We start from the raw sequence: 144179 nt of genomic DNA on the forward strand, positions 1-144179 counted from the left end.
TTGGGGCACAGAAACTTGGACAGGAGATTTCACCAATTTTCTCCAGTGGATTCTCCAACGGTTTCTCAGGGTTGGGACACTTCTTAGCAATGGCAGCAGGACAACTTCTTTCAGCTGTGTTGGCAGCTTGACCACCAGTTTGCATCTTCCACAATGGATAGGCCAGTGGCCTGACTTGTCAAGCCACTGGTGTATCTATAGATAGCTCAGAATTGTCTATATTGACCAGCAGGATTCCACACAAGAATATTTCCCTGTCCAACCTGGAGATGCCAGGACTGAACCTTGGACCTTCTGTGTGCAAATCATATCCTCTGCCACTGTGCATGTAGCTTCTAATATGTTATTCCCCTTTTAAAAACTTAAGCGCAGAAGTTCAGTGGAGTGGAAGCAACAGCTCTGGCCACTGTTGCCATCCTCCTTTCCACTCTGCCTCCGGGAAGGTCACGGGTGTGGACATGCTTCTGTCCTTCCCAGAAGCAGCTCTGGGAAGGAAAGATGGAGTCAGCATTCAGACTTCTGCTGCTGCAGCTACCAACATGTCGTCAATACTTCCCTCTCTCCCACCCAATGCTTTTGAGGGTTGAATCATAGCCCCCAAAAGCTCATGAAAGAAGTGGTGGCTGGTGCCCACTGAGACTAATAGGGCAGAAGGCAGGGAGAACCAACAGTAGGTGAAGCCAGAGCCAATGGCAGGCAGTGCCAACTAATTTGAGTTTTGTCTCCATCCTTCGCCCTGCTGAGTTCTGCAAGAGCAACACTGAGACTGAGGAGGATGAACTTGACAGGCAGTGTCACCCCCTGGATTGGATGTAAGAAAGAAAGCAGGCAGAGGGAGTTGGCTGAAGGCAGACTGGTTGGTGGGACAATGCCCCATTGACCCAAATGGACCAGCCTGTACTGATTGAAAGAGCAGTCACCAACTTGCCTCCAGCAAATAGGATGGTGAATTGGGGACCACCATTTCAGTCCACACCTGGGACCCAGATCCTGTGACTGCAAATTGATACCAGCTTTTCTCCCATTTTGCCCCCACTCTGTTACCATATCCTTTTCCTCCCCAATTTTCCTCTCTACTATCTGCTCTACTGCTGGCATTGTAAGCTCCTTGGGGCAGGGAGCTATCTTTTCTCCCTCTTTGTAATTCACTGTGTTTCCATATGTACCAGTGGTGTTATAGAAATATTGACAACAATGGATCCCCTACTCCTGCTCTCCAGGCGGTGTGGCTCCTGATTCCCCATGCTAGCAGGCAGAGGGCCAGCTGTCTATTTTTCAAAAGCATTTTGATTTGCTGGGGTTCCTCTCTCTGGGACTTTCCAATTTAATGAGCACTTTCACGGGCACGATCCCCCTTCCCAGTTCCTTCTATTTGCTTGTCCTTGAGCAGGAGACAGAACAAAACAAGGAATACACAAAAGACCCTTTTACAAATTATCCTTATATCATTCTACGGATAGTTGGTACAAATCATTTTGGCAAAAGTATCTATGCAAAGGGCATAATATAAATATGTTTTCCCCCATTTGGAAGAGGTTGCCATTTTATAGCTACTATGGTTGGAATCAAGCCAGAAATGCCACTGTAGTGCAAACTGTCCTATCATGCGGGTACAGAGTAGGTCAGCGGGCAAAGCTGTTCTTAGGCATGTGTGACATGTCCCACTTGATGGCATATCCTGCCTGTTTCTCCTTGTCATAAATACATTTCATAATTGCAGCTTGCCAGCCAAATTGGGGCCCCATCTGCATACCCGTTGACGCAGCACTGAAGGTCAAAAGATGGTTTTGCTGACAAGCGAAGTCTGGAGCAGAGTCAATTGCAAGGCTCTTTTCAACTTTGTTGTATTAGGTTCTTAGCACATGGGATTGGAACTGAAGCTGTTCAGGGAATAAGGGAGGAGGGATAACACGAAGGGGAAGTTAGAGAGAGTTGAGAGGGGAACCGTGCACATTTCCAATACAACTGTGAATCCTGTTACAGGAATTGCTGAAGGCAATGGCAAGGTCAGGGATAAGGTCTTGGAAATCAAAGAGCGATTGAGCAGCTCTGCTTAGCCTAAAGGTTTTAAACAACAGGGAATGCTGTACAGAAAAAGAGGGGGGGAACCCCTCTTTGAAATGAGATTGAATGCAGCTGAAATCCTGTTGTTCAAAACCCACATATTGGCAACTGCTATGGAAAATTGCCTTGCTGGCTTTTTTTTATAAGTAAGTATAAATGGAGCAAAGAGATTTTGAGAAGCGCTGCCAATATCTTGAGGTAAAGTAACCACTGATTAACAGGGTAAGGAAAAGAGGCTCGAAAATAAACCCAGCAAAGATAAAGAGAGAGAGGCAAATTGGGGGGAGAAATAGAAAATGAAATAACTTGTATTCTAGTGCTGGGGGCATACATAATAATGATTCCTGCATGGAAGTTAACAGGCTTTCAAAAAAAAAATTAATATGTTATCGGAATAAGTGAATTGCCCTGGTTCCCCCATGAAAATGAACAAGGGACTAAATTAATAAACAACTGCAGTGCTCTGGAAGGACAGACCAAAAAGAAGCAAGCTTTTGTAACTATTGGCAAAAGGTACCTGGAGAAGAGAGAGAGAAAAACCAATTGGAATACTTTGGGGGAAGAGAGGCTAAAAAGCAGTTGATCTTGAGATGCTGTTCTGTCTCTTCCAACACTGGAATTGCAACCAGAGTCCAATTAAGAAAGCCAAAACTTGCTGCATGCTGGGTTTTAATTACAAAACAACAGACTGGGCTAACTATATGGCCCAAAGTTAAAGCTTCTGTATATGTGGTTGGAGAACACTCTTTCTACTGTACCACTTCAGGCTACAGGTGGTCGCAGTGGTCATGGGGGCTGCAAATATGAACAGTATCCCACATATTGTTGTGCAAGAGTTCTGAGACCTTTTGCACTTTTGTATTCAATTATTCAACAATTCAAGGATTCTGAGTGGAACACTAGCTTGGACAGCAGCATGGCAGATACTAGTGGAGTCCAAGTCTAACACAGGAGGCTGCTTGTGACAAGGATAAGCCAACAATGGCAAATGGAGGAAGCAGAACTGGAGTACTTAGCTGGAGCAGAGGAGTGACAGGCAAGGAATGGGTATACACTTGAAGATTGAGAAGCACAAAATAATAATGGTCATAGAATGGTCATTCAGTACCCTCGACAGATCACATGAGAAAGGCAACATGTTCAGACAAGGAGTGGGTGCTTACTGAACCCTTATATCAGGAGTACCCAACATGTGGAAGGGCCATAGCTAATATGGGAAGGTCTGCAGATAGGGCATCTGTCTTGCATGCAGAAAGTCTCTGCTTCAGTCCTTGATATCTCCAGCTATGGCTAGGAGAGAATCCTGTCTGAAATCCTGGACAGTCGCTACCAGTCAGTGTAGATCATACTGAGCTAGATGGATCAATGGTCTGACTCAGTATAAGGCAGCTTCCTCTGTTCCTGTGGTGCCCTCTAGATATTGGACTACAACTTTCATCATCACTGATCATTGGACCATCCTGGCTGGGGCTGATGGGAGTTAGAATATAACACCTGAAGGGGGGAACATTGGCGATCACAGCCATATATATTTCTTGAGTCTGACTACCTCTACCATTTTGCTGGTGACTGGAGATCCTTAAAAGGGCACTCAGTCATATCTTGCTGGACGTGCTGCCTGTGGGGCTAGCAGGCCTGGCATGTGAAGCCTTGGGTGTGAGAATTCTGGTTCGCTGGTGGCACCCAGTTCAGGGGCTGTAACCCCTTGGGGGGGCTGGCTCAGTGGTCTCAGGTTTAAGGGTCTTGGATTCAATGCCGCCTAGTTGTAGATCTGATGCTTCTGTGAGTGGTGTTGCTAGCACAGCTGGTCACTCTTCCTCCAATTCAGTATCCAAATCACTGATGGTAGTCTGGGTGACAAGAAAGAGTGCAAGAGTGAAAATGTGCTATGGGTTGTTTGCTAGTTTGCTCAGTAAAGGGGTCCTGTCACAACCAGGACCCCTTAACAATTCTACAGAAGTTGCTTATGAAACACTTCACAGCTGATTCAGTTACAAAAGACACCTTTCCCAACTCGTGGGCCACCAGAAGTTGTTGGACCACAACTCCCATCAGCCTCAGCCAGCATTGCCAATGATCAGGAAAGATGGGAATTGTAGTCCAACGACATCTTGTGGCCCACGAGTTGGGAAAGGCTGGACTAGATCCATGACCAGGAAAGCTGTATATACATTCTAAAGACCCTCTTGGGAAGGAGCAATCAACATACAAATGGGCCTGGTTCTTTCACCTCTGTAAAAATGTAATCTGATTGCTAACCAAAATATCATGGGGGATTTTATCAAATGCTTTGACAAAATCAAAATGAGTTATATCCACTGCATTCTCAGAATCCACTAAGCTAGCAACCTGATAAAAAGAGAGAGAAGATTAAAGAGACTTATTTTTAACAAATCCATACTGACTTCTACTAACCATTGCATTACTGACAAGATGCTTATCAGTTGACTCCTTTGTAATCTGTTCCACAATCTTCTGTAATATCAATGTCAGACTGACCAATTTGTAGCTTCTGGGATCTTCCACCCACCCACCCCCCTTTTGAAGATTAAGACACTTGTCGGTCTCCAGGCATGTGGATTTCTCAAATATAACAGATAGGGATTGCGAGAGTACATCAGCAAGTTCCTTTAGTACCCTAGGTTGCAATTCATCTGCCCTGGAAGTTCTGAACCCATTTAAGGTAGCTGGGTATGGGCTTTGAACTGCAGTCCTGAGCCCTCAGGAGTTAAGTTACTTATGCAAAGTTGCGCACAGCTCTGCTTTTAGGAGAATAGGGAGGCAAAATGGGAGCTGAGCAGTTCCACCTCCTCTTTGCCACCCATGACTGAGCACTTGTCCCTCCTTCCTCTTCCTTTGAACATACCTGAAAACAGCTCTCTCACTCCTCTTACCATCCCTTAGCAACCTCAGCTCATTTTGAGCTTTAGCTTTCCTGACATATCTCAGCAAGGGCTGGCCTACTTGTCTGTAGTCATCCTTTGTTAACTCTGTACTTCTGTGTCTTAAACATGCTCCCTTTGATATTCACAAAGCCTTTTGTGCAGCCACTAGAGATGGGCAAATCTGTCAGCTACGGTTCCCATCAGTTTCTCACTATTTCCCCAGTCTGAATTTCAGTTCTCCACATTTTTGCATCAGTTTACAGTTTACAATTTATTGATTTTTCTAAAAAAAGAAGAAAAAGAAATCCTCATGACAATTCAACAGCATTTCTGTGCACGTTTCTCCTAATATACACATTTTTGTATGCAATTTTGCCTAATATAACTGTTTTGTTGATCATTTTAATGCCTTTTGTAAAACACTTAGAAGTTGTTTTTTTAAAAGTCAAGCAGTATATAAATTTAAACAAATAAATAACGTACATTTTTGCAATGCCATTTTCCCTTAAGCAATGCATGTTTGCACATTATTATATACATTTATATCCACACTTTCCCTTAGGATACAGATTATTGTATACATTTTGGGTGTGGAGAGCTGCATTGCAACATTCAGAGAAGTGTGCTGGTCAAAGCATAGTTGAATTTTCACTTGTGTGTCATTTCCAGACGTGTGAATTAGGCAGGTTCATTTTAAAATGCAAACTGAATTTATTCCCCACCCTAAGCAGCCACCAGGGTGGCAAACACCAAAGTAATACAACACAGTAAAAATAAAAATAAAAACACAGTTAAAATATTTAAAGACCTCTAAAACTAATTAAACACCATTAGCCTGCTGGTGTAACAGTTGGGATATCAAGAAGCCCATGATCTCCTCCATCTTCAGCAAAGGGTACTGGGAGGGTTTGCTCACCACCAAGGTGTGCATGAAAGGCTGTAGCTCAGTGGGAGAGCATCTGTCTTGCATGCAAAAGGTCCCAAGTTCAATCCCTGACATCTTCAGGCAGGGCTAAAATAGAATCCCATCTGAAATCCTGGACAGCCACTGGCAGTCAGTGCAGACAGTACTGAGCTATATGGACCAATGGTCTGATTCAGTATAATGCAGCTTCCTATGTCAGCACAGAGACAGTGTGGCTAGCATGTGCAATCCCACATTCATTGAATGCTGGAGGGATGATCTGTATACCACCTTAAAAAAACAGTGTTTTTCAGGATAAGCTAAGTAGATAAAGACCACAAAATGCCTAATATCTGAGGTACTATCCTATCTGCTTTCCTGGCCCTGAACATAGGTTTCCTGGAACAGTCAGCGGTCTAGGTAACAGAGCTGAATGAACTCTTTTTTCCTTGGGCTGCAAAAACAGAAGGTTATTTATGAAGCATTTCACAAGCTACAATGAATTTGGGTTGTATTTGACTTGGTAGTTCACAAGTTGGGGAAGGGCTATGAGTGACAGAGCATCCGCCTTGCATGCAGAAGGTCCCAGGTTCCCCCATAATCTCCAGACAGGGCTGGGAGAGACTTACTGTCTGAAGCCACTTAGTGTAGACCTTACTGAGATAGATAAACCACTGGTCTGACTCCATATAAGGCACTGCCTATATTCCTAAATTGTGCACACTTGGTGAACCGACATAGGAAACCCTACTGTTGCTCAAAGGTTGTTTCAAATGTTTCCATTAGACCATTGTTAAACTAGGGGGAAACCCATAAAACTTTGGTTCATCATAATCAAGAATCCCCATGCTTAAAACAACAGCACACAGCTGTACAAATAATTAGGGTGTTTTTTTAAAATCCTTTAAAGATATCATAGTTCTTTAAATGATCTATTTTCTTCACTCACTGTCCGTACATTCAAATGTATTTTGTTAAATTGCTCAAATCCATCTATTAAAACATGTTACGATTTTAAGTGTGCTTAATCTCTGAAATGTTGTGCAAGGTACTGTATATTGTACTGTACCAGTCACATTGGCTGCCCATTATAAAGGGCTGGTATTGAAAATAGTCCTGAATGACGGACTGTCCGTACTGGTACAACCATGCCTTAAGATCATCTTTAGAGGCCTTACTCATAGCTTCCCCCATCAACTTTAATCAGATTGGCAGGCTTCTCAGTGATGGTGCAATGTTTATGAAACTCCCCTCCAAGGCGTATGTGACTTTGTCCCAATTCCTTATTGGCATGTAAATGGCCCTATCATTAGGAAGAGCAAGGCAGCTGACTCCAGCAACAGATGCTGGAGAGTGGTGATGTGTTAGAGAGAAGAGCTGTGTGCACCATGTGGCCGGATCTGCACACCCTACACTAGCCAGCTGCCCTTGACTATCATTTTGCAAATCTGATGTGCAAATGGAGCTCTACAAGCCCAGGAACTTTTCTTTTATGGGCAGGAGAACACTCTGTATATGCAATGGGGAATTCCCACGCCTGTACACAGTTTATCTTTTCTCAGATGCAAACTCGCTCAAAACTTTGGATCATGTCCAAGTAACTCTAATTTAAAGCATGGACAGGACCAACATATAGTTTACAGATGAATTATGTGGCTCTATCATTAATATATTAGCTGGCATTTCAAGACACTGCAAAAAAAATCAAAGAATATAGTTATTAAAATATCAAAGGTGAAAAGTCAGGAGCTGAAAATAAAATAGTAGACATAGACTGTGAAGGAGAAGATACTGTACTGCTTTAGGCAACTTCTGCCATGTTAGATCCATTCATTATCATCTATGCTTGTAAATTATAAGTTCTGTGGAGGAGGAAATGGGTATTGGTTGTAGGAATGGCATTTTCACTCTGAGTGGGAGTGGGCTTGCCTCACCCCTCCCGTTGTAGAAGACTCAGGAGGTTGTCTTCTGAAGGGAGGGGTTGGTGTAAAGGGGTCACAAGGTGGTTGAGTGGCCAATGGGAGAGGGATAGGAACTGGGTTTATAAGCCAGCTCCTCCCCTAAATTTTCATATTCACATTTTGTTGCGCCCACAGTCTCTTCCTACATGCACTGTGGGCTTGGCCAGTTGCCTGTTGAAAAGGCTAAGTAGGATTTTTTGGGGAGGTTCCTTAACTGGCAACAGAATCCCTTCCTTTTTCACCTACTTCATGCTATTGGGTTCAGTTTGTTGAGCTTTTAGGGGAGTGGCGTGGATTGGTTGCCCACAGGAGCACAGAGTACAGGCAGGTGAATAAATTGGGAGAAATATTGTTAGATATACTGAGACATTATTGGGTTAAGGACACCCTTTCGGATTTGCCAGTGGTCTATGTCTAGTGGGACTTTTCAACCTGACAAGCACATCTGGTGTGAATGTGCCCACAGTAGGGCCTGGGTGTGCATGTTGGGTCCATACCCAAAGATCACCCAGCAAAGAGAGAGTTAGTTCTTCCCCATCCTTTGCTGCGGACCCACAGCGAGTGGCTGTTAATACATGCCCTGGGGTCTGGAGGGATTTTTCTCTACTAGAATTAGGCTGTAAACACCCTAAATGGCAGAACAAAGCGTTTCCATTAGCCACACCTGCAGTGGGAATGGGTTGATCTGCCGATCAGCTATGAAATCTCTTTGAAGCTGATTTAAAAAAAAAATGCACTCAAGCTGCTATCACCAGGGCTTACAGTAAAAAGGGGCAGGGTTTGACTAGTGTCATGTGCCCCTGTTTTCAAAAGAGAGAGGTGGAAACGCACTGGAACTGGCAGAATGAGCCTTTCTCAAACAAATCTCTGAAATCTCAAGGAGGCAAGAAGTAGTACTGATGGGGGACTTCAACTACCCGGATATCTGCTGGGAGACAAACTCTGCGAAGCACAAAGCCTCCAACAAATTCCTGATGGGCCTTGCTGATAATTTCCTCTTTCAAAAAGTAGAAGAAGGAACAAGGGGATCGGCAATCCTGGACCTGATCTTAACTAACACGGGCAAATTGGTCACGGGAATTAAAGCGGTCGGTACCTTGGGGGAAAGTGACCACGTAATGCTGGAATTCGTGATTCTGGGGAAAGCCAAGGAAGAATATAGTCAAACATGAACCTTGGATTTCAGGAAAGCCGATTTTAGCAAGCTCAGGAAAATGATGGGTAGGATTCCGTGGCTAGATAGACTAAAGAAAAAAGGAGCCCAAGAAGCGTGGGAGTTCATGAAGAATGTATTACAAAAAGCGCAATCGCAAACAATTCCAAAAAGGAAGAAAAATGGAAGACATCGGAAAAAGCCAGTGTAGCTACACGGAAGACTGGTGGAGGAGGTAAAAGTAAAGAAGAGCATGTATAAAGAATGGAAGGAAGGACGCATCACCAAGGAAGAGTACCGATGAGCGCCTCGGGCTTGCAGGAATAGCGTAAGGAAAGCTAAAACCCAGAATGAGCTGAGGCTGGCGAGGGAAGCGAGGAACAACAAAAAGGGGTTTTTCAGATATGTTTGAAGCAAGAGAAAGACCAAGGAAATGGTGGGACTGCTGTTCAATGAGGATGGCAAAATGTTGACAGATAACGAGGAAAAGGCAGAACTGCTCAACACCTATTTTGCCTCCGTTTTCTCCCAAAAAGGGAACAGTGTGCAACCTTGCATCGGTAGCAATCTCAGTAAGGGGTCGGGATTGCAGTTCAACATTGATAAGGAGATAGTCAGGAAATACCTAGTTAACCTAATGGTTATACCTGATGGAGCGCCTCCAACGTCATAAATTGTGCCGCCCTACAAGATCTGCCACTCAGGGCCTCCTCTCAGTCCCATCAACTAAAGTGATTGGGTTGGTGAGGACTCGGGAGAGGGCCTTCTCTATGGCGGCCCCCACGATTTGGAACTCCCTCCCAATAGATCTTCGACATGCCCCTTCCTTATATATATTTCGCTGAGGCCTGAAGACTTGGCTTTTCCATCAAGCCTTTATGAACTTGAGACTTCTAAGGTGAACTAGCTTCAGAATTGTATTACTGACAACTTTACTAAATATTGTAATTTTGCATTGTGCTGTACTGGTTATATTGTTTTTATTGTATCATATTTTACCATGTATTTTATCGTGCTTTATTGTACGCCGCCTAGAGTGGCCATTGGCCAGATAGGCGGCCTATAAATTAAAGTTTATTATTATTATTATTATTATAACCTAAATGAGTTCAAATCTCCAGGGCCTGATGAACTGCATCCCAGAGTATTGAAGGAACTTGCGGATGTACTCTCGGAACCTCTTGCCATAATCTTTGAGAAATCCTGGAGAATGGGAGAGGTGCCGGAGGATTGGAGACGGGCAAACGTCGTCCCGCTCTTTAAAAAGGGTAAAAAAGAAGATCTGGGGAATTACAGGCCAGTCAGTCTGACTTCAATACCGGGAAAGATATTAGAACGGATAATAAAAGAGTCCATTGGCAACTATCTAGATGACAATGCTGTGATTAGTAGGAGTCAGCATGGGTTTGTCAAGAAAAAATCCTGTCAAACTAATCTCATCTCTTTTTTTGATCGGGTCACTAGCTTAGTATATGGTGGAAATGCTGTAGATGTCATCTATCTAGATTTCAGCAAAGCGTTTGACAAAGTCCCCCACGACCTTTTGATTAGCAAACTAGTCAAATGCGGACTACATGGAAATACTGTCAGGTGGATTCACAACTGGTTGGAAAACCGTACTCAAAGAGTGGTCGTCGGTGGCTCTGCTTCGGACTGGAAGGAGGTTTCGAGTGGAGTGTCACAGGGTTCTGTCCTGGGGCCGATACTCTTCAACATTTTTATCAATGACTTAGATGATGGGGTGGAGGGAAGCCTTATGAAGTTTGCGGATGATACGAAACTGGGAGGGATAGCTAACACAATGGAAGACAGGAATAAAATCCAAAGGGACCTGGATAGACTAGAAAATTGGGCTGAAATTAATAAAATGACATTCAATAAAGACAAATGCAGGATTCTGCATTTAGGCCACAAAAACAAAATGTACAGGTACAGGATGGGAAATACCCAGCTTAACAGTAGTGCGTGTGAGAAGGACCTTGGAATTGTAGTGGATCGCAAGTTGAACATGACCCAGCAGTGTGATGCTGCGGCAAAAAAGGCAAATGCGGTTTTGGAATGCATAAACAGAGCTATAGTTTCCAGGTCGTGGGAAGTAATAGTCCCACTATATTCTGCATTACTCAGGCCTCATCTGGAATACTGCGTTCAGTTCTGGGCACCTCATTTTAAGAAAGATATAGACAAGTTAGAGCGGGTTCAGAAGAGGGCGACAGGGATGATAGCCGGTATGGAGAACAAGTCTTATGAGGAAAGGTTGAAGGAACTTGGCATGTTCAGTCTGGTGAAGAGAAGGCTGAGGGGTGACATGATTACACTCTTTAAGTACCTGAAGGGCTGTCACATAGAGGAGGGTACAGATTTGTTCACTGCTGCCCCAGAGGGTAGGACTAGGTCTAATGGTTTTAAGTTGCAGGAGCGCAGACTCAGATTGGACATTAGAAGGAACTTTTTGACAGTAAGGGCAGTTCGGCAATGGAACCGACTGCCTAGGGAGGTGGTGGGATCCCCTTCGCTGGATGTCTTCAAGCAGAGGCTGGTCAGCTATCTGCGGGAGATGCTCTAGCTGTGGATTTCCTGCTGTGAGCAGGGGGTTGGACTCGATGGCCTACAAGGCCCCTTCCAACTCTATCATTCTATGATTCTATGAGTGTGTTTCTACCCTTAGTTAAAACACTCACCTGCCCTTCCTTTCTCAATTAGGTTAGTTGGGTTATATTGGACTGCAGGTCCTCCAAGTTGTTATATTTTTAATAGAACCTTTCTTCCAATATCTGTCTCCTGAGTCTCATTTGGGTGTGGGGGCAAAGGAGGAGTCTGCACAGCTGCAAATCTATTCAGCGGCTGCAGCCAATCCATAATTAAGCCACAGACGCTATAGTTCACTGTAGAGCCCAGCTGAAGCTGGTGGCATGTCCAATGTGCAGGCGAGTCTCATGATCCATGCCACAGAATACAAACACTGGGGCAATCTCAGCGAGGCAACTCAGACAAAGAGTTGAGTTGCCATCACAAGATGATGCCCCTCCCCCCCGGGTATCAGGACTGGCATCAGTCTTCCAGGAGAGGACCCATGGACAATACTTGGAGCCTCTTAGCCTTGCAGCTGCTCCTCTTTGCTGTAGCTGCTTGTTCACAGCTTTTTCTAAAAGAACAAGCAATGACATGAATGAGGAGAAGCAGCTGGGAGGTGGAGTAGACTGGGCGAGATGGGCTTAAATCAGGGATGGCTAACCTCTGCTCCTCCAGGTGTTGTTGGACTACAACTCCCATGACCCCTGATAAGTGGCTGTGCTGGCTGGGGCTGGTGGGAGTTGTAGTCCAATTTCTGGAGGGCACCACACTGGATACCCCTGGGTGAAATAGTGCAACACAAACAACAAATCCTCTGGCATTTTCTCCCTCCCAAAGTAGGGCTCATCTACACAGGGTTTTACTGTGTGTCTGGTACTACTTGCATCCCCTTTTAATTTGCATGGTTCACATGATGTTACTGGCAAACAGAAGCTATCATACAGTTTCCCCCCGTAAATCCATACTAACCCAATCCTCTAATAATCCAAAAAGGGAAAGAAAAAATGTCTTCACTCTGTATCTCTAGGGCTTTCAGACACTTTGCTCTGATGCTTTTAGGTGGGTGCGTTAATCTTTCCCTTCTCCACCTCCCTTCGTTCAATTTCCTCCAAATTCCAGCTGCTTTTCCCCATTCTGCAATTTTTTTTATGTTGCTGCAAACAGTGCCTTTATTTTCTTCCCGCCTCCTAACTTGTGCACAAAAGCATAACACTGATCAAACAAAGATTTGTATTTCATCTGTATTGTACCGGTGAAAATACAAATAATCACACTTCTGGGTTGCTGTTTTTAAATGAAACTTACTGGTAGAACAAACTGAGCATGCTTGGTTGCCAGGTAGACTGAGTGGAAATGTTAAATTAGAGGGCATGGTCTTTAGAAAACTGTGTGATTGATGCTTTCCCTCAAGTATGACTAGAAAACATCATGTTTGCAGCTGGCATTGATCCTTTACTGTAGACGGTGCAAACAGAAAATGGAAGTAAAAGCAGCTTCTTAGGACGAAGTTATGCTCCCATGTGGACAAGCCCGTAGTTTCTTCCCCACAAGCTCACCTTTCTAATTTACCTGGTGGGCTCTCCAACACTGGAGGCATTTAAGAGGCAGCTGGACAGCCACCTGGAGAGTATGCTTTAATTTGGATTCCTGCATTGGGTAGGGGGTTGGACTCAATGACCTTATGGGCCCCTTCTAACTCTAGGATTCTATGATTGTTACCTCCATATGAGCACCTTGTATCTAAAAAGGAGGGGGTGCAGAGCCTTATTTAACGTGTGATGAAATATGTTCTCTCAGTTTAATTTAATATCTTGGTGAGGAGAGTTAATTATAGGGTTTTACAAACATCAAGAGCTTGTTCGTTCTGTTGAAGTCAAATAGCAATCTTTCATTTGTTTAAGGGTACAAATGTCCTTTTTTAAAAAAAAGCACCCAGAGGGCATGACATGAGGTGATGTGCAGAGATTTAAAAAGCTGTCAATCATTATTAATATATTACAATTAAAGATGGTGAAGGAGCTATCAATGTCTTTTGGGTCATATTCAACTAAGTCATACTCAAAGCAGATCCATGGAAATCATGGATCTGACTAACTTAAATCTCTCTGTTTCAATGGGTCTGCTCTGAACTGGAAACAACACATTGCCTGTAGAATTCAAGTTGCCTTTTCTACAGTATATTCTCAGTATTTCTGTGTGCCAACATAAAATACAAGATGATGAGCTGTCTTAATGCCAATCCAAAAGGAAAATGACAGCATTCTTTCCCCCCCCAACCACTATCAAGTACTTACTGATTAGTATTTATTTGTTAGATTCTGTCACATTTCTCCCAACTGGAAACAAATATCTTAACGGCTATGTACATATCAGCATTATTTAATCACTCCTAGATCTCCACCAATAGCATCTATAAAATGTGCTGCTCTATAATTAGTGAGTGGGAGAAGGTTTAATATTTCAGAAATATCACTTTGGATGTTTAATTCAACTGGCTCCCTGCAGTCCTAGATAAAAATCCAAGTGAATTACTTCCTAAACAGTCCTTGATAGATGATCCGTCACATCCCCTGGTGTTATACTCAGTTAACCCCTAATGCTCGTGTGAGCTGAGATAATAAAATCAGATCAATCTAGGACTTCATTGAAATATACATATCCATTTCAGAACAAAAAAATTGCAATTGGTAATAAAGAGATGGGTGATGAGGTGCACTGAAAGTAATTAGCCATGCAGCAAGAATAGGTTTAATTTGGGAGATTGAGAGCTGTGTGGAGATAACTGCTTTCTGCCTACACACTTCTAGCATTGCTCTGTATAACTGAGACTTTAAATACTTTATAAATTGAAGAAATTAACCGCCACATTCCTGCACTGAAAGAACCACCTACATCATTTGTGCATTTATTCCATTAATAGCATCTCACACATTAGCTGCTGAAAGTCTGGAATAAATTAGAGAAGAATGCAAAGAGATGAACACTTGTCTTCTGCTTGTGCATTTATGTGTATGCTAATAGGGAAAGAGCAGGGAAAGGATGGGATGCTTTTCTAGATCTCAGCAATTTCTGCAGGCAATTTAGCATGGCTGGACTAGCTAGGCTGGCTCAGCAGCACCCCTTCTGGTGAAAAGTTGATAAAAACAACCAGGTGGATGTTGTCTTAAAGTCCCAAAAACTGCCTTGAGAGTGATCCAGTGGTGGAGAACCTACATCCATCTGTATGTTGTTGAACCCCAACTCCCATCATCCCCAGTCAGCATGGGCAATGGTGAGGAATGGAGTTGTAGTCCAGTAATATCTGGAGGGCAACATGTTCTCCACCTTTCTTCTATATACTAGTTAAGTTCTCCAAGAATGTAATCTTATACGCTTTAACTAGAGAGTAAGTACTGCTGGAGAGCCAGTGTGGTGTAGTGGTTAAGGTGTTGGACTACAACCTGGGAGACCAGGGTTCAAATTCCCACATAGCCATGAAGCTCACTGGGTGACTTTGGGCCAGTCACTGCCTCTCAGCCTCATGAAAACCCTATTCAAAGGGTCACCATAAGTCGGCATCGACTTGAAGGCAGTACATTTACATTTAAGTACTGTTGAGCTCAATAGGGCTCAATTCTGAGTAGACAAGCACTGGATTGCACCAAAATGGCACCATCCATGCTCAAGAGGAAAGCACTGGCAGACTTGAAGTAACATTTAGAAGTGGAAAAAAATAAGGTGAGAGTGTTACAAACAATACGCCCTAGCCCCTTTTGGGGGTCCTAGTGGCTGGATTTGCCCCCAAATACTCACCCAATAGAACTCAAGAACGAATGAAACAAGATGGAGAATGGAGAATATTTATTTCTAACACGTGCACATGGAGAAGTAGCAAGCTAGTTCTGGCAAACTATGCCTTGCTGGCCTTTTTATCAACTTTGTTTTACTAATTATGCATGCATCATTATCATCATAATTACATCACGTTAATCCCTACCCATCTTCTTCTGGTAACGTCCCCTCGCTTCCATATCCATATATGGAACTTGTTTTTCACACTATTCCACCTTGAATGTTGCAACAATATTTGATACTTTTCTACAATACAGCTGGACATTACAACTAAAGCCTGAGACCTTATCTTTGCAAACACAGCTTTAAACAAACAATGAAAATGCAAGTTAGCAAATTAGCATTTCTTCTAACACACACACAAGTAAATTAACTGTCAGCATTTTAGCACACAAGCAAGTCATACTATGCTACAATTTCAAACAGGCCCAACACTTTTTACTTTAACCAAACAAGGCAATTAAGCAAAATACATTTTTAATTCAAACAAATGAAGTCCATTGTCACAATTCCCCCCTCAAGAAGCCCTTGAAAGTTTACTTTCATATGGCTTCTTCCTTTTGTGGAGAGCTTTGCTACACTAAATGGTTGAACTACCTTTTAGCTTAAATGGCTAACACAGGAAGGTTACTTCTGAATTGTATCACTGTCCTGAATGCTTTTTCCATTAATTCAAGCCAGAAAACTTCATTTTCGTGCGAGTACATGTGCATGTATGCTTTTAATTGATACTAAAAACAACTAAAACTCTTTCTAACGAACAATGGGATTCACTGTATGTAGGGAGTATACACGCCAAGGAATAACATTTATGCAACAACGTTTAACTTTGCCCTTGCTTTTCCTGCGCACAAACCTCTAGAACGCATTACCAGCCATACCAACAGTTGGGGGTATGTGAGAATGGGGTGGAAGTTATAGCTCTTGGCCTTACACCTCCTGGGTTCCACTTCAACCAAAATGGGGTTAGCCAAGCCGTATCACTCCCCCCTCTTTGAAATGTAGACGTATAGTCCTTTCACAATTCTGCCCCCAGGCTCCAATGCTGACTTCCAGGGTATAACTGTGCCATATGAGATAGATCCATATTACAAGGGCCAGATACCAAAATCACCACAATGGGGTGCATTATAAGGGTTAAACCTCTTTTGGTGCGTTCTCCCCAGCCACACAGGGAATTCAAAGTCATCCATATGCCTATATCTGTGAATGCTTATCTATAATGTGACTGTATGGCAATCATGTGCTATCTAGAGTGTAACTTGCTCTCCCATTTTTAATTGCTTCCAATTGTTTCTTTAATATAGAATGAAAAAGTAACTTCTGAAGATTAGCTAGGCCATAGCCTAATGTAATAAGTTTGAGGTGTTGAAACAGGTCTATTCTCTGGATGGTTCATACAGGGACTTTGAATAAAAATCACATCCTGCTATTTCCTCAATACCACAAAAGCATCCATTGATATATCTTAGCATAGGTTGTATATAACACATCAATAACAACATAATCACAAAATGTTTTAAGGCACTTACACTCATGTCCAAAATATACAATAGTTGAACTTGATTCATTTCTTAACATAAAAGAGCAATAAAATACAACAATCCCAACCCCCTTTCTTCTTACTACCTAGCACCCTGCCCCCATGTTGCGACAACCTCTCTGTTTGCCGGAGATGTCTGAGACTAAATCTAGGAACACAGACAAGTGACATACACCTTAACATCTGGATTAACCACTATCATTCATTCCTCTCCTAACCCATTCATAACTTTAAACTTAAAAAAAATCAAGGGATCCTGTTACCTCTCCTATGCCCAGAGCAGGCAGTTGAATACAGCTGAAGCCACGCGGGCTCTGATCCAAAACCAGGAAGGAATCTGGTCTCAAGGTTTTACACCGAGACCCAGTGTCCCTGCAGCCTTTCAGGCGTTATGCTATGTGTGGGAGCTCTGATGTTCCTCAAAAACCTCCCTTCCTCTATCTCTCCTGCCAAGGACGGCATGAAAGTCTGGCAAAAATCTCTTGTTCCTTTTCCTCTCTTCAAGCCTTGCTTTAAACAAACAAAACAAATCTCTTCATAGCAGCTTAAAAGATTACTAAACGCTACTTAAGGAACAAATTAAGTCCTTCAGATCTTATGAAAAACAAGAACAGTCAGCAGAAATAGTAGCATGGACGCAACAAGGAAAACAACAACCACATGTTTTAGGAAGTGACAATAAGGGAATAAAAATTCCCTCATAACATTCCCACACACAAATACTTAATTCACATCTGTTTAAACAAAATCATTCTTACTTCCCGGGAAAATGCTACACACACAGGAACCAAACAACTAACTATTCCACTCCTATTTCAACCATCCTTTTTCTCTTCCTTCCTCCTGCGCACTATTGCCCAGTTCCCCTGACTCCTTTCGGCTTCCTGTGTCCTGTCCCCACTGTCCCATCCTGCTTTGATGCACCCTGCCCCCATCTCTCCCGTGTCCAGTCCTATCTGCCCTTTGCAGATGACGTACGACTCTCGGGGGTAGCCTCTCCGTCTAACCTGGGGGGGTGTCTGAGACAAAACAACAGACAGATGACGTACGACACTCCACTTCCCTGCTTTCGCAGCCCAGTTGGCACGCTAACCCCCTGCTCCACTCCAATCTTGTTTCAATTTAAAAGGGAGTCATTGTGGCAATACCTCATCCCCTCGATCCGCTCCCACAGGCTTGGGCAGGCTGAACATAGCCTGGTGCGCACTTTTCCCAATCCCCTGTGGGCCACGCCCGAGGCAAAGAGGAATGCCAGCAAAATGACGTCCCGGCAGAGTCACCAAATTGTTACAAACAATACGCCCTAGCCCCTTTTGGGGGTCCTAGTGGCTGGATTCGCCCCCAAATACTCACCCAATAGAACTCAAGAACGAATGAAACAAGATGGAGAATGGAGAATATTTATTTCTAACACGTGCACATGGAGAAGTAGCAAGCTAGTTCTGGCAAACTATGCCTTGCTGGCCTTTTTATCAACTTTGTTTTACTAATTATGCATGCATCATTATCATCATAATTACATCACGTTAATCCCTACCCATCTTCTTCTGGTAACGTCCCCTCGCTTCCATATCCATATATGGAACTTGTTTTTCACACTATTCCACCTTGAATGTTGCAACAATATTTGATACTTTTCTACAATACAGCTGGACATTGCAACTAAAGCCTGAGACCTTATCTTTGCAAACGCAGCTTTAAACAAACAATGAAAATGCAAGTTAGCAAATTAGCATTTCTTCTAACACACACACAAGTAAATTAACTGTCAGCATTTTAGCACACAAGCAAGTCATACTGTGCTACAATTTCAAACAGGCCCAACACTTTTTACTTTAACCAAACAAGGCAATTAAGCAAAATACATTTTTAATTCAAACAAATGAAGTCCATTGTCACAGGAGGACAAAATTAGTTCAATGAGGATGACTGAGCATGTACCGTGGCCATGTCATGTTAACTGGTTGTTGGGAGAGAGGATGGGAAAATGGGAGATGGAGAATGGAATTTCCTAGAAGAGGACATTGCTTGCTGGGTGGCATCCTGAACAGTAGCATACCACTTTGTAACAGTTTGTTTCAGGTCCCACTCATACATTTTATATTTGTGTTAGCTTCATAAAGTTTGCCTGATCCACATGGAGAGCTGTTTCACACAAAAGGCACTGCTTGCAGGAACCCCCACCACATGGAACAAGTTAGGATGGAAGCTGCATTGTTTAAATATATCGTAAGTTGTATATCTTTCTGACATAAAATAAGTACCACCTGAGTTAGTTACTTTTGGGAATAGGTGAGGAGCTCCCATGGGGAAGGGTCACAGCTCAGTGGTAGAACATCTGCTTTGCATTCCAAAGGTCCCAGTTTCAATCCCTGGCATCTCCAGGTAGGGCTGGGAGGGACCTGACTGAAACTCTGGAGAGTCACTGACAATCAGTGTTGACGATACCGACTTAAATAGACCCATGATCTGACTCAGTGTAAAGCTGCATCCTATGGAACCACATGGCTACAGAAAATTAGAAGCCGTATATCAGCATATATGAGATCCTTTTAAAAGCCTTGTGTGGGCATGTCCTTAAGGGCCTCTTCAGTGTTCCAATTTTCATTTGCTAGTGCACCCATTAATCAATCCTGAGACAATAGTATTAATGGGCCTATTCTAAGGAGTTCTCAGATCTGTGGATGTCCTCCCAGCATACTTATATCTGATTCAGGGATAGATTTATAAAGCTGCCATATACCAAATGATTCAGATTCCTGCTCCTTCCTTCCTACCCCCAGCATCACAGCCTTGAACATGTTTAATGCAAGGGAAGGGTGGACACCAATGGCAAGCTGCATTTTTTTTCATGCAGGCTGGTCGGTGGAAGACTTAGGGCACAGTTCTAAGGCAGCTTTCTGCCCATTGGCCTACTTGTTCTCCCAACATTTGCAGTGCAGAACTAGCTAGTTTGTCAACCCCAGGGGCTGAGTAGGAATCTTCCCTGTTCAACCTAAACTGGCTTGGGGGGAAAGGGAGGGAGTGACTGTCTACCTTGCAGTGCTGAGGGAATGGCCTCCTTCAGGCATAGGCTGAATGATTTGGCAAAGGTGTTGTTTTCTGAAATTGACAGTGGCTAGGAGATCCCCTATTCCAGAACTACAGTACCTAGAGTGGTTTAACAATCAATCCCTCTTCCCGCAGAACTCTAGGAATTATAGCTCTTTGAGGGGGAATAGGGGTCTCCTAACATCTCTCAGCACCCTTAACTAACTACAGTTCCCAGGATTCTTTGGGGAAAGCCATAACAGTTTAAAGGGGTATAATGCCATTTTAAATAGGCCTAAGCATGCACATTTCACAACCAGACAATTTGTTCATATTTATGCTAGAGTCACCAGGTTCAATCCCTGTGACTGATCCTATACCTTTAGGAGAAGAGAAAGTCAGCCAAGTGGAGGTGTTCTTGCAACCCTGTAATGGGAAAAACCACAAGGTGGGATTCTCCATCCCCCTTGCACAACTTTTAAAGATACAAAAGAGCTCTTGGTTGCCAGGCCCAGCCTCCAAGAGGTCTTCTGTATCTTTAAAAGTTGTGGAGGGGGAAGGGAGAATCCCACCTTGTGGTTTTTCCCATTACAGGGTTGCAAGAACACCTGCACTTGGCTGACTTTCTTTTCTCCTAAAGATACAGGGTCAGTCTCAGGGATTGAACCTGGAAACCCTAATTTATACTCAGGTGTCTGATTATGTGCATAAACCCAAAGTAAGCATGAGAAGACACCTCCAGCTTTTCTGATGTTATAGTTTTCAGCATGGAAGTAATTTACAGTTGTAGTCCATGACAGCACACTTAAGGAAAAAAGAATGAACTGAACAATCTTTTTTCTTTTCTTTTTTTAAAGTGTCATGCTTAAAAAGAAAAAAAAACCTGTGAATTAAAAAAAGAATATGCACTTGACCAAAAATGGGAAGGTACTAAGAGGTCAATGAACCAGGGTTAAAAGATGGCAGAAAACTTTCTTACATAAACAAAGCTGAATTTAATGGCTGCCAAAAAGGAATTGGGTGATCTTGAAATATGGAGAGAGAAAAGTTGACTGAATGGAAAGATTCCGAACATTTATCTTGGGAGAAAGAACAGATGAGTGTGGGAAGCTTTAGATGTGGAAGTGAACAAAAAAGCATGTGATGGAATGCATCATTGGAAAGCTGGAGGCTGAATATAAATTACAAAGTAGAAAGAGAACAAGGTCATAAAGAGGTATATCTTTGCAACTGAAGCATGTCACGGTGAACTGAGGATATTCCAGCCAGTCTTCAGGATTGGAGATCGTGTTTGTAGTTACTTAGAAAAGGTCAGCATTACAGTCCAGGGGCAATTGGCCAAGAGCAGAAGAGTAACCCTTTCTTCTGTAGTGCCTTGAAATGGTTGGGTAGGTGACATTCAGGGTAGTGAAAATGGAACAAAGGGAGAGAATAAGAACATAAGAAGAGCGCTGCTGGAGCAGGCCGAAGGCCCACTCAGTCCAGCATCTTGTTCTCACAGCAGTCTCCCCACTTGCGATTCCCAGGTATTCAGAAGCATAGTGCCGCCGACAGTGGAAGTAGAACATAGCCATGGCTGGCTAGTACCCATTGACAGCCTTGATAGCAATTTCAGGGGACATATTGGCAAGTTTCAAGGGGAGGCTTAGTGGGTAACAAGGTAGTGGACTCCCCCCCCCTTCATTTTTGCCACTCCAAGTGGCAGTGGAGATCCTTGTGGCAGCCACTGACTATTGGCCACCATTTTAACACACAAAGCCTGCTCAGAACAATGCTAAGGAACAGCAAATGATCCCAGAGATTGTTGTGGGGAAACTGGCCACCCCCCTCTACCACCAGCTGCTTTTTTTTTTTACAATGTCCATGATGCAGCCTCAATCTAAGGGGCATCTTGGAGAAAACTGGCAATCTCTGCTTAACATAACAATATACATAAGAGCCCTGCTAGATCAGACTGAAGATCTAGTCCAACATCCTGTTCTCACAGTGGCCAAGCTGCCTATGGGAAGCCCACAAGCAGAATTTGAGGGCAAAAGCACTCTGTCTTCCTGAGATTTGCAGTAACTGGCATTCAATAAAACAGTAAAGGGAAAATCACTACTAAATAAGCTCCCCATCTCTCACATGGATCAGGCCAGTGACCCATGCAGTCCAGCATCCTGTTCTCACAGAGGCCAACCAGATGCCCATGGAAAACCCAAAAGCAGAACCTGAGTACAAAGAGCACTCTCCCCTCCTGTTACTTCCAGCACCTGGTATTGGGAAGCATTCTGCCTCCAGCTATGAGGCTAGGGTTGCCAGGTTCAGGGCCTGAGATTGATCCTGTACCTTTAGGAGAAGAAAAAGTCAGCCAAGTGCAGGTGTTCTTGCAACAGTGTAATGGGAAAAACCACAAGGTGGAATTCTCCCTCCCCCTGCACAATTTTTAAAGATACAGAAGACCTCTTGGTTGCCAAGCTCGGTCTCCAAGAGATCTTCTGTATCTTTAAAAGTTGTGCAGGAAGAAGGAGAACATCGCCACCCAGGGAAGGAGAGCCTGCTGTTGCTGCTGCTGTTGGAACACCACCTCCACCACCCTTCCCAGTGGGACTGCTGCCTGGCAGACGTGCCTCCTGCAGGACCAGGTCCCGGGTACCCAGCCAGCTGTGACTAATTTCCATCACCTGTCCCTCTTTGGAGGAATACATAAGCCGGCTGGCTGAGGTGGCCTGGGAGACCCAGTGCCTGCAGGAAGGAGGAGAACATCGCCACCCAGGGAAGGAGAGCCTGCTGTTGCTGCTGCTGTTGGAACACCACCTCCACCACCCTTCCCAGTGGGACTGCTGCCTGGCAGATGTGCCTCCTGCAGGACCAGGTCCCGGGTACCCAGCCAGCTGTGACTAATTTCCATCACCTGTCCCTCTTTGGAGGGATACATAAGCCGGCTGGCTGAGGTGGCCTGGGAGACCCAGTGCCTGCAGGAAGAAGGAGAACATCGCCACCCAGGGAAGGAGAGCCTGCTGTTGCTGCTGCTGTTGGAACACCACCTCCACCACCCTTCCCAGTGGGACTGCTGCCTGGCAGACGTGCCTCCTGCAGGACCAGGTCCCAGGTACCCAGCCAGCTGGGACTAATTTCCATCACCTGTCCCTCTTTGGAGGGATACATAAGCCGGCTGGCTGAGGTGGCCTGGGTTTTTGTCTCTTGTTTTGTTTTTGTTTTCTTTTGGGTGCCATTGGTTTTAGCTATGGGTGGGTTCGGTTTCGTTTTATATTGTAGTTCTTGGGTTTTTATTTAGTTTGTATGTTGTATTTTACTTTATCTTGTATGCTGCCTAGAGTGGCTGCTTGTGCGGCCAGATAGGCGGCATAGAAATAAAATTTATTATTATTATTATTATTATTAATTCCACCTTGTGGTTTCTCCCATTGCAGGGTTGCAAGAACACCTGCACTTGGCTCACTTTCTCTTCTCCTAAAGATACAGGATCAGTCTCAGGCCCTGTACCTGGCAACCCTATATGAGGCAGAGCATAGCCATCATGGCTAGCAGCCATTGAAAGCCCTATCCTCCATCAGAGGATATCATCTACTGCCTATGGATGTGGTGGAGATTTTTTTGAGGGGAAGATTTCACTCATCCCTATCTCCAGATTCTCACTAATCTGAAGGAATCAAACACTTTGTTTCCTGTCCACCTTTCTACCATGGCTCCTTGTAAGGCTCACATAATAGCCTTGTTCACATATTATACTGAATACAGGTACAAGCTGTTTCTACATACGTAGAAGTTTTTATGTGAATGAGTATACACTTGTTGATTTGTACAACTCAGCTATTGTGGGCACAGGCACATAGACTGCACATTCACTGAATGTTTCATGCAACTTAACTGTTGGTGTATACAGGTATACAAATTGTACACTTGTTGGATACAATGTGTGGGCAGCTAATTAACTAGGATTATGACCCTGCAAAGCAAAGCAAACCTAACTGTTTCTCTCACAGACACACACACACACACCTAAGTCAGAAAATATAATAAAACATAATGCTGTGGCATAAACATAAACTTCATATTCATTCTGTCTCTTGATACTAAATAGCTAACCTGGCACAGTACTCTTCCAAAGGAGAATATGCTCATTTTATTATATCCCACCTTTCCTCAAAAGAGCTCAAGGCAATATACATGGTTCTCTTCTTCTCCATTTTATACACTCCCCAACCCTGTGAGGCAGGTTAGGCTGAGAGGCAGTAACTGGCCTGAGATCAACCAGTGAGCTTTGTACTTTAGTACCAATTTGAACCCTCATCCCATGGGTCCTAATCTAACTAACCACCACATCACATGGGCTGAAAAGAGCAGATGTTACAGATGACACAGAGCTAATGCTAAATGCTAAAAGTAGAATCACAACAACTAGTTCTCCTTGGATGCAATTTAGGATTCTTGGTTCAGCTGACAGATAATGAGATAAACACACACCTGGCAAGTTGGGTGTGTGTGACCAGGTGCTCCCTGTGATTGATAATTTGGCAACCCCACATCACAGAATTACAGGCTGCAGGTAGAGATGAGGAAAAATTTGATTGCTTGCATTTAAAGGCAAACTTACCTAATTTGCACTTTCCAAATCAATATATGAACCAAAACATAGCCATCTTTCAAAATCCACGCTTCTCCAAATGTTGAAGTACAGGTCTCCAGTAGGGATGGGTGAGAATGTTGATTCAGTTTGCATTTGAAGCCAAATATATCAAATGTGCATGTTCCAAAACAATATGAGTACTGAAAAACAGCTATCCTTTGAAATTCACACTTGTTTGAATTTTGTGATGCAGTTCTCCAACCAAACAGTGCTTACAAAACTGCATTTATTAGGGGAAAGACTGCATAAAAATGAATATATGAGTGAAAATAATATGCAAAAATGTGTTATATGATGATAAATGGCTTGCAAAAATGTGTATGTTAGCCAGAACAACCTACAAAAATGTGATTTATTAGGAGAAATTCACACTAAAATGCTGGAAGATTTTCATGAGGATTTTTTAAAAAAACAAAAAACTGCAAATTATTGCAGAAATGTGGAGAACTGAAGATTGGAAAAATGAGAAGTGAAATTGACAGATCATTCCATCCCTATTCTCCAGCCAAGTAATGTGTACAAAAATGCACATACTAGGGTAACCCGTGCATAAAAATGCATATAAATATGCATTAAACAAGGGGAAATAGTTTTGCAAAAATTTGCATATTAGGCAAAATTGCATACAAAGATGTGTTTGTTAGGAGAAATTCACACTAAAATGCTGCTGAATTTTCATAAGAACTTTTTAAAAAAAATGCAAACTGATGTGGAAATGTGGAAAACTGAAACGAGAAGAAATCGAGAGAAACCAAAATAGACAGATTTGCCTATTCCTAGTTCAGGGTTCCCTATATAGTGGGGGGGAATACTGTTAAACTAATTTAAGGTGCTGCAGAAGATGCACCCTTAAAGTTGGCATGGTACTAACCAACCACAAAACAAAACCAAGAAAAAGAAACAGTCTCTGTCACCAGTTAAGTTATTCCTTTACCAGCAACATTCTAAGAACAATTGCACAGTGTTCTCCCCCCAAACAAAAACAACACCTACACATGTAAATGACTGCTTAGAGATGAAAACAAAGCATGCACAAAAGAGGGAGGGGGAGAGGAAGATATTTCTAAATGATATCAGAGACTTTCTTGTAACGACTCAAGTTCTCACTCCACCCACTGAAAATCCATTGGCATGCGGCCTTTAATCCAGATGGATCTGGCTTGCTAAACGTATCCAACTGCAAATGTCTGTACCACAGGTGCTTGGTTTTGTAACTCTGAGCTGGCCAAAAGCAGACAGATTTATTGGCCTTGGGGCTGCTTTTCACTGGCACTGTAAAAGGAAGCACGTTGGTAAAAATAGACTTGATATCCTGCTTTGCTCGTGCATCTCTCTGGATGATGGAAAGTGTTGTTGCACGTAGACAAAAGCAGCCCCCAAACAAATAGCCACTGTCAATGCATGAGCTACCACAGTCACTCAGCAATTTTTTAACCCAAAGAAAGAGCAACTATTATTTGAAAAGCTATCACAGACAGACAGACCTCAGCAGAAGCTGAATTTCATAGTTAGTAGGATATTGCCTATTATTATTATTATTATTATTATTGCAAGCTCATGCAGATCTCTTCTAAGCTTCTATGTCAAAGCTCTTAATTCCTTTGCCAAGCACATGACTCTTTTGCTGTAATGGTTTCATGACATGATTGCCATGAAAACATTCAAAGAATGTCAAAGGTAGTGTTGACAGATAAAGTCTTCTCAACTGGGGGGGGGGGCATCAAGACCATCCAAATGTATATAGCATGTTTGAGGTGGATTAAGGAATAGTCCAGTGGTAGATCCATTGAGCAGATCAGGGATTCATATCCAAGGAGCCCAAATATGATGGTGTCAATTTCAAAATTCAGTGAACTTTTCATAATTTAGATTTTGATGTCATTGTTTTTTTTACTTTAACTTTCTTATTCCAGAATTAAAATTTGACCTCCAAATACAAATGTTAGCTGTTTTGATTGAGGCTGCCACCTCAATCCCAGTAAACTCGGCAGAAGTGAATAAAAGTGTATAGGATTGTTCTGCAAATGATTGACTGAAGTTTAAAAAACATTACTGCACTCTATTGCAGTTCATTGATTAGTTACTGCCAGATGTTGACAGCTGCATGTCAGTTTTTGTCAAAAACTAATTGATACTGTATATCAGCTGTCAGAGAATATTAGCAGGGAATAAAATGAAGGGGGCATTCATTACAAGTCTGTGGAAGGATGTCCTGAGGAAAAGTGGATCACTGGGAAAGGATATTTTGTGATCAACATCTTCCATTTGTAATTTGAAGACAAGGCTTCCTGCCCCTTGATCTGGCTATCATCTCCCGATTGCTGTTTCACAGCACCAAAATATACCTCCTAAAGCACAATCTATGTGTAACATAGATTACATGGTTATAAAACAGTGATTGCTTAGGCCAGCCCTACCATTAAGCAGAGAGATTGGGCTGCCTCAGGCGACTGATTTGGGTGCTATGAAAGGGCAGCAGGTTTTTTTAGTTATTTAATACATGATGTATTTTTATTGCTGAGGATGGGGAGAAGAGCTTATGTGATGTTCTGCCTCGGGTGTCAAAATGCCTTAGCTGGCTTTGAGCACTATGCACTTTGGCTTTGTGTGTTTGTGTGTGCACTTAGAAATTCAAGGACATGTATTCAGCCGTTGTGGTGTGAAACCCTCTATAACAGGGATGGGGAGCTTCAGACCTGGAGGCCAAATGCAGTCCTCCAGGCTGCACTATCTGGCCTTCAAGACTTTGCTCAGGCTGCACATCCTCCTGAGTCACACCCCTCACCGGGCCTGCTTTGCACCCTCCTCAGATGGTTATGCCTGGCTGGAATATGTCTTTGAACTGAAAATCATTCTTGCTTGACCAGATAGAGGACAGAGAGGGATGTGTGCATGGAAACTACTAGCCTACTGTACAAAGGTAGAATTAACATTCAGTGTTCTGCTCACTTTTGCCACCTGCCCTGCCCACCACTGACATGCTGCCCCTGGAAAGGAATGTGGTAAGGATGGAAAGATCTGTTAGTTTCAGTTCTCTCAGCTTCTCATTTTTCCAGTCTCAGTTCTGCGCATTTCTGCAGCAATTTGCAGATTTATTTTAAAATCCGCATGGAAATCTTTCAGCATTTTAGTGTGAATTTCTCCTAATAAACACATCTTTTAGGCAGTTTCGATTAATGTACGCATTTTTGCAAGCAATTTCTCCTAACCATTTTTTGTATATTATTTTCATTTTTATGCTCACTTATCCCTATCATATGCATTTTTGGAAGCGTTGCTTGGTTGAAGAACTGCATTGCAAAATGTGGATAAAAGCAAGTTTCAAAGGATGGCTGTGTTTCAGTTCTCATTGTGCTTTGGAAAATGTGAATTTGATCAATTTGGATTTAAATGTAAATTTAATTGAATTTCTCCCCCATCCCTTGAAGGTGATCCTTGGGTTGAAAACAGTTCCCCACCCTATTGTCTAAGGTGTCTCATTCAGCTTTTTAAATAGTTTTTTTAAAGTATCTTTAGGGTGCAATTCTATAGCTGTTTATGCCAGGCTGAGGGCAGTTAGTATATGGCAGATCCTAGCTAAGTCCCAACTCAGCTGGGCTATGACAGCTTAAGTCCCTCAGCCCAGCTCAGCCATGGCTGAGCCAGCAAAGCCCCACCCTCCCCAGCTCAGCCGGGGCTCAGTGGAGATTGGGATAAATTAAGCTGGTGCAAGTCCCCAAAAGGGGCATTCTGGGTGTGTGGCTGGGGCAGGACCACAGCAAGGAGGACTTACAGCATATCCTATACCTGTTCAGCTCAGTCATGTGATCTCCAGACTTGGCATAAATTAAGTTGGGTAAAAGGTTGTGGGCTGAGCTGGCATTCTCCCCCTCCCAAGGGCTCCTGAAGGGAGTTAGGATCTGGTGTCCTCTGAGCCGGCATAATTTCAGCCGGTTTACTTTACGCTGGCTTCCTTTATGTAGGATTCTTCTGTCCATTTTTCTTTCTTTCTTTTCCTAGAAGCCATTTAAAATAAGAATTACTATACTTCTATCTTAGTGAAGAATGTAACTAAGTAGAATTTACTGTATTGAATGGGTTATGCAGGATTTCTGTGAGGATTTTTTTAACGCATTCCCTCATGCGTTAAAAAAATTGAACTACACCATCTGTGAAGACCAAAAAATTGACACACCAACAGCTGAAAGGTTTTTCAGTGAGTTTTATTACAGTTTTTTTGTTTGCCTTTGTCCACAGCCTATTCTTTTATTAAGTCTCATTTTACATGGAATTGCTTATAAACTTTGGAGAGTCTTGTCTCAAAATATGTGCTCTTGTCCCTTTCCCCCCCTAAGATAAAGATAGAAACAAAAGTACACAGGATTCTAAAGTAGCAATATGTCTGATGCAGTGTGTCAGCCAGAAGCCTTGGCAAAGTACCTGTGGGTTCAAAGTTGGTACCCAAATCCATCGAGATAATCCTGGATGGAGAGGAAAGATCCAGTGGTATGAACAGACCATGAAATTTAAGAGACATCTCCAAATATGCAATCATAGATATCACATTCTCTATGGTAGTAGCAGCTGACTAGCAGGGAGGGGGTGGTCATGTATCTAATCAGTATCACTGCTGCTTACCAGAAGGGAGAGGTGTGAGGACATCAGTGCTGTGTGGGGTGGGAGTGCCAGAGTGGCTTAAGTGGTGTGTGTGCCTGCACAGCACGGATGTCTCTGTCACCTCCCTCTTCCCTGTTCTCCTTGCTGGTAAGCAGTAGCAACCCTGCTACCAGGACGTCAGGTGCAGGGTCCCTCCCCTGCCTACCGGCCTCTACAGCTCTGTGGAAATGAAATCACAAAAGTACCCATGGGAATCACCTATCTGTTCTGACAGACAGTTGACGCTGGATCCAAGCAGCCTGGGTTCAACTTCTACCTCTGTATGCTAATTTGATGCTTGCAGCATCCTATTGAATACAGTCGAGTCCTCTGTTCAAATGTGCATGTCCACAGCTGAATACAGACCCTCCCCCATAGCCAGCTCATGACCTATGGAATGGTTCCCCTTGCACTAAGGGAGGCTCCTCTGTTATGAGCTGTGAACTCTTCTCTCCCTGATGAGTAAGGGGGTGCGGTTAAAGAGTGTTATCTCAGCAAATCTAGTAATGCATCGTTTTTTCCATCACTAACCCACCTCAGACTGTAGCACAGAGGGGCAGCAAGAGGAGAGTTTGAAGGGATAGTCATGTGACAAGACCTTTTGCCTGCTATAGGCGCCATCACTATTCCAGGTGTTCTGTTTCATCTCAGCCCCAAATTCTTGGATGCTTCACCAAACTGCAGTGGTAGAGTTAGGTTATTTTGGACTGTAGATTTAGGCCGCAATCCAATTCATGCCTACTCAGGAGTAAGCTCCATTGGGTTTAATGGGTCTTACTCCCAGGTAAGTGTTTCTTGAATTGCAGCCTTAGTGCATTTAATGTGAGCTGACTTCAGGTGGTGGAGAAAAATACTGAATTACTCCTAGGGATGATGAAGAATTTCATTTGGTCTGCATTTTTAAGTGAACATACCTAATTCACACCTCTGCACATACATGGGCCAGAACATGTTTATCTTTCAGATTTTGCACCTCTTCACATTTTGTAATGCGGCTCTCAGCTCAAAAAGGATATCAAAATGCATTTGAAAATGCCTGTTTCAAGATGAAATATGTTTAGAAAGGCATACACTGAGATAAAATACATATTCGAATATGCACTTTGTGATAAAACACTAAGTATTTTTAAATTAATTTTTGTATGGATTTTAAAAAATGTAATTGAACATTAATGTGGAAATGGGATGGAATGGACTTATGAATAAACATATGCAAAACTGACACAGACAAGATATAGACTGATCCATCTGTCTATTCTTACTAACTTCACAGGGGTATTGCGAGACCAAATAAATTTATAATTCCAAAGCACTTCACAAATTATTTGCACTTTGCACATGAGCAATTGGTAATAGAAATAGTGCTCTTTGTCAGTGGGTGATAGGCTCTGTGGAATGGGATTACGGGACAAAGAAAGGTTCACCTGAATAGCTCTCCGTTTGATCTAGTGTAAAGAAATAATTATGTTCTCCTTATGCCCTAATGGGAAAAAGATTGGTGTAATTTGACAATGAGCATTCCCCAGAATGTTTAATTTCAAGGAGTGAGACATTCAGATTTAGAAACCTCTTTAACAAGAAAATAACATTTTTTTTTCTTTTCTGTAAACTTGGCAACTCTTGATAGGTTCCCAACAACAAAATTACAGCTGAAGCAGGATTAAAATGCTTTGACATTGCAGTTGGAGATCTGAGCCAATGGAGCTTTTGATGGCAGCGTTATAGAATACTGATGTTTCTGCTGTGTGCTTTAAGGTAAAATAAATATTGCATTTATCTGTTAACACATTACAAATATTTCTTTGAATTGAAACTTACTTGTCCTAATCTATCTCAGGAGACACATATGTACAAACAGCTTATACACATGTATCATTTCATGGATTGGGAACTGCAGGTATAAATGGGCTGTGCATTCAGACAGACATTTAAATGCATACTTAAAGAAGGATGCTATCTGTCTGTGCTGCATCACTTGGAACGGGATGCACATCCTGACGTGCATTCAAAATTCCATCCTTATGTTTGTACAACTAGTCATATGTTAGCACCTCTTTTTGCATGCAGCTTGAGTTGGATTGGGGCCGTTATACATCTAACAGTAATCCTCAGTTTAATTGCTCTAGGTTTGTCTTGCATTTCCCAAAGCTTGAAAGGGAAGAAGCATGGACTGATATAAATTGAAACAGACCTGGGACACAAGTATATTTGTGACGTGTCACTGAGCCTGCATAGCATGCCTTATTGCTGGATATGCTACATTACCTATGTCCATGTTTGCCTTGATCTTTGACAATAAAGACATTCCTGAAGGACTGAAACTTTTAATTAGAGACCTGCACAGTTTTTCTTCTTACTAGCATAATCATTAAATTGATTTTTCCAGTCCATCATGTAATTGTTCCAGCGAAGGAATCCTGCTTTCCACTCTTGTTCTGCTTCATCAATATTGCCTGTAAAACATGGAATGGGTGGCATTAATCTAAATTTAAATCTTTGTACATTAATTGAAAAATAATTCTGATTACCAATGCCATTTCCCTCTAGATACACCATAGACTCATACGCCTTCCCTTTTGTCACCTGATTTATTGCAAATTCAAAGGGTAATGTTTTATCTATGGATCTTGAGATAATCAGTTAGAGTGAAGAATTATTCTTCTGGATCAATATTCAGTATCATATAGATTTCATTTTTGACTTTTACACCCATTTGACATTTACCAAGCGGCTTATGCTTCAGGAGGGATAGGCAATTGGCAACTTGGGTCCAGATACAGACTTCCAGTTAGGGCAGGGATGGGGAAACTTGCAGCCCTCCAAATGCCATTCCACTTGTATCAATCTCGGCCATCATGATCAATGGCCAAGGATTATGGGAACTGTAGTCCAACAATATCTGGAGAGTCACCGTGTTCCCATCCCTGAACTAGGACAATGCAATGGATTTCCTTTCGGAAACAAAACAAATTAAAAAAAAATCACCTATTCCCAGTTGCAAAAAGGTGTCCTAAATATAGCAGTGAGTTTCCAAAAGAAAAAAAAAGGGATAACTTATTTGGTTATATTTGACAATATATTTATATTTGACAGATAAAATAGCTCTACAGAATCACTAAGAATAGGCAATAGATAGCACTATAGTTACACACAGTAGCAAGCCAGTATGCAACTTAGGACCTATTAGCACTATATACTTAAAGCAGTATTATACCATTTTAAGCAGTCATGGCTTCCCCAAAGAATCCTGGGAACTGTAGTTGTTAGGGGTGCTGAGAGTTATAAGGAGACCCCTATTCCCCTCACAGAGTTCCAGTTCCCAGAGTGGTTGAACAATCAATCCTTCTTCCCAGGGAGCTCTGGGAACTGAAGCTCATGTGAGGGGAAGAAGTGTTTCCTAACAACTCTCATCATCCTCAACAAACTTCAGTACCTAGGACTTTTGGGGAAAAGCCATAACTGTTTAATGCAGCTTTAAACATATAACCCCAATGGGGTCTTAGTGATGACCAAGCCTATTTTACATGAGGTAGGATCTGAAGAAGGAAGCAAGTATCCATAAAAGCATCCAGCCACAAATATCCATTTGTGTGGATAAATGACCTGAACATGTGATGCAGCTGTTCAGTAGGAGAGAGATATCCACAAAAATGTTTGGGAGGAAATAGGGTTCTGTTGAATCCTTTGCTGATGTCCTCACTGAAGGCAATGAGGAGTTCTCTCCATCTCTCTTCAGGCATTCTATACTAAAACTTAAGCAAACACAGTGGGGAGAAGTGCATTAGTTTCCCCTGTTACTATACCAGTCACCCTCCACAAGTTGGAGGACAAACAGGAGTACTCGTGGAGGCTCCCTATGTAATTTAATAATGCTGGATAATAAGAGTACTAATACACGTGAAAAGACTCCACAAGTATAGGGATTTCCTAGAGGTTGTGCTCTAGAGGTTTGCCCTTCAATGTATGGAGAGTGACGTGAACAGTGACTTGTCCTCTCTATCGCTCCTCACTTAAATCTCAATATTGAACACTTGCAGAGGTGTTACTTGTTTTTCTTCCATTTATAAGTTCCCCAATAAAAATATTCTGTAGGTGACATACACAGTAAAATATACAAAATCAAAACACACAGTAATAAGCCAACCCCCTATATCTTAAGGGAAGTTGGAGAACCTCAGATTTCAATCTGAATTCAGACAGTGCCATCACCGTCATCTATAAATTCATGTCTTAATAAATATGCTGATAATATTTTATAATCCTGAATTTTAAAACTGCAATCTATTAAACCTGTGTGATCTGATGGACTGTATACCTATTCCCCTTGTAGAGCTATAATTTCCAGAGTGGTTTAACAATCAATCCCTCTTCTCATGGAACTCTGAGCACTGTAGCTCTATGAGGGATCTCAGCACCCTTAACAAACTATAATGCCCAGGTTCCTTTGAGGGAATCAATGACTCTTTAAAGTGATATAATGCTGCTATAAATGTCTGATGTGGGTGTGGCTATTATTATTTGTACACAACCGTTGGATGAATAGGGTGGTGATATTCCAGTCTCACAAATCCGGGCTCCTGACCCTGCAGCGGATCATGAGAGGAAGCTCCCAGCGCCCCCTCCACTGCGCAGGCCCGCAACATCCTCCTGCATGCTCCACCTACCTCTCCCTTGACATAAATGCTGGTTGTGCTGTGAACTCAACCCTGCCATCAACCAAGATGGTGGCCAAGGTTTCCCTAAGGGGCTGATGCCCCTGCCACCATCTAGATTGATGGCAGGGATGTGTGTGTGACGTCCTTCCCTGGTTCTCCCTGTCAGGTTCCCACCTGCTTGTGGCTACTGCCTTTCACTAGGCACCACCAGGGATACCACCAGTCCGGACCGTCCTTTATATGGTTTCTCACTCCGCTCTAGCACAGATCTCACTAGATCCCCCTGCTAGGCAGCACCACCAGTCACATCCTATAACCAATACTCCCAGAGACTTTGCCTGAGTCTCTCTCTAGCTGGTTACTTTTGTGACTACGTGCTTATGCTGTTCCCAACCCCTTTGTATCTTTATAGATAACGCATACAACTCTGGGTTGCTCTGGATACTTGAATTGTTATTATCAGAGCTTGGAAAAGTTACTTTTTTGAACTACAACTCCCATCAGCCCAATCCAGTGGCCATGCTGGCTGGGGCTGATGGGAGTTGTAGTTCAAAAAAGTAACTTTTCCAAGCTCTGCCTCCCTTCACCGCTGCCACCATTAGATACTGTTTCTGTTCAGCCTTGGTAATTACCTTGCCCTCCCTTCTGGTATGTATATCCCCCAGCCAAGGATCAGGCCTTTGGTAAACCAAATAAGTATTTATTAAATATCAGAAATAACAAGATTAGTTCTAGAATGTTTCACAAGCGTATGGTTTCATCTATTCCTGTTTTGTACTTGACTTATTGTTAATCAGAACTCCAACTCCCTCTTTCTCCACACTCCTGACCTCCACCCTCAAGCACCTCTTTCTCCACACTCCCAACATCCACCCAGATTCAACTGTCATTCTTCCATTTATACTCCCAGCCATTCAAACGCTCAGCCAATCATCCAGCATTCTACTGCTCATGTACTCCCCCCTCCTCTTTCACTCCACTTACCATATGTCTTCTATATAAACAGCACTTAGCATATTTACACTATAAGCAGGAACATCACATTCCCCCCCCCTTAAAATAACAGCAAAGTATTATTCCTGCTCTAGGATTCATACAATGTGTTAACAATAAAAAACAAGTCTCTTTGGGGAAAATGTCTTTTTTGCATCCACGTCTGGGTCACGTCACTGCAGTCCTGGCCACCAGCCTTGAAAGTCCATCGGCCAATACATTGTCCTTGCCTTTTATGAACTTGAAGTCCACCTGGTAATCTTGTAGAGCCCAGGACCACCTCTGCAGCATAGTGTTATGATTTTTCATAGTCTGTAACCATAACAATGCTCGATGATCCGTCGTCACTGTAAATCTTCGTCCCCACACGTATGGGCGCAACTTGCTCAGTCCCCACATGACCGCTAGGCACTCCTTTTGGACCAACGAATAATTCTTCTCCCTCGATGTCAGCTTGCAACTAAGATATGCCACTGGATGTCTGGTGCCTCCTCTCTCTTGTAGCAAGACGACTCCCAGCGCTAGGTCCGACGCATCCGTAGCCACGATGAATGGTTGCTCGTAATCTGGTGCTATTAATACAGGCCCTTGGCACAAGGCTTGCTTCAGAAGGTCAAAAGCCTTTTGACATTCATCCGTCCACACCACACACTCAGCACACTTTTTCCTTGTTAGCTCACGCAAGGGGGTTGCGATTTCCCCAAAATTCTTTACAAATTTACATTAAAAAACAGCCACACCTAAAAATGCCCTAACTTGTTTCTTAGTTAAGGGGATGGGCCACGATTGTATTGCCTCAACTTTGCTCCATAAGGGGGTTATTTTCCCGCTCCCCACCTTATGTCCTAAACAGATCACTTCATTCAACCCAAACTGGCATTTCTTGGCTTTTATTGTTAGCCCTGCTTTCTTAAATGCCTCTAATACTGCTGTCAGGTGTTGGACATGCTCAGGCACCGACTTGCTGAAAATGGCCACATCATCTATATAGGCCACTGTGAAATCTGACATGCCTCGCAACACAGTATTAATTTGTCTCTGAAAAGAACTTGGTGAGTTCCTTAGTCCCATGGGTAAAGTCACAAACTCATATAACCCATCTGGTGTACTGAAGGCAGTTTTGGCTCTGGATTGCTCGTCTAATTCCATCTGCCAAAATCCTTTACACAGATCTATGGTAGAGATAATGGTTGCTGCTCCCAATAGCTCTAACATTGCGTCCACCCTAGGCATAGGATACACATCTGGTTCACATTCATTCTCTCTCTCAGCAGGCATCCACAGTCTATATAAAATCCCATTCTCACACACAATTTGATTCCTCAGATTGTCAGTAAAGGGAATCTTTTGTGCAAGGGCTTGGTCCTTCATTTGCTTCAAACTTGCATCCTTATCCAGCTCTTCCCTGAACTGCTCTGCCTCTTCACTAGAGACCATTCGATATAGTTTGTCTCTTTTAGCAGGCCTGCCAGGGGTTGCTATGGCGACCTTAGGCTCGATAACAGGTTCCACCCTGTTTTCTTCGGCCTCTGTTAAAATGGTTTCTGTTGCTTTGTCAAGTTGTTGTCTGGTCACCACATATATTTTTCCTTGTGCCCCCATAACATCTCTTCCCAGTATCACTGGTTCTTGTTGTTGGGCATTAATACCTACTTTACATATTTCCTCCTTTCCTCTCCACTTTAATTTTATCAGGGCCATGGGTATGCTTTCTGGTTCACCCCTCACTCCTTGGATTGTCACCGTTTCCTGAGGTAATATTTCCTCAGATTTTATCAAATCTGGCCTCAGTAACGTCTGAGCGGCACCAGTATCAAGCAATGCCCAATAATTTGCCCCTTGCACACTCACTTCTTCCCTCAGACTTGAATCAAAGTCTTTTACATTTGTCCAGTTTATCTGGCAGAACTGAACCTTCTTCGTTTCTAAGTCCCTTGGTTCTGTTTTCACTGCCCTTCCCTGAGCAGGATTACCAATGGGGTTGGCAACCTCACATTGAAAACGTAGGTGCCCTGGTCTACCACATTTATAACATAATTTCTCTTCCATTTTAGGGTACACAGATCCACTCTGGGGTGTCCTGTGCCCTTCAGACTTTATTGTAGGACTCACTCGCTGTGGCACCACATCCTTTCTGCCACCATTATATGGTCTGGCTTTAAACTCTCTTGATGTTTTCCCCACCCAGCCAGTTCTATTGGAGGCAAAGTGATCTGCCAACTCTGCGGCCTCTTGAACAGATGTAGGGGAACGGTCTTTGACAAGGAGCCTTATTTCTGGTGGTAACTGATGGTATAATTGATCCAGTATCATGAGGCTTTTCACCTCTTCCACTGACTGAGCTTTGGCACTTCCCATCCACTTTCCAAATATGTCCATCAATTTTGCTCCCAGTTCAACAAAAGACCTCCCTGCTTGGATCTGACAGTTTCGAAATAACTTCCTAAAGTAGTCAGGTCCCAGTCTGAATCTTTTGCACACTGCCTCTTTAAACTCGGCATATGTGACAGGCCTGTCTGAAGGGAAATATTGGTTTACATCTGCCAATTCCCCTTTGATCAGATTTGATAAATATTGCATATATTTATCCTCCGGTAGCCCCCACATCTGAGCTGCCTTTTCGAAGGTGTTGAGGTAAATCTGTGGGTATTGTCCAGGTTCAAACACCACAAAATCTTTTGGTGTAACCTTTATTTTGGTTTCATTTCTGTCCTTTCTTGTTTCATCAGAATGAAACTTATCTCTTTCAAATTTTAACTTTTCCACCTGTATCTCAGCATCCAATGCTCGTTGCTTCTCCCTCTCCTCAAACCCCATTCTCATCCTTTCAGTATCCATTCTCATTCTCTCAATTTCCAACTCCCGCTGTTTTTCCTTCTCTGCACCTTCCATCCTCAATCTCTCAGTTTCCAACTTTAACTTCTCTCTCAAATATTCTATATAAGCGGGATTGCTTGAGTACCCTTCTGGGTTCTCTTCTCTGACAGGTTGTTTTTGTTGAACAGATGCAAATGCTATCAATGCTACTCGCAATTCATCTACCCCTTTACCCTCGTGAGGTAAACTGAATGTTATGTACTTCTCCACCAGCTCCTCTCTTTTCATCTTTATATATTCAGCCATGTTTTTAGGAGTTCACTCGCACTTTGCTACACACTCTTTGCCAGTCACTCTCACAAGTAATCTTTATTTGTTATTTCTTTTAGCCACACCACTTTTAGGGACTCTCTATTGTTCGTATCCCACCGCTACAGCCACCACATGTGACATCCTTCCCTGGTTCTCCCTGTCAGGTTCCCACCTGCTTGTGGCTACTGCCTTTCACTAGGCACCACCAGGGATACCACCAGTCCGGACCATCCTTTATATGGTTTCTCACTCCGCTCTAGCACAGATCTCACTAGATCCCCCTGCTAGGCAGCACCACCAGTCACGTCCTATAACCAATACTCCCAGAGACTTTGCCTGAGTCTCTCTCTAGCTGGTTACTTTTGTGACTGCGTGCTTATGCTGTTCCCAACCCCCTTGTATCTTTATAGATAATGCATACAACTCTGGGTTGCTCTGGATACTTGAATTGTTATTGTTCCACCCTTCACCGCTGCCACCATTAGATACTGTTTCTGTTCAGCCTTGGTAATTACCTTGCCCTCCCTTCTGGTATGTATATCCCCCAGCCAAGGATCAGGCCTTTGGTAAACCAAATAAGTATTTATTAAATATCAGAAATAACAAGATTAGTTTTAGAATGTTTCACAAGCGTATGGTTTCATCTATTCCTGTTTTGTACTTGACTTATTATTAATCAGAACTCCAACTCGCTCTTTCTCCACACTCCTGACCTCCACCCTCAAACACCTCTTTCTCCACACTCCCAACATCCACCCAGATTCAACTATATTATACTCCCAGCCATTCAAATGCTCAGCGAATCATCCAGCATTCTACTGCTCATGTACTCCCCCTCCTCTTTCACTCCACTTACCATGTCTTCTATATAAACAGCACTTACCATATTTACACTATAAGCAGGAACATCACAGTGTGCACATAGCAAGCATGCATGCCATCAACCAAGATGGCAGCAGAGGCATCAGGCCCTTAGGGAAGCCTCAGCCACCATCTTGGTTGATGGTAAGCATGTGTGCACGGAACGGGCAGCATTCTTCAAGGGAAAGGTAGGTAGGTGGAACATGCATGCGTGTGTGTATGTGCCGGGGTCCGGGGCAGGCTGGTGCCAGCCTTGAGCACTAGCCACCTTGCCCTCCCCATGCACCTCTCTTTGTTTCTCCTCACCAGTCTCTGCAGCTTAGCACCCTCCGGGAAAATCTGGGCCACCTAATGGGCTAAGCAGGTGTCGGGTAGCAGGGCTATAATCCGGGCAAAATCCAGCTAACCAGGCAATATGGCAACCCTATGGATGAAGGGCAGTTTACATTTAAAAACAAAACAAACTGATGCATTTTTCTTCAAATTGCATCATGAAATATTGAAGTTTTCAGTCTCTGACATTAGCTTTTTACCTAACCATATATAGAAAGATGGCATGTATCAATGTGTGCTTAGGCCTGAACATGAAAGACACTCAAAATGTGGACAGGATAGGGGAAAACCTGCAAGCTCCCCCATGTTCTCACATGTGCCCCCTTTCAGTCCCTAACCTTTCCCCTGTCAAGCAGGGAAGATACACAGGGGGGCTTCTACTTGCATTTATTTGACTGTGGGTACAAGCCATCCATGCAGTCAAGGATTCTGATAAATAAATGGATTTGTCCATCTCTAATGACAGATTAATAAATTACCTATGTCATAATTTCTGGCAGATTTAGAGTGAGACCACATTTTATCCCCTGTCCCCCTCTTGTTGAAGATGATTTCACTAGCCTACTATGTAATACAGAAGCTAATCTACTGATACTGGTTATTTCACAGAACATTTGGTTACATGCAGCACAGTTGTTCATCAATATCATCCTTCAAACAGATAGTGTATTCTATTATAATTTCTGTGAGCAATGTCAGATGATGAAAAGGAACATTTCATCAGCTTCATAACATACTCAATTTTTGCCTGAAACTGGTCCAGGTTTACATAAAACACACGCTTGTTTTTTAATCTCTCCCACATTCTACATATGATAGGATGTCATGATGCAAGAGATGATTCAATAACAGGCAAAATAAACCCTTGCGGTTTAAGAAGATACCTATAGCCAACAGATATTTCTATCAAACTTTGCAAAGCAGGAAAATTGGGCAGCTACAGTGAATGCATCAGGGGAGCAGGAGACCTGACCTCCTCTCTGAGGTATTGTACTGCCCTACACATTTGTAAAAATGCAAACACCATTTGGGTTGGTCTTCTACAGTCCAATCCACTTCCTGTGTAGCTTGGGCGAATTTGGTAACATGTGCCTCTCAGTATATGCAATCATGCTTAGGATATGTAAAACTAATCATGGGGAAGGAGGAGAAGAGGGAGGAAGGGACGAAAAGAAGGCTGAAGGGGGCAGGGGAGAAGGAAGAAGGAAGAGGGGAGGGGAGGGGAGAAGAAGGGAGGAAGAAAGAAGGGACGGAGGGGAAAGGCAAGTCTGATCAATTGCATGATTGAGTTCAATGGGATTTACTCCTGTGCAATCATGCTTAGAATAGGTAAAACTGACCATGGAGCAGGAGAAGGGAGAGAGGACAGGAGAAGAAAGGAGAAAGGTAGGCAAAGGAGAGGGAGGGGGCAGGAAGGAAGGGGCAAACAGGAGGGGATAGAGGGAGGAGGAGGAGGGAAGGGCATGTTTGATGGTTTGATTGTTTTTTTTATGTCAGTGGGATTTACTTCTGTACTCCACAGTTAGGACAGGTGAAACTGACTTGGGGGAGGAGCAGAGAGGGGGAAGAGGGGGAAAGGGATAGAAGGGGAAGAAGGGGAAGAGGAGGGAGAAGGGTAAATGGAGGAGATTGGGTGGGCAGGCACCGGGCAGAGGGAAAGCCCCTTTCCTTTCCAAAAGGAAAACTTTGTGAACAGTATCATTCTTTTTCAGAGTTTCCCCCACCTTTTTATTCTACAGCAGGCACATGTAGTCTCCCACCCAAAAGTCCAATAGGGGTCTGGATTTTTTTCTCTTGTTTTACACTTTGAACTCTCAATTCTCTCTGACTGTTTTGTGTATTGCCATGAAAACTTTGAGGGTTGGTAAGCAACTGTTCCTGAGTTCAGGACTATAAGTTTTGTAAGGTTTTGTTTTGAAAGGAGCTTATGGGAAGCAGGAGAATTGCATAGGGGGTATTTTCAATTTAACATTGTGAAATGTGAAAAATCCATGCTGGCTATCGCATACAGCCACTCTTGTGGCTGTATAATAAAATCTCTCAATCATCCAATGGAAAACAATGTGTCAGATAAAGAATACTATGCTCTTTCCCCACTAGGAAGCCTTACACATAACAGCTATTTGCAGAACCCAACAACCAAATCCAATTTATTTGTTAGCTTTCATTGTCAGAGATGCAGATAATCCCGACCGCAACATAAAGATATGACACATGTGACTAGGTTGAATATAAGTACATAAGAGAATTCAAGCACATAAAAGAGAAATAAGATGAAGATGCTGCAGTGGCTAGCCCCCACTTCGTAGGAAAAATCTTGGTCTAGATATAGTTACGTGCAAAAAAAATGTATGTGCAAAGTTCAACACTTGCCTCTATCTATGAATGTCCTGACTTCTCATGAACAATATTCACCAACACATATATATTCCATGAGAATATATAATTTAAAGCATCATCCCATGTTCCAGTACTGAATTCCATATAAGTTACTTCTAAACATTTTCACACCTGTCCCTCACTGGGGATGCAACTTTTTAGCAGATGTTAATTTAATTAATTTAATTTATTTTAATGTTTTTGTGATTTTACTGTTTACAATTTTATTATGTGCATGTTTGATTTTATTTTTGTAAGCCGCCCTGAGTGCCCTATTATAGGGTAGAAGGGCGGGATAGAAATATTTCAAATAAATAAATGTTAGTTGTGATTCACACAATTGTTATGATTTCAGCCTTCCCCCCCTCGGGGGGCATGCTTGTTTTTTCTTAAATAAGTCAGCTTCTGATTTATATGCCATAAAGGAAAATTGTAACCATTGCACAGAGCTACTTAAGGAATTCAGTTTTAGATTGTAAAAACACCATACATTTAAACTAATATTTAAAGTACATGACTTCCCCCAAGCAATCCAGGGAACTGTGGTTTACTCCTTACAGAGCTACCATTCCCAGCACCCTTAAAAGGTAAAGGTAAAGATGTCCCTGCACTTGTAGTGCGAGTCATTTCCGACTCTTAGGGTGACGTCTTGCGACGTTTACTAGGCAGACCGTATATATGGGGTGGGATTGCCAGTTCCTTCCCCGGCCTTTCTTTACCCCCCAGCATATGCCGGGTACTCATTTTACCAGCCACGGATGGATGGAAGGCTGAGTAGACCTTGACTCCTTTTACCAGAAATTCGACATCCTCCTTCCATTGGAATCGAACTCTGGCCGTGAGCAGAGCTTCGGCTGCGTTACCACCGCTTACCACTCTGCGCCAGGGAGGATGCGCCAGCACCCTTAACAAACTACAGTTCCAAGGAGTCTTTGGGGGTAAGTAAGGTGCTTTGCTGGATACAACCACTTTTCTAGACTCAGAATGTGTTCAGAGGTATCCTTTTCTGTATTATAACTGTATGCCCTTTGCATCTGCCTCTGGTTCCTAGATCTTGAGATCACAATTTTTTTTTAAAAAAAGTAATCTAACAAGCCTGAGGTCGGCCCATCGCTATTTAGAAAATTCACTGTTACGGCTTCCAAGGCTGCAAGGGAGTCTAAATTCATTACAAAGTGAAACCTGCAACTAATTTGAATTATGATTTAATTACTGAAAAAGAAACGCCAAGTTCTGTCCACCCCTGGTTGCAAGCCCAAGCATCCTTACTAAGAGGAAAGTCCTGCTGAACTTTGTAGGGCTTGCTTCCAAATGAATATTACACTTCCATGTTTTGTTTTTTATATGAATGAGAATGCAGCTGTTCTCTCTCCCTTTCATTTCAACGGGGTTCATGCAGCAGGTGTTCTCAGCAGACTGTGCTCATACAATGGACAACAAATCTCATGTGGACAGAGCTGAACAGAGGATGTGAAACATGTCCACATCTATATATTACACAAATTAATGAAAAAAAAGTTAGTTAAATGAAGAAGGTTGTCTTTTTGGAAAGACCTCTGGGTTAAATTTTACACAGATAGTTCTTGCCCATAAAAGCCTTGAAATTGAAATTTAGTAGCAGGAAAGTGACTTTGCATTAACCAATTTGCTGTACATACATACATTGACCACCAAAATTACCTGTCATCTCCAGGACTTTGGGAAAAAATATATTCCAGAATCGGCACTGCTGGGCACGTAATTTTGTATGAATCTTTGAAGAGTCTGTGCTTAATGTTAAGTATTTTTGTTCAGCGGTGGTGAAGACTGGCCATCTTGTCCCATTAATCTGAGTCCCATTGGGTGTTCTAAAGAATTAAAGAGAACCATTAGATTCCTCATGGGAAATTACCTGTGCATATCAGTAGTTTAAAATTATCCTCCTGAAAAGTTATTTTATTTCAAAGATTGGTAGGTTTGCATGGACTTACTTCAGTACTTCTGAAACTAGATAGAATAAATAGCAACGTCCCCAAAACTTTAAATGGGATCATAGCAAAAACAAGTTTAATTAAGAATTTAGCAATATGCAGCTGGAATATGTATAATAAAATAAATGCTCATCAGCTCCATGGATGAGCCCAAGAGGTCAGGGAGAAAATGCAATCTCATGGACAACATTAAGGGAAATAAATTCACTAGGTTGGATTGCCCAAAGTGCTTAATAAGAACACTAATACTTTATTCAAATATGCAAGAACATTGTATTGGAGGGTGTTTTTTTATGTAGACATCTTTGCAAATGTGTGCACCCATACAGGTGAAATTAAAAAAAGTATTCTGCTTAAAATAAGGTGAAAGAAGAATGAGTTTCCTAATGGGAAAAAAGTAACCTTCAACTGTTCAAAACAATTAATTGCAAAAATGAAGTGCTAGTCAATGAAATACTGAAGTAAAACAGGAATGCCCTCCAGATGGTGTTGGGCTCCAATTTCTATCAGCCCTGGACAGCATGGCTCATGGTGAAGGATGATGGGAATTGTAGGCTAACAGCATCTGGAGAGTGAAAGGCAAAGAGTGAAGCTGTATAGAGGATGTGGGATCACAGCAGTAGGTTCTGAGCTGAATTATGCATAGCCTTTAGACCAGGGGTGGGGAACCAGTGGCTAGATGACAATGAACTGCAACTCCCATCATCCCTGACCATTGGCCATGCTGGCTTGAGCTGATGGAAGCTGGGAGTCCAAAAGTATTGGGAGGGCCACAAGTTCCCCGTCCCTGCTCTGGGCTGTCAATACCAGTCTTCCCCAACCTGATGCCCTCCAGATGCTGTTGGGCTACAACTCTCATTGTCTTTGACCATCTTCCAAGCTGTCTGGGGCAGATGGGTGTTGTAGTCCAAGACATCTGCAGGAAACCAGGTGGGGGAAGGCTGATTTGTATAGTCCCTATGTGTGTGCAAAAGGTACATGCATAGAGACTGTGCAGACAACCTAGTGAACGGGTTGCCAGGTTCCTGGCCTGAGACTGATCCTGTATCTTTAGGAGAAGAGAAAGTCAGCCAAGTGGAGGTGTTCTTGCAACCCTGCAATGGGAAAAACCACAAGATGGAATTCTCCCTTTCCCCTGCACAACTTTTAAAGATACAGAAGACCTCTTGGTTGCCAGGCCCAGCCTCCAAGAGGTCTTCTGTATCTTTAAAAGTTGTGCAGGGGGAAGGGAGAATTCCACCTTGTGGTTTTTCCCATTACAGCGTTGCAAGAACACCTGCACTTGGCTGACTTTCTCTTCTCCTAAAGATGCAGGATCAGTCTCAGGCCAGGAACCTGGCAACCCTAATGAACATGCATAGGTGGGAACAGGAAGTGCTCCTATGATCCTACACTCCCCTATGCATGTTTACTCTATGTAGCTCAGTTGCAGAACACATTTTGAAAGCAGAAAACCTCAAGTTCAGTCCCTGACATCTCCAGCTAAACAGGTATGAGGTGGCAATAGGGATGGGAGAATCTATCCATATAGCACAGTGGGGAGGGGGTATAGCACAGTGGGGAGGGGGTATAGCACAGTGGGAAGGAGAGCCTGGCTGGGAGTCCAGAGTCTGTGAATTCAAATCCCTGCTCATGTCTCCTGAGTGTCAAGGGCCAGCTAAAGATCACCCCCACAGGGAGTGGCTCAGGGGTTACGTGCCCTGCCACCTGTACAGCCGTGGGCAAGCTGCATAGTTCCAAGGAGCCCAGTTTTCCCCCAGCTGGCAGTTGTAGACGAGGAAGGGGCTTGCTTGTGCAGCTGTGGCAAGTTGAGCAGGCCCTAGCCAGCCAGGGAGGACTAGCCTCAGAGGGAGGCAATGGTAAACCTCCTCTGAATACCGCTTACCATGAAAACCCTATTCATAGGGTAGCCATAAGTCGGGATCGACTTGAAGGCAGTCCATGGTTTCTCTCACTCTCATTTTTTTCCCAGTCTTTAAATCAATGGGTGGGTAGTACTCAGTGCTAATCCTACCCAGAGTACACCCATTGAAGTTAATGGACATGACTAACTTGGGTTTATTAATTTCACTGGGTCTACTCTGAGTAAGACTTACCTAAATACAATCCAGTTCTCCACATTTCCATATCAGGTTGCTATTTTTCAAAAAAATTATCATGGAAGTTCATCAATTTTGACTGCAATTTTGCCTAATATATGCATTTTTACAAAGCAACTTTGCCTAATATTATATATTGTTATATATTAATTTCATGAATATGCACATGTTATGCACCTTTTACCATAGTAACTACATTTTTGTACCCAGGGCCACTGACAGTTGGATAAAAAGAGTCCATTTCTATTGGGCGTGGGGCCACCAGGGGCTCAGACTCTTAGCTTTCATGTTTTTAAGAAGTTTCTAAGTGCTTATTAAATATATATACACCAAAATATCAGCTGCCCCCCAACTTCTGTTAAATGAGCTAGAAAGCTGCTGCAATCCCTGCCAATAAGCTAGCCAGTAAGTGAAATCACAGTTGTGATTGATAAGGGATTTGTTGAACTCCAGGCAATAGCTAGAAACCCTTCCAAGTCCTGAAAATAGCTACCTTTTCCTGCTTGTCTCTGCACACTGGTTAATGGTGTGTGTCTGAGCATAACATGAGTTGAGTAAGTTTATACCTTTCAACAGCAGCATGTGTCTGCCCAGCCACTTTTCTCTCTGTGTGCACATCCAGCAAGAGGTCCAGAACAGCAGGTCACAGCAGGACCTTAATAGGCATGCACAGTCAACAGTTTCAGGCATGATGATAATAAAAGTGTATGTGCTTTTTTAAATTACTTGCAAAACATAGCATACTAGGGGTGCTCTGCCTCCCTACTCAGTTCACTTACCACCCCCCAGGCCCAAACACACACACCAGGCACACCCAGACATCCCCAAGCACTCACACACAGAGACTCTCTCTCTCTCTCTCTCTCTCTCTCTCTCTCTCTCTCTCTCTCTCTCACTCACTCACTCACTCACTCACTCACTCACTCACTCACTCACTCACTCACTCACTCACTCACTCACTCACTCACTCACTCACTCACTCACACACACACACACACACACACACACACACACACACACACACACAGCACTCTCAAACAGACACTCAAAGGGACATCCACATACACAGGGACTCAAAAACACATACACTTGAAAATGCACCCCAGACAATTGCAAATGCCCCACAGGCACCCTATTCCCCTCGCCAACACCCCTCACAATTCTCCCCAGTGCCTCCAGACACTGGTGCATGCCAGCTGCCATTGACCCACTCACACTCATTGCCTGTTCCTACACTGCAGCACTGCCCCTGCAGCTTGCTCCTGGAGATCCCCTTTGACCAATGGTGCCATCACACAGCTCCATGCAGCACACCTAGGCCACCTCCCCACCTAAGGCATTTACCTGCCTTCCATTCAGGTGGCTGCTGCCACTGCCACTTCCCCCTGCCCAGCCACTTGCCTTCCCCCTGATCGCTTGCTTGCTTGCTCCACACCTTCCCTCTTGCCTTGCCTGCTCACTCACTCACCTGCCTGCCCCACACCCACTTGCCTCATTGACCCTACACCTGGCTGCTCTACTTGCTTGTCACTCACCCCCAGCCATTGTTGCTTCCCTCACACCCTTGCCTTGCTTGCCACCCTGCCCCATCCCATGCCCCCACATGATGCTGTGTGACAGTGTGACATCATGACGGCTTAGGAAAATGTTATATAGTTAGACTATACATTTTATTTATCTATTAAATAATTTATGAATAGAAATAAAAGATGTGTACATGCAGCTCCTGATGTCATTGCAATGTGCTATAGTTTTCAAAATATATGGAGTCAAACACATTTAAATTTTCCTGGGCTGCTGAACAGGGTGGTTTATGTGTCTAATTCGTAGCCTGTTTTGAAAACGCTCCCAGAATGAAGTTTTAATCACTGTTGTGAGAATAAGGCTGCAATGCTAATCCCATGTACCTGGGAGTAAACCCCATTGAATTCACTAGGACTGGCTTTTGAGTAGACATGGTTGGGGTTGTGCTGTAAATCAAAGGGACTTTTGAGTAGATACAGCAAAGGATCGTACTGTAAACCTTTCTCTCCAATCCCATTTTTAAGCAATTAAGCAGAGGTTACTTAGGTATTGCTGCTGTGTTTTCGCAGGAAACTAATACTGTTTTTGAAACAAAATGTTCTGGAATGACGAACTGGTTTTGACGACAAACAATGCTAGGGGGTGTATGTAGTTTTACATCTCCAGAGTGTGTCTATGGATCTTTCCAACAACCTTGTGTGGTAGGTTAGGCTGAGAGTTTGTTCAATCAACTTGCACATGCTCAGTGTGCGTGTGTGTGGATGCAAGATTTTTTGTTGTTGGTATTTTCCTGCAAAATATCAGAACTGTGGAATGTTGCAGTTAAAGCAATGTGCGGGCTACCTTTGTTTATGTTTTTCCCCCTTCACTCTATGGTTTGTGAAAATGACATAATATATTTACATCTCACTTTTCTGCCTAGGTCTCCTCCCCCTTTTATCTTTTCAACAACCCTGTGATGTAGGTCAACCTGACAGTTGGTTCAGTCAAGCTACACAAGTTTTTTTAGCTGCTCCTACCTTTGGAATGTTATTTTAATATTTAAATGTTATTTAATAATTATATTATTATAGTTTTCAAACTATTTATAACTAGGTATAAAACAACTTGTGAGGGCAGGGACTCTGAAAGGCAGGCTGACAATCTGTTAAATAAATACAGCTAAACTCAAGACTGTGGATTCAAAATAACCATTCATATTGGTAATATATGTACATAAGCACCACTTCTTACTAACAGATTGCAGGGAGGTGGGGTGGGTGGGAATGTAAGGGGCCCAATCTACATATGATGTACTGGGCCCAGGAAATTCTGTTGACATCCCTGTTTATACCCAATACTTGAATGGAGAACTGAACTGCAAAAAATTGGAGAAGTGTGGATTTCAAAGGATGGCTGTGTTTTGGTTCACATATTGTTTCAGAAAGTGCAAGTTGGTAGTCTCACCTTTAATTCCTCCCTCATCCCCAGTGAGACGCCAATGGGAAAGAGCTCTGCCTGAAACCTTGGAGAGCTGCTCCCGGTCAGAACAAACAAGTAGTTAGAGCAGCCTTTCCCAACCAGTGTGCCTCCAGATGTTGTTGGACTACAACTCCCATCTTCCTGACCATTGGCAATGCTAGCTGAGGCTGATGGGAGTTGTGGTCCAACAACATCTGGAGGCACACTGGTTGGGAAAGGCTGAGTCAGAGGGACAAATAGCCTGACCTGGACTAAGCAGCTTCTTATCCTATCACAGCTTAAGCATTTGGGTACCAGCATGAATCAATAAGAGGAAGGAGCAGAGTTCTCTTTTACTGGCTTCTATTCATGTTTATTAGCTATCTCTCGAGTGTGTGCACAGTAAAAATCACAAAGCAAATTCTCCAAAGCAAGGAAACAGTTATGAAAGCATCTCTTAAAAGAGGTTTAAAAATGTTGTGAATACTCTTTAAACGGCACTCAGAAAGGAGGAATGCAGTAAAAGACTTGAAAAGTGCAAGAGTTGAGATGGATAATTGGATGTCCTTCTCCCTGGTATCCAGCCAGGAAAACCAGCAAGTGAAAACGAACTGTTTCTGAAGACAGTGGAGGGTTTGAGATTCTTTGCTACTGTAGAGAAGTAAAGGTCAAGAGCAGCCATTTTAGATAAGAGTGGAGGACTGCAAATGTGTGTTTTTATTTTTAATAATCTGTTCAGTGGCATGATTGTTAATGTATGCTACCTACAGTTAGCAACTGGATGGCCTCAGTGAAAGGAAATTGGGTTTGAGGTTCATGTTCATCTGAAGAAAATTTGTTCTTACGGGAGGCTGTTGTAAACAGATAATTTCAGGCAGGCTTTTGGGGTGGGCTAGATTTTATTATCATTGTTTTTAGATTTTTAATGTCTAATGTATTTGCATGTCTATTTTGTACGTTGCCCAGAGTGGCTGGATAATCAGCCAGATGGGCGACTAATAAATTCAATAAATAAATAAATAAATTTAATCTATGCACAGGCTGAATTGTCATATCACTATTTTAAAATAACAAAAGATGCAGCTAAATATGTTAAACAGGTAAACTACCAGCCAATGCTAAAGCAAAAAGTACACCAGCTGTTCTTGCTACAGGCCACTGGCTGGATGCCTGGAATATCTCAACTCGGTGAAGCGACTACCCAGATGTAGCAACGGAAAGCAACTTTCCTACTCTGCCTGCTGTTGCAATCAGTGATGCCACTGAATGTCAGAATGGGGAGGGAGGGGAGTCTCAGAATAAAGATCAGAATATTTGGCCCACCCCAAATGGCCTCCAAATCCTCCAAAGCTCAGGTCCAATTCAGAATAGGCATGGACTGTTACCAGACCTCTCTACCACTGCCATTGCCAGTACTTTCCTTCCCCAACTAAAACCTTACACAAAGCTGCCATGATGGATATGGCTGGCAATGGGATCTCCATTATGCTCTAGAATACCACCACAGTATAGTTTTCTAACTGTTTTTAGACTGTTTTAAATTGTTTTAGAATGCTTTTTGATGATGTTAAAATGTTTTGTTGCAAATGTGTTTGCCACTCTTATCTCTTTTAGGTGGAAGGGTGGGATATAATAATAATAATAATAATAATAATAATAAATTAAATGAATTTATTTCCTGGTACCTCCAATGCCTGAGACTTTGCTACAGGAGAATTCTAAGACATTACAGATTTTTTGGACTCTCCATTTGTGAGCCACCCCATAGCTGTTATTGCTATGAATGTTATGTAGAAAGAGATGGTAAGAAAGTGCTGGAGTGAGAAGGCGGCAGTAGTAAATACAGTGAACAACAGAATGTTAAGCATCAACAACTATGACTCATGGGCCATTTCATAAACTCTTCATTTAGTTACTGCATCCCAGGCATGTAGCTTTTCCTGAAACCCACTGGACAGACACTAGTGAAGTCAAGCTATTAGTCTAAAATACCCCTTAATCTGATCTGGCATGGCAATTCCTATGTTCCTCCACTGCCCACTTTCTTTGCTAATTCAGCTCTGATTAACTTATGGCACCCATTTAATTGCATGTTTATTTGTGGCTCCTGAGAATAGTGGCTTAAGCAGAGCTGACTAGTACTTCAGTTCAAGATCAGGACACTAATAGCACTGTCAGAATTCATTTAAGTGCCTCCATGCTATGCAACAAATTGTAATTTACAGGTAGGAAGAGGGTGATGCTTATGGATGCAGATATAACTTTGCAGGAAGTGATTTAAAACATTACGCACTTTATATGGTGCCCTGTCACATGAGACTTCAGTGCTCGTATATAAAGAAGTTTGCATTGATAGAGAGCTGTTATTGCTTTAACAAGAGATGCACAGAAATTCCAACTTACCAGATTTACCTAAAACACTGCTAAACTTATAGCACATCATTATGCATGCCTACTCAGAAGTAAATCTCATTGAGTTCAATCAGTTTACTCCCAGGAAAGTGTAACAGGCTTGTATCCTTACTCTCAGGTATGGATTGATGAATCTGTCAATTTTGTAGCTTCTCTCAGTTTCTCGTTCTTCCAGTCTTAAATCCAGCTCACCATGATCCTGTGCTTTTTTTTTTAAAGGTCCTCACAAAACGTCATCAGCATTTCAGTCTGCATTTCTCCTAATGCTTACATTTCTTGTATCCAATTTGCCTGATAGACTCATTTTTGCAAGCAGCATATGTATGTTACTTTCATCTATACATGGATTTATATGGCCATTTTCTCTTAACATACATATGTATGTACACAGTTTTGGTTGGAGAACTACATCACAACATTTGGAGAAGTGCAGATTTCAATGGATAACTGTCTTTCAGGAAGTGCAAATCAGGTAGGTTTGCATTAAAATGTTAACCAAGCCATATTTCTTCCTCCTCCCTCTCAGGTAAGTGTGTATAGCAGGGGTGGCAACCTTATGAACCTGTGGGCATATTCACAGACCAGGGATTGTTGCAGACATACACAAGCATACATACCAGGTCTGTGGAGTCAGTATGCCAAACCTTTGACTCCGACTCCTCTATTTTTCTACTGTCCAACTCCGACTCCACCCAAAATTGCTTCCGACTCCTGCTCCACGACTCCCTCCACAGCCCTGGAAAGCACTGTAAATGTCTTTTAAAATTGGAAGCTCTCATAGGAGCATTTTTATTGCTGCCTGAATATGTGCTGATTTTGGCATCACAGCATTTGTCTTCATCTGGGTCCTGTGTCATATACTGACACACAAAATGTTTTCCATCTTGAGTTATGGTGAAATGCTCAAATACAGCTGACTTTATGGGAAGCTTCTTTGACATTGTGAATTTATATTACCAGTTCCTATATATATGTATATATGTGTGTATTTTATATGTGTATATGCACAATTTCATTATGTACATGTCTGACTTTATTTTTGTAAGCCGCCCTGAGTACCCTATTATAGGGTAGAAGGGCAGGATAGAAATATTTTAAATAAATAAATAAATTGATTGATTGCAAAGACATGTACATTAGTTCAGTGGTTTCCAAACTTCCCACACACAGACCACTTGATAATTGCTGAGGGTCTTGGTGGACCATTTTATGATTTTTCTACCTGTTGTAGCAATTGAAATGTGCTGTGCTAGACGCTACATGGTTTTTAATTGTATCTGTATTGGTTCTTTTATTTTGTAAATATAGAGTTCAAATTGTAATACAATAACATGTGGTATAAAAAATAAATGAAGCAATACAAATACAATTAAAAATGAATATTTAATGTAATGGATGAACTGTCTCCTGTCTTCAACTAAAAATCCACAGACATGCTGCAGACTTCCTGAATGAAGACTGCAGACCACTAGTGCTGTGTTGACCACAGTTTGGAAACCATTTAATTAGTTAAAACTGCATACAAAAATGTTTTTATTAGGCGAAATTTGCATTAAAATGCTGATGAATTTTCATAAGGTTTTTTTTTAAAATGCACATTGCTGCAGGAATGTGGCGTACTGAATTTAAGACTGAAAAAGTGAGAAAGGGAACCAAAATTGACAGATCTTTCTATATCTGCTCAGAACCATACCATTGGCTACAGGTGTATCTTCTGGGACAGGGTAATGTTCTGTATGTTCTTCTTCCATTTTTGTATTGGTATCATTTTCTCTTTTCAGCTGCAGTTATTTAATTATGTTAGCTTATTCACTATGTTAGATGAGTTTATTTGTAAGGTTTTGCACAATGTTGTAGGGATTTATTTATTTTTTTGTACTTTTTCATATTGTGATTATTTATAATTGTTTCTAATATGTCTTGAATTGTTATACAGGATAATTTGATATGTTTTGAACCACTTGGGGCACATTTTAGTCTGAAAGTGACATACAAATAAACAGATGATGAAATAGTGATGATGTGCCCCCATGGATGCCACATGGGTGATCCATGGTGTAATGGATTGCAACCTTGAAAAGCACATCCTAGGATGGATTATAGAGTTACATTTGCTGCAAGTCTATCTCAAATTATTTTCTATCAGTTCCCCAAAATCTTAAATCTTTTCTTCTCATTCATAATTTGTACCTAATAACTTCTGAAGATCTTTGATTTATCATGTTTTGTACAGCTGGATAATGATTAGCGGTGTTGAAATTGCACAAATTAGAAAAGAACAGAACTGTGTTCAGGTGTCTGCCTGAATATGCAAAGGGCTAAACTGGGCATAGGGTAGTGACATGGCATGCAAGCCCCACTCCCAACGGCCCTTGCATGTGGTCTGCTCTGCAGATCTTTGTGCTACTAGGGCAAAGGTCTCAAAAGGCTTTTAAAGTATGAATCAGTTTAGAAACAGTAATTCTCCCCATGATTAAAATCTGATAAACTAGTGTTCCCACTTGCAAGGACCTAGGTGTCTGAGTGTGTCCAACTGAATGTCTTTTTTTTAAAACCCTCTTCAGACTTTCTTGTTAGACAATACTTATAAAATGTTACCTGTGTTGAAGCATTCACCTAGATATGTGAAGGGTTAAACTGGGGGTATGCACTCAAGCCCTACCTTTAATGTCCCTGATCTGCTCTTCAGAAATTCACTGAAACAACAAAAAAGTAATCATCATCATCATAACCATCACCATCACTATTATTATTTAAAATGGCCACTGGGAGGTTGCACAGACACAGTTCTGACTGACAGGTAAGTACATCATGGCAAGAGGAAAACCATCCTGATACCATCAATTGGCCAGAGAAGAGCACAGGGATCTTGCTGCCCCATTCCTCCCTGCCAGAAAGAACACTTGGATTCAACTACCAGTTGTCCTCTGACTGCAGAGCCAAACGGAGGCCAACCTGGCCACATCCATCAGCCAAAGAGTTAAAACAGGAGTGGGGAACCTTTTCAGCCCAGGTCCTTCTGGGCAACTTTCCAGAGGCCACATGCCAGTGGTATGTAGGGCCAGTTTCTCAGTATTGTCTTATTTTAACTTTACAAAAAGGAAGGAGGGAGAGAAGAATTCTCTGAAAGGAAGATTTCATTCCATTTCCTGACTCTTAACGGAGCAGAGGGAGCTGTGTCAGCTGGTCCAGAGGATATACAAGTGAACCAGCTCTCAGAAAGTTAGCGAACATGGACAGCTAACAGGAGTCTGGCAGAGGAGTTCTGTGGGGGAGGTCAAATGAGGGGTCCCTAATCTTTTTTCTTGTATGGCACATCACATACCAGTTGAACTCTCCTGTTGACCTTGAAGGAGGACAGGACAATGCATAGGCCATTCCAATACAAGTAGAAAAAAGCAGTGGAGACTATGGATGGGAAGGACCAGTGGTGATGACCTGTAAGGTGTGTGCAATGTGTGTTTTCTTGCCTGAGAACAACATGGCATATACATGCAATGAGTGCAAGCTGGTGGTGCTGTTGAAAGAAAAAGTGAGAGGCCTGGAATGGCTGGTGGCCACACGGAAGAGTATAAAACAAGTCAAAGAGTTCTTAGACAGAACACTAGAACAACATCAGCAAAGAGAAGTACAAGAAGTGGAAGGACAACAGCATGTCGAAGCAGAAGGAGAGACTGTTGTGGACAGCAACAATGAAGTGGAGGAAACTCCATGGGAAAGGGTGACAGGAGCAGAAGAGCTAGAAGACACTCTTCACAAGTGAAACTATGGAACCACTTTCAGGCACTTGTGGATGAGAGTAAAGGATAGCCTGCAGGGGAAGAATTAGAGGAGACCCCACAGGACAGCAAGCAAGAAGCTAAGCTCAGTCAAGCAGAAACAATGAAACCAAGCCCCATGACAAGAAGAGGAGAAGAGCAGTAGTAGTGGGAGACCCCCTACTGTGTAGGATTGAAACCCACGTATGCAGAGAAGATCCATGGATTCACCAGGTATGCTGCCTCATAAAGGTCACTGATAGATATCCCTTTCTTTTCATCCATGGGGGAATGAATGACACTGCCAAGCAGAGCTACAGAGAAATCACGTCAGACTTTGAAGCTTTGAAAAGAAAACACAAGGACATTGGGGCCCAGATAGTTTTCTCATCTGTTCTTTTGATACTTAGGAGAGGAGTAGAAAGGGAAAGAAAAATACTCCAGGTGAATGACTGGCTATGAAGGCAGTGCCAATGTGAGAGATTTGGATTCTGGGACCACGGCCTACACTTCCTAGAAGATGGACTGCTGGCAAGTGATGGGTTGTACCTCACAAGAACTGGAAAGAATGTGTTTGGCCACAGCATGGAGAACTTCATCAGGGAAGCTTTAAACTGAATCCTAAGGGGGAGGGAGACATAAATTTGGCGGTAATGACTAACAAAGGCTTGTGCACAGTAAGAGGAACTGAGAGAGAATGGCCCTATTGGGGCCCAGTAATAGTCTTCATTAAAATGTCGGAAGGAAGCCAGGCCATAAATTACATGGTTTTCAATGTCTATATACTAATGCCCAGAGTATGCAAAACAAACAGGACAAACTTGAATTCTTAATACAGGAGAGTAAATACAACTTGATAGGTATAACAGAAACTTGGTGGGATGACTGGAACACAGTGATTGAAGGTTATAACCTGTTCAAAAAGAACAGAAGGAATAGAAAGGGAGGCGGAGTTGTGCTCTATGTTAAATATATATATCCCTGCACAAAAATACAGGAGGATGAGTTTGGTAGCTCCACCAAAAGTATCTGGTTAAAATAAATGGGGCAAGGAATAAAAGGAACATGGTGGTTGGAGTCTACAACCGACCACCCAATCAAGGAGAAGACGAAGATTAAACTCTTGCAAAGCAAATTGCCAATATTTCGAGGAGGCATGATGTGGTAGTAATGAGGGACTTCAGTTCCCCCAACATCTGTTGGGAGAGAAATTCTGCCAAACATGGCTCCTCCAGGAAATTCCTGACGGAGAAAATTTTCTCCTACAGAAAGTGGAGGAAGCAACTAGAGAATCAACTATCCTTGACTTAATTCTAACCAATAGAGATGACTTGGTGGATCAAGTGGCAGTTATGGGAACTCTGGGGGAAAGTGACCACGCCATACTTGAGCTCTAGATTTTAAAGGAAGCAAACGCTGATAGTAGCCATATGTGTACCCTGGATTTCAGAAAATCTGATTTTAATAAACTCAGAACAATGGTAAGTAAGGTTTCATGGCAAGCAACCCTAATGAGAAAAGGGGTCCAAGATGAGTGGAAGTTGCTAAAAAAGGAAATCCTAAAGGCACAATGGCAAACAATTCCATCAAGGAAAAAAGATAACAGATGACAAAGAAAAGGCAGAAGTGTTCAATTCCTACTTTGGCTAAGTCTTCTCCCAAAAAAGGGTCTATGACCTCCCGGGAAACATGAAGTAGAAGGGGCAGGATTGGAGCTTGATAGTGATAGAGAAATGGTCAAGGAATACCTAATCACTTTGACCACATTCAAATCTGCAGGGCCTGATGAACTGCATCCTAGAGTACTGAAGGAACTGGCTGAAGAATTCTCAGAACCACTGTCTATTATCTTTGTGAAATCATGAAGAATGGGTGAAATGCCGGATGACTGGAAGAGGGTTAATGTTGTCCCTATCTTCAAAAAGGGCAAAAAGGAGGAAACTGGTAACTACAGACCAGTCAGCCTGATATCGATCCCTGGGAAAATTCTGAAGCAGATTATAACACGGTCAGTCTGTAAGCAACTTGAAAACGATGCAGTATTACTAGAAGCTAACATGTATTTATCAAGAACAAAGTCTGCCAGAATAATCTTATCTCATTTTTGATTGGATAACCTCCCTGGTAGACTGTGGGAATGCTGTGGACATAATATATCTCTTCAGCAATGCTTCTGATAAAGTGTCCAATGATATTCAGATTAGCAAGATAGCTAAATGTGGGCTGGATGGAACAACTATCAGATGGATCCACAGTTGGCTACAGAATCGTACTCAAAGAGTGGTTATCAATGGTTCCATCTCTAACTGAGGGGAGGTAACAAGCAGAGTACTGTAGGCCTCAGCTCTGGGTCCAGTGCTCTTCAACATTTTTATTAATGACTTGGATGAGGAGGTGCAGGGAATGCTTATCAAATTTGCAGATGATACAAAAGTGGGAGGGATAGCTAATGCCCTGGAAAACAAACAAAATTTAAAGGGATCTTGATAGGCTGGAGCACTGGGCTGAAAACACAGAATGAAATTTAACAGGGATAAATGCAAAGTTCTACACTTAGGAAAAAGAAACCAAATGTACAGTTATAAGATGGGGAATACTTGGCTCAGCAATACGACATATGAGAAGGATCTTGGGATTGTCATTGATCACAAGCTGAATATGAGCCATCAGTGCAATGTGGTTTCAGAAAAGGCAACTCCTGTTTTAGACTGCATTAACAGAAATATAGTTTTCAAATCCCATGAAGACCCTTGTGCTCTTCTCACTCTTGGATATGCTAAAGCAAAAACCACTATCCAACAGCAAATTTGGGATATAGAACTGCAAAATCATTTGAATCTTGCTGGTAGGCACCCGGACCTCAGGGATAACGGTAGGGCACTGGTCCCCATGCATTACTTAACAAATTTGAATATTCCCAAATATAGAAGAGCTTTTACAGCTGCCAGGTTTAATGTACTTCCCTCTTCCCTCTTGGAGGGAAGATATAGAAGGGTACCTTACCGCAAACGGGTCTGTCCATGTGGAATGGAGGAAGTGGAAACTGCAGGTCACATTTTATTGTATTGTACCTTTTATAGGGATCTCCGCCACTCTTTTATTACCCCAATTTTACGAAGCACCCCAGACTTACCTAATGAGCTGTACTTAACACATCTATTGGCAGACACGAGCCCACAGGTTACAGTAAGAGCGGCTAGCTTCTGTGCTGCTGCTATCGCATGTCGGAAAACAATGATACATGATCTCACATAGGAAATTTGATACTGATTTTAACTTTGTACTTTTTATTCATTTATGGTTTTATGTATTCTATATGATCTTGTTTAACCATGCTTTCTTTTATGTACTGATCTTTGATCGAAATAAATTATAACTAACTAATCCTATGAAGTATTAGTTCTACTCTGTTCGGCACTGGTTAGGCCTCATCTTGAATACTGCTTCCAGTTCTGGACACCGCACTTTAAGAAGGATGCAGACAAACTGGAACGGGTTCAGAGGAGGGCAACAAGGAAGATCAGGGGACTGGAAACAAAGCCCTATGAGGAGAGACTGAAAGAACTGGGCATGTTTAGCCTGGAGAAGAGAAGACTGAGGGGAGATATGATAGCACTCTTGAAGTTCTTGAAAGGTTGCCATACAGAGGAGGGCCAGGATCTCTTCTCAATCACCCAAGAGTGCAGGACACGGAACAAAGGGCTCAAGTTACAGGAAGCCAGATTTTGGTTTAACACCAGGAAAAACTTCCTAACTGATAGAGCAGTATGACAATGGAACCAGTTCCCTAGGAAGGTGGTGGGGTCTCCAACACTGGAGGCATTCAAGACGCAGCTGAACAGCCACCTGTCGGGTATGCTTTAATTTGGATTCCTGCATTGAGCAGGGGGTTGGAGTTGATGGCCTTATAGACCCCTTCCATCTCTATGATTCTAAATAGACTCAGAACTGACTTATTGAATTTAAACCAGGATTTTACAACTCCAAATGCAACACATTGTCCACTGTTTTTGCATAAATTTCTACCAATATTTAGCTTCCATCTACTCTTTGATGTTCAGTTTGAATTTTCTACACTTAGTTTTGAGACAGAAATAATTTCACATCTCATTGGGGTGCCTTGTTTGCAGAGATTAAATATTTTTAGATATGGAGCTGTAAAAAATTTCATATTTAGTCATATCTCCATATTTGCTGTGTGCTACATTCATGTAAGGTCAGAATCAGAATCAAGTTTTATTACGGCCAAAGACCAATATAAAAGTAAAACAAACATCATAAAACAATTATTAAGATAGGGACATTCAAATTTAAAACACTAATCAGGAATTAGTTTCCAGATCTAAATAAAATATTCATTATTCATTCATTATTCATTATTATTTGTTTTAATATAAGGCTAAATATTATAAGAATACAAATCATAATATTAATATAGAATAAAGCATATTAATTAAAATTGCTAAAACTCATCCCGAGAATTTAAAAGTAAACAAGGAGAGCCAAAGAGAACTTAATTTCGAGAGTCATTTACCCGGATCCTCCTAGATAAAATTGCAATTACACAAAATTTAGCAACTTTCTCTGTAATAAATTGTTGATGATCTCCAAGTAGATATTCCAAACGCTTATCCTCACTTCTACCAGGTATAAGGTCTAGGATAGGTTTAATTATTTGATTTCTGGAATCATGGTAGTAAGAGCAACGTAGTAGGACATGGGCAATAGTTTCTACCTCGTCCTCACCGCAGGGACATTTCCTGTCACAATATGGGATTTTATTATATCTGCCATCAAGGAGCATTGATGGCAGTATATTCATTCTTGCGAGGGAAAATGCTCTGCGGTGACTGGGAATGGTGAAATTGGACAAATATGGCATTGGGGATAAAAAACTTGGGTTATGTCTATGTTTCCTGACTTGCATTAGGTGGTGTTGGTAATCAATATCTTTAATTCTTTGTGAGATATTCATCTTGGCTTTTAAATAGCCCATTTCTTGGATCGCAGGGATAGAAAAGCCCAGATTCTGAATTTTATCTATTATCAACTTCTCCCAAGGAGATTGAAAATTATCTTGAAGAATTTGGGGAGAAAGCCCAGTGGGATCAAATTTCAATTTCAGCCAAGTGGAAATTCTCAAAGTCCAGATCTTAGATTCTATAGTTGGTAATCCAGCCTCGAGTCTAAGAATAAAGCTAGGAATACACTTAGGGACCGCAAATATAGTCCTCAAAAAAGAATTTTGTAACGATTCCAAAGCAGAAAAGTTCTCATGGGTGGTGACTTGTATTCCATAGAGTAGTTGAGAAATTACTTTAGCAGTGAATACTTTAATTGCTGGAATAATAAGCTGTCCCCCTTTATTGAAAAAATATGATAACAGGGCTTTCAGCGTTTTTTTAGCATTCGAGATCATTGCCTTGATCTGCATTTGCCATGATCCAGTAGATTGGGATGTTAAGCCTAGATACATGACAGTATTTATTTGTTCAATTGAGTGACCCTTAATTTGCCAACGATGTTTCAGTCTTTTTTTGGTAAATATTAAAACCTTAGTTTTCTCGTAGTTAATTGTCAGCAATTCATTTGAGCAAAATGTAGTCAAAGCTGTTAAGAGTCTTCTAAGGCCAACCACAGATCTTGCCAACAGAACTATATCGTCAGCGTATAAAAGTATGGACCTGGGACTGCCAGCCAGTATCGGTGCATGAGCAGAGATAGTGGCCAAGGAATCTACTATACTATTAATATATAGGTTAAATAGTAAAGGGGCTAAAACACATCCCTGCTTAACCCCTTTAAACGTAGGGATAGGGTTAGATAAATGGCCCTTGTTATTGCATCTAACCCGTAGGGATGTGTCCAAGTATAGTCCTCGAATCAATAGAAGCAGTCTTTTATCAATGTCCAGGGCACTTAATTTCTCCCAGAGTCTTTCACGAGAGATGGAATCAAACGCTGATCTAAGGTCAATAAAAGCTGTGTACATCATGGTATCAGGCTTAGTCGAATATTTAGATATTAAATGGTGAAGAATTAAGGCCTGATCAATGGTTGAACGTCCAGACCTAAAGCCTGCTTGTTCCTGGGCCAATAGGTTCTTTTGCTCTACCCATGCATTCAATTTTCCATACAAAAGGGTCGCGTAAAGTTTGCTAATTATATTCAAAAGACTTATCGGTCTGTAATTGGCTGGATCGGTATGAGTACCTTTTTTATATATCGGGATAATTATTGCAAGGCCCCACTCTTTAGGGATTTTCATTGAGCGGTTAATATAAGAAAACAGAGCAGCTAATAAAGGGGCCCACCATTCTGGGTTTAATTTGAACACTTCCGCTGGGATATTATCACTACCGGGAGCTTTCCTCAGCTTAAGTTTGGCGATTAATTCGAGGACCTCCGGTATAGTAACAGGGGCCCATTCAGGAATTTCATCTTCCGAGAAATGTATTACAGCACCACTATCAGTGTTCTTTTGGTATAATCTGGTAAAATGATTCTCCCAGACAGCTGGGGGGATATGGCAATCTAAGTTGGATAAGGGTTTTGGCCAGTTATACGAGACAAGTCTCCAGAATAAGGTAGAATTTTTTTAACTTGGAGGCATGTAGTAGGCGTAGCCAGGATTTATTCAATTCTGTTTTCTTTTTATTTTTAAGCAAATTCTTATATTGTTTCCTTGCCATACAGTAGGTTAATAAATGTTCAGGTGATCTATTTACTTTATAAGTTTTATAAGTTAACACGAATTGTTTTTTATTGTCACGACATTCTTGGTCGAACCATGATTTTGATTTTTTTTGAAGATTTTTCCTATTACAGTTAGAAGTTGTTAAAAAGGATTTTTGGAAGGAAGCTATTAGTTCTTGAAAGTAGGATGATGGGTCGTCAGGATAAGATATTGTAGTGATGGATTCTCTTATCATTAAAATAGCTGGAGAATTTAACCATACATTTAATTCATTCTCTAATTTGGGTATCCATCTCAGCCTTCCCGGACGAATGTCTACCTCCTTTTTAGTAAAAGTCTGGTGGTTCAATAATAAAGATGTTGAGCAACAATTAAGAACAGTGTTTAAGGGTCGGTGGTCACTCTCCGGGCGATCTTCCACTTTGAAATTATCCACTAATTGAAAAAGTTCATGCGATACAAAGATTAAATCAATTAGGGATGCTCCTCTTGGGGTTAAATAAGTAAATTCCCCTTCAAGATCCCCTAAGGTACAACCATTTAGAAGAACCAAATTTAAATTAGTTAATTTTTGCATCAAATAGATGCCAGTATGATTTATTCCACTATCTCTTGATTGTCTTGCAGGTATGTTAAAGAAGCCTTCTATTATGGGAGGAATCATTTGATACTTGTTGTACAAAGCGGCATCAGACACACCTAGTCTGGCATTGAAATCACCAGCAACTATCAGTAAAGCTTCAGGGTATGTAACAATTAGATTCTCTAAATATCCTTCCAAGCTTAGGACCTTATCGATGGCAGTTATTTTATCTTTACTTGGAGGTAAGTATACATCGACAAGCAATAGAGTGTAGCAGGGCAGTTTTATAATTAGAGCCACAGCTAGGTTTAACAAAGATTCAAGCCTTACAATTTGAGCATTAATTTTAGTTGATACAAAAAGACAGTTGCCACCTTTTGGACGACCACCTTTAGAACTTTGGGTAGCCTTTAAATAAAAAGGGGCATAGTTATCTAGGCAAGGCTCAGTGATTAACCAGGTTTCTTGTAAGCAGATAATGTCAAATTGAGCTAAAAAATCAGTGATATAAGGGTCTAGATCTTTATTCTTCCATCCTGCTATATTCCAGGAAATGATCTTTAGTTGGTGTAAGCTTGAGGGAGGACTTTGTCAGATTTCAGTAGGCCGAGGGGCAGAAAGATCCCCTGGTGATATTTTTTCCTCAACCTTCAATTCCATGGGGTACAGAATGGTAGGTTGACCCAAAGAGTTAGGGATTGTTGGAGTATGCATAATTAGTTTTTGCTTGAGATTCCCCTCTACTAATATCTCACAAGGATCCTCACTCTCTTTTCCAGCACAATGTAGAAGGGGCGGATTTGTTGTTTCTAAAAGTTCTGGATTTGCTCGTCGGTTCACCGACCTAATATGAGTATCATCAGGTTGCTCCTTTCCTTTCGCTTTTAAGATAGTCACTAGATTTTCAAGGTTCGTCAAAATTTCCAGTTGTGCTTCTATTGACCATGCAGAGTATGATTCAAGTAAATGTTGTTGTTCCGGAATATCAAACATTCCTTCCTCATTTGGAGCAGTTGGGAGACTAGTTCTTTCATGGTTTTCTTGGAACTTTACAGCATTTATATTTATATCTTCAGGGGTCATCGACTGGGAAAACAAGTCCCTTGTCCCCACGTTCAGTTCTGAAGGTCGGGGTTTAAGCTCATTTAAAGTCAGAGGAAGTAGACTTTGTATTGGGGCTACATTTTCAAAGACCCTATAACACCTTAAGTTCTGTGAAAGGAGTAAATTTCTATTTTTGTATAGGAAGCTGGCTATTTTATTATCATGAAATGTAACTATAGCTCTTGCTTCCATATAGTTAAAGAAAAGGTATTCTATCGAAGCAATCTCCATGCACCAGTCTAGTTTTAGAATAATATGTTCCATTACAGATTGAAAGTGTTTCCTTCGTTGAGTCTGGGTTAGAGCTCCTTTGGGCTTAGGGAAGTTTGTTATAGCTATTTTTTCCTTGCTTAGGACCAATTCCCATGATTTGGATTTATGTGTCTCAGTCGATTCAGGATTATCCAAAATCACTTTAGATTGTTGAGGTTGAGATTTAATATAATTAGATGAGGAGGAATATGAAATTGGAGTATTAAGCTCTGTTTTAAGAGGTTCTTGAGCAGCAGAGTTATTATTTTGCACCATTTGAGCCGAGATAGTTGTATTTGTACTCTTATCCATCTTTGTTTTCTTAGATTTCCTTTTTCTCCTCTTTTTGCCCTTGTTAGGTTTAGGGGTATCCATTAGCTTAAAAAGTTTATCAAATCTCATGTGAGGTTTATTTCGGGTCTTACAAAATTTAATGTTTTTACTCTTCTTAGGTTGGTTAGATGTTTGGGAGCTCGTCTTTTTGTCTAGCATGGTGAAAGATGATTTCAGGCATGAGGTTTGAGTAGCCTGTGAATTTGTGTGTAATTCAGTTGTCACTCCTTCATGGTAGTGTTCTTTCTTAATGATTATATCGGCTAATGTGGAGAGCAAAGCATTCGACTCAGCCACAAAGTTGGAAATTTGTATTAGGGATTGAGTCACCACTTGGGGCCAGTCTTCATTAGCCACAGAGCCTAGTTGGTTATTCAAATCAAGGTCTTTTGTCTTTTCATAAAGATGCCTAAATTCTGAGGAGCTAGACTTGAATTCTTCATAAATTGATGAGGATTCAAGAGGGGGCATTGAGCTGCAAACTCTTAAAGCTGAGGTATTAGTTTGCTTCCCTTGAGCTGTTACTTCAAAAAGGGAGTTTCCCTCTGCAGCTGCTGTTAATTCCTGAGCCAAATTATGTCCAAACGGCTCCTCAATGTTTTGAATCCACGACAAAGAGTTATCCAGTGACCAATCATTATTACAGTTCTTACCAGGCATCGTGGATTTGATCTCCTTCCCCAACCCAACTTCCTCCACTGTCCCCTTTGGGCCATAAAAGTGCATCATCTTGGTTTGTATTCCTTTAACTTGGAGGGAATTTATATTGGTGCATAGTTCTATCCCAAGTTCTTTACATTTCTTTCTGGTTAAAACCATCCTTTTAACTTGATATTTAGACTTCAGCTACAATAGACCAACAGATCAGCACCTCCCAGGGATGACGCAGCCAAAACAGAGATCAGCTTCAAAGGGTAAGAGCCGCAGTATATTTATGTTTGTATCCACAAAGTTTAAAGGGAGGCAAAGAAGATTAAGATAACTCTCAGCACAGTTTGTTAGTTAATTATCATTCGTCAAGTCATTAGAACCATTTGTTACAGAGCAGGACTTTACCTCCAAGACGTTCCAGGTTAGCAGATATATCTTCCTCAATAAATAGAGAGCTTGCTTTTAGGACTTAGCTTTTCTGGCATTCATAAAGTTTAAGATTTGAAGTTTAGGAAGGATTCCCGTTTATCAGTCTGGGATTTAGTACACAAGGAGGTTGTTATTAATAGTTTTCTTCCGAGCACCACTCCGACTTCAGTAAACACGTCTTTGTTAGTCAGCGGCCATCTTCCTTTTTCCATGTAAGGTCATATTTCATTAAGATAAAAGTATCTCACTCCTGACTTTATGAGTTAGAAAAATCTTAGTTAACATCATTAGGCTACTGGATGATCAATAGAAGACTTTTGGGACACTGAAAACTCTGCAAAAGCAGTAAAACTTCCTTTACAGGTTGCTTTTTAATAAACATTGCATTGATAAGCAACTGCTCATTAGCCACTAATTCCATAAGAAACTGTTTATTGGCAGCTGACTTTTGTGGATTCGCTGCTGACAGATAAATACTTTTTGTTTCAACAAAGTAACCTTAGTGGAAATCATTATTTAATGTGGAAAGCTTCTATAATTAAAATTAATTCCTTGCCCATTATTGTTTTCTCACTAATATGATTGATAGAACTTCAAAGCACAATGTAAGCACCCATTGACTTTTTATTAAAAGCAACCTTGTTATAGATAGCTTATCAATCACAGGTAAAAAGGCATCTAGCTTAATTTTTATTCTCCATAGACAACATTTGCTCATAAGTCCTTTTTTGTTATTGCTACAACTCACAGAAAACACATTTTACTGAGGGAACTGGTTTTACCTGTAAGCACTGACATGTCAGTGTAACAGTTAACCCAGGGTTAGCCAATGCATTGCCCTCCAAACGTTGTTGAATGACAGCTCTCATCATCCCTGAACATTGACCAAGCTGACAGATGCTGATAGGAGTGAGGGCCTAGCAATATATGGAGAGTACCACATTGATTATCTCTGAGTTTGACAGGTTGGTTGCTCGGGGACAACAGTAACAAGATACGACTAATGTTATTCAACAGTAACATAATTGCATATACATTCTATTGGAATACCTGTGTCCACAAGCAACTTTGCCCACTAGGCTATCGGCACAACAAGAGACACTTAATGAACAATGGTGGCTGCATCTCCTTGGCATCTTAACCATCCAGAGTTTGGGGGGTCAATACTTCCCCCAGGCACACTTTTCATTCTGCATTTTACACGTGCAATTTACACATAATCTTTCTAGGACATTGTCACAAACTGTCAGCCACTTACAACTTACTGTTTTCCTTCTGGAAACAAACAAACAAACAAAAAACCTATGAAAAACATTCATGGAGAATAAGGCTATCAATGGCTACTAGCCATGATCGCTGTGCTCTGCCACCATAGACAGATGCAATATGCTTTTGAAAACCGGTTGCCATTAGCTGCAGGAGAAGAGAGTGCTCTTGCAGTCCCGTCCTGCTTGTGGGCTTCCCGTAGGCATCTGGTTGGCCATTGTGGGAACAGGATGTTGGACTAGATGGGTCACTGGCCTGATCCAGCAGGCTCTTCTTATGTTCTTATCTGTGGTATAAAATATCCCAGAACCCCAAGCCAATGTCAGCAGATTTGGGTAGAAAAATACCACATCACTTTTTCATCAAACTAAGAGCAATGGAGTTAAATGCACAGAAACATTCTACCTCCCCTGAATAAGTGTTCTCTGGCTCTGGGTATTGTGAAGGACACTGCATTTGATACCTCACATATTATCTGAGGTCAAGTAATCAGCCCACCATATCATGGAAATCACATTGGGGTAGAAATACACCCCCAAGACTGTGATTTTTTCCTTCAGTCTGGATGAAGTAAAAGAAGATGACCAGTCTTTGCGATCTTCCAAAGGAAGCAAGACATAGATCTTTTCTGGATACGCCCAGCGGAGCTCTTCAGAATTGTGTGGGGGCTATTACACTCTGGACCCAGGGACATGGTAGAACCATCTGTGGCCAGCTGTAATAAATTTGCTAGGCACTTCCAGGATAAAATCTTTAGCATCCACCAGGACTTAGACTCCAGCGTTATAGCAGGTGAATCAAGCGAGGTATCCAGAGCACAGCCTTGTCCCAACTTCTTGGATGAGTTTCAGTTAGTGCAGCTTGAGGACGCTGACAAGGTGTTTGGACAGGTTCGTGCAACCACTTCTGCGCTGGATCCTTGCCCTTCTTGGCTAATAAAAGCTAGCAGGGATGGAACAGCTGGATGGGCCAGGGAAGTGATTAATGCCTCTCTGCGAGAGGGGGTGGCCCCTGGCTGCCTGAAAGAGGCAGTAGTGAGACCACTCCTGAAGAGACCCTCCCTGGACCCAGAACTTCTTAACTATAGGCAGGTAGCAAATGTTCCATTCCTGGGCAAGGTCCTGGAACGAGTGGTGGCAGGCCAGCTCCAGACACTCTTGGATGAGACCAATTATCTGGATCCATTTCAGTCGGGTTTCAGGCCTGGTTTTGGCACGGAAACAGCCTTGGTCACCCTGTATGATGACCTTTGTCAGGAGAGAGACAGGGGGAGTGTGACTCTGTTGATTCTCCTTGATCTCTTAGCGGCTTTCGATACCATCGACCATGATATCCTTCTGGGGAGACTAGCTGAGTTGGGAGTGGGAGGGAATGCATTGCGGTGGTTCCACTCCTACTTGGCAGGTCGCCTCCAGAAGGTGGTGCTTGGGGAACATTATTTGGCATCCTGGACTCTCCAGTATGGGGTTCCGCAGGGGTCAGTTCTGTCCCCCATGCTCTTCAACATCTACATGAAACCGTTGGGTGCGGTCATCGGAGCTTTGGAGTGCGTTGCCATCAGTATGCTGATGACACGCAGCTCTATTTCTCCTTTTCATCCTCTTCAGGTGAGGCTGTCAATGTGCTGAACCGGTGCCTGGCTGCGACAATGGACTGCATGAGAGCTAATAAACTGAGGCTTAATCCAGACAAGAATGAGATGCTGTTAGTGGGTGGTTCTTCTGACCAGATGGTGGATGTCCAACCTGTTCTGGATGGGGTTGCACTCCCCCTGAAGGAGCAGGTTCATAGCTTGGGAATTCTCCTAGAACCATCTCTGTCACTTGAGGCTCAGGTAGCCTCGGTGGCACGAAGTGCCTTCTACCAACTTCGGTTGGTGGCCCAACTACGTCCCTATCTGGACAGGGATAACCTGGCTTCAGTTGTCCATGCTCTGGTAACCTCCAAATTAGATTACTGCAATGCACTCTACGTGGGGCTGCCTTTGAAGATGGTTCGGAAACTGCAGCTTGTGCAAAATGCAGCGGCCAGATTGGTAACAGGTACCAGACGGTCCGAAGATATAAAACCAATTCTGGCCTGCTTGCCTTGGCTGCCTGTATGTTTCCGAGCTCAATCCAAGGTGCTGGTTTTGACCTCTAAAGCCTTACACGGCTTGGGACCACAATACCTGATGGAACGTCTCTCCCGATATGAACCCACCCGTACACTACGTTCAAGATCAAAGGGCCTCCTCCGGATGCCTACTCCAAGGGAAGCTCAGAGAGTGGCAACAAGGGAGAGGGCCTTCTCAGTGGTGGCCCCCAAATTATGGAATGATCTTGTTGACAAGGTGCGCCTGGCACCAACACTGTTATGTTCTCTGCACCAGGTCAAGACTTTCCTCTTCTCCCAGACATTTTAGCATGTGTTTTTAAATTGTTTTTATATTGTTTTGAATTTTAAAATTGTGTTTTAAATTGTTTTTAAAATATGTGTTTTAAATTGTATATTTGTTTTAATGTTTTTGATTGCTGTAAACCACCCAGAGAGCTTTGGCTATGGGGCGGTATACAAGTGCAATAAATAAATAAATAAAATAAAGCAAGCCTTCACCAATAGAACAGACAGGCTGGCATGGAATCAACCAAGCTGGGGATTCTTTTTGAAAGCCAAGTGCCACCTTATTTTAAGTAATCTTAACTAGAGTTAACTATAATCATTCGAGAGGTATCCCTCTGTATGCTGTTCCTTCATGCTATTTTCAAGCCAAATAGCCATCTAATGCTGTTCTTCCTGTGGCCAGCCAGATGCTTACAATGCAGAATAATATCTGAATCCTAATCAATAAATCCACAAACATTCATCAACATGTATGATTATACTGAGATCTTAAACAACATCTATCCTCTTAGTAATGTCTTCTTCCATTCCCTCATGGACTATGTTCTTCAGGTCTTCCCTCTAGGCCTATGCCTGAGGGCCCCTGCTAATGTCATCAGCAGTTAAATCATATACTTGTCTCATTATATCAGCAAATGTTCATCCTCGTGCAAGCCCTGATTTTCTGACAAAGGCTTCTTGCCACATTGTGGACACAAACATCATTTGTTATATATTTGTTATATACCCCGTATATCCACACCCTTGTCAACCAGAACCCCCTTTTCTGTGGTAGAGCCAGGCCTTCATAAACTTCCACTTCATATAGTGGAATCGCTTTATTTTCCTAATTGGAATAAGAACTGGAAAAAGATTGAGATAATTCAAACCTATTGCCAAACCATGATGTGTGGTTTCACGAATATACAGTAAAAAACTTTGGGTTCATGTGTTCCTATAACAACAACAATCATCATCATCTTCATCATATCTCAAGGTGATTTACAAACACAACAAAAAAAGCTAAACTTGTTGCAAAGAAAGCACCAAAAAAAAGTTTTTTAAAAAACAAACCAACCAAAATGAACACCTATGGCAGTGACCTTTTCATTAAGCTGGAAAAGCCTGTTGAACCAAAAAAAAACCCACAAGAAAGGTCTCTGGTGCTTCTGGAAAGTAGAAATAATGGGTGCCTGTCATATCTCAGCATCGTGCACAAAGATTCTCCCAACTCTAGTGTCAGTTTAGCTCATTGGCTATCCTTGACCTAACATAATGAGCCATGTGTGTGCTCCAAGTGGAGGCCCAGTGTTGCCCCATTGCACAATCTAGGGTTTGATTTTCATTCATGGGGACAGCTAAGTTCAACAGTCGGGGAAAAGACATAAAGTCAGAATAGAAGGACCTTTTACAGTTTTGGAAAAATTTGGACATGGTTCTAAGAAGGGGGAAATTCTTCAATTTTTTCTTAGGCTGTGTGTATACCATACATTTAAAGTACATGACTTTCCTCAAAGAATTCTGGAACTGTAGTTTATCCCTCCTTCAGTACCTTTAACAAACTACAGTTCCCAGGAGTGCTTGGGGAAGTCATGTGCTTTAAATGTGCATGTAGCCTTAGTGATTCCTGAAATAATGGTAGGTGAGAATGAAGTCTGGTCACACTTATCTGGTAGATGATAATTCAGGGAAGAGTTTTGCTTTTTAAAAAACTCTTTCATTCCACACAACACTTTACCTGAAGCATTTATTTAAAATATTTTAATCTTTCCTTTACATTTTGTTCAAGGCCAACAAAGAACTGCAATGTTTAAAAGGAAAGCACCAACATCTGCAACTATCATAATTATAGGTATTAAAATATCATAATTCTCCTGTCTGTTTTTCTTAAAGCACTTATGGTGGGTTTTGTTTTGTTTTTAAAGCAGGCATTCATGGCACAATCCTATACATGTCTACTCATATGTCTACTCACATGCTGTAGAGTTCAATGGGACTTACTCAGATAAATCTTTGTAACTACAGATCTAAATATGCTGAATGCTTATATACATTTTTTTTTGAGGAGGCAGGGACTGCAACAACAAAAACTAAGTGCTTAAAAGAGTGTGCTCTCCAACACTGGAGGCATTCAAGAGGCAGCTGGACAGGCACCTGTCAGGTATGCTTTAATTTGGATTCCTGCATTGAGCAGGGGTTTGGACTTGATAGCCTTATAGACCCCTTCCAACTCTATGATTCTATGATTTTCTAAGTATTTGAATTGAAATGATTCTTCCAATGTAGTACACTGTCTTGAGGATATCCTGTATTGTAACAGAGCTTGGAAAAGTTACTTTTTTGAACTACAACTCCCATCAGCCCCATGCTGGCTGGGGCTGATGGGAGTTGTAGTTCAAAAAAGTAACTTTTCCAAGCTCTGGTAATACACAGAACTGTTGGAATAGGCAAACTTGCATGTTCCTTTGTAAAATGGAGATGTTCCCTTTAAGGAAATATCCCATATACCTGTTTACAATGATGTAACTTCCTAATAGGTGTGATTAGTTACCTGGCTTCCTCCTCCTTTGTCCTGGGGATTCCTGCATAATCTCCATTACTGAGCTTTTTACCTCTGGGAGAGGCCGCATGGCAGATGCTGTCCTGAGAGCATCACTACCAAAGACTAAAAATGGACTAAGACTTCTACTTTTTCTTTCATCTAAGCTAGAGCCTATGTTTCCTGAACATATGAAAGGTCGTGAGTAAATATTCTTTCACTTTTTACCTAAGAAGACTCTGTGTGTGAGTTATTTGACTAACAAGTGTGTCTGTGGGAAAGGTGTGGACTGCTTTATATTCTCTCTCTACTGCTTGCGTTTATATCTCTGCTACCATTCAGTGTGTGTGTGTGTGTGTGAGAGAGAGAGAGAGAGAGAGAGAGAGAGAGAGAGAGAGAGAGAGAGAGAGCGAGTGTGAGAGAGAGAGTGTGTGTGTGTGTGTGTGAGAGAGAGAGTGTGTGTGTGTGTGTGAGAGAGAGAGAGAGAGTGTGTGTGTGAGAGAGAGAGAGAGAGAGAGAGAGAGAGAGTGTGTGTGAGAGAGAGAGAGAGAGAGAGTGTGTGTGTGAGAGAGAGAGTGTGTGTGTGTGTGTGAGAGAGAGAGAGAGAGAGAGAGAGAGAGTGAGAGAGAGAGAGAGAGGGTGTGTGTGTGTGTGTGTGTGTGTGTGTGTGTGAGAGAGAGAGAGAGAGAGAGAGAGTGAGAGAGAGAGAGTGTGTGTGTGTGTGTGTGTGTGTGTGTGTGTGTGTGAGAGAGAGAGAGAGAGAGAGAGAGAGAGACAGAGACAGAGAGAGTATATAGACAGTTTTGAAAGCAACAAACAGAACTTCACTCAAGCTTGCTCTGGATCCCTATAAGGATTCCGTTAATCACCTAAAAATATATAAGAACGTAATTGTGATTAACAAAGCAGAGGTTTTTATTGTATTAACAAAATGTTTCAGCTTTCTCCTTCATCAGCCGCTATCATACAAATGCTGTTACCAAGTATATATACCAATATATATTTAAAATACCAAACAAGAACTGCAGTCAAAATAAGCATGCCAGGAAGGTTAATTGTGCAACTGGGCTTTCCAGCCTACTCCTCCCACTGTAACATACTGTGACCCCTGGGAAGCCTTTCCTGGTATTTGTGAGACACTCAGGAAAGCTCTGGGCTGTGGTTTTTTGTGGTTTTTACAGTGGAAATGTTTGCAGCTCATTATCAAAAAGTGATCATCAATATCACCTTTTTATGATCTATGTCATCATGTTTAGCTTTTGGATAGCACTTTAGATGCAGGGTGGGCAGGAAGTAGATCGATATGTTCTGGCAGGTCTCAGGGTGACATGCTGAAGATCTATAAGAATTTCAGACTTCAGAATTTCAACACAAAATGATTCCCCCTCCACAAGTCCAATTTTACGGCTGAAAAGAAGAAAGCTGGGCGTTGGTAGTCAGGAATGGATTTTTGTGAGGAAGGACTATGAGCTCAGTTCAGTTCTTGCACTCAGAACAAATCCCCGGGCTAAGAAATATTTGATTCTAGGTGTATATATCTTGCAATCAGCCTCACTCTTCCTAACAGTAGGGTCAAACCCAGTGGTTAAGAGGCTGACATTCTGGCCTACTCCTAAAACAGCACTTGCCAAGGAAATAAAAGCCCAGCAAACTAACTGCAGGGTATGTGTGTTTAGAAACTCTGCTGCTTGACAGGTTATTGAGATACTGAAAATTAACAGGTTATTTCCACCTCCTACCCCACTTGGCTAAAGACAATACTTCTTCACACAGCACATTGTTAAACTATGGATTTTACTCCCACAAGAAGTAGTGATGGCTCAGACTTGAATGGCTTTAAAAGAGGATTAAACAAACTCATGGATGATTAGGCTCTGGATGGCTACTGGCCTGTTAACATCCAGTATATGTGTCCAAATGCTAGCAGATGGGGATCTGAGTAGGAGAGTGCAATGGTGCTCATGCCCTGCTTGTGACCTTCCCATAGGGATCTGGTTGGTCAATGTGAAAATGGAATGCTGAATGGGATGGGCCAGCAGGACTCTTCTTACATTCTGCAAAGAGCATTAATTATTTTGGAAACTGTACCATTATCATAAGAAATGCCTGCAATCTACAAGATTAAAAACACATCCCTCTCCTTTTATCTTTACAAAGGTACCTTGTGAGGTAGGATAGACTGAGAGTTGGTTCCATCACCAATGTTGTGAAGCTGCACATCTTTGGAATATTTTTGTTTGTGGTCGTTGTTGCTATCATGGATTCAAACTAACTGTTCATATTGGTGATTGATATATACTGTATACCTAAGCAGCAGCTCTTGCCAATAGATTGTGGGGAGGTGGGGCAGGTGGTAATGTAGGAGGCCCAATCTACATATAGTGTACTAGGCTGGCACCCCTGTGCATAGAAGAATGTGTGTGTGGCAGTTAAGACACCACATAAAAAGAATCTTGGTGCAATATCTATGATGATATCAACACTGCTTTGTTGCAGTGCTTTATCCATTACAGTGTTGTAAGAACACCTGCACGTGGCTGACTTTCTTTTCTCCTAAAGGTACAGGATCAGTCTCAGGCCCTGAACCTGGCAACCCTATCCAGGAACCTCTTCTCAATCCTCAGCTTTATCATGTGTGACGCTTTAATCCCAGCCAAACTGACAAATTCCCCTTCCTTCTTAGAAGTGTCGCTGCTGGCTGTTTAGTTCCCTGAGCAACTGAACATTCCATGACATCACACCAGCTCAACCAATCACTGTCAAGAGGCTTCACTGACACAAGCACAATACAAAAATGATAATGTAAGATCATATACAGTTTCAGTGCAACCACAAAGTAGAGCCACCTGGATGATTACAAATAAAGTGAAGTCCTTCTTCAAATGTATCTAATGTCAGTTATCAGATAATTATTCATGATCAAATATATTTAATATGATAGGTTCGTTGTGCAATGAAGTTCCCTCTCTGATATATATTGGTTTCAAGTAAAAATGTAACATGATATAGGTGCTGTGTGAATGGTACCATCTGTTTTTCTCAGGTTACCAAATGATGTCATTTGAAATAACAGAATTATAGGAAGCATCATTCCAGAATGAATAAAATGGGAATCTGACACACTCACTCTTTATGAATGCTCAGATTTCATTTGAAGTCACTTGTGCTATCATCGGGGCCCATTGATGTGTGGTTTGGTATAATGAGTTCTTTCTCCAGATTTATTTTTAAATTCAGAACATTTCTCTACTTCAGCTAGTCATTTATCATCTCATCAAATGATGTGAAGGATTCCCTGTGCAATTCCATCATGCCTTATACCCAATTCACAAAAAAAAGTCTATTCAGGATTTTCATACCTATAAGCCTAAAATAAAAGGCAAACGACAGAAATATTTCATTTTGCAATTTCAGATATTATTCATGATGTCAGTTTGCATCACTAAGTCTCTAAGATTTATTGTTTAAGAAAAAAGTAGAATGAGCACACCAACTTCTCTGCTGCCATCTCAGCCTCCCCTAGCCCATTTCCATTCATCTGTTTTGTCCGTTTAATGTAAGTCCCTTGAATAAAGGGCTACACCATTGCAATGCCTCCACTGCTTAGCACTAAAGCAATGTCAGCGTTCAGCCACATTGCTGGAAAAGTCCGCCAACCGCACAGAATTCAGCCTAAGCTGAAGGGGAAATAAGAACACAAGAGCCTTGCTGGATCCACCCAAAGGCCCATCTAGTCCCATAGTGGCTGTTATAATAGGTAGCAGTTCCATCCAGCAGGAGGAACTGCAGGGAGACTGCCATGGAGATCTGAGGGCTGAGCTCTAGTCATGTAAAGGTCGGGTGGGAGGAGCCTCAGCAAGCACGGTAGATCTTGTAAGCATTCTCTTAATAAAGCTTTAGTTATAGCAAGCAGGTTTCTGTCTTCTCTCAGCAAAGAAAGCTCTATTAAAACAGTGGCCAATCAGATCCCTATGGGAAGCCAGCAAGCAGGACCTGAGTATGCTACGATTCTCCTACTCGTTTTCTATAGCAACTGGTAATCAAAGGCACACTGCTTTTGATACTAGAGGCAAACAGCATTGCTTGGCAAAGCTTAGACCCTAAGAAGCTATGCCTCATATTCTGAGATGTCATCAAAATTAGAAAGTAGATACATCAAATCTATCAAGCTCCTAAATTTCCAAATGTGCACTAAGTCCAATTCTCTATCTAACAATACCTTAAAATTATAATTCAAACTGAGTTATTTTTTAGTTTCTTTGTATGCATTTTCTGCATGACTAAGTGTCTTAACTCTGCCAAACCAATCAGTTTTAAAATTTGGCTCTGAAATCCATCAGCAACCAATCACTTCTAGAGAAATAGTCAAGCTCACTGTAAACATAGGACATGTGAAAACACTTTCTAAGAGGAGGAAAGTTGCAATGCATAACATCACAGTGCATGTTATAACTCTACACTATGTATGACATAATGCCAAAATACAATTTAAATAACATCCCAGAAGAATCTAAAGATCAAATAAGGAACATATTTGAGGCTTTAAACTTAGTTGACAGAGAATGTGCTGACTCCACAGGTTTAGAATTGTATATAGGGAGACTCCTTCTGTTGTGCTAAACAAGGCATTTATTAGGTTAGAGTTATGGAACTCTAACTCTATGCTCCCTTAGCCTTACAGTAACTTTCTGTCAGGTGACATCACCCCTCTCTTTAATTGGTTAGATAATTTTTCCTCCAAAACCTGCCTCAGTTCGTTTCAGTCAACAGTGAAGCTAGCAGCAGGCCTAGTAGCCCCAGAGGACAACACTCTTTTTTTACCTATCGCTCTCTCAGAAGTTATTTCTCTGCCAGAATTGCCTCTTCCAGAAGATGTCTCTCTCAGAAGTTACCTCTCCTCCATTGAATTCTACCTGTTCAACAATCCTACAATATAATTACCTGCTATCAACCTTCTCCATCATCATCACCATCCTCAGTTCAACATCCCCAGAGACTGTATGATTTCTTTGAAGTTTCTGTATACCTTTGTGTTTTCTGGTTTAATAAAATAGTTCTGATTAAAAGAGACATTGAGTTGACTGTCTGGCAAAGTGGGTTTCGGACGCAAGGGCTCATAACAGAGAACCAAAAGAACTGTGGAGTGAACTCAGACACATTATCAGGAAAGAATGCAAAAAGACAATATGTCTAGTTAAAAAGAGAGAAAGACCTCAATGGATGCCTGATGAAACTCTTAAAATGGTTAAAGAGAAAAGGAAAGCAAAAGCAAAAGGAGATAGAAACACTGTTAGAACCCTAAATGCAACAATACAGTGACTACTACGTAGGGACAAAGAGAATTATTACAATAGTTATTGCATAGAAATAGAAGAGGACAACAAAAAGAATAGAACAAGAGTCCTATTCCAAAAGATTTGAGAAGTTAAAGGAAAATTTAAACCAAGAGTAGGGATGTTGAATAATCAACAGGGGAGCAAACTGACTGACTGAGATGAAATAAAAGGAAGATGGAAGCAATACACTGAAGAATTCTAAAAGAGATGCCAGGATGACATTCATTCATGGAGGAACCATATGATGAAGAACCAGACATTTTAGCATGTGAGGTGAAAGCTGCACTTAAAATACTTGGAAGAAACAAATCACCGGAAATAGATGGCATACCAATAGAGTTGCTACAAGCTACTGAGACTGAATCTGTCCAAATGTTGACAAAAAAGTGTCAACAAACATGGAAAACTTAACAAAGGCCCACAGACTGGAAGCATTCAATATACATCCCAATTCCAAAGAAAGGGGATCCCAGGGAATGCAGTAATTATCGACCTATTGCCTTAATATCCCATGCAAGTAAAGTAATGCTCAAGATTCTACAACAAAGGCTCTTACCATATATGAAGCAATAAATGCCAGACGTTCAATCTGGATTTAGAAAGGGAAGAGGCCCCGAGATCATATCACAAACATACTTTGGATAATGGAACAGACCAAGGAATTTCAGAAGGAAATCACTCTGTGCTTTATAGATTACAGCAAAGCCTTTGATTGTGTAGATCATGAAAAATTATGGAATGTTTTAAAAGAAATGGGGGTGCCACAGCATCTGATTGTCCTGATGCACAACCTATACTCTGCACAAGAGGCTACTGTAAGGACAGAATATGGAAAAACCGATTGGTTCCCCTTCGGAAAGGGTGTGAGACAGGGGTGTATTTTATCACCCTACTTGTTTAATCTGTATGCAGAACATATAATACAGAAAGCAGGGTTGGACCAAGATGAAGAAGATGTGAAAATTGGAGGGAGAAATATCAATAATTTAAGATATGCAAACGATACCATAGTTTTAGCAGAAACCAGTAATGTTTTGAAACAAATGCTGATGAAAGTTAAAGAGGAAAGCACAAAAGCAGCACTACAGCTGAATGTCAAAAAGACTAAAGTAATGACAACAGAAGATTTATGTAACTTTAAAGTTGACAATGAGGACATTGAACTTGTCAAGGACTATCAATACCTAAGCACAGTCATTAACCAAAATGGAGACAATAGTCAAGAAATCAGAAGAAGGCTAGGACTGGGGAGGGCAGCTGTGAGAGAACTAGAAAAGGTCCTCAAATGCAAAGATGTATCACTGAACACTAAAGTCAGGATCATTCATTGTATTCCCAATCTCTGTGTATGGATGTGAAAGTTGTACAGAGAAAAAAGCAGATAAGAGAAAAATCAACTTGTTTGAAATGTAGTGTTGGAGGAGAGCTTTGCACATACCATGGACTGTAAAAAAGACAAATAATTGGGTGTTAGAACAAATTAAACCAGAACTATCACTAGAAGCTAAAATGATAAAACTGAGGTTATCATACTTTGGACACATAATGAGAAGGTATGATTCACTAGAAAAGACAATAATTCTGGGGAAAACAGAGGGGAAGTAGAAAAAGAGGAAGGCCAAACAAGAGATGGATTGACTCCATAAAGGAAGCCACAGACCTGAACTTCCAAGATCTGAACAGGGTGGTTCATGACAGATGCTCTTGGAGGTCGCTGATTCATAGGGTCGCCATAAGTCGTAATTGACTTGAAGGCACATAACAACAAAAACAAATGTATGACACATTCCCAGGACGAACTACTCTGATGTGCACGCTCAAAAATATATTTACTTACAAGATCTTTGAATACGAGAGAACTTCCATCCCTGTTTTTAATGTGGGATTTGTACATTAGTGAGGTAAATAGAATTTTTGATGGGGCAAGTTCAGCCGGTGGCCAGGTTGGGCTCTAGCCGAGGGCTCCTGAAGCTCAGAGGGGGCCCTGTGAGACCTCTCCTTGGAGTGGGAGGATGGAGCTCCCACTCCACAATCTACAGCAATGTTGGGTCATGCAACCCAATGCTGCCATGGATCACTGAGCAGGAGTTCCCAGGCACCCTTCCCCTGATGCAAGTAGCATGGACTTAAATAAGTCTGCCTATCTCAGCTACCTGTCACATTAACCCTTAAGGGGTTGATGCGCCTGCTGCTATCTTGGGTGATGGCAGGTATGCACGCACAGTGGCCAGGATGTGCACACTGACATGGGAGGTAGGTGGGGCAGGTGGGCACTGCCTGTATTGAGAGAGGGTGTTGTAATGAGGAATACAATATTGGGGATTTTAAATCTTTGATTCACCTCAGTGATCCAGAGTTTGGAAAAATCTGCAACAGCAAAAATTCCTGAAAAATAGCCTCTCTGTGACCTCTGAGTAGCTACATATTGAAAGCCTGGGGGTATAGACTTCCTGACTCTTATGAAACTTTGGGGAATATTGCCCAGTAAGAATCAGGCACTCCTTTCAAACAAAGAAACTTGCATAAGGTTTATGATCATCTTCATCTTTAGGAGGAGACAGGTTAATGATTTTGTGAAACATCAGGAATTTATAGCAGGGAGATCACAGCTATTATCTGGGAACTCATCTGGAAATGGTTTCTGGAAAAAAAACCAGATTCCTTGACCGGTATCCCTAAATTCTTTCATTGTTCTTATCTGTCACGTCCACATCTTCCTGGTCAGGTTTACATTGAGGTCAGTTCAGTTAGGAAAGGTATAAAGCATGAGGGATTTGAAGGGGTTGGCAGTTTCTCTCCTGGAGGGCTCCAATGGCTGCCTCACTTATCAACACTTCCCAGCATCATCGGGACAAACACAGAGTTTCAGGGCTAAGGATTTGGGTGAGATATTTCAAATCTAGCACTGGTTACATGAGGGAGAGCCTTGGCTCATTGGGCTAGATGTGAAAGTCTTGCTCTTATCCTTACACTCACAGCAGCTCTCCATGAAAGGTATACACAACTTCTAGGTTTCTTTTTTTTTTTCTGTGTGGGTGAACTTGATTTGGAAATGTGTGTAAGGTTTAGTCTCTTTGCTTTAGTCTATCTAGCTCTACCAAATGCATGAATGAGTAGACACTGTTCAAATATTAACTGTAATTGTATACTGCAATATTTTCCCTTGTTTCTTGTCTTAATAAAACCACTCTTTATTTTATTTTCTGTGTGTGTCATTGGGCTAAGGGTAGATTCATACACACTTTAGGAGTGATGTATGGATTAACTCCAGCAAAAGGTCTTGCTACCCTCACAATAGGGGAACTTGCATTTCTAGTGAGTTTTTGCTCATGAAGAAGCCCAAGGTCCATTCATAACAGTGTTGGCACGAACAGTACTGTGGGCCTAGGCAGTCTGGTGCCCAAGGTCCCAGTTAAACCTGGTTCTGGCCCTGGGTAATTTCACACATCAATGCCCATAACCATTGAAATGAGAGTCTTTGTTTTGCCTAAAGAAAAATTTAGAGGTAAATTTGCTCTTTGAATGAAACAGTCTGAGGGGGTTGAAGAGAAGCAACGTTTTCAATAAAATTAGCAAAATGTATAACCAAGTTCTGCACATTTTGAAGCTGCCACTTAGTTTCACCTACTTCTGATTTTAAAGACCATTTTGGGCAAACTTCTAATGCATTTTGACAAGATGAGAAAAAATTATCAGGAAGGTACCAGATGTTAATACTCAAGCCAACTTCCTGGGGAATTCTTCCAAGTTATGTTCTAATTTGTTCATTCTTTCCCATGACTACCACAACAGAATAGGGACAAATAAGCACATTGATGTAAATGTGTTCATTCTGTGTCATTTATAGTCTCAGAGCTCAGTTTTTCTTGGCATAGAATTGCAGTTACCTCGGTAGAGTGTTTTTTTCCCCCTGTGTGCATACACTGCCCTGACCCAAGTTACATTTACTTTCTGTTATTGTATGAGTAGCTCCACAGTGAATTAAACCCAAGAAGATTCAAAATCAGTGATAAGTTATCCATTCAGAGCATTAACTGCTTCAATCCATTCTTCCCCTGCCTGGTGCCCTCCAGATGTTTTGAACTATATCTCCCATTGCCCTTGATGAGTCGCCATGATGACCATGGTGACAGCAGCTGGTGGGAGTTGCAGTCCAGAACATTTGGAGAGCAGCAGGCTAGGGAAGACTGCTTTAACCACTGACAAATACATTTGTCTGCCTGAATGTAAAGGCTATAAACATAACATGCTAAAACCCAATATGCAAATACTGCTGAAAAACTATATGCATGTTTTTTTTCCATGATGGTACCAGTATGAAGTAGAGTTACCTCTTTCATTCTTTCTTTCTTTCTTGGCAGCAGCTGCTGCTGATTGCAGTCATTGTGTGCTAATACCCACAGCACTTTTATCAAGATATGAGTACCAGAACCTCATTTTTACCACCACCCCCAGAAGCACTGAGTATACCATTGGCAAGAGAATCAAGCTCCATGTAACCGAAAGCCATTGGCATCCAAAAGCAAACAAACAACCCCCTGACCAGGTGACTGGCAAAGGTCAGAAAACATTACATTTATCTTCCAATCTAGCTCTGAACATGTTTCTAATTGATTCCTAAAAAATCTTATTGGATTCTACATTTTGTAGGGAAAAGAAAATTGAAACTCTGATATTGAAAACAAACATTATGCCTTCACCTGGGCCCTTGAGAAATGTTTGTGATCCAGTTGGCTCTCATCCTGACATCCAGAAACCTGAGAAGCTCTTGAGCATCTCAATTTTCTGATGCCTAGATGTACTAAATAAGGCTCAGGCCTCTCCAGTGAGATTCCTATTAGGTGACAGCACTCTTAGCTACAAATCCTTTGGCATATTTAATTCAAAATAACTTTGAAAACACATTATGAAGTGACATCACATTACCTTGAGCCATCATAGCTTAACAAAACAACATCCCATGAACACATGCACATTGAGTTTAGTTGTTTTTTGGTGTGATTTATTTCAAGTTTGCCGTCTCAGAGGGTATTATAGGAGACCAATCTGATGTTGCCAATGCACAAGTCATAGTGGCCAAGCTATCTCTGTCAAGGAAAAGGCACAGTGGATAATAGGCACTCCTCACCACAGAGGTCACATGGAGATTCAGGTAACAAGGATGGGTCTAGGAACACCCCCAAACTATGTACTTGTTCCTACAGGAGGAGTGCAAACCTGACCAAAACTCCCTAGCTTCCACACTGGGGAAACACTCATCCATAGAGTCTCCATCTTGTGAGGATTCAGTCTCAGTTTGTTGGCCCCTGTCCATTCTCAGTTGATTGGTCCTCAGGTGCCTCACTTCTCGCCTTTTTCCAAAGAAATGAGTTCAAAGTGGCTTACAAGATAAATTCCATGTGTGCAGTATTTAAAAGCACATAAAGCATCCAACACTCCTAAAACAGCAATCATAAGGAACCAATATCGACAGAACAGAGGGGGGGGAAGAATCATGAAAAAACAGTAGGGATGGCATTAGGCAGAGTGAGACGAGTGCCTCAGGTGGCAGATGCTGGGAAGACAGCAGTGGGAGCTCCTAGCCTGTTGCTCCTGAGTGTCCTGCCCTCTTGGATGATAGAACTGTATGTGGCATAGCTAGCCTGCTGCCTCAAGTGCAGTGGAGGATATTATCCCTTCATCAGCATTGAAGTTAAATTCAGCTTGTAGGCCAGTCAGTTCCTGTACATGGAATGTGTAGGGGGAATCATCTTAACCTTTGCCTCAGGCAGCAAAATGTCCTGGGCCATTCCTGTGGGGAAAACATTATAAGCCAGTAGGGTACTTAGTGAAAACCTTCTTGAATAGACATATTTAACTAGCCACCTACAGCTATAAAGGGTTGTAGTCTGGAGGATCTAACTTGATAGGGTATTCCACAAAGTGGGTGCCACTACTGAAAAGGCCCTGCTCCTAACTTGTCCTCTTGCTTTCACCATGTTTATTTATTTATTTATATCACACCCTTCTTCCCAGAAAAAGCCAGGGTGGCAAACAAAACACGAAAAAACACTCTAAAACATCTTAAAAACAGACTTTATAATATATTAAAATAAAACCTCTTTAAAAAATATAGTAAAACAAAATATCTTTTAAAAAAAAGCTTTAAAAAATCTTAAAAAGCAATTCCAACACAGACACAGACTGGGATAAGGTCTCTACTTAAAAGTCTTGTTGAAAGAGGAAGGTCTTCTGTAGGCTCCAAAAAGATAACATGTAGATAACTTGACAGATGAAGTGGGTCCTCAGTGCTGGTGACCAATCATGTGGGTACCTAATTCATATTCCCCATCATTTTTTGAGGGATAATAAAATGTGTCAACAGAGTTCTTTTGCACTTGTGCACTGGGGTAGGCATCCATTTCTGATTGGAGGTCCTCAACATGGTGTAAAGGTGGAGGCACACCTGCGTCTCCAGACCATGTGAAGATCAGAGCTGAAAGACTGATCATACAAAGCATTTTTCCCCACTTCAAATATGTATAATATATTGAGGACAGAAGTTTCACACTGTTGAAATGGTCCAGGGACCCAAGACCTCTCTTTAAACAATGCTCTGTTGTACTCACAAATTAAAGAATGCATTGTTCTTATGTCCTATGTAATGCTTGGCCTTGTTAAACACAATTGCAATAACTCCAAAGGCAGTATGAGTCACACAGAATCATAGAATCATAGAGTTGGAAGGGGCCTTGTAGCCCATCGAGTCCAACCCCCTGCTCACAGCAGGAAATCCACAGCTAGAGCATCTCCCGCAGATAGCTGTCCAGCCTCTGCCTGAAGACATCCAGTGAAGGGGATCCCACCACCTCCCTAGGCAGTCGGTTCCATTGCCTTACTGCCCTTACTGTCAAGAAGTTCCTTCTAATGTCCAATCTGAATCTACGCTCCTGCAACTTAAAACCATTAGACCTAGTCCTACCCTCTGGGGCAGCAGAAAACAAATCTGTACCCTCCTCTATGTGACAGCCCTTCAGGTACTTAAAGAGTGCAATCATGTCACCCCTCAGCCTTCTCTTCACCAGACTGAACATGCCAAGTTCCTTCAACCTTTCCTCATAAGACTTGTTCTCCATACCGGCTATCATCCTCGTCGCCCTCTTCTGAACCCGCTCTAACTTGTCTATATCTTTCTTAAAATGAGGTGCCCAGAACTGAACGCAGTATTCCAGATGAGGCCTGACTAATGCAGAATATAGTGGGACTATTACTTCCCTCAACCTGGAACCTATAGCTCTGTTTATGCAGCCCAAAACCGCTCCAACTGCATTCATTTCAGGACAATTCATTAGTCGTGGTTAGCCAAGATAAGAAACAGGGTAGTTTTATGAGTAGCTACACTGCTTAAGACAAAAAATAACAGGTCTAGGATTTACACACAGCACTTTTAGACAATTGCAAAAGCCTGTAAATTGTGTATTAGGATTAATTATGGAAGAATGTGCAACACCCAGAAGAGGAGACACCTGTTTGTATTTTCTGATAAAATAAAAATAAAAAATGACAGGGACATGACTAGCAACTGGAAGAGTCAAGAGCAGCTCCAGGTTTGAGGATGCCCTATAGCAAAGTTCTGTGTGGTGGGTCTTCTGTGATAGTAGGCCCATAGGCATGAACCTAACTGGCAGTGACAATAGCTGGCTAAAAGTCATTATTTAAAATTTCACACAATACCCTGGGGCAATGTTACATCAAGAGTCTTGTGATAAATTTAAATGGCAGGGGTCAGTGTTGGGGTATTGGGACCCCAGCCGCCGCCGAAGGTTGCTGGGTCCTGACACTAGGCCTGGGAACAGGCTTGTACATTTTGTGATCCACCAATCTGAATGCAAGTCATGCTACGGCAGCCCACTAGGAACATGAGAAACCTCCTGTTTGTGCCTCCTGCCTTAGATTTCATATTTATACCCCCACTTTTCAATTAAAACAACATGTAAAACAGTCTACAAAAAATACAGTATACAACAAAAGGTTAATAAAAATAAAAATAAAAAAATTGTATGTTCTGTATAAAAATATCAAGAACAACAATATTATGTTCTAGCTGCAGCTCATCCTGCTATCTCTAGCTCAGCAATGTTTCTGGGGCTCTGATTTGGATCCACAAACCACCCTAAATGGTTGCTTCCTTTTGGCAGCTGCCTGAAGGCAGTCACATTCTAGGCATACCATCTACATAGTGAAAAACATGTTTTAAGCACATAGAAAGGACCCCTGATTTTGTAACATACCTGCATTTTTCACAACACAATTTTAGCTTAGCATAATTGTTCGAATATGCTGTAATCTTGCATTCTAAGGGAGGGTTCCTCTCTTATTTACTAGTCAGTGGGAGAACAGTCAGGATGTTCATCAGGGAAGGGTAAAACTTGCCAACCATGGACCATTCAGGGGTGCTCTTCTTACTTTTCTTTACAGCAGCATATCTTACATCTCACCCCACATGCCAAGATGTTTTCAATCATGATTTACTGAACTAGTTAGTTCACCATCAATGGATAAAGTACTTACAGCATCAGATACAGCTCTTTACCTACTACTTTTCTTATTACCAGCCATCCCATACCTGATGATCTGTAGGAGACGCCCTGCTCATTATACAGCCATGAGAGTGACTATATACAATAGCCAGCATGGATTTTTCGCATTCCACAATGTTAAATGAAAAATATCCCCATGCCATTCTGCTACTTCCCATGAGCTCATTTCAAAACAAAACCTTATAAAACTTATAGTCCTGAATTCAGAAATGTTTGCTTAACAACCATCTAAGTTTTCATGCCAATATACAAAACACTCAGAGAGAATCGAGATTTCAAAGTGTAAAACAAGAGAAAAAAATATCCAGACCCCTGTTGGACTTGTTTCTGTCAGTTGACTCATAATTTGTTGAAATTAAGTAAAAAAAAACAGCCATGGTAATATGAGTGCCACACCCTCAACTTGATTTCTGCTCTAGATGGAGAAAGGGGTGGTCTGGAGATAGGCAGGGTGGATGTCACCCCATTGTCATGGTCAGACCACTTCCTAGTGAAGTTTAGACTTATGGCTCCAATCCTTCTCTGCAGGGGGAGTGGTTAGATTAAGATGGTCTGTCCCCAGAGACTGATGGAATCCACTGGATTCCTGAACATTCTGGGAGAGTTCCCAGTAGATAGAGCAGGTAACCCTGTCGAAGCCCTTGTCACGCTGTGGAACAGTGAGGCACATCGGACTCTTGACACGGTTGCCCCCGAGTGCCCTCTCTGGCATTATGGAGCCTGGTTTGCACCTTGGTACACCAGTGAGTTAAGGGCAATAAACAGGCTGGATGATGGCCAGAGCGCAAGTGGCGAAAGATGTGCTGTGAGGCAGATCGGGCATGACTAAACATCAGAACCATGCCTACTGTGTGGCAGTGAGAGTGGCGAAGAAGACCCATTTCTCTGCCTCCATTTCATCCTCGAGTAGCCGTCTAGTGGAGCTCTTCCATATTGTCAGGGGTCTGCTGACATCAACTCTAGGAAATGGAGTTTTAGACCCTTCAGAGGCCCACTGTGAATTGTTTGCAAGGCACTTTGAAGGTAAAGTTGCTCACCTCCGTAGCAGTCTTGATGCCCCATCCACATCTACTGTAGTCCCCAATGTGGTGCCCAGTGCAACGTCTGCTGCAACTTCTTGGGAACGGTTTCAGTTGATGTGGCCTGATGACATAGACAAAGTGGTTGTGATGATGCGGCCAGCAATGTGTCCTCTCCTCCCTTGCCCTTCTTGGCTTATTAAAGCTTGCCAAAGGGGTTTGACTGAGTGGATCCAGGATGTGGTCAACACATTGTTGTGGGAAGGAGTGGTTCCAGCTGCCCTAAAAGAGGCGGTGATCCAACCACTCCTGAAAGAGCCCACCCTGGACCCATTGGGTCCATTACCGACTGGTCGCAAATACCCCCTTCTTAGGGAAGGTGATTGAGGGGGTTGTGGCGCAGCAATACCAAGTACTCTTGGATGAAACAGATTATCTAGTCTGAGTTCAGGCCTGGTTATGGGCCTGAATCAGCCTTGGTCGCCCTGATGGATGACCTTTATTGGGAGAAGAACAGGGGGAGTGAGACCCTGTCACTCTTACTTGATCTCTCAGCAGCTTTTGATGCCATTGACTATGGTATCCTTCTGGGCTGACTTGGTGAGATGGGTATTGGAGGCACTGTTTTACAGTGGTTCCAATCCAATCTCCAAGGTTGTTTTTAGAGAATAGTATTGGGTAATTGTCTTTCAGTCCCCCAGAACTTGTGTTGTGGGGTGATGCAGAGTACCATCTTGTCCCCCATGCTGTTTAACATCTACATGAAGGCCTTGGGAGGGTCATCAGGAGATTTGGGGCAAGGTGTCAACATGTTTAAAAAGGTTTCAAGACATATTTAGTGAAGGCTTATGGTATTTATGGAGAGTTTTTGTGCTGGCTGTCAGACTGCTTGCAGTTTCTAATTCTTATTTTACTATTTTAATTTAATTTTATTAACATAATGAATAATGTATTAATTTATTTTAATTTTATTATTTTATTTTACTACTTCTGGGTTTTTTGCTTTATATTGTTATGTGGCCTTTCTGCTGATTTATACATTTCATATTCTGTCATGTAAATTCAGTGGCAGAAAATCTGTCTTGCACGCAGAAGGTCCCAGGTTCAATCCCCAGCATCTCCAGGCAGGGCTGGGAAAGAGCCCCTGCCTGAAATCCTGGAGATTTACGGCTAGTCAGTTAGTCAATACTGTTCTAAATAGACTATTGGTGTGACTTGGTGTAAGGCAGCTTCCTGTGTGCCTCCCTGGGAACCTTAAATAGGAACACAAGAAACTACTTATACTAAATGAGACCAGTGGTCTATCTAGCTCAGTATTGTCTATGCTGACTAGCAGCAGCTCTCCAGGAGATGCTGGGGATTGAACCTGGGACCTTCTGCACGCAAAGTAGATGCTCTTCTACTGAGCCATGGCCCTGCTCCAAATCATGATGATAATATATAAATAATATGAGAAACAGGGACCTTACAGTCCAAATGAGAGGATGCAACAAAGGCAGGGAAGAAATAGAAGAATAACCAATAGAAGAGATTAAGAACACAAGAACATAAGAAGAGCCTACTGGATTGGGCCAATGACCCATCTAGTCCAGCAACTTGTTTTCACAGTGGCCAACCATTTGCCGATGGGGAGCCTGCATGCAGGACCTGAGTGCAAGAGCACATTCCTCCCGGTGGTTTCCAGCAACTGGTATCTGAAAGCATACTGCCTACAGAGGCCAAGCATAGTCATAATGGCTAGTACCATTGATAGCCTTTTCCTCCATGAATTTATCTAATCCTCTCTTAAAGCCATCCAAGTTGGTAGCCATCACATCCTCTCGTGGGAGCGAATTCCATAGTTTAACCATGTGCTGTGTGAAGAAGTACTTTCTTTTGTCTGCCCTGAATCTTCCAACATTCAGCTTCATTGGATGAGGTCTAGTGTTATGAGAGAGGGAGGAAGAGAGGGATAAAGGTTTTTCTCTATCCACTTTCTGCACTTTCTCTCTCCAAACTGAGAGAGAGAGAGAGAGAGAGAGAGAGAGAGAGAAGGGAGAAGGAAAAATGGCTTAATGTGATGCAAAGATGCCGTTTCTGCAACAAAGGCTACAGTCAGGACTTCAAGCATGTAGGTGGCCAGTCAACTAAGTCGGTTAGACAGGAAAGGTCAGTGTATACGTGAGCAGCAAAAACCACTCTGCATCAGACAGTGGCATTTTTCTGAGGTTATCTGAAATGACTGTGATGGGAAAACAAGGAGTGGGGTGGTGCATATTCATAAACACAGTAAGCACTTGAGGTTCATCCATGGGAATAGACTTAAGTCTGGAATGCTAAGCACATTTGCTAGGCAGTAAGTCCCACTGAGCAACAGAAAGCCTTACTTCTGGGTAAGCATGTATATGATTGTGCTGTAAATGTCCCGTGGAAACCAATGGAATTTAAAAGTGATTAGCTTTAATCAATTAAAATATTTTTATACTGCCTTTCATTAAAAATCTCAGTGCAGGGTACAACAATATAGCAAATCAAAAAAGCAACAAACAATGCAGCCACTACATATGCTAGTGCAATACTGACAGCAAACCAGACGCCTATAGGAAGCCCACAAGCAGAACCTGAGTGCAACAGCGCTCTCTCCACTTACAATTCCCAACCACTGGCTGAATATATTAGGCAAGTCAATATATCTCTGTTTATGCTTGGGGGTATTTGGGATTAGCACCATGGTGCAGAGGGATGGCAGCTATCATTTTCTCCCCACACTGCTTCCTCAATAGGAACCACCTTCCTGAAGCTCACAGTAGGAAAAACCGATATATGTTTGCCTACTTTTATAAACACCAGCTTCAGAATGGTAATTAACACCCTCTCCCTGTGCGTTGTCGTCCCTGTTAAGATCAACCCCACTGCAGATGCTATTTGCAAAATGTTTTAAACCAGGGCTGTAGAATTCCTTAGCCCTTCAACTACTGTTAGACTCCAGCTCCATCAGCCCCAGCCAGCATGGCCACTGGTCAGAGATAATAGACCTTGTGTAACCTAGCAACAACAGGCGGTCTGCTGGTCTGCCACCCTTCTTTTAGAGAGCCAGAGGGTTGTATCCAATGTATCACTGAGTAACTTGTTCTGTCAGCTCAAAGATTTACTCCTCTGCAGTGGAACTTTCCCTCCTTCTTCTTCCATGCTCATGTGCTCCCTAAATCTCTTCCAGAGCAGATATGGGGAGAGTGTGGGGAGAAGAAAAAGAGGGATTTTGTTCCACAAGGATCCTTGCACGGAGAGAGTGAGTTTGTTGAATACTGCTCAGAGGTTCCAACATCACAACTAGATTGACACACCAATATGGTATCAATGGAATCAATTACCCAGTGAGATAGTGGTGGACTTTCCACACTGGTGGCATTCAAGAGACAGCTACCTGTCAGGTATGCTTTAAGTTGGATTCTTGCATCGAGCAGAGGGTTGGACTCAATGGTCTTGTAGGCCCCTTCCAAGTTTACCATTAGACAATTCTGTGACTATTCTATGATTGCATTGGCTTTCTTTAACTTCCTCCTCCTGTTTGCAATAACTTAGTAGCTTTGTGTTTCTTCTGTCATTGCTCGGGTCCTACAAGCAAGCATGCCACAATTTCTCCCTTTAATAGCTGAGAGAGGGAAAGTTGCATGTAAGCTGCCTCACATGGGACTGCAGCAGCCAACAACATTCATAAACAAAGAGATGAAGGCTATTGTGAGCAAGCAGCTAGAGGAAATGAACAATCTGCAGATCTCCCCCCCTTCCCTGTATCAACAATGTTGGATCCCAAACTTATTTTGTCAAATAACAGCAGGTTTACATTTGCTTAATTTTGAGATTATCTGACAGCTTGTTAGTGTGTGAGCCAGAACTTTATATAATTGCCAAACGTTCATTTGCAACTATGGGTTTCTTGTCTGAAGTTCTTAATACAAATTTATTGAAACAGCTAAGTGGTTTTTATTACCATTCCTCCATATTGAACAGGTGTGGACAGCCACTCTGTTATGATAAGAAGGCCACTAAATTCCAAGTAAATGATATTATTTATATCAGAAACCAATACTTCTCATTTTATAGGTTTTTTTCTCCCTTAATAGCCTCACCATTTTTAACTGGTCTGGCCAGTGCTGATGGTATTATTATTGGGTGGTATTCAGTGCTAGTCCTTTTCAGAAAAGATACACTGACATTCATAAGCATGACTAAATTAGGTTCATTAATTTCAGTGTGTCTATTCCGAGTAGGACTTACATGAATGTGACCCAGTATATTTGTTATTTATTCAACAGCTATTCCTTAGGACTCTTATATTTTGTATTTGTGCTTTTGTAAGATGAACTGATAACCTTAAAATCAGATAAATAAATACCCCCACCAAAGAGCATGTTGTGCATGTTCTGCTGAGGAGAATGCAGCTAAAACCATGTGAAGGAGGGTTAAGCAAATAAACTTTAAAGAAGAGCACAAACTCTGTTCTGAGCTCTATTTCTAAGCTCTTTGTGAGAATGTTTATCAAGGAGGGTGCCTTTATAAACTTTCCAGAGTGCCTCTCTCTCTCTCTCTAATCTGGGGATAGGCAAGAAATTTAAGTTCATATTTGAAGCCGCATCTATCAAATTTGCACGTTTCTAAACAATATGAGAACCAAAAGACAGCCATCCTTCACACTTATTCAAATTTTGCAATGGATCAGCCAAACAATATTTACAAAATGCATTTGTTAGGGGAAAGTGTGCATTAAAATGGATATACGAGTGAAATTAAAACACAAAAGTGCATTACATGCCGCCCTGGGGTCCTACTGGGAGGAAGGGTGGAATATAATAGTAATAGTAATAGTAAAATAGTAATAGTAATAATAATAATAATAATACCATGAGAAATTGCTTGCAAATTGTGTACATTCATCAAATCTGCCTATAAAAATGTGCTTATTAGGAGAAATTCACACAAAGATGATGGAGAATTTTCATTAGGATTTTTTTTTAAAAAAATCACAAATTGCAGCAGAAATGTGGAGAACTGAATTTAAGATTGGAAAAATGAGAAACTGAGAGAACCAAAGTTACAGATCTTTCCATCCCTATTCTCAACACAATTCTGTCCTTTGTGTCTATTGTGGTGCCTTCAAAACTATGGAGATAATGCAACTGGAAGGGCTTGCAAGGGATTAGGGGGAACATAGCTGTGGAGGTCTTGGAGTATCACCTTATGACATCACTCTGTTGGATTCTCCTTTTGGCAAAAAGCTAGGGTAGCGGTGGGATTGGCTTTCTGCTGGGATCAGGTGTCCTTGGGAGATTCAGCAGCAAAGCCAATCCCAGCCATCTTGCTCTCTCTATTGAAACCAAGCCTTCCTTGTCAATGCATGATTGGGGGTACACTTTAAAGGTGTGGGGCAGGTAGATGTGGTTTGGAAAAAATGGCCAAATTTAAACCAAATCAAATTTCCTACCACCCCTAGATTCCAATCATGTATATATCCTCCATCAATAGATTTAACTGGAATGCCTTGAGTGCATGAATTTCAGAGAAAGCAGAATAATGTTCATTGTTTCTTCATTTCTTCATATGAATGATGGTGTGAACATAGTGTTAAACACATCCCAATCTCCCAGTGATGAGAGACTTCAGGAGTCCTAGCACTTGCTCTAGGCTTGGTTCTCTTGGAATGAAAGGCACTGGAGACTAGGCATGGGGGCAAAATTTGATTTAGTTCACATTCAAAGCCAAATTTATCAAATTTGCACTTTCTGAAACAATATGAGAACTGAAATACAGTCATCCGATGAAATTTACACATCTGAATTTTGTAATGCTGTTCTGCAACTAAGCAATGTTTACATAAATCAGAGCTTGGAAAAGTTACTTTCTTGAACTACAACTCCCATCAGCCCAATCCAGTGGGTATGCTGGCTGGGGCTGATGGGAGTTGTAGTTTTAAAAAGTAACTTTTCCAGGCTCTGACACAAATGCATACATTACGGGAAAGTGTGCACAAAATGAATATATTGGTGAAAATAACATACCAAATGCATTATATTAGGAGAAATTGCTTGCGAAAAAGTGTACATTAGTCAAAACTGCATAGAAAAGTGTATTTGTTAGGATAAATTGGCATTAAAATGCTGAAGAATTTTCATGAGAGTTTTTTGGGGGGGTTTCAAAAAAAGCTCAAATTCCTGCAGAAGTGTGGAGAACAGAATTTAAGATTAGAAAAATGAGAAACTGGCTTCCCAGCTCCCAGGTTCAGACCAGACTAGAGAAAAACTAGCTCCTGACCTATTGTTCTCCTTCCTCTAGGATGATGTGGCCTCCAGCCAGGTGATGGGGAAAGGCCTATCCTCTGCTTCAGAAGCATCATAGCTAGTTGTTTCTATGTAAACACATCTGTTCTTGACCAGTGCTTTAGACATGTAAATAGGGTGCTTAACAGGCTTGGCCATGCCCATTAACTTTACAAAGAGTCTGGTTTGGCCACTTCAGCAGTTCTTACTACTACAGACTCAAATCTTACAGATATAAAACCACAGGCTTGGGGCGAAGTGTCATGGACTCTGCAGAGTGTTCCTGGGATGCTCAGGAAGAGGAAGAGGTAATCTGGGACCCAGGAGAAGGACTCAGTGGGTTACAGTAACAGGAGGCTAAAATAGAAGGATTCAGCCCTTTAGACAATCACAGCTCCTCCCCCTTAGTTTCAGTTCCAATTGAAGAAACACTGCTGTCTGACAGTGAGCCGGCCCCTGTTCCTCCTATACCCCCTCCCTTGTCACCCCAGCTGCCTCTGCTGTCTCCGAATGAAGCGGGGAATGAGTGCCTGGACCAGAGACAGTGTCCAAAGAAGTTCTGCCAGACCTGCCTCTGCCCCCATCACCAAGGACATGTTGGCAGATGTACAGACAGGCACAATTAAGGCCCACTCTTTGCCCTGTATGTAGGAGTGCCTGTTTGTTAGCCCAGTCCCATTCAGACATACCTTCCCCATGCAAATAGAGAGCCTGCCTTGAGCCTTTTTAAAGAGTCTTGAGGGGTGAATCTAATTGCTGCAACAACATCTTATCTCGAGTAGTCATGCTCTGTACTGCAGTGTAGAGACGTAACCTGTAAGCTGATTTATGAAATGTTCTAAGCTGAAATTCCACATTAAACATAACAAAGGAAAAACACACCAGTGAGTCTGAATCCAACGGGGCTGACCAGGACAGGGACCCAAATACATAATCCAAACCAACCCTTCAATCATATAACAATAGGTCCACAGGAAGCTGCCTTATGTGGAATCAAACCGTTGCTCCATCTAGCTCAATATTGTCAACACTGACTGGCAACTGCTCTCCAGGGGTTCAGAAAGTGTTCTCTCCCAGCCCCACCAGGAGATGCCAGGGACTGAACCTGGGACCTTCTGAATCAAAAGCAGATGATCTGCTACTAAGCTACAACCCTTCCTTGTGAAATCGGATGGATGTTTGGAAGCCCTGTTCCTCCAGGCTCCATCCGCAATACACCCAGAGGGAGAAACCAAGGTGTACAGACTTTGCTGCTACTTCTCTTTACTCCTGATATTTCTTATTTGCTCAAAGGGAGCAATTGGCAGTGGGGTCAGAGAGCCTTGGGATTTGACAGTGGACCCCCTGTTGTAGTGTGGGCCTTCACAGACAACCTTTGAAGTTCATCTGCGCTCTAAGGATCGAGTACTGTCATACAGAAAAAAAAATGTTGAAAGCCCCAATAACTAAATGAAAATAAAATTTAGGTATGCCTCAAGCAGGTCTTTGGATAAGGGTGTTTAATGACTAGGAAAAATACTTCCAGATGCCTCCACAACAGTAAGAAAAGTGAGAGTGTCTTAAAATATAAAAGGAGAAATATTTCAAATGCTCAGATCCCAATTAAAGCCTGCAAAGAATTTGTTTCCTAGAATGGAAAAATAAATGTGGCATTCTGTCAGTTCATCTAAATGAGGCACTCCTCAAAAGGCTTAGCAATGGTACTTCTGTGAGTTCCCTTCACTTTCTTCCTTGCAGATTTCATTTCATCTAATTTGTCCATCTTTTTTGTCAGGTTTTTTTATAGCTTCACTCATGTCTGGAAAATGGTACTGAATAAAGATTATGAATAAAGTCAAGGAAAAGGCATAACCTAGCAACTTCTGATGTTGGTTGACAAGCATTTTCTTCCATGATAAATAAAGCTTTGCCTTACAAGGATTTAGCAGAGCATACCACTGACTGTGATTGATTGTACCGGTTAGTGTCACTCATTTACTTCCAAAGGCTTTCTGAAGAACACCAAAAGTCAAAAAGAAAAATGAAGATAAAATGAATTACCTCATCCCAACAAAATGTGCTTTGTTTAATATTCATATTAGTAACTACACAAAAGCAAATTGGCTAAGAATAAAAGTTTCATTGAGATACCAAGAAACTTTCATGCGGACAAAATCTCTTTATCGGCCCCAGATTGGCTCACCTCTAGATTTGCATACAGGGCCAGCCGAACACATTTGCTGCCTGTAGAAGATGAGCAAATGGCACTCCCTCCCACACATATCCTAAATCAAGATGGTCAGAGGCTGGCCATGTCATTTTGGCCCCGAGATAGAAAATTGTATAGGTGTCTCTCATGGGAATAAAAATGCAATAAAAACAAGTTAAATAAAATATATCAATGGGAACTCTCATTGACACTCTGGCCCTGTTGAATCCTTCTGACTCAACTTTAAGGATTTAGTTCAGGTATGGTGAACTTTGGTCCTCCAGATGTTGCTGAATTACAACTCCCATCATCCTTGCCATTGGCCATGCTTGCTGAGGAGTTGTAATTCAGCAACTTCTGAAGAGCCAAACCTGCTTTAGTATTGTGAAGTATTGACCAGGTGTATACAAAGGGCATGAACTATATCTTTCTTTTTTGCATTCTGTTATATCGTATTTAATTAATTAAATAAAACATCTTTCAAAAACAACACCACAACGTTTAATAGCTAACAATTTGCTGCCCCTTCATGCCACTCAAAATCAGCAGCCGGAGGCAGTCACCTCATTCCTAATGGTAGGGCTGGCCTTGATTATAAATGTTCCAATTGTTCCTATTTACCAGGGACAGCCCCTGTGTTTGCTACTGGGAACAGGAAAGCCATTATTTTGCCCCTCCTTTTTTTCCCTTTTGCGGGAGCTCTTGTTAAAAGGTATATTTATTTATTAAAGTTTTTATAAGCCACACTTTTCACAGAAGCACATCAAGACAGCTTACAACATGTTGCTATTCTTTTAAGTTCAGCTCACTTCCCAGAGCCACTAATAGCTAAACCTCTGGCCAGAAAATAAATGTACTTTGTCTTCAGCATTTATTTATTTATTTGTTTATTTATTAGATTTATATCCCGCCCTTCCTTTCAGTGGGAAAAATGGAAATGGACTCCCTTCAAGTCGATCCTGACTTATGGCAACCCTGTGAATAGGGTTTTCATGGTAAGCGGTATTCAGAGGGGTTTACCATTGCCTCCCTCTGAGACTAGTCCTCCCCGGCTGGCTAGGGCCTGCTCAGCTTGCCACAGCTGCACAAGCCAGCCCCTTCCTTGTCTACAACTGCCAGCTGGGGAAAAACTGGGCTCCTTGGGACTATGCAGCTTGCCCACGGCTGCACAGGTAGCATGGCACATAACCCCTGAGCCACTCACTGTGGGGGTGATCTTTAGCTGGCCCTTGACACCCAGGAGACACAAGCAGGGATTTGAACTCACAGACTCTGGACTCCCAGCCAGGCTCTCCTCTCCACTGTGCTACACCAGTAGGATCCCATGTAAAAACATATCCATGGTCATTAAGGCTGCAATCATATACACACTTACATGGGAGTAAACCACACTGAGCACAATGGGGCTTATTTCCAAGAAGGCATGCATAGGATAGCATTGTAAGGCACAATTTCATTCATTGCAGCTGCTAAGGTATGTTGAATATCAGGGGAATGTGTGGCCCTCCAGTTGGTGTTGGACTACAACTCCTCTCATCCTTGAGAACTGAGGCCAATAGGGGTTGGGGTCCAACAATGTCTGGAGGACCATACATTTCCCATCAGAGCTTGGAAAAGTTACTTTTTTGAACTACAACTCCCATCAGCCCAATCCAGTGGCCATGCTGTCTGGGGCTGAAGGGAGTTGTAGTTTAAAAAAGTAACTTTTCCAAGCTTTGTTTCCCATCCCTGTCAATTTTACTAACAGTGAATTCTTCAAGTGTGGATCTTTAGGTATTATCCAAACAGCATCATCCAAACAAAAGAGGGAGGTTTCATCAGGCTTGCAGAAGGATCCCCCCCCCCCAAAAAAACCTCTTTAGGAATAAAACTTTAGGAATAAAAGCACTAAGCGGGAGGGAGCTCAAAACCAGCAGAATATGAGATTGCTCAGTGGGCCCAGAATACTGACAGAGTAGTCATTTGCAGTAATCATAGAATCATAGAATTGGAAGGAGCCTAAAAGGCTAGTGTCTAACCCCCTGCTCAATGCAGGAATCCAAATCAAAGCATTCCCAACAGATGGCTGTCCAGCTGCCTCTTGAATGCCTCCAGTGTCGGAGAGCCCACTACCTCCCTAGGTCATTGGTTCCATTGTTGTATGGCTTTAACAGTTAGGAGGTTTTTCCTGATGTTCAGCTGAAATCTGGTTTCCTGTAACTTGAGCCCATTTTTCTGTGTCCCGCACTCTGGGATGATCGAGAAGAGATCCTGGCCCTCCTCTGTGTGGCAAACTTTCAAGTACTTAACCTCTCCTTGTTCTTGTGGGTCCACTCCTGCCTTAGTATTCCAGATAGCCTGGCTCCATAGCTTTCCATGGGCTGGGCCTCACTTATGCAGAAGGGAGCCTACAGGCTCCCTACACAATTTAGAACAGGGCAAAATCAAAGTTCTGAGTGATACAGAGAACCTCCCTGAGCATTGCAAACTCTCTGCTGCAACAGGCTAGCCAAAATGCACGGAAGGCTGCTGCAAAAGGCTGTTGGGAATGTGATAGTGAGGGGGGGTCATGTGTGTCCCTGCTGTCCTCCTTGCTTAATTGGAATGGATGAATAGGGCTACTGGTATTGGTGGGAAACAGAAAAGTGGGTGGGACAGGATGGAGTGTCTTGGAAAAGCTAAGCTCTGCTCTTGCATTAACTGAAGTTTCCAAACTGTCATCAGGGGCAGCCCCACATGCATTGCATTTGGGGTACCGATGAAGCAGATATTCAAGGCAGTGGCATGTTCACAATTTCAAATAGTTGCTGGGCTCAACAATGTGCAGTTTGAGATTTTCACAGAGTTACAATCAGGCTCATGTTAGGGATCTTGTGCTTGAGAGAAACCCACCTGGCTTTTATTCTTTTTGGACCTTGGACATGTTGAGAAAGGTTTGCTTATCTTGGATGGCTGAAACTGCTAATGGAATATTTTATTGTGTTCTCCTGTGGCTTTAATGTTTGATTCTATTGTTGTTCATTGGCTGTTTGCGTCTTGTTTTTTGTGATACATGTGATTGCAAAGTGTCCTAAAGTATTAATAATCAAGCATATCAGTTTAAATAGAAGACCCACAGTGACTTCACACAACTAAGAATAATTTTGAAAATGATGATAGCATGTTTATTTTACTGTAATCTTAGAGTCTAATTCAGCCCCTGCTTTAAGGGCAGTGTTCAGGAATCACCAATGCAGTGCCCAAGTGCACCAGTGTGCCCACCAGTAATTCTTATGGCACCCAGAAAGGTCTCTGTGAATATCCCCTCAAATAAATCCACAGTGCACAAGACGCTGTTTGATCTCCTGCTCAGTTCCTCTTTGCACGAGCCTGGTCTCTGCTATGCTGAACACAGCTCCTGAAATGTCTTATTCCTTATATACCCAATCAATCACTGTGCTCTGAAAGTGAGGGCCTCCTGCATATATCATCTTATCAGGGGGTCCACTTCGCACAGCATAGGAAATGGATCCTTAGTGTTGTGGCACCTACCCTTTGGAATTCCCTCCCCTTAAATATTAAACAGGCACCATCTCTGTTATCTTTTTGGTGCCTACTGAAGACCTTCCTCTTTCAACAAGCCTTTTAAGTAGAGATCTTATCCCAACTGTGTCCGTGTTGGAATTGCTTTTTAAGATGTTTTTAAAGCTGTTTTTTTTAAAAAAAAAATGTTTTTAAAGATTTTTGTTTTACTATGTGTATTAGCCCCAGCTGTGGGCTGCTTCAAACTGTAAGGATCAGTACCATGAAATCAAGGAGGAAGATTCAAAGGTTTACTCTCAAGGAGACGTTTATTGTTTAATTTAGCGAGCACACCAGCATACCCAATAAATGGAACAGGCTGCAAGGTTCCCACATGGGCACCTGCAGTCTGTATGCTGAGCTGGGCCACAACAGGCTTGCCTACCCAGTGGAACAGACCCAAGGTCTCTCACATAGAGGCGTTAAGGTCTGCACCCTGAGCTCACGGCACAGGCACCTTTTATAGAGAAAATCTTGGCAAGGCATACACAATGACGGAATGCATCATGAGCTATATCTAACATCAAATCGGCACATCTTGACAGGGTACATCATTAATCAGACTAGGCATCAAAGCTGCCCTATGCCTAATAGACAATGGCTACTATCTCACTATCTTTGAAGTATCCCTGTCCCTTGATCTGGGGTGTCAAGGCACCTGATGGATCACCCTATCTACGTGAGAGGACACTGGTCTGGTGCCAAAGCACATCTTGACCTCTCTATGCTACTCTTTCCATGGCATGTGCCCTACTGTTAATCAGCACGTGCAGCCCATCCTTGGCACATGTAGCTCATTAAAGCTAACTGGATCAGTGCCAAGGCTACTGTACATCAAACGGTCCTTTCCCTCCCTACCAGACTCCTATCACATGTGCTACCGGTTCTCAGCACATGCGGCTCGTTAGTGGCTATCTAGATGAGCTTCAAAGAGGTGTCCTTGAGGGATAGATAAGGCCCAGCTGAGGGACATTGACTGTTCCGCAACCTCATCTTCTAACAAACTAGTTCTCTGGCAGGTGTCCAAGCTACAGAAGACAACATTATGAGCTTAACTATTAAATCTTACCCTCCTAAAGGCACTTATACATATAAAAGCAATAAGGCAGCCTTGCATAATGGTTATAGCAATCACATACATGCCCCAGGGTATACACTATGTTTTAAAGCCTTTTGTTTTTAAGATGTTTCACAGTGTTTTTAGTCTTTTTGTTTGCCATCCCGGGCTCCAGCACAAAACTAATCTGCACAAAAATGCATTTATTAGGGCAAAGTTTGCATTAAAATGCATCAAGATAAGATGCAGAAAATGCATTATATTAGGGAAAAATTATTTTCAACAATGGGCATATTAAGAGAAATTGGCACTAGAATGCAGATGAATTTCCATTAGGATTTTTTTTAAAAAAGATCACAAATTGTTGCAGAAATGTGGGAAACTGAAATTTGGATTGGAAAAATGAGAAACTGAGGGAAACAATATTGACAGATTCATCCATTCCTAATCACCATTTATTGTGGTCACAAATTCCATAGTCTGAACATGCGCTGCGCAAAAAAGAACTTGCTACAGCACAATGCACATAGTTAAACAATTGAGCTATTGTCAGTGTTCTTATATAAAGGATTTGTGGCCCTTTTTGTTCTGGATTCCTTCAGGCCAACTGTCAGCTTCATTTTATTGCTAGATACAAAAGATTAATTGATTCTACGTACATCACTAGAGTAGAGCTTTGATGGAATCATTTGTCTTTTCGATTACGGCTTTTTTGGTCCATTTGTTAATAATATTACAGCAACTCTTTCTTGGACATCCTCAAGAACTCCTTTAATTTTTTTTTCCTTTGAACTCTGAGCATCCCATATTACAGTTTACCATGTCAAAATGAAAAATCTACTTCATTAGTCTCAAAGTAGGTAGTAACCACAGTTTGAAGCAATACAAAAACATTTCAGACAATGCATAAGAAAAATAAGGATTCTCCTTAGAAGCCTTTCCTGCTCTTAAGATGAGCCTGATCTGAAAATTGTGCAAAGACAAAGAAGCTGGATCACTCCCGGGAAATACTGTGGTTCAGTCTTTGGTACATCTCTACAGAAGGATTTTTTTTAAAGGGCCCTCTTTTTATTTAGAGTTTTATATATTTTCTCCAATTCCAAGAATGACAAATCCCACCCACCCATAAACATAAGCAACAAAACAAACTGAATAACACCATAATATAAGGAATCTATAGTTATTTGTAATAGGGAAGCTTGAAAAAATTGTGAATTCCAGGAAAAACTGATCTAGCCTTCCAGGATTGTGTGATTCAGAACATGTCCACCTGTCAGCTTTCACACTTTTTGCTCAGTTTGACCCAGTTCAGAAAACATAAGAACATAAGACGAACCCTGCTGGATCAGGCCAGAGACCTATCTAGTACAGCATCCTGTTCTCACTGTGGCCAGCAACCATATGCCTATCAGAAGCCCACAAACAGGATGTGAGCGCAATAGCACTATCCCTCCTGTTTCCAGCAACTGCTATTCAGAGCCTCTGAGAGTGAAGGTAGAACATAGCTATCATGGCTAGCAGCCTTATAGCCTGTTCCTCAATGAATCTGTCTAATCCTCTTTTAAAGCCATCCAAGTTAGTGGCCATCATGACATCATGACATGAAAGTAATTTGGATTGAAAATAGCTCTATTCACTCATCCCTAATTTGAAACATAAAAAGCTCTAACAACAATATAAGTCATCTATCTTAATATTACAAATCACATCCCGGGGATTCAAAATTACTCAAGCAGCATATATTAATACTGGGAACACCTGGTGAGATGTTGAAAGGAAATCATCAATTCCTACACTCCCCCAACCTTCCCTCAACCTAGTACCCTCCAGATGTTGGTGGACTACAATTCCCTGACCATTGGAGCTGATGGGAGTTGGGAGTCCAACAGCATCTCGGGGGCACCAGGTTGGGAAAAGTTGCCTAACTCTATAATAAATTTTTTTTACTTGGGTGGGACTGGACTGGAACAGGGTGGTGGCAAGGTCAGTGCTGCAGGGGCACACCAATGGGAGTGCTGGATTTCCTCCACCACTGCACCTGTGTGGCCCAACCTCACCATTGCCTGGCTCAGCACTAAGCCCATCCAAATAAACTTCAGGAACACGGTGTCAGAAGGGTGGCTCTGAAGCTCCAGCCCACCACACAGGCTGCTGCTATATCCATCCTCTGCTTAAAAGTCTCTAACCTCTCACAAAAGAGAGTCCTCAGGAGGATGAATGAATAACTCCAACACCATTGACACACGCCTTGCCAGTAACTCACCCTGTCCCACTACGCATACTGCCCTTCCACTCCACACACAGCCCGATCTTAGCTGGTTTGCTTAAGCGTAAAGAAAAAGCCACTTGGCCAAACACTGGCCCAGCTGTGTCATCCAATTACATCTTGGCAATGTACACAAAGCCACTGACCTTATTCTGAATTATGCTTTGAAATGTTGACATCTTATTTACCATGGACTCTGCATGCCAACACTATGCTCAGATATACCATTACAGGAATAGAGAGTCGCTCCTTTATCTTTTTTTAAAAAAATCAGCGCTGTCCTTTCATCAGTAAGTTAGCACATCATTAGTTAAAGCTCTGTCCTTTATTTAATAAGCGGTAAATAAAGGATTTGCTCAGAAGACAACTGATTGTTATTATTCTGATTGGAGCATTTGCTTGAAAGAAATGTTACCTGCCTACTAATCTAATTATAGTCCAAATAATAATCTGAATGACTGCACACCCAGTAGTTCCCCACAAGCATATGCCATAAACGGGAGTGGGGAACCTCCTCCAGCCTGAGGGCTGCATTCCCTGCTTGGCAACCTTCTGGGGGCCACATGCCAGTGGTGGGCAAGTCCAGAGGCAAAGTGGGTAGAGCAATGAATGTGGCCCCTGGAAGGCTGTCAGAGTAAGAGGCAGTATGTTTGTTGCTGGAAACTGCAAGAGGAAAAAGTGCTGTTGTGCTCAGGTCCTGCTTTTGGGCTTCCCATAGGCATCTGATTGGCCACTGTGAGAACAGGATGCTCAACTAGATGGGTCATTGGCCTGATCCAGCAGGCTCTTCATACGTTCTTAAATTTAAAGTTTGTAGAGTAGACTAGTTTCTGTATAGACTCACACACCTCTCTCTGTTCTGCATCCAAGTAAGCAAGAGGCTTACTCAAGGACTCAGAGCTCAAGGACACAAACCAACTAGGCAAAAACACTCAATTTTATCTTTATGTGCCAGTGTAAGAATCAGTATGATGTGTACATAAAGTGAAACTTAAAGTACATTGATTCTTAGAAGTGGTGCCATCAGGGCAAGATTTTGGATTGGGAGAATATTCAACAGGAACATTTTAAAAAAGCACAAATGGTTTGGGAGTGGATTAGAGCACGTTTGCACACTGCTGCTTCTAATTAGTGACAATGGAGAAATCTGTTAATTCCTAATAGGTGAGCCTAGCTTATTCGATTAACCATCCTTTCCCCTTTCTCTTAGAGATGATGCAGGTGCAATCATCCCCTCCGTGCATGGATGGAATAAGGACATCAAATGTGTGCTGAAATGTGTATGTGGATGGAATTAAGACACATGAGAGGATGTCTGCAATGGCTCTCCTTGCTTCACACTAGGGATGGAAGGTTCTAGCAATGTTGGTTCCTTCAGTTTCTCATTTTTCCAATCTTACATTAAGTTTATTTTATTTGTTTCATTTAAATTCTGCCTTTCCTCCAGTGACCTCAAGGTGGTGTACGTAGTTCTCCTCCATTTTGTCATCACAACAACCCTGTGAGGTAGGTTCGGCTGAGAGACTGTGACTGGCCCAAAGACATGCAGCAAGCTTCATGGTAGAATGGGAATTGGAACCTTGGGCTCCCAGGTCCTAGTCCTAGTTTGATACTTGAAACATTACACCAAACATTTCTGTTGCAATTTTTTTAAAAAAAATCCTCATGAGAATTCTTCAGCATTTTAGTGTGAATTCCTCCTAATAAACACATTTTTGTCTGTAGTTTTGCCTAATGTACTCATTTTGCAAGCAATTTCTCCTAATATAATGCATATTCTATCTTAGTTTTCATTTATTCATTTTTATGCACATTTTCACTTCATATATGCATTTTTGTAAACATTGGTTGGTTGGAGAACTGTATCACAAAATTCTGAAAAGTGTGACTTTTGAAGGATGACTGTCCTTCATTTCTCATATTGTTTCAGAAAGTGCAAATTTGATACAATTGGCTTTAAATGTGAACTGAATCTGTTTTTTGCTCATCCCTAATTGAGAGCCAGTGTGGTGTAGTGGTTAAGGTGTTGGACTATGACATAGGAGACCAGGGTTTGACTCCCCACACAGCCATGAAGCTCACTGGGTGACCTTGGGCCAGTCGCTGCCTCTCAGCCTCAGAGGAAGGCAATGGTAAACCACCTCTGAATACTGCTTACCATGAAAACCCCGTTCATACGGTCGCCATAAGTCGGGATTGACTTGAAGGCAGTCCATTTCCAATAACAAATTATTGTGTGATTGCTTCACTATGTGCTTTGGTCTTGACATGCTTGGCTGACATTTATTGCACCACCAGTGGCAAACGTTTGGGAGCCTAGAAGTAGCATGGTAAATTTATTTGTTTGTTTGTTTGTTTAATTTATATCCTGCCCTTCCTCACAACAGGAGACCAGGGCAGCGAACAAAAGCACTACAAACACTATAAAATATCATCAAAACAGACTTTAAAATACATTAAAACAAAACATCTTTAAAAACGTGTTTTAAAAAAACGTTGAAGACATGTTATAAAAAGAAAAAAGATTAAAAACATCTTAGTGGTTTTTTTTCAAAAAGGTTTACAAACATATTAAAAAGCAATTCCAGCACAGACGCAAACTGTCAGTTTGCATTGAAAATCAGCACATGGGTATATGTGGTGACAATCACATAACCAAGAAGCTCGCCACTGGCTTCCATATCTAAAGATCTCAACTCTGACAGCCTGTTCTATCAGCTCCAGTACTGGAACCTGCAAAGAAGCTGTATTTACAAGGAAAACACAAAACTCCCCAAATGAATGAGAACATCTGGAAAAATCAAGGTTACCAGAATATTTTGCTTTGAAAATACACACAAAAACAATGGATAGTCCACTCATTATACTTCAGAAGTGGCAGCATGGGTCAAAAGAGAACACTTTTCATTGTATAAAGAGAAGGGATGGCTGGTGCACATTGAACATGGGGGAGTGGAATGCAGGGAGCCCAAACATAGGTGGAGCCAGATTGAATGACTGGCAGAGCCAACCAATTCTAGTTTTGTCCCCATCCTCATCTCTGCTGAGCTCTATAGTGGCAACACGGAGACTAAGGAAAGGGAAGCTGACAGGTAGTGCCACCAGCCCCTGGGCAGATTGTAAGAAGGCAGACAGATGGGGGCTGGGAGAGGGCAGATGAGGTCGTTGGGGCAAAGCCCGTTTGGCCTAAGTGACTATTTAATTATTTATTTAATTATTTAATTATTTAATTATTTAATTATTTAATTATTTAATTATTTACGGCATTTGTATATCGCCCCATAGCCGAAGCTCTCTGGGCGGTTTACAACAATTAAAAACATTAAAAACAAATATACAAATTTAAAAACAAATATTTAGAAAGCAATTTAAAAACACATGCTAAAATGCCTGGGAGAAGAGGAAAGTCTTGACCTGGTGCTGAAAAGATAACTGTTGGTGCCAGGTGTACCTCGTCAACAAAATCATTCCATAATATGGGGGCCACCACTGAGAAGGCCCTCTCCCTTGTTGCCAGACTCCCAGCTTCCCGCAGAGGAGGCACCCGGAGGAGGGCCTTGGATGTTGACTGTAGTGTACGGGTGGGTTCGTGTTGGCAGAGGTGTTCCATCAGGTATTGTGGTCCTAAGCCATGTAAGGCTTTATAGGTTAAAACCAGCACTTTGAATTGAGCTCGGAAACATACAGGCAGCCAATGCAAGTGGGCCAGAATCGGTTTTATATGTTCGAACCGTCTGGTCCCTGTTACCAATCTGGCAGCTGCATTTTGCACAAGCTGCAGTTTCAGAACCATCTTCAAAGGCAGCCCCACGTAGAGTGCATTGCAGTAATCTAACTTGGAGGTTACCAGAGTGTGGACACTTGAAGCCAGGTTATCCCTGTCCATATAGGGGTGTAGCTGGGCCACCAACCCAAGTCGGTAGAAGGCTACCTGAGACTCAAGAGACAGAGATGGTTCTAGGAGAATCCCCAAGCTACGAACCTGCTCCTTCAGGGGGAGTGCAACCCCATCCAGGACAGGTTGGACATCCACCATCCAGTCAGAAGAACCACCCACTAGCAGCATCTCAGTCTTGTCTGGATTGAGACTCAGTTTATTAGCCCTCATCTAGTCCATTGTCGCAGCCAGGCACTAGCCTCCTAAACAGCAACTGCAACTGTGCTATTTCAGACCTCTTGATATGCAGCCAAGCCTTTCTTGCAAATGGGTAGCTATTGGAGTAATTCCATTTTGCTCCAGCACTGCTGTTTCAAAAGGCAAATGAGCGGGGAGTGAGAATCGTTCTTCCTTTGATCGTTTTAAAGAAGCAGAGTCTTCTCCTTGTTTGAACCGCTGTCTCCTAAATAGGCTGCAGTTATCTGTGCTGAAAGTCTAGCATTAACTGGCAGGGCATTGTGAATGTCAGAGACTCATTCTTTTTGCATCCCAGAAAGACAGATAAACACTGTTATTTGAGTTGCTGCTGAATTTGTCCTAGAACAACATTTTGAGTCAAATGTGGAGGTTCCTGCTTAGGGGAAACCTTCAAGGAATTTTTGCTCTGTGTGTGTTTGTGTGTGTGTGTGTGAGAGAGAGAGAGAGAGAGAGAGAGAGAACTGAATTACTACTGAGTGAAAATTTGGTGTAAATGTTGATGCTTCTGCTGGGGTATAATATAATACTGAGGAATTTGTGGAAACAGAAAGGGTATTAATATGATTAACAAAATATTATTTTTTACAGGTGGATATTGCAGATCCCTACCTAAACATCAGACTAGAATCCTGAGCAGGTTTGCTCAGATGTTATGAGTAGTTTTCATTTTATTTCTTTCCTTTCAGCAGCATCCAAATGGCAACCTTCACAATTAAGAAAAGGAGTGCCAATGCGGTCCTTGACGAAACAACCATCAGAGCAGCTGTCCAATAACAAACTCAGGGAATTCAAGGTTGGACCACTGGGTGCATCTCATGCTACACTTTAGGGAGATGAGTTCACGCTGCCCATTAAACATATTTGAAAAAATGGGTCAATACAATGTGAGAATAACATACAGACAGCTAAGTTTGAGAAAATGCATTGGGGATTTCTTATCTGATGCATTCTTTCTTGCACCATGTTTGACATATATTTGTTTAACACTTTGCAAGAATGCTTGCTCATATAGCCCTGTCATAATACCTGGCATTGGAAAGAGTGAATTTCCCTATTTGGGACTCAGGGAGTGTGGTGGTGGCAGGGGTGAGAGGTTGTAAATAGAATACGTTTTGCAACTTGAAACTGTTGCATTCACTTGCAACAGCTGTCGTGGTGGTGAAATAAGGTTTAGCTCTCTTGTAAGGTAGATGACAGATGACTAAGAAGCATTTCCTGTCTTGCTATAAACTCATCTGATACTGTCAGCTTCTAGTAATCATGGGAGTCATCTTGCCTAGAGACAGTGAGTACATCCTTGCAGCCCTCATGAAAGTACAAAACCAATCATATTGTTATTACTTACTACTTCAGCTATCAGTATTCTCTACTAGGGATGGGCAAGAATTTTGATTCAGTTTGCATTTCAAGCTGAATTATATCCAATTCACATTTTCCAAAACAATATGAGAACTGAAACAGCCATCCTTTGAAATTCACACTTATATGAATTTTGCAATGCAGTTCACCAACCAGTAGAGTAGAAGAATGAGAAACTGAGAGAACCTAAATTGAAAGATCTTTCTATCCCTGTTCTCTACCACTTGTGCCACCACTAGGGATGTTGGAGAACTCTGATGAAAACGGGAGTGGAAATTGACAATATTTGCTTATTCGTCCCAGAATGGAAATCAAGCCAGCGAATACAATCAGTATTTGCCATTGTTGCTGCTTTCAGTGCACAAATGATACATAACTGATTACATTTCCCCCCATTGTGTTCCCTTTTCATTGAAATGAATCAGGTGGAACAGTGTAATAGCAATGTAAGTTACATATTTTTTGTAATTAATTATGTTAATTATGTACATGGCATTAATTCCATAAATTATGTAAGTAACTTTGTTACTGCAGACAGCAAGATGAATAATATAGTTTTTGGTGGAAGATGCAGTGGAATGAAAACAGTGCTGCATGCGATAAATACAAGGCAGAATAGAAAAGGATGCCTTCTTTCATCCCTAGCTACCAAAAGTATCCTTCTTCTCTTTCTATCATCGTCCTCCTCCTCTTCCTCCTTCTACCACCACCACCATCACTGCCATCATGACAACCTATGTACTATTATAGTAGTAATGGAGTAAAAATAGCAGCATGCAGACATAAACTCCCTTGTTTTGCAAGCAAGCATTGAAAAACACTTATAGCATGGAAGAATTCTTCTGAATTTCTGTAGGAGAAATAGCTGGGGGGGGGAAGCTTACCCAGTTTTTGCAAAACTTGCCCAATATTTCAGAACAGACCTACTCAGTATTTCCTCTGCTTTGGTGTAATTCACTCTTCTCTCTAGAGGTAGTCCAAATACAAACTCTATTTCGTAACCATGTGGTACTCCCATCCATTCTGGCCAAGGAAGTTTTGAAGATCTGTGCTCAAAGAAGTAAAGGAAAGCGCTGTTCCCTGCCTTGACAAAATGTTTTGTGAACTCCACCGTAGGACATATGAAATTGTAATCCCCAAAGATATCATCCATAGCATTACGATATTTGAAAGGGTCCTGCTCGTCTTCCCCGTCAGTGTAGTGAAAAGCAATAGATTCCAATCCTACTTCACTTGTTTCTGGAAAGGATAGTGCCAAACCTGCCCGAAAATCAGTTTCATTGATAAGGCTATTGTTATCTTTGCTGAAGCCAGGTGCTCCATACACAAGGAAAGCTGTACCTTCATCTTTGTTCACTCCCAACAAGATCTGTGTTTGTTTAACATACCCATTCTTCAACAAGGTTCCTGGCAGATCAACAAGAAAGTCACCATCAACCACTGGAATGAAGTACAGCTCCAAAAGAGCACTGTATGTTAAAACAGAAACTTCATTGGCGAGTATATCCTGGGGATCTTTGTTTTGAAGGCAAACAATGATCTCTGTTTCATTGCTACTTGTACAGTGGAGGAGTTTGGCTAGAACCAAAGTTCTCCGCCTCGCTTCAGAGGGTAGAAGTGCACCCCAAGGGGCATTTCCCGCACCACTCTGCATGATTGCCCTAGTGAAGAGAGGATGGCTTCTAGGAGAAAGGAGATGGTAGCTGACACACCCTGCTCCAGCACTCTCTCCAAACAGTGTCACACTTTTAGAATTGCCACCAAAGGCTGCTATGTTGTCTTGGACCCACTGAAGTGCCAGCCGTTGATCAAATAACCCTACATTTCCTGGAGCATCTTCATTTCCTGGCAAAGCCAAGAATCCTAAGGCTCCTAATCTATAATTCATTGAAACAACAATGACTCTTTCAACTCTGGCTAGAAATCTGCCATCATAAACATTTAGTGAGGCGGTCCCAGAATGGAAGCCACCACCATAGATCCATACCATGACAGTGGCATTTTTAGGCTTGGGAGAAGGAACCCACACATTGAGGTATAGACAGTCTTCACTGAGGTTTGTGTTTGGGTTCCACATCTCTGAACCTGCGAATCCAGGAAAAGCATCATCTATATTCTGATAGCAAGAGTTTGCATGTTTGATGGCATCCCAGACACCATCCCATTTTTCCCGAGGCTGTGGCTTTTTGAATCGAAGTCGACCAACAGGTGGTGCTCCATAAGGAATCCCGAGGAAGGCTGTAACTGTTCCACCAAGCACAGACAGATTCAGCCCTTTGACTCTTCCACTCTTAGTGGCAATGACAGTGTCGTCTTGAGGGAACACCTTCTTGAGAAACATATAGAGAACGAGAAGCCACATGAGAACTTTCATGTGGCTGCACGCTCCAGTGGTGTGCATCATGTTTCCTGAAATGAAAGGAAAATTATGTTTTTAAACAGTCATTTTAAATGCAGCCATACAAGCAATGGCTTCATGCAGCAAATCTGTGTTATATCACCTTAAGACATTGATAAAGCAAAACAGCAAGCCTACCCTAGTGACTCTGCTGAAAGCACGACAGTAGCCAAATTGGGAAAACTTATAGCCAAGTTCTCCTGGTGCTGCTAATTACAAATGTAGCCAAACAGGAGTGGAGAAGAATGAAAGGGGTGGTGGTAAAGAACTCTCATCATCAACACCACGAGAGTGGAAGCTGCCTTATATACTGAGTCAGAATACTGGTCCATTTATCTCAGTGCTGTCCACTCTCACTGGCAGTGGCTTTATAGAATTTCAGACAGGGGACTATCCCAGTCCTACCTGGAGATGATGTTGTGAATTAAATGTGGGACCCTCTGCTTGCAAAGCAGATGCTCTACAACTGAGCTATAGCCCACCACCAACATATTGTTGTTGTTGTTGTTACTGTATTCAGATGTGAGGTTTATTGCATTCATTTTACTGTTTATAATGGTAGCACTTCTGTCCCGATTTCTAACATTCCTTTCACACTGCAGTACCTGTTGCATTATGGAACTATGGATTTTTGACAACTATACTGCTTTGTTGCACTACATTTCATTCATATCAGTGGGTGTGGTGTGACACAACAATGAATCATTGCACATGTTGTTACCCCCCATTTCCACACATGCACACTCCTCAGGGTTGGTGCCAGGCATGACTGGGTTCTTGGGCACCAGCCTGCCATGGGCCAGTGGTGTCTGCCCACACGCCCAACCTACCTTTCCTGCCAATTCATGTGAATGCCATGCACCCTGCATGCACATGCCTACCATTTCATTCACTGCAACAGGAGAAGTAGGGGGGCATGTGAGTGGGCATTGCAGGCCCACAAAGTCTGTATGGAGGGTGCCTGGGAGCTTACTCTCTGCAATCCATGGCAGGGTTGGGAGCTGACACTGCCACAGATCATGGAATGGGAGCACTACCCTCCCACCCTAAGGAGGGTCCCTTCAGGGACCCCTCTGGGCCACAGGAGCCCTCACCAGGGCCCACCCTGATCGCTCATTGGTGCCAGCCCTGACACTCCTGTTCCCTCATGATTCCCTCATGAAAATGGCAGGAAAGAACTAGATTTTCTGGGATAATGGATTTGCAGAAAAAAATCCAGAAATTGATTTTTTCTGGAAGCAATTAACACAGAAATGAGTGTTAAACATGCATTATATTCTGCTAGATTTCTGGAAGTGGCTTTTACATCTTGTGAAAGATCAAATAAAATGAAGAAATTATCAGGTAAGGAAACACTGGGAAAATGGAATGAAGTGCTATCTGAATGCAGCCTATTACTCCTACTCCTCCTACTGGCTGAGTGTCCATCACCAGGGGTGCTGTAAGAATGGATTTCCTGCCTCAGCAAGGCATTCGACTACTTCTAGTAAATTTTACCAATATCTAGTCAAATTGATCGGGGGTGTTTTCACACTCCTCTGGGTTGCAGAGTTGCCTAATACTAATTATTATTATTATTATTAGTAGTAGTAGTAGTAGTAGTAGTAGTAGTAATAGTAGTAGTAAGGTGGTTACAGAAATTTAAAATACAATGTTAAAAATAATTAAAACACATTACATTCTCAGGATTAGGGTGGATCCTGAAAACATGCATCTCAAGTACTGAAGGCCAGGTGTGCCTTTAGCATTTACCAAAAATTGTCTAGTGAATATCAGTGAAATGATGCAGCAGGAGTCAAGGAAGCTGCAGTTCCAGGGCTGACATTGTAGGTTGGGTTCTTTACCTATGTTGACAGGAAACATCTAAGGTGTAATGCTCGTCACTCAAAAGACCATCATTTAAATTTAGCTGGGGTTGGTTTGCTCCAGTTTGTTGTTAAATTTGATCTGTGTATTTTAAATGGAACCTGTGCAGGTGACGACCGGGGGGAGTTTACCTTCATTTCCTCCTGTGGGTCAAGTGTGGTAGACTATATAATCATACCAAAAGTGAGAAAATATGCGGGTTATGTGTTTAGAGTCGCAATTCATCTTGACAGTGATCATCTGCCCTTGGAATTCCTTCTCCCGTTTTCTGGGGATGTCCAATTATACAAACCGCCTATGATATCCCTAGAGTTATCACCCTCAAATGGTTATAAGAAGATTAAGTGGTCCCCCAAGATGGGCCTGGCTTTTTTAAATTTTACCCAACTTCCTTATACATGTTCACTAGTGTGTCAGCTGGTTTCAGGTAACGTGCCCACCTTGGGTGTCGCCATATATGAGGAACTGATTCAGGAGTTCATGCTTTATTCCCCACCAACACCTCTCTTAAGGCTGGTCACATGATAGACAGACATAAAAGCTGGTTCGATACAGAATGTAGAGATTTATGGAAGAAAATTCGTTCTACTTACCGTAGTTATCGCAGTAACAACGAATGCCAACTCCCACACTCCTGTTATGTACTCCGTAAGGAGTACAAGAAACTCATAGTTAGAAAGAAATACGAGGCTATTAGGGACTCGTGGCGAATGCTTATAGCTGCAACCATCACGTGTAGCTCCAAGTCCTTCTGGCAGATGGTCACAGGAGCATTGACTAACCATAAGGACAACCCGGATTGTTTTATCCCAGCTGCTATTTGGGAGGAGCATTTCCGGGCTGTGTTTAACAATGCTGATTCCCTGAGTTCCTACTCTGTCTTCTCACTGCTGTCTGACACTCCCGAGTGGCCCCCAGTTGATGTTAATACCATTGCTGATTTACTTATGCAACTTAAGTCGGGTAAGGCCCCCGGCCCAGACGGCATTCCTCCGGAGTTGCTGAAATGCAATATAAGCTGGTGGGCCCCTATGTTGGCTTCCCTTTTTACGCTAATAAACAACTCTGGAACGATACCGGCATCATGGCTGAGAGCCTATATTATTCCAATTTATAAGAACGGTGCTAAAGACGATCCGAGTAATTATCAGCCTATCAGTCTGCTCTCTGTGGTGGGTAAGGTCTACGCCAGTTATTTAGGTTCCAGGTTGAAACAGTGGGTTAGCACCAACAACATTCTGGGGGACAAGCAGATTGGATTTAAACCAGGGTACTCTACTCTTGACCACTGCTTGGTCCTAGCCCAGCTGGTGTATAAATACTCTAAACCCTGCAGAGGCAAATTATATGTTGCCTTCATAGACTTGAAGTCAGCTTTTGACTCTATCCCACGCGGTCGCTTGTGGAGCAAACTAGAATCCCTTTCGATAGACAAGAGACTTCTGTCTCTGATATCGGCATTATATCACAATACCTCGATGCAAGTCCGCTGTAATCACTGTGGTCATCTCTCTTGTGAAATATGCTCCTCCCAAGGAGTCAGACAAGGGTGTGTTTTAGCACCCACTTTATTCAACCTATACTTGGCCGACCTTCCTTCTGCTTTGCGAGGGATACAATATCACCCTCCTAAACTAGGTTCTGCTAAAGTCAATATTCTACTTTATGCGGATGATGCAGCTGTTATATCCCAAACCCAGTTGGACTTGAAAAGACTACTCTCAGGTTTCACGGAGTACTGCAAAGATAACCTTCTGACCATCAATCATACAAAATCTAAAGTCATCGTATTCTCTAAGAGGAAGGTCAGAGTTCCCTGGTATCTTGGCTCTGTTAAAATTGACCAGGTAAATTCCTTTAAATATCTGGGGATCTGGTTCCAAGAGACGGGCAACTGGAATTCCCAACCCAACTACATCAAAGCAAAAGCTGGGAAAAACTTGGGAGCTTTAACCTGGTTCTATTTTGTTAAAGGAGTGAAATTTGTCCCAGCTTCAATACACATCTTTAGCGTTAAAATTATCCCAATGTTGATGTATGGGCCCCCTATATGGATTCCATATTTTAAGGGGCACTTAGAGGTCCTCTTCATGCCTTTTTGAGATCTATCCTTGGTGTCCCTAGATGTGTGTCTGGGGCTACTCTTATGCTGGAAGTCGGTTTAAATTCCCTAAATTGTCTAGCCTGGCTCTATACCATTTATTACTGGCTATGGTGCTATTCTAAGCTTACACAAGAGTCCTATGTGCATCAGATCCTAAAAGACTCTTCAAATGCATCCTGGTCGAAAGTGGTTTCAGAGAAAATAGTCTCGTTAGGTCTTTCTCCTGTAGAACTGCTGAGCATGGAGTTTAATGTAGCCAAGGCAACGGTGAAATGTCGCCTAATGGATATTGATAATCAAGAGCTTTCTATAGCTGCTTCTGGCCCATGTTCCCCTCAGGCCTTAGGCTTGGATGTAACTCCCAGTAAAGATGGGATGCGTTACTTATATTGGCTATCTGTCCCTAAATACAGGCAGGCCTACTCATTGGCCCTATTTGAAGCTCTACCCTCAAAATTATTGGAGGGCAGGTATGATAAGACCCCGAGAATTCTTAGGTACTGCCCCTGCAAAACACATGAGGTGGAGACGGTCTTGCATGTCCTTTTTAAATGTAAATTTTATGAGGAAGCCAGAAATGACCTCTTAACCCCTATCCTTTTAAATACACCGGGTCGTACTCTCGGCGTACTTTCAACAATTCTTCTTCAGGGCTCTGACGAACAAACTACCATATCAGTGGCCAAATTTTTAAACCAGGCCATGATGATTAGGAAGACCTTGACTAGCTCGAGGCCCTGATTTTATCGGAACGGTTGAGTCCAAAGTAATTCATTTACTGTTAACTGTTCCTTTTCTTATGTGTTTATAGTTGTTGTATTTTGTCTGTTTGCGATGGTCTGTAGACTTTGCAATAAAGAATTTGTACTAATGTTAAAAATAATTAAAACACATTACATTCTCAGGAGTAGCATGGATCCTGAAAACATGCATCTCAAGTACTGAAGGCCAGGTGTGCCTTTAGCATTTACCAAAAATTGTCTAGTGAATATCAGTGAAATGATGCAGCAGGAGGCAAGGAAGCTGTAGTCCCAGGGCTGACATTGTAGGTTGGCATCATTGGGCCTCTGCTAAGACCTACACCCAGCAGGGGATCTACTGCTAACCCACAAATCTTCCTGCCCTTCCTGTTCCTGCCTTTTGCTGATGTTGCCTGTTTAACTCCCCTCTCTGGGTGAGTGAGCGATGAGGCAAGCAAGGGGTTCCTTAGCAGACAAGTCAACATGGAAAGGATTTCAAGGCAGTAGAGAGATTTTAAAACAGTGGTGGGGAACCTCTGTTTCTATTAGGACTGTGGGAAGTTCCCCAGGCCTCCCCCTCTTTGAGTGTTTTTGCCAAGCTGAAATGTGTCCTTAAGATGTGATAACACGTCTTGTTCGCCTGGAAGGATGATGAAAAGATGTGTGGCATTGTAGAAACCGCTGACTTCTGGATGGCTGGACTGTAAGCTACTGTACAAAGTGAGAGGAACACCATTGCTGCACCCACTTTGGCATCACTGGTATGCAACCCCCAGAACGTTGCTATGTAACTAGATAGATAGATAGATAGATAGATAGATAGATAGATAGATAGATAGATAGATAGATAGATAGATAGATAGATAGATAGATAGATAGATAGATAGATAGATAGATAGATAGATAGATAGATAGATAGATAATAATAATACATTTAAATTTTAGGTCGCCTATCTGGCCGAAGCCACTCTAGGCGACGTACATATCAAATTTCAATAAAATACAATAAAATACAGTAAATACAATAAAATACAATATAGTCAGCAGTAATAAAACAACAGCATATACAGTACAAAACAACGGGCATTCAGTATGTAATTAGCCCATCCCGGTGGTCCCAAAGGCCTGTCCAAACAGCCAAGTTTTTAAGGCTCGGTGGAAGGTGTCTAGGGATAGATAGATAGATAGATAGATAGATAGATAGATAGATAGATAGATAGATAGATAGATAGATAGATAGATAGATAGATAGATAGATAGATAGATAGATAGATAGATAGATAGATAGATAGATAGATTAGAGATGGAAAGGTCTATCAATTTCTCAGTTTCTCATTTTTCCAATCTGAGATTCAGTTCTCCACATTTCTGCAGCAATTTGCAATTTTTAAAAAAGTAAAAAAATCCTCATGAAAATTTCCAGCATTTTAGCACAAATTTCTATTAGCAAACACATTTTTGTATGCAGTTTTGGTTAATGTACACATTTTGCAAGCCGTTTTCCCTAATATAATGTGCTTCTGTATGTTATTTTCACTCATATATTCACTTTTATGCACACTTTCCCCTAATATATGCATTTTTGTAAACATTGTGTGGTTGGCAAACTGCATCACAAAATTCAAATGAGTGCAAATTTTGATGCATGGTTGTGTTTTGATTCTTCATAGAGAAAGTGTGATTTTTGGCTTCAAATGTGAACTAAATGAAATTTTCCCCCTTCCTTAGTCCATATTCAGTTAAAAAAAAAAAAAAAAAAAGGTGCGGGAGCTTTTTCAGCTTGAATCTGGGCTATTTTTGGCTACACGTTCGACTTTGCTCTGTATGGACCAGTTCAATCCAGACAAGGTGAGAGGGTATGTTTGTGTGTGCTAGATTTGGATGCAGAACAGCCCTGTCCAAAAACATACTGGACCATTTTGTTACTTCACAGAATCGAAAAAGAATTTGATCTAGTCCATTTGGGGCATCTCATGGAGAGGAAAGGAAGAAAGATCCCTATCTAAGGCCAAATGGTGTTTTTACACTAAATCATTTAAGAATATAAGAAGTGCCTGCTGAATCAGTCCTGTGGCCCATCAAGTCCAGTATCCTGTTCTCATAGTGGCCAACCAGATGCCCGTGCACTCTCCCCTCTTGCAGCTACCAGCAGAGCTTGGAAAAGTTACTTTTTTGAACTACAACTCCCATCAGCCCCAGCCAGCATGGCCACTGGATTGGGCTGATGGGAGTTGTAGTTCAAAAAAGTAACTTTTCCAAACTCTGGCTACCAGCAACTGGTTTTCAGAAGCACGCCACATGTGACTATGGTGGCAGAGCAAAGCCATCATGGCTAGTAGCTATTGATAGTCTTATCCTCCATGAATTTGTCAAATTTTCTTTTAAATTCATCCAAGGTGAGGGCCATCACTGCCTCTTGTGAGAGCATTTCCTGGAAACTACGTGTTTATGTGTGTGTATTTATAATGCTGTTAATAACTGTATTTTCCATCATGTCTAGTTTTCTTCTAGGAGTTAATAAATGTTTGAGATTAAGTCCTTGATGCTGACCTTAGTTAAAACACAGAGAAAACCTCCAAAATAATATTGCAGTAACTTGGGCTTTCTTTAGTAATTTCTCCTTGAGGGCCTGAAAAGAGATGGGAAAAGGAAAGAATTCCGTGTCCTCATTACTGTCATTGTAAACAGTCTGTTCTAGGTTATTGAGGAGCACTTCCATCCTTAAATGGATAAAGTTAATTTCTGTGGAAAATACAGCTGTGTGGCTCATTGAGGGCCATTTTGCTGGTTGCTTGCTTACAGTTGAAAGCTGAGAGTGGAAAATAAGAACATTTTTGCTTGAAGTGCTTCCTAAGTATGTGAGAGCATCAAAGGAACAGAAGGAGAGGGGGATTATCAGAGACAATATTTTATAGATTCAGTCGAATGCGAGAGCAAATAAAAAGTCATAGCATACTGGCTGAGTATTGAGGGAAAGGATTTAAAGTAATAGTAGACTTTATGTAAAGCCTGTCTGGGCGATTCATAAAGAACTGTAGAGCATTATAAACAAGCATTAATCTACCCTTAAACTTTGCTCACCTAAGATCTCACAGGAACCTGCACACCTGTGAACTTTATACTTGCCAGGTGTTTGGTGATGACACAACTGATCTAGGGTTAACATAGAAAGCTGCCTTTTACTGAGTTGGAGCCTTGCTCCGTCTAGCTCTGTATTGTCTACACTGATTGGTAGCGGCTCTCTAGGGTTTCAGATAGGGAGTGTCTTCCAGCCCTGCCTGGTGATTCCAGAGGTTGAACCTGGGACCTTCTGTGCACAAGGCAGATGTTCTACCACTGAGCTTTGGCCCAAAATGCTTGAAAAAGGATTGGCATGGGCACACATGCCCCTGTGTCCTGATCCAAATATTAGCAGTGTGGATATCTGTTGCTGTAAGAATGTAATACCTTCTAGCGACTATAGCAATGTTAACAATTCAGATCAAACAGTTACTCAGACACACACTTTCAATTTTAAACAAAGAGTGTCTTTGGCATGTATTCCTATTACATAGGACTATTTAATTATGTCTAGCAATGGACAATAACAAATGAATTAGCCCACAAAATGGTTCTCTGGAAGTAGCAGCTGAAATGAAGAGAGGTTATTCCTTTGCCTTGTTTCAATAGGCCTAAATGTGGGGATAGTATATTGTTCCATTCCTAATCTCTAGCCCTATTCAAGTGTTCTTCCTCCTGTGGTGATTACCATCATGTTAGGGGAAGAGTTAAGGGCTTAGTTTTTCATGATACTCACATAGGGATCAGATTTAGAACACTGAACTATCAGGCTTCTAAAACACACGGGAGTCTCCACAAGTAGAAGCACAGGAAGTTCCCTTACACTGAGTCAGACATTGGTCTGTTGAGCTCAGTATTGCCCACAATGCCTGGCAGCATCTGTCCAGGGTTTCAGACAGGGGATACTCCCAGTCCTACCTGGAGATGTCAGGGATTGAACCTGGGTCCTTCTGTAAGCAAAGCACATGCTCTACCACTAAAAAAAACTCTCTATGGATGAAATTCAGTCCCCAACATGAGGAGGGCTCCCTGGCCACACTCCATCTGTTGATTGACATCACAACTCTGATGTGTTAGGAGTGGTGGTAGTAATATAACACAGAGGGGTGGTAGCTTGCTGCTGTACCCCCTCATGTGATGGTAGAGGGCTTCTGTGTACATGTGTTCAGTGGTGAAATTAAGGAATACATTTACAAAAATGGCAAACATTTGGATCAATGATGGGAAAGTTGAAAAAATGTTGTGCTGCTAGGAAGAAATACATCTTTTTTAAAAAAACAAATTGCTCTCCAGATTTACAAAACATTGCCAAAACTGAGCTATACAATCCTGCCAAATTTAAACACTTTTAAATCCCATTGGGTGCAATGAGAGTGACTTAAGCATGTCCTTAATCCTGAAGTTGAAATGAATGGGCTTGAATATGGCTTGCGATGCTCTACCTCCATTGTCAGAGGGGCTATGCTTCTGAAAACCAGTTGCTGGAAACTGAAGGAGGGGAAGGCACTCTTGTGCTTAGGTCCTGCTTGAGGGATTCCCATAGGCATCTGGTTGGCCACTAGGGTTGCCAGGCTCAAGGCCTGAGAATGATTCTGTATCTTTAAGAGAAGAGAAAATTCAGCCAAGTACAGGTTTTCTTGCAATATTGTAATGGGAAAAACCACAAAGGTGAAATTCTCCCTACCCTCTGCACAACTTTTAAAGATACAGAAAATGTCTTGGAGGCTGGGCCTGGCAACCAAGAGGTCTTCTGTATCTTTAAAAGTTGTGCAGGGGCAAGGGAGAATTCCACCTTGTGGTTTTTCCCATTACAGGGTTGCAAGAAAACCTGCACTTGGCTAAATTTTCTCTTCTCTTAAAGATACAGAATCATTCTCGGGCCCTGAGCCTGGCAGCCCTAACTCAGATGTATCCCCCACTGAGGTTAATGAAACTTCTTCCCAAGTAAATGTGTATAGGATTACAGCCTAAACAACATATTCTAAAGGGGGGGAGTATTTAATGCTTTATGATAGAAGACATCAAATTGAATGTGCAATTAACTCAAATACTTTTTATAAAACCTTTAGAAACCAGAAGTGGAAAGGGAAGGGAAGGCTGATAGCACTTGTCCACAACATTTCCATATCACCATAACATCTTGTGAAGCCCATGCCTGTGTGTGTATACTCAGAAGTGAGTACCACCAAGTTTACTTGGGATGAGGAGAAATTCAATCAGTCCACATTTGAAGATGGATCTATCTAATTTGCATTTCCTGAAACATTATGCAAACTAAACACAGTCGTTCAAAATTAGCACACTGCCAAATTTTGCAATGCAGTTGTCCAAAATTGCATATGTTAGATAAAGCGTGCATAAAAACATTTTTAATTGGTGAAAATAACAAAATTAATTATATTAGGGGAAATTACTTGCAAAAATATGTATATTTTATATTGCATACAAAATGTGCATGCTGACAAATTTTCATGATGATTTAAAAATATGCAAACTGATGTAGAAATGTGGAGAACTGAATTTAAGATTGGAAAAAATGAAACTGAAATTGACAGATTCACCCATCCCTACCCTCAAGTAAAGGCGAAGACTGCATTGCTAATAGTATTCTAGGACACCATTATATATGCGTCAGTCCTATTAATTTCAACATGACATAAGTAGATATAACAATGTGCTGGCTCGCAGCCAAGTGTCAGCTATTAAATATGCACATTTGAACCACTCATAATGCTGTTTATGTCACAATTATCCCTGTAACGGCTTGTGTGTTGACTTTAATTTTTCCATCATGCTCAGAGTTAAGGTTGAGCCATCCATGAAGTCTAACATTTCTGCATGATGGAGCAAAGCACTCACAAATGGGTTTAAAGTTCCCTTTTAATATTTTCCAAAAGTCAGCTTTCAACAAAAAGTTAAACTGCCATTATTTGGAATAAAAATTTTTGACTCTACTTAACACAGACTCAGGTTAACAAAACAGACAGAAGCAAAGAAACCTAACTTTATTACTTCCAGATTAAAAGAGGTCAGAAGATTATTATAGGCTGTCATCTAAATGGAGATACATTGTTAGATGCATTTACATTTTTTAAAAAGTTTATTTCTATAAGTCTCCATCCATGAAAGTTAAACAGAATGTACTTCGGTTTTCTCATTCAGTGAAGCAATACAATTTGTTTCAATGATTGTTTCCCCTCCTTGCAAATCCTTAGCTAACCAAGAAATCTATACACAAGGCTATGTAATCGCTATTTAAATTCAGAAGATGGTTGAATTAATAAATGATTTTTTTTTAGTTCAGTTTAATTTACTTAGCTCAGAATCCGTTGAATAATACTATGGTTCGATACACATGCCTGCTTATTTGTTCCATCAGTTCCATTTGCAGAATAGACTTTGTATTCCCAGCAGAGCAACAAATGGACAGAGCACAGCGTTTTAGTAGAGTGCAATTCCCATACAAATTGAGCTTAACTATAAGTTATGCTGAAAGAGATCAACGTAAATAGAGAATCTCTTACCGCAGTTCGTATTACAGAGATGCCAAAGTTTTGTTTTGTTTTTAAGATCCAAGTAATACTTCAGAAAAAGGCAGTGTTCAGCTGCTTCTTTAATGCTTGCAAATTGGACCGTGCTGACATTATAATGAACTGTTTAAGACAAAGCTCGCGAGACTTGGCAACAGCAATTTGATCTGAAGGCAGGCGGTCTAAATATCTGACATCATCTCCTGAAGGAGAATGCCATAGTTATTGAAAGGATTCAGAGTTAAGTCAAGTAGGAATTGGAGCATTCCAAATTTAGGGGTTTCTCGGAGAAGGGGAAATGAAAAATGTGCAGGCTTATTTAGAAAAGCCAAAAGTATTAAGTACAGAAGCAAGTGCAGATTAAGAATCTTGTACTTTTTCCATGCCTGTACCATTGCTCAGTAAAGTTCACAAACAGTTCTGGAGAAATCATTGGTCTTCAAACAGTGTGTTTAATGTATTTTCAAGATACTTGAATTGCTTGCTAAGCACAGGTGAGAAGTACTCAATCAGTCAAGTGCCTTGTCTAGCATTCCTTATTTTAGTGTATGTTCTGAGTTTTTCATTAAACCTGTTTCCCGTATGCAAGACTGGAGTGTCTCTTTATGGAGTTTGTCAGAGTGGACTTTGATAGCCAGCTATCACAAACAGGGAGTGGGACTTGAAACTTGATGGGGCACTATCAACATTTTCTTTTACCTTTTCCTATTTAAAAAAGAAAATAAAGAACAAAGAGGAAGAAAGGAGAATGTTACAGAGAAAAAAAATCCAGTTAGATTCCATGTTGCAGGTAAAACCTTGGTCCTGTATCTGTAAATGGTGAAAATGACTGTGCAGGTATCACACAAACTGAGATATCTGCCATGGTGAAATAATCTTGGATTTCTGTGCAATGGAAATATATAATTTTGTTCTCTTTAAAATCTCTCACATCTCAATATATTTTATTCATATATTCTCTTAACAAACAGAACTGGATCCAACAACATGGAGAGTCAGGGGTATATGATACTTCTGACCTCTAAACTTCAGTATCCCCATGCTATAGCATATACATATATATCAGATGGAGTACCCAGTTATTATACAGCCACAAGAGTGGCTGTATACTATAGCCAGCATGGGTTTTTCACATTCCACAATGTTAAATTGAAAATACCCCATGTGCCATTTTGCTGCATCCCATACGCTCATTTCAAAACAAAATCTTACAAACCCTAAAGTCCTGAATTCAGAAACGCTTGCTTAACAAACCTCTACACTTTCATGGAAATGCACAAAACCCCTAGAGAGAATCTAGAGTTCAAAATGTAAAACAGAAAAAAATCCAGACCTCTATTGGACTTTTTTCTGTCAGTAGTCTCCTAATTTGTTGAACTTAATGAAAAATCAGCCATGTTCACAGAGTACCTGTAATCCTATTACTGACCTTGCCCTTCATCTTCTGCAGTTTAAAAGCATAAACAATGTATGGCTGAATTTTAATTAATTTAAGAAATGTAACATTGAAGTCTATGATAGTGCAGGCATGCTCAGTAAGAACCGTCAGTGTTCTAACAGCCAGACTCACAGCTGTTTGGATTGGCTAATCAGTGGGCCACACCCACACCAGATATTTATTTCACTTGAGACAGCCATGACTTCCCCCAAAGAATCCTGGGAAGTGTAGTTTGTGAAGGGTGCTGAGAGTTGTTAGGAGACTCCAATTCCCCTGACAGAGCTCCAGTGGCCAAAGTGGTTTAACAGTCATTTCCATTTCCCAGAAAACTCTGAGAATTGTAGCTCTGTGAGGGGAACAGGAGTCTAGTAACAGCATTCAGGATCCTTCACAAACTACACTTGCCAGGCTTCTTTGAAGGAAGCCATGACTGTTTAAAGTGGAATAAAAGTGGAACAAAGTGGTAGGTTGAAATACAGCAAGGAAATTGAACAGCTATAGTGAATAAACCAGGGGAGCAGGAAACCTGACCTCCTCTCTGAGATATTCTACTTCCCTACAAATTTATAAAATTCAATCACAATTTGGGCTGGTCTTTCACAGTCCAAATCCCCTTTCTGTGTAGCCCAATTCCCCTGCTTTTTAAAGTTTGATAGAAATATATGTTGGTTATAGATAAGTTCTTAAACCACAATGGTTTTTTTTGCCTATTAGTGAATTCATTATGTAAACCAGATGCCAATGTATAGTGATTCTATTTCAACCTACCCCAATCTAATGGCCTTCAGATGTTTTGGACTCCAACTCCTATCAGCCCTAACCAGAGTGGCCAATGGTCAGGGGTGGTGGGAGTTGTAGTACAAAACATCTGGAGGGCATCAGCTTGGAATCTTGGATCAAAGATTGATCTATCTAATCTGTGTAGCAAAAATAGCTGGATACTCATTTCCTTAACTGAAACCCTGTTTTCTTGACCAGACAGTCTGATATGAAACTCCATTTCTGACAGATGTCCAACTTTATTTTAAAAATTAAGCTCTGAAAATATCCAATGAGATGGATTATCTGGATCCATTTCAGTCGGGTTTCAGGCCTGGTTTTGGCATTGAAACAGCCTTGGTTGCCCTGTATGATGACCTCTGTCGGGAGAGAGACAGGGGAAGTGCGACTCTGTTGATTCTCCTTGATCTCTCAGCTTCTTTTGATACCATCGACCATTTTATCCTTCTGGGAAGTCTCGCTGAGTTGGGAGTGGGAGGGAATGCATGGCAGTGGTTCTGCTTCTACTTGGCGGGTCAGCTCCAGAAGGTGGTACTTGGGGAACATTGCTCGGCACCCTGGACTCTCCAGTATGGGGTTCCGCAGGGGTAAGTTCTGTCCTCCATGCTGTTCAACATCTACATGAAACCGTTGGGTGTGGTTGTGATGCCCTTCCCTGGCTCTCCCTGTCAGGTTCCTACCTGTGCGTGGCTACTGCCTGTCACTAGGCACCGTGAATCTTCGTCCCCACACGTATGGGCGCAACTTGTTCAGTCCCCACATGACCGCTAGGCACTCCTTCTGGACCGACGAATAGTTTTTCTCCCTCGGCGTCAGCTTGCGACTCAGGTACGCCACTGGATGTCTGGTGCCTTCTCTCTCCTGCAGCAAGACGACTCCCAGCGCGAGGTCCGATGCATCTGTAGCCACGATGAATGGTTTCTCATAGTCTGGTGCTATTAATATGGGTCCTTGGCACAAGACTTGCTTCAGTAGATCAAAAGCCTTCTGACATTCATCCATCCATACCACACGCTCAGAACACTTTTTCTTTGTTAATTCATGCAAGGGGGTTGCTATTTCCACAAAATTTCTCACAAACTTCCTATAAAATCCAGCCACACCCAGAAATGCCCTTACTTGTTTTTTGGTTAAGGGGATAGGCCAGGCTTGTATTGCCTCCACCTTGCTCCATAAGGGGGTGATTTTCCCACTCCCCACCTTATGTCCTAAATAGATTACTTCCTTTAGTCCAAACTGGCATTTCTTAGCTTTTATTGTGAGGCCTGCTTTTCTTAAGGCCTCCAATACTGTTGTCAGGTGTTGGACATGCTCAGGCACCAACTTGCTAAAAATGGCCACGTCATCGATAGAGGCCACTGCAAAATCTGACATGCCTCGCAACACAGTATTGATTAGCCTCTGAAATGAACTTGGTGAGTTCCTTAGTCCCATGGGTAAGGTCACAAACTCATATAACCCATCTGGTGTACTGAAGGCAGTTTTGGCTCTGGATTGCTCATCTAGTTCCAGTTGCCAAAATCCTTTACAGAGATCTAGTGTAGAGATAATGGTTGCTGCCCCCAATAACTCTAACATTGCGTCTACCCTAGGCATAGAATACGCATCTGGGACAGTAATTTTATTGATTAGCCGATAATCAATGCAAAACCTGGTCGTTCCATCTTTTTTCGGAACCAGGACAATACTTGAGGCCCAGGGACTGATGGATTCCCTGATCGCTCCTAATTCCAGCATATCTTCCACCTCCTTTTTGATCTCATTCAAAACTTTCCCATTCACACGGTACGGAACAGATCTGATTGGGGCATGATCTTCAGTATCAATGGAATGTATAACTATACTGGTTCGGCCAGGTTTGTTGCTAAAGAGATTCCTATAGGTTTTCAAAACTCTCAGAATCTCTTCTTTTACTTCCTCCTTCACCTCCTCTGACCATTCCACTTGATCTACCCCTCCTTTGTCTTTGCTTTCCTGTACCAAATCTGGAAGTTCAGGCCCACTTCCCTCAGGGAATAAGGTAACTTGCAACACCTGTGCATCCCTGGTATGGTAAGGCTTCAACATATTTACATGAATCACTTTGCTTTTGTTTAATTGGTCTGTGGTGATTACATATGTCACTGTGTCAAGCCTTTCTCTGATGGTATATGGTCCTTCCCAGTTAGCCTGTAATTTGTCATGTTTCCTGGGTATGAACACCATAACCATATCTCCCACGAATACACTGCCTTGATCCGTCAGCACTTCATGAGGAAAACCCAGCCTCATAAAGATTTTTAATAAAGCCTCTGCCACTACAGGGGCTTCTACAGATCTTAGTGCTTCTGCGTCTGGGTACCTGGTGGCAAAATCCTCCACCACCAATAGATATTTCTTGCCATGCCTTGTGGGTTTGGAAAAAGGGCCCACCAAATCTATTCCCACTCTATAAAAGGGTTGTCCAATTATAGGAAGGGGCTTTAAGGGTGCCTTAGTCTTTACTCCAGTTGTTCCCACCTTTTGGCATATTCCACAAGATAGACAATGTTGTTTTACATCTTTGGAGATGTTTGGCCAATAATAGTGTGCTGCCAATCTCCTCTTGGTCTTTTTTATTCCCAGATGTCCTGCACATGGGACATCGTGGGCTACCTCTAGCAATCTAGTTCTGTATTTGCTAGGTACTATCAATTGCTTCACTGGTTCACATTCATCCTTTCTCTCAGCGGGCATCCACAGTCTATATAAAATCCCATTCTCACACACAACTTGATTCCTCAGTTTGTCAGTGAAAGGAATCTGTTGGGTCAGAGCTTGTTCCTTTATCTGCTTCAAACTTATATCTTCATGCACCTCTTCCCTGAATTGCTCTGCTTCTTTCTTATCAGAGACCACTTGATACAGTTTGTCTCCTTCAGCAGGCCTGCTAGTGGTTGCTATGGTGACCTGAGGCTGATTAACAGATTCCACCCTGTTTGTTTCAGCCCCCCTTAATATGGCTTTTTTTTCTCTGCCAATTTGCTGTCTGGTCACTACATATATCTTTCCTTGGGCTCCTATTACATCTCTTCCCAGTATTACTGGTTCTTGTTGCTGGGCATTAATGCCTACTTTATATCGGCCCTCTCGGCCTCTCCAAGTCATTTCCACCAGGGCCACAGGCAAACTTTCTGGTTGACCCCTCACTCCTTGGATAGTCACAGTTTCCTGAGGTAATATTACCTCAGATTTTATTAAATCTGGCCTCAGTAATGTCTGAGCGGCACCAGTATCAAGCAATGCCCAATAATTTGCCCCTTGTACACTCACTTCCTCTCTCAGACTTGAATCAAGGTCTGTTACTTCTGTCCAGTTTATCTGGCAGAACTGAACCTTTTTCGCTGTTTCTAAAGCCTTGGGCTCTGTTTTCACTGCCCTTGTCTGAGCAGGATTACTACTGGGGTTGGCAACCTCACATTGAAAACGTAGGTGCCCCGGTCTACCACATTTGTAGCATAATTTCTCCTCACTTTTAGGGTACACAGATCCACTCTGGGGTGTCCTGTGCCCTTCAGATTTTACTGGAGGACTCACTCGCTGTGGTACCACATCCCTTCTGCCAGCGTTATATGGTTTGGGTTTAAAATCTCTTGATGTTTTCCCCACCCAGCCAGTTCTGTTGGAGGCGAAGTGATCTGCCATCTCTGCGGCCTCCTGCACCGATGTAGGGGAACGGTCTTTGACCAGGAGCCTTATTTCTGGTGGTAACTGATGGTATAATTGATCCAATATCATGAGGTTTTTCACCTCCTCCACAGACTGAGCTTTTGCACTTGTCAGCCATTTCCCAAATATGTCCATCAGTTTTGCCCCCAGCTCCACGAAAGACCTCCCTGTCTGTATCTGGCAGTTTCTGAAAAGCTTTCTACAATAATCAGGCCCCAGTCTGAATCTTTTAAACACTGCTTCTTTGAATTCAGCATAGGTGATGGGCCTGTCTGAGGGGAAATATTGGTATACCTCAGCCAATTCCCCTTTAATCAGGTTTGATAAATACTGCATGCATTTATCTTCAGGTAGCCCCCACAACTGAGCTGCTTTTTCAAAGGTGCTGAGGTAAATTTGAGGATCTTGACCAGGCTCATAGACAGCAAAGTCCTTTGGAGTAATTTTTATTTTTGCTCCATCTCTGTCCTTTCTTGTTTCATCAGAATGAAACTTCTCTCTTTCAAATTTTAACTTTTCTACCTGTAATTCGGCATCCACAGCTCGTTGCTTCTCCCTCTCCTCAAACCCCATTCTCATTCTCTCAGTTTCCATCTTCAACTTCTCAGTTTCCAACTCCCTCTGCTTGTCTTTTTCCTCAGCCTCCCATCTTAACTTCTCTCTCAAGTACTCTATATAAGTGGGATTGCTTAAATATCCTTCTGGGGTCTCTTCTCTGACAGGTTGTTTTTGCTGGGCAGTTGCAAATCCTATAAGTGCTACCCTCAATTCATCTACCCCTTTACCCTCGTGAGGTAAATTGAATGTTATGCACTTCTCCACCAGCTCCTCTCTTTTCATTTTTATGTATTCAGCCATGGTGTTTGAGTTCACTCACTCTTTGCCACACACTCTTTGCCAGTCAGTCTCACAAGAAATCTTGTTTTGTTATTTCTGTTTGCCACACCACTGTTAGGGATTCTCCAGTATTCGTATCTGGATTCTCTGTTGTTCGTATCCCACCGCTACCAACACATGTGACGCCCTTCCCTGCCTCTCCCTGTCAGGTTCCTACCTGCGCGTGGCTACTGCCTGTCACTAGGCACCACCAGGGACTCCACCAGTCTGGACCATCCTTTTTTATTGTTTCTCTCCCCGCTCTAGCACAGATCTCAACAGATCCCCCTGCTAGGCAACCACCAGTCACGTCCTAATACTAGTATTCCCAGAGACTCTGAATACTGGTATTGTTATTCTCTTCACCGCTGCCACCATTTGTTACAGTTCCCCTTCAGCCTTGGTCATTACCTTACCCTCCCTTCTGGTCTGTGAAACCCCAGCCAAGGATCAGGCCTTTGGTAAACCAAATTAAGTATTTATTAAAGATAACAAAGCTAACAAGATTAACAAGATTTCTTCTTAAGGCACATAAGCATATGGTTTTACTCAATACTAATCTGAACTCCACCCCCCTCCTTCTCCACTCTCTCCTGGCAAACCACTCTCTCAAACCCACCAAACAACCCACTCTTTCTCTTCTCCCCCCAGATTCCACTCTCACTCTTCCTTTTATACGTTCAGCCATTTTAAACACTCAGCCAATCATCTAGCATTCTACTGCCCATTCACTCCCCCTCCTCTTTCACTCCACTTACCATGTATCTTCTAAACAACCAACACTTACCATATATACATTAATATAGAAACATCACAGTGGTCATCCAGAGCTTTGGAGTGCACTGTCATCAGTATGCTGATGAGATGCAGCTCTATTTCTCCTTTTCATCTTCCTCAGGTGAGGCTGTCAATGTGCTGAACCAGTCTGGCTGCGACAATGGACTGGATGAGGGCTAATAAACTGAGGCTCAATCCAGACAAGACTGAGATGCTGCTAGTGGGTGGTTCTTCTGACCGGATGGTGGATGTCCAACCTGTTCTGGATGGGGTTGCACTCCCCCTGAAGAAGCAGGTTCGTAGCTTAGGGGTTCTCCTAGAACCATCTCTGTCACTTGAGGCTCAGGTAACCAGAACACCAGTGTTGAAACAATGATCCTCCAACCTCAACTTCGCTGGACCGGCCATGTTGTTCGAATGCCTGATCACCGTCTTCCAAAGCAGCTACTTTACTCCCAACTTAAGGATAGAATATGGAATATTGGTGGACAGCAAAAGAGGTTTAAAGATGTTCTCAAAGCTAATCTAAAAAAAAGTAACATAAGCATCGAGAACTGGGAAGCCTTGGCCCATGAGAGTCCCAATTGGAGGTTGGCCATTATCAAAGGTGCTATGGACTTTGAAGAAGCATGAGTACAGGGCGAAAGGGACAAATGAGCTAAGCAGAAGGCACATCAAGCAAATCCTCATCGTGACCATCTTCCATCTGGAAACCTATGTCCTCCCTGTGGGAGGCTGTGTGGATCCAGAATTGGCCTCCGCAGTCACTTATGGACCCACCGCTAAAGACCTTATCTTGGAAGACAATCTTACTTGGCCATGAGTGATCGCCAATGAATGAATGAACCTCAGTGGCACAGAGTGCCTTCTACCAGCTTCGGTTGGTGGCCCAGCTATGCCCCTATCTGGACAGGGATAACCTGGCTTCAGTTGTCCATGCTCTGGTAACCTCCAAGTTAGATTACTGCAATGCACTCTACGTGGGGCTGCCTTTGAAGACGGTTTGGAAACTGCAGCTTGTGCAAAATGCAGCGGCCAGATTGGTAACAGAGACCAGACGGTTCGAACATATAAAACCGATTCTGGCCTGCTTGCATTGGCTGCCTGTATGTTTCCGAGCTCGATTCAAAGTGCTGGTTTTAACCTATAAAGCCTTACACGGCTTGGGGCAAAATACCTGATGGAACACCTCTCCCGATACGAACCGACCCATACACTACGTTCAAGATCAAAGGCCCTCCTCCGGGTGCCTACTCCGAGGGAAGCTTGCAGGATGGCAACAAGGGAGAGGGCTTTCTCAGTGGTGGCCCCCAAATTATGGAATGATCTGCCTGACAAGGTATGCCTGGCGTCAACACTGTTATCTTTTCGGTGCCAGGTCAAGACTTTCCTCTTCTTCCAGGCATTTTAGCATATATTTTTAAATTGTTTTTTTTAAGCGTTTTTAAATTTGTATATTTGTTCTTAATGTTTTAATTGTTGTAAACCGCCCAGAGAGCTTCGGCTATGGGGCGGTATACAAATTTAATTAATAATAATAATAATTCCTTTTTACAGTCAAAGGCACTGTGCACAGTATTCAGTGGTTGGTTCTTGTGACAATCCTAAAGCCAAACCCTTCTCTATAGCAACTGAACAAAACTGAGTGCATTAAAAATACAATGTGCCATGCAACTCATGCTGAGCAATTATATGCATGTTGACTAATAAGTAAGTCCCACTCTCTACTCCACAGGGAGGGAGATAATATATGGAAAGGAAGAAATATATGTAGAAGTTCTGAACAAAGTAAGTGTCTTGTTGACCACCTACAGCGGGAGTGAGCATTTCCTTAGCAGTAATCTGTTCGGGGGTGGTTGCATGCCAGTGGTGGGTATATCCAGAGCCAAAAGTTGATGGTTCTCTCTCTCTCTTTCTCTTGTCTCCCCCTCTCTGTGTGTGTCTGTTTCTCTCTGTCTCTCTCTTTCTCTTTCAGCCACCACGTTCTCTCTCTTTTCCTCCCAGCATGCTGCTGTCAGAGGAGAGACAGTCCACTCTTTCCTGAGATCTGAGCAGATTGGCTACAAAGGACTTTTGAGATTAGTATCTGGGCAGGCCACCCCTGACCAACAGCGACATGAAGTCAGCTTTTGCTTTCCAAAGCCAGATAGAGCTCTTGTCAGGTTGTAAGTGGGTAAGAGGTCAGCTGGCACTTGTAAATCCAACGGACTTGCACTGGAACAATGAGTCAGGAAAATGCCAGCTCCTCAACCCACAGATACAGGGAGTGGGAAGTCGGGGTGAGATGTAAGAGGACAGAGCTGTGTTTGCCACATGGCCTGCTCTGTGCCACCCAAGCTAGCTGTCTGCCTAGTGGTGAAGTAAAATTCACCTGCCGGTCTGGACAGCCTCACAGAATGGGTGCCATTTTGTCCTTCACCTCAAGCAACAAAATGTCTTGGGCTGACCCTGTCTCTTCCTTTTCACTGTAAAACAGGATGGGATCCTCCAGAAGTTATTGGACTCCAACTCCCATCAGTCCCAGCCAGCATGGTCAATGGACAAGGATGATGAGAATTGTAGTTTAATGCTTGGAGGGACACATGTTGCACACATTTGCCATAAAGTGTAGAAACACTCATCATGCTGTGAGGCAACAACCATAGGGTTAGATGACCTAACGATATGATGGCATCACCTACAAGCTACAAAGGAGAGGGACGAAGTTGGCATGGAGGTACCACAGAGAAAGTCACCCAAGTGCAGGTGTTCTTACAACACTGTAATGGGAAAAACCACAAGGTGGAATTACCTTCCCCCTGTACAACTTTTAAAGATACAGAAGACCTCTTGGTTGCCAGGCCCAGCCAAGAGGTCTTCTGTATCTTTAAAAGTTGTGCAGGGGGAAGGGGAATTCCACCTTGTGGTTTTTCCCATTACAGGGTTGCAAGAACACCTGCACTTGGCTGAATTTTCTCTTCTCCTAAAGATACAGGATCAGTCTCAGGCCCTGAACCTGGCAACCCTACTCCTGATAGTTGGGCAAACCTTACCGCATTTATTAAATGAGAATGAGACACACACAAACACAGACACAGACAGAGCTTAGGTGTATATGTATTGCCATTTTGTGTTATGTGCCTCCAAGTCGACTACGACTTGTGGCAACCCTATGAATCAGTGACCTCCAAGAGCATCTGTCATGAATCACCCTGTTCAGGTTTAGCATTATAAAACATAAAATGGTTGCCTTTTGCTTTAGAGACTCTCCTACTGTTATATATGCCAAGCTAGAAAATAGGGCAGTTGGCTTGAGTTAGAGTGTTAAAGAATTGAAGAGAAAAAGCTGAAACTCTGTGAGAGGGTTGTAGAAGCCAGGAAAAGTTGCAACCAAGAGATGCAAATTGATAAGTATTGGCTTGTTTAGGGAAACAGTCCAGAATAGGTCAAACTTGGTGTGTTTGTCTGCTTATTTTTATTTGTCCTTATGGTTAACTACTTAAAATGTAAAACTTCCCCCCCATTTTTTGCAAAAGCTTTAATTTGTTTCATTGTTAAAACTCTAAAGGCTTAGTTTGTTGGGGGGGGGTGAGCTGTGTGCCATAACACTCTAACCAATATATTGTTATGAGCATGGGGGTTGGAATGGATGATCCCTGTGAGTCCCCTTTCCAGCCTCTGATTTGGAATCCTGTGCCTTGGGGCTGGCTCTGCTAGCCAGATGAATTTCTTTTGTTAACCAAACAGAGTGGCCAGGGAGTTAATGGGCCTATTAGGTGCCCAGCAACTGATGAATGAGCCAGGAAGATCCTTTTGTCATTGAAACTCTTCAGGAGAGCCTTCCCCCCCCCACTTCTGGAGCCTAGGAGAGGTTTGTGTTTTTAGTTGTGTCTGCAGAAAGGCTGGTAATTGGAGGCAGGGAGAGAGACTGGCTCTCTGCACCATGGCATTTGGGGTGCCTCCTGTAACATTGATGGGAAAGCTGGATATTGGACTGCTGATGCCTTGAACCCCCTCCATCTTAAGCTCAGGTTGGAATGTGTGTAAATAAACAAACCATATTTCATAAAGACACTGCAGTCTCCGCTGACCTTCTTCCCAAAGGAAACCAAACCCTGGAGAAGTGCAGGGACCCCTGAAATCTCACTGCTCGGGGATTGGGGAGGCGTGCAACAATATGGAGTAGTTTTGGCTCATTAAAAGGTTAAATGGCTGTTTAGTGGAGATAGCTGGGGGGGATCCACTTGGTGTGCAGTGGTTCTGTTAAGAAAAAGGAAGTGCTGCTTTGGCTGGTGTGCTTGCCCCCTTCCTTTATGTTGTAGGCTACGTAGCTGGAAATGGGTAGATGCAGCCTTTAGGGCTGCCCAAGTTGCACTCTGTAAATCTTCTGCCTTAAAGAAATCCCTGTCCTCACTCAGGATCAAATCAGATACTGGATCCCAAGCTGGTGCTACTGCTATCGCAATCTGGGCCTGAACAGAATTTACCTGACCTCCTTCTGCCCCGGACAGTGTGTTTGGCAGGGCTGCAGAAATAGTGGTGGCCCCACTAATCTATAGAGCATCACAGGGCTGTGGCCAAGGTTTGGCCACTGCATTTCTGTTGGTAAATTCAAGCCAGGAGAAGGAACATCAATGAGAAAGAATGGTACAGTCCTAGTAATACTGTGCCACCTTGTAATAAAAATGACAATATTTTTGACAATTACAGTGTGCATAGATTATTGGAGTGGTTTCATTGTGTGAATGCAGGATAGTTATATATATAAAACATATTTCCTTTTCTCTTGTCGAAACAACTTCTGCTTCTGTCACTATAATTGGCTGAGGCGAAGACTGTTTAATTGGGTGTACTCAAAGCTGTTGACAAGGTGTGTTTTTTTAGATCAGTATTTTTTTTCTTAAGTTCCTAGTTTGTACAAAATTATGCCAATGCTGTGAAGTAGTGAAAAGTTTGTGCTTAAAACACTTTTTCGCCTCTAGCTGAGTCTTTAACTATATTTTTGTTTGCTGCTCTCAATGCATCTTTAGTGCATTTAAAAACTCTCCAATGAGTAGTTTAACACTTCCATGCTCCCATGAATGCAAATGATGCTACAGATAAAGTTTTACCTGAATAAAGTAGTAAATTTAAATGCTTGGAAAGGGAGATTGGAACCCTCAATGGAGACTAAGTTGCAATTATTGTTGTGATTATTACTTATTCCTTTGAGCCCAGTAGTGCTGAGAATCATGGAATTTAAGCTTACAGCAACTACAAAAGAAATCACACCATACGTTTTAAAAGAAGCAATACACAGTGTAATCCTATAAATCTATTCAGAAGTAAGCCCCACTAAGATCAATGGGACTTACTCCCAGGTAAGTATGTACAGGATCGCAGCCTCAGTTTCTATTAAACCTATGAAACAGGGGTGGGGAACTGGATCTGGTTGCTCCCCACCCCTGTGGACCATATTTGAGAGGTAGATGAGGGCACCTACCAGTGTAACTCCAAAAGAGCTCACCATAACCACCAATCAGCTGAGCAATGTCTGCAAAGGAAAAAAGTCCATTTGCTTCAGAGTTTAAAGGGGCATCAGGAGGTTCACAGCTGATTGGTGTTATCACTGAGCCCCACTTGGAAAGGAACAATCAGGGCCTTCTTTTAAGCTCTCGGTTGTTTACCTGTTCCAAATAGGGTTGCCAGGTTCCTGGCCTGAGACTGATCCTGTATCTTTAGGAGAAGAGAAAGTCAACCAAGTGTAGGTGTTCTTGCAACCCTGTAATGGGAAAAACCACAAGGTGGAATTCTACCTTCCCCTTGCACAAATTTTAAAGATAGAAAAGACCTCTTGGTTGCCAGGCCCGGCCTCCAAGATGTCTTCTGTATCTTTAAAAGTTGTACAGGGGGAAGGGAGAATTTCACCTTGTGGTTTTTCCCATTACAGGGTTGCAAGAACACCTGCACTTGGCTGACTTTCTCCTCTCCTAAAGATACAGGATCAGTCTCAGGCCAGGAACCTGGCAACCCTAAAACCTCATGTCACATATGACATCAGGTGTGTAGCAGATGGGTGGGGTGGAAAATGTCCTCATGGGCTTAGGTCATGTGCTGGGCCTGAGGACTGGATGCTCCCCCCCATTACTATACAGTTATTTTAATTTGCATTTCTAAGTGTTGAACATATAAACAAGCCTTACATAAAAAAATTAAAAAATGGAACAATAAAATCATCAAAAGACCAAACATCACCTTAAAATGCCTGCTGGAATAAGAAAGTTTTATATTTTATTTATTTAAAACTAGAAATTGTGACAATTTATTTATTTATTTATTAAATTTATTAGTTGCCCATCTGGCTGGCTGTCCAGCTGCTCTGGGCGACTTACAAAATAAAAACATACAAATACATTAAAACATTAAACATCTCAACAATAATAATAAATAAATAATAATAATAAATCTCAACAATAATAATAAAACCTAACCCACCCCAAAAGCCTGCCTGAAGAGCCAGGACTTCAAGGCCCGTCAGAAGCTCATCATAGAGGGGGCATGGCAGAGATCATTTGGGAGGGAATTCCACAAAGTGGGGGCCACAATTGAAAAAGCCCTCTCTGAATTCTGAAGCAAGTTATGAAGCTTAGGTGTTAAGTATTAATAAAAACTGCAGTGTTTTGCAAAGGAGGAGGATAGTGAGAAAATCAGAGCAGGTGAAAGTCACCACACCACTTTTCTCCCAGGAGAGAAGCAACCATGCCAGCAGGAACCCCTTCTGAATCAAATCAAGACACTTTCCAGTTTATTTAGGTGCTAAGTATTTGTACAACTTCTGTGCTTAGGTGTCCACAGTATATTTTTAAAGAGAGAATAGGTTTGCCAGACCAGAAGCATCCCAGACCCTGAGATTTCAGGGGTGGGCCCTAGGTATGTCATAGGGGTGGGCCCTAGTGATATCACAGGGGTGAGGCCCTAATGATGTTATTAACCATGATATGTTAAACATCAACCACAATTTCCTGGAATATACCACTCAAACAAAAAAAATTCTCCGATTGGAAATTAAGATAGAAATCTTAGCTAAATGAGGGTGTTCCCAGGTCCAGCTGAAGTGATGGGATCATTCCTTCTCACCTGTTTAGGAAGCCTGGGTAGGGAATATTTACTCTAGCTTACTTGTTTCTGGCAAGAAGGGTTTAAGTGCCCTCAGGCCAGGTCAGTCACCAAAAGGCAGTTGTAGGAAGAAGGGAGCCTAGTGTGACAATGTTAGATGGGAGCACTCAGGAGTAAAGATGGATGTCCCTGAAGGCTGCAATTCTAAACACACTTACTAAGGGACTAAGTGTCATAGAACTCACTTCTGAGTAGATATGGTCAGGACTGTGCTGTTGGTAAGGCTTGACTAGGGATTCTCTGCAAAGATATCCATATCAAAGCAGGGTTGGCAACCCCCTGCTTGTAATGCCCTGCCTGCCTTTTAACATGGCTGCTCCAAACTTCTTTACAGACTTGAAATGAGTAAGAGTTAATTAGATTCTCTACCCTTTCCTGTCTATCCCATAGGCTGGTATAAATTCACTTTGACAGCCAACCCAATTCCATTGAGTAATAACTGACAGAGAGAAAACACACATGGTTTGGTGTACCTTTACAGACAGTAACTTGGGAACAACAGCAATTGAAGCCATACTTCCCAGTATGTGAATTCTCTTTTACCTGTAATCCTATTACCGACCTTGCCCTTCATCTTCTGCAGTTTAAAAGCATAAACAATACCTGGCTGATTTTTAATTAATTTAAGAAATTTAATATTGAAGTCAATTATAGTGTCAGGCATTCTCAGTAAGAACCATCAGTGTTCTAAAAGCCAGACTCAAAGCTGCTTGGCTTGGCTAATAAGGGGGCCACACCCACACCAGACCTTGATTTCACTTTACACAGACATGGCTTTCCCCAAAGTATCCTGGGAAGTGTAGTTTGTGAAAGGTGCTGAGACGCGTTAGGAGACTCTTATTCCCCTGACAGAACTCCAGTGGCCACAGTGGTTTAACAGTCAGCTCCTCTGATTGAAGCTCTGTGAGGGGAACAGGGGAACTCCTAGCAACTCTCAGCATCCTTCACTAACTACACTTCCCAGGATTCTTTGAGAAGCCATGACTGTAGGTTTGGTGTGGAAGTGGCCAGTGACAGCTTTGGTTTAATATTGGGTGGGAGGCTACATGTGTCTGCGGTAGAATAAAAAGGTGGGGAGAACCCTGAAAAACAGTAATCCTGTTCACAGTGTTCTTCTTTTGGAAAGGAAAGGGGCTTTCCCTCTGCCCAGTGCCCACCCACCAATCTCCTCCCTTCCCTCTTCTTGCCCCTCCCCCAGGTCACGTTCACCTATCTTAAGCATGACTGTGCAGGAGTAAATCCCACTGAACTCAAAAAGCATGCAAATGATCACACCTGCCCTCCCTTCCTCCTCTCTCCTATCCCTCCCTCTTGCCCCTTTCTTTGTCCCCTCTCCTTCCAATCCCCTCCTTCCTCCTCCCCCTCTTTCCACTGCCCTATTCCCTCCCTCCCTCCTTCCTCTACTCTCCACTCCTCCTTCTCCTCCCCCAATGGTCAGTTTTACCTATCCTAACTATGATTGCATAGGAGTAAATCCCATTGAACTCAATAAGCATGAAAATGATCAGACCTGCTTTCCCCCTCCGTCCCCTCTCCTCTCCTTTCCTTCTCCCTTTTTCCTCCCCTTCCCTCTTCCTCCCTCCTTCCCTACCCACTGCAGCCCTCCTCCCTCCCCCTCTCCCCACTGTGGTCAGTTTTATCTATCCTAAGCATGATTTCACTGGAGTACAGGCATTGGGGTGGGAGTTACTAATATGGATGAAATAAATAAAGAAGGCAGGGAGGAGGTGCTTTTCGAAACATCTGGGTCTGTTAATGGAAAGACTTAAGGCCCAGAAGCTTCCCTCTTTTTGCCTGAGCCAGTTCAGGAAGAGTCTCTGGCGGCATCCAGCCCGGATCTAGCAGTAGAAAATACAAACTATGATGAGCAGCAACATAAAAGTGTGTACAGTTCTGGTTGCCTCATCTCAAAAAGGATATTATAGAGTTGGAAAAGGTTCACAGGAGGGCAACCAGAATGATCAAGGGGATGGAACGACTCCCTTATGAGGAAAGGTTGCAACATTTGGGGCTTTTTAGTTTAGAGAAAAGGCGGGTCAGAGGAGACATGATAGAAGTGTATAAAATTATGCATGGCATTGAGAAAGTGGATAGAAAGTAGATAGAAAGTTTTTCTCCCTCTCTCATAATACTAGAGCTCGTGGACATTCAAAGAAGCTGTATGTTGGAAGATTCAGGACAGACAAAAGGAAGTACTTCTTTACTCAGCGCATAGTTAAACTATGGAATTTGCGGGCTTCCCCCAGGCACCTGGTTGGCCACTGTGAGAACAGGATGCTGGACTAGATGGGCCACTGGCCTGATCCAGCAGGCTCTTCTTGTGTTCTTATGTTCTTAAAGTGAAAGCTCTCAAAGTGTGAGTTTATGTTATCTCCAAGGTCGAGGAGATTACAGAAAGCTGCAGAAAATGCTTTCTGTGCCTTGTAGCTAAAACCAGAAAGACCTACAATTGTCCTGCAAAAGCTTGGCCCTGCCCCTCTCTGTTATAAAAAAGCTTTAGTGACTTTGTTTTGCTTCATTGTGGAAACATCTGCACGCTGTCGCCTCCAACATGCCTAGTTCCGAGATAAGCTATGTCTGTGTTCCAGTGTTGTGAATCTTTCCTAGAGTGTGATCCAGCATGCCTTTCTTGATTTCCTGAATAAAGTTTCATGCAGAAAATCCAGTATTTTAGTCCTGAGTCTGCTTATTTGGATATAGCCAGGACACTAGGGAACAACAGCGGAAGAGGCCTATTGTACTCATGTCCTCCTTGTAGGCATCTGGTTGACCACTGTGAGAAACAGGATGCTGTGCTAGATAGACATTTGGTCTGGTCTAACAGGGCTGTTCTTATGAAGATCTTAGCCGCAGGGAAGGAATTGGTAGATAATGCATCTGTGGCTCCCAGCTTCTGGAATGCTTTCCCTAGCAAGGGCCGCCTGGCGCCTTTTGGGGGGCCAGGTAAAGACTTATATTTTTCCCCAGGCATTTTATAGACTGAAATGATGTTCTTTTTCTTATTAGTGTGCTGCCAAGCTTCCTGTGGATGTCATTTGTTCTGTTTTATGGTATTACATATTTATGTTTATTTTGTTAATGTGTTGTAAGTTGCTTGGACCTTTGGTAATAAATGACTAACAACCCTAATTATTACTACTATTACAACTATTTGTACTTCTAACCAGCCTTAGAAAACTAATGCTTAATCAGTGCTGAAGGATTCTACTACAGAATAAACCCCCAAGGTATACTAGTTATTCTCATGACGGGTCCTTTGGTGCTGTGGCCAGTAGTGATGACATGTGGTGACATGGAGCCACAGAGCCACTGTCCCAACATGCTGTCACTCTAGTTTTTCTGGATGGGTCTGGTAAGCTGCCTTATACTGAGTCAGACCATTGGTCCATCTAGCTTACTATTGTCTACACTGACCGGCAGTGGCTCTCCAGGGTTTCAGGAAAGAGTCTCTCCCGGCCCTACCCAGAGATACTAGGGACTGAACCTGGGACCTTCTGCATGCAAGGTAGATGCTCTACCACTGAACTGCAGCCCTGCCTTGGTCCACCCCAAAACCATCTCCCTCTCTCATAATACTAGAACTCGTGGACATTCAAAGAAGCTGAATGTTGGAAGATTCAGGACAGACAAAAGGAAGTACTTCTTTACTCAGCGCATAGTTAAACTATGGAATTTGCTCCCACAAGATGCAGTAATGGCCACCAGCTTGGACGGCTTTAAAAGAAGATTAGACAAATTCATGGAGGACAGGGCTATCAATGGCTACTAGCCATGATGGCTGTGCTCTGCCACCCTAGTCAGAGGCAGCATGCTTCTGAAAACCAGTTGCCGGAAGCCTCAGGAGGGGAGAGTGTTCTTGCACTCGGGTCCTGCTTGCGGGCTTCCCCCAGGCACCTGGTTGGCCACTGTGAGAACAGGATGCTGGACTAGATGGGCCACTGGCCTGATCCAGCAGGCTCTTCTTATGTTCTTATGTTCTTATGTTCTAAGCTACAGTGACACCAGTGTTGGGAGGGCGGCTTTATCCCATCACATGGACCACTATTAGTTGTAGCCCTTGAACATATACAGTATGAGATACAAAGCTATGCATCCAAGGTCAGCATAGTTGGACATCACCCAAAAGCATACATGGCAGCAAGGTGCCCACTGATGAGAGCCTGCTGGATTTGCTACAGCAAGGAGATAGATTAATTGATGGAGGGTTCCTTGGCCAAGGATTTTCCAAAACCTAAAGATCAGGGGTGGCTTTAATGTGGAAACTTGCCATTTTCTTTTCTAACTAAAAGTGTCTAGCATAAGCATAGGAATCCCTTCATGGTATATATAGAACACTCCTCCAGGTCACAGGAAAATCTGCTTTAGATTCCCCAATAATTATCTCACAATGAAATGGCAAAATAGATTATTTTTCCTTTAGAATAACTTCCCAATATTAGGAAATATTACTCTGCTTATCTGCTCTTTAACTATATTTTAACCACTCAGATACTTCCTTTTTATATTAGTACATCATACACGGCTATAATTTTCTCTTTATTATTCTAATTATAGGCTGTTATAAAAAAAAACTTCATTAGTAAAATTATAAAATGCTAGTTTACACAAAATAATTAAGGAAAAGAATGTAAATGACAGAAATGCTTCCTGCTATAGTATGTATTTCTTATGGTTATATTATATGGCTAAATATTCTTGTATATTTATTTACACCTATTTTGTAATTGCATATAAATAAATGTATTCTTTCTGCTAGTGGCTGAGCACTTCTAAAAAGCTTTCTGCAACCGGCAGTTCTACAATGTACTAAAAATGAATGCAGCAAAATGGTAGCAACTTCGGAGTACAAACTCCTTTCAGAACAGAAGGCTTTGTCAGTCTGTGAATGTGCAATTGGTGTGTGATCATGAAGATCTCATTATGAACATCTGTGCAAAATTTCCAGGAATATGTCACGATTTCTACATACTGCATAATGCATCACGGTGCCATCTGCTTAGAAGACATGAGTTGTCAGAAGGGTGTGTTAGTGGGGAAATAGAGTAAATTTGTTCAAGTTAACCAATATGCAGATATATTTGATATAAAGTGCATGCCACTGAAAAAAACTTTAAAATAGTCTGGTGATGGCAGAGAACAAAACCACAAATCAACCCAATAAGGAAATAAAAAGCAGGTATGGTGTGATCTCTGAAAACCTTCCTTCATTGATAATGGCCAGGTGTAGCATAGCAGCTTACAGTGCAATCTGTGTCCCATCTACTCGGAAGTAAGTCCCACTGAATTTAATGGGGCTTCCTGTGTGTACTTGGACTATGGCTTGCAATCCTATATACACTTGCCTGGGAGTAAGCCCCACTGAACTCAGTGGGATTTATTTCTAAGTAAACATGGATAAGCTTGCCCTGTAAGAGAGTGAAGCCATCAGTTCACAAACTCACTAGATGATTTTGGCACACCCCTGTTCTCAGGCCTTCTAATGTAAGGATTATATTACTGTCCTACTTTACCGGGTTGTAGTAAGGAGTTCTGAGATGATCCATGTGAAGCACTTTGAATGTTTCAAATGCACCATATCACTGCTATGTATTAGCAAAAGGATTGTAATGATTGGAGGCTTGGGGAAAGACTCAGTGGTAGAGTACATGCTTTGGATGTAGAAGGTCCCATGTTCAATCCCCAATGTCTCCAGGTAGGTCTGGGAAAGTCTCTAGTCTGAAACTCTAAAGGGCTGTTGCCATTCAGTGTAGATCAGTGATGAGGAACCTATCATAACAGATTGCTTTCTCTCTCTTATTTTCCCGTTATCTGTTTTGATCTGGGCACAGGCAACCTTGCCATGCTCACTTGAAAGAAAACCAAACTTCAGTAAGCTTTATTTGACAGTCAACTGCCATTTCTACTGAAATGGAATAACTGGGAAAATCCATAAAAAACAAATGAAATTAGAAAGCAACTGAAAGATGTTGCCAGAGTGTACAGGTCCAGCTAGAAAGACAGGGATATTTCAATCTCTGAGAAATCCCTGATAACAATAATTTAAGGGGCATATTTCTGTACATAGCAAATGAACTGCCTTCTCTAGCATATCATCCAGTTCTCTCTGGAAAAGCCTGGGTTCCCACTTCTCTGGAAGGCCTTTTTTGTGCAATGCCAGGGTGGGAGGGAGGTGGAGGAAAAAGGGGGTGCTCTGCACTTCCGTCATGTCTGCATTGCAAATGGTGACATGAGTTTAGGTTGATCTGCCCATCTGCCAGCTAATCAAGAAGTGTTTGGAGAGAGAGAGGCAGGCTTTGAGCTTGGAGGACTGAAGGGAGAACTTTTTCTCTGTGGTCCACCTACCAGGGATTTGCAAGGCTACCCAGTGCACATCAGACCATCTTTTTTTTCCTGGCCTGCCCAACCCTGCCCACCATTTTTGTCACAGTTTGTTAACCAGGTGTCCAAAGCTGCAATAAGGCTTGCTGTGGACATTGAGTTTGCTCCCAGTTCATGGGACTGGGAAATAATTTTACCCAAGACAACAAAGAACAAGCAGACTCTCAGGGATTTTCAAGTTTGCCTTCTGTTCTATCAATTTTTCCTACTTTAATTCAAATTCCCAGGATGTGTGTACTAACCGGTATAATAAATACTGAATGTAACATTTTAGAACCATATAAACAGAATTTATAGCAGCAATTCCTACACATGCACTCTAGGTCACACTGCGTCATGGATATTGTAGTCTAAAACATTCCTCAACACCCTTGTACATATGGAATTAGCCCTAGTTTGTACCACAGAACATGGTAGTGCACAAAAAGTTTATCATATCATGTGATCACAGATATTGCAAGACTACATAATGCACATTAATGTGTGACAACAATGGGTAGTATTCAATGCTAGTCCTACTCAAAGTAGACCCATTGAAGTGAATGGGCATGACTGACAGGGTTATTTTCAGTAGGTCTACTCCCACAGACCATATGGGCTTCAATAAGCACCCATGCATGCCCCACCTACCTCTCCCATTGCTGTGAATGCTGTGCGGACTTTGCGCACATGTGTGCCATTGACCAAGATGGTGGTGGGGGCATTTTGGGTAATGGCAGGCATGTGTGCACAGCATGCACATTATTCATGTGAGGTGACGGGAGAGGTAGGCAGGGTGTGCAGATGTGGGCATGGAGAAGGCTGGTGCCCAAGGGCAAAGTCAAGCCTGGCGCCAGCCCTGGTAACACTTAGTTGAATACAACCTATGAAGGCATCCAGGTTTAGGATGAATGTGTAGGAGGTTCATAAAAAGCACAGCAGATATCAGAATGACTACAGAATTTTCAGAAGAAAATCTGGATATGACAGAATAGTCAAATTAGTCCTATATCATAGTATTCTTGGATTTTGGTAGCTGAGGAATACAGTGCAGAAAAGTTGGGTTTAGCCTTGCAAAGAACTCACACTCCAGATTAATCAATGTAAGTATACACTGGATAACAAGATATTGCCAAGACAATGCCTGTGCTCATGATAATATGTGAAACAGACAGCTGGGCACCTCAGCTCATCTGCCCTGAGCGCTTGACATTACATACACTTCTTTTATTTTGTCACTTTATAGACTGGAGCTGTTAACGTGTGGGTTTCTGACATTACATATCAAGTTAGTAATAGCTATGGTGCCATTAACAAGTGGGCCTGTTTGTCATGAAGCCCTGTGCCAATGTGAGCTATTGAGCTATTAACACATCTGCCTTTGACAGGGGACCTTTTAACAACATCTTCACAAGTCTCCTGATATAATACATTGTGTCAATCCATTCTCCAAGGTGGCTAAATAGATCTTGGAAGCAATACAACCGCACTAGAGCAATGCCTGCCATAAGGTAACCTCTAATTAAGGTATCCCTGATATTGATGGTCCAGTCCCAATGGCTATGAAATCATGATTAAATGTGTGCGTGTGTGTGCATGATCACATCACAGAGGAGGAAATCATGAAGTCACAAAGGCTAAGGTCTTGTTAACTTTCATCCTGCGGTATCAAGAACAGGATCGAACAATTCATTCCTCTCCAAACAACAGGCAGTGAGAAAAGCAATGGCATTGCTTTCTTTTTATCCCCCCACCCTCAAGACAGGATCCATTGATGCACCCTAAAGACTGTTGGGAGTGGGGCAAGAGCAGAGCGTAGAAGATTACTTTTAAAAAGTAATAAATTACAGTTCCAATTACATGGCCCAAAATAGTAGTAATTACCATTGCAATTACAATCGCTCTGAAAGTGATTACTTTTTCTCAGAAGTAATCACTACAAATACATTTCAGTTACTTTAAAAAAAAACTCCTACAAGGTGCTGGCCGTGGCTGCTGCACATCTAAGTAGCCTAAAACAACATTAAAAATAAACACACACATACAGAAGTAGTATTCTTTTTATCCATAAGATAGCAATGGTGGTCTCTCCGCTGGTAAGGAAGGTGGGGAGGAAGGTAGAGGGCACTACTCAGATCTTTGCACATCAAACCAAGTGCACCCCCCCACTCAGCCATCAAGCATAATCTCTCTCCCTTAACCACCTCCCGGACCCTGCCCTGCCACCAACTAAGGGACACTCACTCAAGCAAACATTTTTCCCTGAGATGCAAAAAAGTTAAAATACTGCAAATGCAGCACAGTAGCCAGAGAGGGTGGTGGAGGCCACTTTGTGTGCCAAGTGCAAACACAGTATTTACACACACACACACACACACACACACACACACACACACACACACACATGTTGTCATCTTTCACCTCCACAGTTCTTTATCTTCATTCTGCTGCTGCCTCCTTCTCCTCCTTTATCGCTGTTCTTGCCCTCCTGCTCCTTTTCCCCTCCACACCATTCTTCACCACCACCATCCATTTTTTAAAACAATTGTTTTCTTCATTCCACCTCGTCTCGCTCTCCACCTCCTCCCTCATCACCTCCTACCCACCCACAGAGCATGACAGAAGAGCGAAGCAATGCAGAAGCCCAGTTTGAGGCACATTATTTTCATCCACAAATCAGAG

General features: G+C 42.1%; 1 protein-coding gene across 2 annotated transcripts; it reads right to left on the bottom strand.

Moving 5' to 3' along the window:
* Positions 1-28745: 28745 nt before the first annotated feature.
* On the bottom strand, positions 28746-120561 carry BCHE (butyrylcholinesterase). 2 transcript variants are annotated; one of them, XR_009764119.1, is made up of 5 exons: positions 120443-120561; positions 107635-109159; positions 53668-53701; positions 46196-46284; positions 43325-43407 (listed from the first exon to the last, which is right to left on the bottom strand). XR_009764119.1 is itself a non-coding variant. In XM_061637225.1 (4 exons), exons 2-4 carry the CDS (start codon positions 109152-109154, stop codon positions 31539-31541), a joined length of 1812 nt encoding a protein of 603 aa, XP_061493209.1. In that variant the 5' UTR covers positions 109155-109159; positions 120443-120561; the 3' UTR covers positions 28746-31538. The 2 variants fall into 2 exon arrangements, 1 of the variants encoding a protein (XP_061493209.1); XM_061637225.1 differs by lacking the exons at positions 46196-46284; positions 53668-53701 and adding an exon at positions 28746-31663 and having other exon boundaries at positions 43241-43407.
* Positions 120562-144179: the final 23618 nt, after the last annotated feature.

Source organism: Rhineura floridana, chromosome 7 (genome assembly GCF_030035675.1).
Source record: "Rhineura floridana isolate rRhiFlo1 chromosome 7, rRhiFlo1.hap2, whole genome shotgun sequence".
Classification (NCBI taxonomy): Eukaryota; Metazoa; Chordata; class Lepidosauria; order Squamata; family Rhineuridae; genus Rhineura; species Rhineura floridana.

Excerpts from the sequence above, each read along its gene's own strand:
- BCHE (XM_061637225.1), bottom strand. The coding sequence starts at position 109,154 with ATGATGCACACCACTGGAGCGTGCAGCCACATGAAAGTTCTCATGTGG. Across the intron at positions 43,408-107,634 it reads GCAAGTTTTGCAAAAACTGG|AACACCCAATGGGACTCAGA; the intron begins GTAAGCTTCCCC and ends TTAATTCTTTAG. Across the intron at positions 31,664-43,240 it reads CAAAGTCCTGGAGATGACAG|GCAATATTGATGAAGCAGAA; the intron begins GTAATTTTGGTG and ends CATGTTTTACAG.